We start from the raw sequence: 122,634 nt of genomic DNA, 5'->3' as shown, positions 1-122,634 counted from the left end.
CTATGCACTGAGCAAGGAATAAGAGGGAAACCAGCCCTCTGCAGTGAGTTCTGGAGTAAATGGGCAGTGAACAGGTGGAGACTACAGGTGTAGACCACTAAGAGACGAGGCAGCGGCTGGAAGGGATAGGGGTCAAGGAGATGGGGTTCCTGAGAATCCCAGCCACTGTTTGCTGGCCATCCACAGATGGGGAAACACAGACCAGGGGCCTGGAGAGAACAGAGCTCTGCGTGTTTGAGTCCCGGCTCTCTGTCTTGCAAGAAGCCTCTTTACCTCTGAGCCTCATTTTCTTCATCTTCAAAATAGGGCTGTTGTAACTGGGGTAAGAGGTGTGAAAGCACTTTGTGAACTGTAAAGGATCGTGCCTCTGTAGATAATAATAGTGCTTTAAGTGGAGCTGGCACTTTGCGAGGTAAAGGATACTTCCTGAGGTCTACTGGGAGCTCCCAGAGCTTCGCAGGCACACAGAACCCTGGACCTCCTGTAACCTGCTCCTGGGCTGCCACCTGCCGGCAAGTGCCTGCAATGGCAGCCCAAGCTCTCAAGTCCTTCCTGCTGCCCAGGCGGGAGATCCAAGGCGCCTGAAGGCTCAAGTCCAAGCAGTCCTGGCGCTGCCGTGCCATGCTCCAGGGCAAGAGTGCAAATGAAAGCCTTAGGTCCCTCTGCGACCCGCTTCCTTGTGCTTTTCAGCCTTACTGCCAAGGTCCTCACGTGTGTGAGGGGCACGTGCCCCATAGACACGCCCCCTGGCCTCCTCACAGGCCAGCAGGCAGGACAGACCCAGAAAGCAGCTGGCGTGGGAATTCTGGAGCCCAGACACCCATAGCGTGGTCTGGAGAGGACCACAGGCTCCAGAAGTCACAACCCCCCAATCTTGTGGAATCAGGCCTCTTAGGTGGGTGGGGGGGCATGGCTTACAGTCAGCAACTCATCTGTTTTGCCTGGGACTGTCAGGTTTTGCACTGAAAATTCCATGTCAGCAAACGGGATGGTTGGTCACCCTGTCATGGCCTGAGGGGGCCAAAGCCTCTGCATCACCACCCTGGCCCAGCCTGAGCAGCTTGGGCTCAGGGAACCACACTAGCCTCTAATGCAGCAGTGGCCTCCCTTCCTCCAATAAAGCCAGTCCACCACCCCTCGCACCAGCCCCAGCACAGGTGAAACTGCCCCCGACACTAGTTTCACAGATAGTTTGTGGGTAAAGAGACCCTTCCTCCCCCTCTGACATTCTCCAAACCCCTCTCCAGGGACTCTGAGGCCTGGGGTCTTGCCTGTGAGGTTGGGCAGGAGGAAAGAGAATGGGTGGGTAGGGACTTCTTCTGGAACAACCTCCTCATTATACAAGGAAACCAAGGCCCGGAGGAGAAGAGCCTTGCCCCAGGCCCCCGAGGGAGACTCTGCTGTTGGCCACTGGAGGCAACTCACGCCTACCCGTTGCTCTTGTTAAGGGCACTCTATGTGCCTGAGAGGAAGCCAACCCCATCCCAGGCTCTAAGGCTGGGGCACGTGGTCCAGGCATAATCCCACAGTGATTGGCTCAGACTTAAGCACGTGACCAAGTTAGTCCAATCAGAATGAAGATCTGGGCCTTCATTTTGCAAATGCCAAGAACTAGAACAGGAAACTGATGAACTCTCCCAGTGCCCTGCTTGACCAAGACAGAGAGACAGCCAGTGCACAGAAGTTTGTAGCTATTTATTGCACTGAAAACACCAAGAATAAAACAGACACCCCTTCTTCCCCCCAACCCCACAATAGCAGAAAGTTTGAGCAGTGGTCATTCAAGTTCACAGCCACATATTTTAAAAAAGGAAGAACAGAAACAAAACCCCAAACAAATAGTAACAAAGAAACCAGCACAGGGAGTCTGGCAAATACATCCCCAAAAGGGTCTCCCTTTGACGGGAGACAGGAGGCCAGGGGTCAGGATCAGCGCTTGCTGGGCGCACACCCGGGAGAATGCTTTCCCGTTAATGTGTTTGCATGCTGGAGCCTAGGACTTGTCTTAGGTCTGGATTTTTTGCATCTGCAGGATGTTTGACTGTCTGGTGGGGTTGGGCTCTGGGCCGCGCTTTGTCTGCCAGTCTCCCCTGCCTTCTGCTTTGGGATCACACCGGTGCCCTGTGGTCCACACCGGCTGGCTGCGCACCCACAGGCTTGACCTTCACAGTGGGGCCATCTTGGCCTGGGGTAGGGACCGGCCTCCACTTCTCTGGCACCCAGAGAGGGGCACAGTGGACAGGAGGTGCGTCAGCAGATGAAAGGCAGGACATTGGTGTCCTCCAGCTCAGCTCCCTCTGGAACCGAGGGGAGAGCAGGGAAAGGACTTTCCCAAGGTCACACAGCAAGTCTGGTCAGAGCTGGGAATGGAATCCTAATAACCCCCAAACTGTGGCTCTTTCCCCCGCAGTCCCCTGCTGATTAGCAGAGGACAGGCACCAAAGAGGAGGATGAGGGGCAGGCGGGGGAAGGAGGGGGGACTGGCCAGGCCCAGAAAAGAACAGGAGTCCAGCCAGTGACTCACACTGTCAATTCTCATGGGCGTATTGGGCTTCACCTCACCATCCTGTTTGATTCCCCCATCAGCCCTGCCACACAGGCTGGGCAGGAATATTTAACCCCTTTAACGGAGGGGGAAACTGAGGCTGAAGGAAGGACCAGACTTTGCCTTGGTAATGGCAGCAACCCCTCACCTTTGGCTTGGGGATGGCTGTGGGAGCTGGCAGATAGCAAGGGAGGCAGGCGGTTTGGCTGCTGGAGCGCTAGGGTCACTGGGCCTTACTGGGAAGCCTTCTGGACCTGGGGCAGGCCAAATGCCCGCCCGGGCCTTGGCAGCAGGGTCTCTGCCAAGGATAGAGGCCAGTGATCGACCAGTTTGGAGACCAGGAGGGCTGGGCAGCCTCTCTCCTGGCCTACGGCCCCCACCCAGCCTGCCTCACCTGTCCCACGGGCAGGAACCCTTGAGAATGGGCCCAGCAGACAGCTCATGATTGGGGAAAACTCAGAAAGTCCTGGGTCACATCCCCACCAGTCCGGCTCCACTCAACACCCAGGATTCCCCAGAGGTTTGGGGGAATCAGGGACTCCTCCAAATCTTTGGGGATGTGGCTCTTCCTCCCCTAAAATCCTCCAGAGGGGAAAGTATCTCATCCTGGCAAAACACGGCCACACAGAGGCCAAAAGCACAGAAAGGCAGCAACATAATTCTGAGTCGGACACTGAGAATACAACCTCTATTTTTTTTTTTTTGTCCAAAACATGTAGGTTGGTTTTGCTGAGTGTTTTTTCTTCTTTTCTTTTTTTTTTCAACATACTTACTGCATATAAAGTCATGCAAAGAAAAACAGTGCAGACAGTAGATCCTTGTGGATGTACCAAGGCATTCCACATCAGAGTCAATCCCAAGGGAAGAGGGAAAGAGAAAGAAAGAAAGAGATGCAAACCCACAGCTGCAGGAGGAGGTGTGAAGAGGAGAAATCCCAGTGCTCTTTTTGGACCCGCATGAAGACACATGCTCGTAAACCCCCCAGAGCTGGGTGGGGGGTGCTGAGGGGGGTGTGCAGATGTGGGGGATGAAATCCAGGGAAGCACGGTAGTAAGGACCCCAGTTTGGAAGGCAAGCAAGGTAAAATCCAGGTACTGCCACCCTGACAGCTTCCCCCACTCTCTCTGCCCTGATTTGCTGTTCCTTCGTCAGCACTAACACCTGATGCTTCTCCAGTCCACAAAGGAACCTAGGGACTGAAATGTCAGAGAGATCCTTCCCCCGGGGGCTGAGTCCACCTCAGCCCCAGATAACCACAAGTGACAAAGTCCATCTCAGCGATGACAAAAAAAAAAACAAGAACAGAAAAAAATACCCCTCAGCCCTCTTCCCACCTCCCTTCCCAACCCAGACCTTCTCACCAATTTGAGAGGTCTAGTTATTACATAAATATCCATTAACGCAAAATCCATTTACAAAACACACAGAAGTTTGGCTATAAAAAGGCATGCGGTCCAAGTAGAAGTGATACCTAAATGCTGTTTTCTTTTGCCCCCCAAAGGCAATCAGATTCTCTCCCTTGGATGTGATGAAGCTGGAATTCTCCGGGCCTGATGGAAGGGTGGAATCGGCAGTTAGTGTTGGAAGTAAACATCAGCAGGAGGAGAAAGGGAAGAAGTGGGGGCACCCTGAGAGGATCGCGCTCCCCACACTGAGGGAGGAGGGTCGGCTGGAGAGCAGGAGGGCAGGACAGGATGGGAGAAGAGTTAGGAAGGCAGGCAGTTTGAGGCGGGAGGCTCCTGGCATCTGCTCCTCTCTCCCCCTCTCCCCCGGGGGAGGTTGGCTGGGGGACTGGGCGTTCTTTGGCCCTTCCCTAGAGGAGCCCGGAAGAGGCGAGATCAGGGAGAGGATCTGGCGGATGCCACATTCCTCCCAGCTCCGCCCCTCCTCCCCAGCCCCTGGATGAATACACAGCTGGGCACTGTGGCTTACAGCCAAGGCAAGACCAGGCCAATGACAGCTGGAGGCGGGGGGGTCCTCGGGTCCAGCACCCAGGGCACGTGGGCCTGAGGAAGCCCTGCCCTGGCAGGGGACGGCTGGTGACGGGGAGATGTCGCCATTTGCTCTGAAGTCCTGATGGCTTTTGCGAACAGGCAGGTTTTCTTGACACGGGTATGAAGGTGACGGTGATGGTGGTGGTGGTGGGATGATGTGATTGGGGGAATTCCAGCAAAATCCAAGTGGGAGAACCAGCAGCCACATTCCACGGACGAACGGTGGATCTCTGCGGTACGGTGCCCCCAGCCTGATCCTTCAGCTGTAAGACATGGTATGTGCGGTGCGTAACGTGGGTGCTTCTGAGGGCACCCACCCTGCCCACCTCCTTGGATGGAGTTCAAGCTGCCTCCTGTGGGTCCCCCCAGCTCTTTCCCCTCAACCCCTGGGACCTCCAGGCCTGATCTCCTCCCTGTGGTCTTCCCAGCCGCCGGGTTCCCCAACGTGTACCATCTCCAGACCGGCACCACCCCGTTCCTTTAGATTATCCTGAATGACAGATGGCAGGAAGGAGGGGCTCTTACTGGGGCAGGACGGAGGGCGCCCCAGATCTGTGGAAGTGGACGATCTGCCATTTGCCATCCCGGCGGTGCCACACGCGGGTCTCTTCCGACTGGGCCGTGCGGGGGATGCCGCCCGCATCCAGGTACTGCGTGATGCGGATGTAGGCGATGCAGGCCGCCTCGTCACCCATCAGGTGAATGTGGGGATTCAGGATGGTGGTGTGCACAGGCTTGCTGTTCCGGGACCACACTGCAGGCGGGGATGGGAGGGGGCAGAGGGGTCGCACCCGGGGGCCTCCTGCCTCGCTTCCTTCACTTCCCCAATTCTCAGCAACCCTCTCAGCAGAGGCACCTCTGCCTGCCTTGCTTCCCAAAGAGTGGGGCTCTGTGACAGGGCTCAGCTTCCTGGGAGTGAAAGCAGAACTTGTAGATGACAAGCTCATATCCCTGAGATACAGTGGACTTCAAGACAAGCTGAATTCTTCAAATGCAGGGGAATGGAAGTTTCGAAGCATAGTATCTCAGACATGCAGGTGAATGGAGAATCAAGTGAGCTTACACCAGAGTCTCAACCCAGATCCCTGTAGAGGCCAGGAGAGTACATCAACAAGGAGGCTGAACTGGGTATAAGACGCTAAATGACAATGGACCCTTTGTCTCTGGGTCAGGGGGACAATAGGGAGGGGTGGAGACTGTGGTGAATAGGGCGCCATGTCCCTTCTATGGAGGTGCCCTGCACACAGCTTCCCTGGTGTTTGCTATGTAAGTGGGACCCGTGTTGCCACATCTGGTTTTTCAAGAGAATCTAGAAATCTGGATTTTTATGTCGAATGCCTCATTTTTAATTATTGGCATCAAATTCAAATTTAAAACATCATACAGACCACATGAAACATGTGTAGTCCAGCTATGGCTTGTGGGTCCCTCATTTGCCACCTCTATTCTCAACATGTAGAATGATGGAAACTTGAAGAATATTAAAATTGTATAATCTTAGAACCTTGGAATTATAAGGATGGTGTTGGTGGTGATGGGGTGAAGTCATGGAACTTTTCAGAGTTAGAGGGCAATGCATAGCTCTTGTAATCATGATAGAACTGACAAAAGTACCAGAAACCAGCTCTCTCTATGTGAAATATTACTATTATTATTATCATCTTCATCACTATCATCATCATCATCATCTTGGTTCTAGGAACTCTCAATGTTTTCAGCAAGATAGAAAACAAAAGCACAGAAAGACAATGGCCTAGGGAGGGACTAGACAAGGGTCACCAGGATCTTGGGCTTCAGAGGAAGCCTCATGCCTTTGCTTAGTGTAGCCCAAATGTATCCGAATCCATGGAGAGCTGATTTAAAATACAGACTGCCCAGCCCCACCCTTGGAGTTGCCAGTTCAGGAATCTATAATATTAAAAAGCTCCCTCTCCCCCTCTCCCTTCCCCATCCTCTGATTCTGATGTCCAGACAGGTTTGTGAACCACTGATTTCCTGAAAAATGTAAAAATAAATTTTTTTTCCAGCACTTCAGAAAGCATCCAATAGTATCCACCCCTAAACATTACAATCACACTATACCCAGGCTTTGGATAAATGACTCAAAATCACTGAGTCTTAGATATGTAGACTAAGAGACTTTTACAGTTCTGGGCTCTTGGACAGAGAGAGTGCAGAGTTTTTGTGTTATAGGCTTGGGGGTGACCTCAAGGTCAGAGGTCACAGGTCACCCCATGGCCCTCCCACAAAATGCAAGGAGGCCTCCATAAGCAGCCTTGACAGCATCTGGGGCTGGAGGCACTCAACACTGTCTAGTTCAATGCATCCATTTAGCAGACCTGGAAACTGAGGTCCAGAGAAGCAATCGGACTTGTCCAAAGCTAGGTCAGTTTCTGAAAGAAATGCAGTAGAACCTAAAAGAAGTCAGTCTCGAGGTGGGTCTAAATTAGGACAATCTAGAACAATCTCCAAAGGGGCAAACAGAGCTTAGCATTGTTGAGGGCACTGGGCCTTACTGTTGTCTGCCAGGGCTAGGGTCCTGAGGGTCATTTGTAAAGCAATGGCCACCCTAATGTGGTATCTTTTGAACAGACTCTAGGCTTCCATTTTCTACCCTCATGGATAGAATGGGAGAAAGGGCCAGGTCCTCCAGCAGGAAAAAACAGGCAGGAGGGTGGGACTTGCCCCAGGGCAGGCAGTTACTCTGGGTCTTGGTCTTGTGGGTCCTTTGATGTGACCAGGTGTCCAAGCCCAGAGTCCAGGGGGCTGGTGCTGTGATGGGGCTCACTGCCAGGATGCAGATCAATGGCTAGCACAGCCGTCTGTGTTTTTTTTCCCTTTTGCCATCCCTCAGTCTTCAGAGCCGGTTCAGCCTGGTCTCTGCTCTGTGGGGATTGTGGAATTCTCTGGGGAACCAGTGCCCCCCCCCCAGGACAGACGAGTATAGAGGTGGCCATGGTGATCATGGGAACCCCAGGGTGATGGGGATGGTGGGGTCCAGCCACCTCTCCTCACATTCTATCTGCATTGCTAGCCTTAGAAAATCAGAGTTTGATTTGTCAAAGGAAAATGCAACTTCCTTCTTCACGGCTTTTTGGGGATGCTCTTAAGCCCTCATACTCTACAAGCTTCCATCAGACTGCATGCAGGCAGGAGAGGAGTGTCCATCTAGGGGACACTAATGCCCGGGTGAGGGGGGAGCACGGGGAAGGAAGGAGGCGATGGAGAGAATCAGGACCGGGTTCTGCCACCAACTTTCTGGGTTCCTTTGGACAAGTCATTCCCTTCTCTGGACCTCTGTACAGTGAAGAGTTCGACTAGATCCAACTTCAGTTGCTTAAGTATCACCTTTATTTTTACCATCTACCTGTACTTACTTTATGAAAATTTTCCTTAAGTTGATTCACTTTATTAATTTATATGAATTTATTTTAAAAGAAAACTTTCTCGTACAATCATTAATGAATAACCAGTCTCACAGAATACAATTTTAATAAGTCCAGTTAAAATGAAATCAAGTTATGTAATCCTAGCTCCAGGCTCTTGCCTGCAAGGATCTGAGCCTGAGACCACTCTCTTTTTGATAATGAGGTGAGTTAGAAAGCATTAGGTGCTTAAGACAGACTAGCATTAAACTGACCCTTTCCTCTTGGCGGAGCCGGATGTACTGAAAGAGAATTCAGAAAGGGACAAACTTTCTCACTGTGTGCACCAATGCTGTTTCAATTGGTGTCCACATGCACCGGAAATCACCTAGCATAACCTTGGTGGTACGTGCCTTCCCTCTGGGGGACCCTGGATGTGCCACTTCTCAGGGCCTCCCTCTGGGTCCTGAGCTGCAGGAGTCTAACCTGTGTGTGCTTTGGTTCGTCCCCGTCTGACCCCTGGCCAAGGTGAGACACAGACACAGGCAGAAAGCGCCCTAGGTCAGGCCCAGCCTCAGCCCCCTGACAGCCCCGGGTTGCAAAGCTGCCAGGGTCTCTCCTGCAAAGGAGAGGCCCGGGAAGGACAGACATGCGGACAGAGACCTAGACAAACAGGCAGGGCACAGCAGTGTGAGCTTGGTCCGCTCCTTCTCCAGATTGCCCACCCACGGGGGCACCTGCACAACAACAACCCATGCGCCAGCTTGCGACCAGCTGGGCAGCTGGGGTGGCTGCAGGCATTCAGGTGACTGTAACTTGGGGGTGTGCCCTGGTGGGAAGGCTCCCTTATCTGTAGAAAGGGAAGAAAGGTCTTCCCCAGGCCCTACCAGGGTCATGGGCAGGCGAGGGCTGGGAGGGCTTGTCACGCTTATCCCAAGTCCCCATCCGCAGCCACTGGCGTTGGACGGTCCAGGGTTCGGAGAGGGAGCCAAGATGGTACCAACCCCTGTCCACACAGGACCTTCCTCTTCGCTGCCTCCTGAGCTGCCCCGGGGGCCCTGCCCATCACCCTGCTGTGCCATCTGGCAGGACACAGAAAAGAGCAGACAACAGGCAGCCCAGAGGGAAGGGATTGCTCACGGTTTTCAAAATAGAATCGATGGAAGTCCAGGCCCTCGACCAGGTTCCCTAGGGCCTCGGGTTCGAAGGCTGTCATCCCGGGGTCACACATCTTCCTGGGGGGAGGAAGTTAGAGGAAAGATGGGCTAGGGTGGCGTCTCGGGCGCCCCCCTCTAAATTCCAGGGGCCTGGACCCCGGGAAGGCAAGCCTGTGAAGTAAAAGTGACTTCACCCACCTCACAGGATCAGTGAGGTTGGCGGATGGGACGGGGCCGGTCCAGTTACAGTGTGGGGCACTGCTGACTGGCTAGTGCCACTGAGAACTGGGAAGCCTGGGTCCAGGTCGTGGCTCTGCCACTTACAGGTTATGAGACCCCCCCCCCAGCAAGGGGCTTAACCTCTCTAAGCAAGAGCACCATGAATGTCGTGCATTGTTCGCTGCCCCGAGGCGCCAGCAGGGATAATTCAGCCTGTACTCTCCTCTCCAAATTACATCCCCCGCCCAGGGCAGCAGATCCATCCAGAGAGGACTTTTCCTAAATGGTCTTCCTTGGGCGGGGAGACATTTTCCTTCACTAAAGTGAAGCAACTTCTGTTTACCAAGCAGGTGTGTCCCTGGAGGGAGTGCGTTTTGCTACTTTAAACAAAGTTGCCCTTGTTGGCAGCAGCCCTCCTGGTGAGCCACACTTTCCTCTTCTGTAAGGTGAGGATAACAGCATTCCAAGAAGTGATGCCTGGGAGGAAGGAGCACAGGGCATGGCCGAGGAGGCCCACTGCTCTGCATTTTCGGCTCAGTGCTCCCACCCAGGTCTGTTTTCTGGGAGACCCTGACAGCCAGACGGAGGAAGGAAAAAACTGTCTCCCCCACCCCGAGGTCTCTGGGATCTTCTGTAACACAACATGGACCCCTGTGATGATGACAATGAAGCCAGGGACAGGAAGCACCCCAGGCCAAGCAAAGATCCTGCCACGGGGAGGGACTGAAGACAGTGGAGGAGGGCATTGGGCCAGCATCGTTTGCGCTGGATGCCGTGGGGAGTGCAGGGTGCTCTGCCCTTGCTCTGCCCTGACTGCCCTGTCTCTGTGACTCCAGACAACTCGCTTCTCCACTCAGGACCTCAGATTCTCCAGATGGATTAGCCAGGAGCTGGGGGGTTGTGCTCAGACCATATGGGTTGCTCGGGACCCTTCCAGATCCAGAATCCTCTAAGGCTGGGGGTCTGAGCCCTGACCGTCTGGAAGACTAAGCAGCCCCCAGCCAAGAGGAGCCCTTCTCCAGAGGGTCTCCGGGTGTCCCTGCCTCTGAAGGGACTCAGAAACCCTCTGCTCCAATTCCATTGTACGTGTAGGGAAACTGAGGCTCAGTGAGACGAAGGGGCTTATCCAGGGTGACGCAGGGCCAGACTCGGCACCATATGACCCAGAGGTCATGGCAAGTGGTCAGAACCTAGATTGGGCTGCAGATGCCAGAGGAAGTGACATCACAGAGGTGGGAGGCTTGGGGTCCATAGGAGCCACCTCTCTTTCCCTTTCTCCCTGGCTGTGTCCTTCCAGAGCCACTCTCGGGCTCTCCCATGGCTGACTTAATTCTTTCTAGGACCGGATGCAAAACCTGTTCAACAGCGCATTTCCATGCTTTTATGCAACCCGCAGGGGCACACGTGCACACCCCGTGCACACCCCTTGTGCACGCAGTCACAAACGTGCATGTGTGGGCAAGTGCATCACACTCACATATACAAGCGGCCTCCGTCTCACACCTGCACCTTCCAAGATCCTTGTTCCTCCAGAGATAATCAGTAGACGGCTGGGGCTTTGCCACCTGCTGCTGCTGAAACCCTCCCACAGTTAGGATGTGCCTGGACTGCCAAGCCTTTGAGAGACAAACTTCAGCTCCTGGACACAGTGGTAACCAAGATCAGGCAGCCCGAGGAGCAAAGCCCAGCCCAGTTATTCCCATCTCACCTGAACCCAATAGGCAAAGGTCATTCTGCCCTTAGTTGGCAGCTTTTGTCCACCGAAAAGCATATGTGGGGTCTTCAGGCCCAGGTCTCGTTAGCTCTGGCCAAGATGTTGAGGCCTCAGCCCAGAATCCTGGCTCTCCTGGAGGCCAGCGGAAGGCCTGCTTCCAGGCCAGACCAGCAAGGCTGTGGCCACCAGGGGGCGCTCCAGCCCAGCCTTTGCACACAGCTGCCCCTCCAACAGCTGATCAGGTGTGTAGAGGATGTCTCATACCACCTGTTTCATATCATGCTATTTTTGTGCACTCTGCCTTATCCCCAGAGGATGTAAGATTCCTTCTGGAGGTTCTTTTGCTCACCCCTACTCACTGGAGGTACAAACCCTATGGGTTCCTGCCTGCTCCTGCTCATCTGAGGTCATAGGAGGTCCAGGGTGAGGCCCCAGGCCCATGTGGCAGGACCCAGCTCATCTCCTGAGGAGGCCCATGTTGTGGTGGAGACCCACCCGCTCTGTCCTTGGGAAAGCAAAAGAGTTTTGTTGGAGTTCCTCCTGGGGAACAAGATAGGAGCAGGACTGAGATATAGACAAGTATTGTGAACAGAAAGCTTAATGAAAGCATAAAGTCTGAAGGCAAACCAGAAATATGAGTTCAGCCTGATTCACAGCACATGCAGAGTGAGTAAAGGAGGGTCAGAGACAAGGACCCCCAAAGGTAGCCATCAGCACCCCCTGATCAACAATCCAGGCGGGACATGCAGAATGGACCCAGCCGACTCACGTGTAGGACTCAAAATCTCCATTGCTTATGGCTTCAATCAGCTGTTCTGTCACTTTTATAATTTCTTGTTTCCGCACTGTAAGGCAGGAGGGAACACAGAGAAATAATAGCAATAGTGATTGGGATGCAGCACCAACCACAGCTTCCTGAGCCCCTAACACGCACCAGACCCTGTCCTGGCACCTGAGGGCCTCAGAGAGATTGCCTCGTTTATCCTCACACTGTCCCTGGGTATCATTACTCCCATTTCATGGAAGAAGAAACTGAGGCCCAGAAAGGTGAAAAAAAAAGTGTGAAAATTCCCTCAACTACAATGGGCAGAGCCAGTGTCTTAGTTGACAGCCTCTGCCTCCAAACAGCATGCATGACTCTGGCTCTAGGGATGATTTGAACCCAGGTCTTGATTCCAAAATATGCTTCTCCATTACTTTGTTTTGCCACCTGAATCCAAGCAAGGTCACCTGTGGAGGTTGTCACCAGCAACCACAAACCAGGGGCTCCCCCATGGTCCAAACTGGGGCCACTAAGGAAGGGCTTAGGGTTTACTCATCCCTTAGGTCTGAGTCAGTTTTTGTCCCATTTGGGTGCCTATAGGAATCAGGCACTGAGTCTTCCAGAACTTTCTAGGCAGAATGAATCCCAGTTGCTGACACCTGGCCACCCATCCGCCACTGAAACACCACGAACAGCTGCTGTCTTCCTGGTAGAGGATTAGACATCAGTTTTCTTATCAGGTGTGTGATGTTCTGAGCCCCAGTTTTCCCATCTGTAAAATGGGGACACCATCACCTCTCATACGTTCAGTGCTGAACAAGTTGTGTAAAGAACCCAGGCTTCAGTACCAGACAGGCTTCTTCTAAATCCCAGCCCAGGTCTTTACAAGCTCCGCAACCGTGGGGCACAAGGTTGTTTTCTGGTCCATCGTATGGAGATGACAATGCCCTCGTCCCAGAGTTGTTATGAGCATGGGATGAGATGATGTGCCTAAGGCACTTGGACCAGAGCCTGGCACATAGCAGGTACACACTGTAAGTGCTGCCTCCTGTATCCTCACACACTCATTACTGCATCTGCTCCTCACAGCCTGGGGGGTAGGGGGAGGCAAGGCCAGTTTCCCCGCATCTGACACATGAGGAGACCGAGCCTCAGCAATGAAGGAATTTGAAGCCAAATGTCTGGCTCCCAGCAGGGCATTCCTCCCAGAAGCCTCAGGCGGTTTCCCAGGGCCAGGCCTGCTTCCCTTCCTCCCCCAGGCTCAAGCCTAACCTCCAAGCTGGTCAGTGAGCTGGCCTGCTGGAGCAGCCTCAGGTGAGATGTGTGGACATGTTGCCCATTTCTCAGGCTGGGAGCACGGGAGGGAGACGGCTCCTGGAGGAGGCCTTGTCCCTGCCCCTTTCCTCACCAACTGCAGGTGCCATCCCATCCCCCCTCACACTGGGGAGCTCACCTCAGGCCCAGAGGACAAAGAATCACAGGACACCCAGGCCGCAAGAACTCTTGGGGAACAGGGACTCAGCCTGCTTATCCAACATTGGGGAACCAGAAGCTTGGTAAGGGGTGTGACTTGCCCAAGGACATAGAACATTTTGGGTGCAGAGTTTGGCTCCCAGCCCAGGGCCTTTTCCACAGGACCCAGGAGCTCCAACGCGTTCCGTGGTGTGTTGGGCCCACATGCTTGTCTCTTCCGCAGCTCAAATATGAGCTCCGTGGAGGCTCGCTGATCCCTGGAGCCTGGAGCAGGCCTGGCCAGGCATTCATTGTGGAGTGAATGACTGCCACCAGTGCTCAAGCCGCGAATCTTTGAAGCCTCCCAGCACAATTTCATGTGGTTCTCACCTCCCGGTCAGAGACAAGTTCCAGTCACCGTGGAGGCAACAGGTGAAACAGTCTGCTCCAGTGGACCAACCGCCCCAAGCAGAGTGTGCAGCTCCAAAGCCCATCTCCCTCTCCCCGCACCACCTGCCCCTCAGGGCAGGGCCCGGTGCCCAGCGCAGCTCTTGGCACGTGGTAGGAGCTCAGTAGACGTAACATCACTGAAGTTACTACCTCCAATGTCAGTCACCGCAGTGAGCCACTCATTCTTTATCTCCTGGCTCGGCAAAGCATCACCAGGGCTGGGAACGGGTCTGTCTCAGACCATGAGGTCAGCCGGGTGACTCTGGGGCCTTGCCTGGGGCTGAGACGGAGGCAGCTTGAATGAATGAATGAGCGGATGGACCAAATCAGGGTCTGGGGCTGCTGGCCTTGCCCTGTTCCCTGGAATTGCCCAAGTGGCCTGGTGGCCTCTGTCCCTAGGAGCCCAACAGCCCGGCCTCCTGGTCAACTCTGCCCTCCTTCATGGAAGCTGGGGATTGAGGATGGGGAGAAACCCACCTCCACCAGGAGACACCTCGTTCCAGCTGCTCCCACATGAAATCAGGGTGATGATCCAGAGCGAATCCACATGCTTTAAGAACCATCCACGGCTTTAAGAACCCTTCCCACTTGACATTCCACCAGCCCGTGTTTAATGCCCGGTCTCCCATGGGCCGCTTCTCACCACCATCTCAGAGAGGCTAGTCAAGTGGTCAAGGGCATGGATTCTGGAGCCAGACCCCTGCGTTCGGATCCTGGCTCTGCTACTTAGTAACTGTGTGCCCTTGGGCAAGATACTTCCTCCTACCTCAGTTTCCCATATGTATAATGGAGCTACTAATAGTACTTACCTCATAGGGTGGTTCTGAGGATTGAGTTAAGAATATATCAATAAAAATAACTAACACACATATGGTCCTCACTCAGAACCAGCTACTGTTCCAAGCCCTTTATATCAACTCACTTATGTAAATAATGATGCGTTATGTAAAGCACTGAGAGAAGTGCCTGGCACTCCATAAGCAAGCGCTGTGATTATCAGCACTGAAAAGCTCTGAATTGGAAGTTTTCCCTGTGGACAGTCTCTAGCCTCTAGCCCGGGCAGGGACACTTCCCAGCAGCCTGATATATGATGGTTCCGTTTTGGTTGGAACTTTGGGGCTTGCAGCCTGCCGGGTAGGCCACCGCACTGCTGGACAGCTTTTGCCATTTGCATCCACCTCCTTCTTTCAAGTTGCAATCTCCCCCTAAAAGCCCCTAGTTATAGTTCTGGTCTGCCTTCTGGGATCCTTCAGTGTGTACCTGCTTCTCCAGACTCTGTGCCTTCCCCCACCAGTCTTTTCTTCTCAGGGCTGAAGGCCTCCCACATGTGGTTTGCAGGATCTGGCTCAAGTTGGCCATCTATTTTCGAGGGTACTTAAGCTGTTTAGTTGCCTCTCTGAGTGTGAGCACACTATCCCTGATGTGGCTTGAATATTGCAGAATATCAGGTCTAGGGTAGCACTCTATCCCCTCCCCAATTCTGGACACTACACCTCTATTAATGCAGCCTGAGACAGTGCCTCCAGCCACTCAGGACACCAAGTTTGCCAACAATTGAAGCCTAGCAGGCAGGACTCTCCCTAGCTTCATTCTCTGGGACCAAAGATCTGGGGGTCTGGTGCTCCTTAAATCTGGAGAAATTCACTCTGGTTCTGAGCCCCTCCCATGCCCTTGGCAGACCTATTGCTATACGAAAGATTCATCCAGCAGCTGCTCAGTGGCACCCTCTGGCATTTCTCATCTGCCAGGTGTTCACCCAGACAACCAGGAGGGCTCCGCTCTAGATGGGAAAGCTGAAGCTCCAGAGAGGTTAAGGCACTCTCTCAAGGTCACACAGTATGAGGAGGCTGAGATGAGATCAGCATTCCTGACTGTTATTTCCCAGAATGTCTCTGCCCAGATTCTAAGGCAGCTCTTTGGGTTGGAGAGGAAATTGAATTTTCAAGGAGCTGACCAGGAGGAGATAGGGCGGTGGGGAGGAAGTCTGGCAGAACCCCGTGCAGCTCAGAGGGTGAGAGGCCTGTGTATTAAGCCTGAGGGGATCTGAAATATTAATGTCCCTTTCTTTGCTGAGGGGAAAATGTTCCCTGGAGGATGACATTTCTAATTAACTTTAATGTTAGGTCAGAATCCACCCCACCAGCTGCTATTCTCACTTAGTAAGAAGACTTAACAAATTAACACCAGAAAATAGTTCTCTGGAAACTTTCTCTGAGGCCTGGGGGAGGCACAGAGTTCTTCTCTCCTGCCAAACAGGGGGAGAAGCTCCTGGCTGGGCCAGCATCTCTTCCATCAGACATGGCCTTTTACATGTGTGGAAACTGAGGCAGGGAACGGGGTCCCAGTTTTACCATTAATAACATTGACATGCCCTTTCTCTTCTCTAGGCCTCAGCCTCCCCTCTTTATTTTATTTTTAAATCAAATTTTTTTTTTTTTTGGCCATGCTGCACAGCATGTGGGATCTTAGTTCCCCAACCAGGGATCAAACCCATGCCCCCTGCAGTGGAAGCGCAGAGTCTTAACTACCGGACCGTCATGGAAGTCCCATCCTCCCCTCTTTAAAAGGGGCATAAGTGAACTAAAATTCAAGACTTCGCAAATGTTCCCATCCTGATATCTCTAAAGCAGAGGATAATGATTGTAAATGTCAGGCCTCGCGGATGTAACCCAGAGCCGTTACCCCAGGTGGAAAATGTCTTTAACGGGTCACATTTTACATTAATAGAGCACACAAATTTTACATTCTATTCCAAACATTTCTCTGTCTGTTGAACATATAAATATTTGTCTTAAAATAATCTTTGAGTAAAACTGACGCTCCAAGGAAACGTCATATGGCTTCCTGTCATTCAACCATAAGCTCCAGTTTGAAAGAAGAGAAATTAAGATTTATTAAACAGTGGCCATATGCCAGACACTGTGTAGGCACTTTAGACACAGCCTCTCATTTCATCCGCACAGCAATCCTCTGAGCTTGATACTATTATCATCTCTTTACTGTTAAGGAAACTGAGGCTCAGAGAGGTTCAGTAAGTTGTCTAAGGTCACCCAGCAGATGGACTCCAATGAAGAATCACAGAGCCAGTTTGCCTCCACAGACCCTGTCTGCACTGAGACCAGGATTATGAGGCCACAACAAGTCTCAAAAATCCCAGCACCTTACAATGAGCCTCAAATATGGTGAATGTCTCAGAAACAACCTATCTCGGCCCACCACAAACCTATGGAATCAGATTCCACTGAAGCAGGGCCAGGAATATGGTTAAAAATCATACTTGAGGGACTTAGAATGCTGACCTGATCCCAAGGGAATTCTTCGAGATAATGCATTTTGAAGGTTGTCCCTGGTGCTTTCATAGACGCTTGATTTGCTCTAGCACCAGGCTATGGTGATGGAGTGACCGTCTCCTGCCCCTGCTTTGCCCCAGCTGGGAATGACCGGAGAGGGACACACATAAGGTGGGGCTGGTCTTCCAAACATCGTGGCAGAGTCAGGAGGCAGTCAACGGCATTTAGTGTGTCAAAACTGCCTTAAATAAGCCTGAACAGCAATTGTACAAAAATATTTATTACATAATAAAATGCTCTTTTCCCCATCATTGTATATCCTTTTAGAAGCAAATCATCTAAACTCCTGAAAATATCTCAACTGGCACAGCTGTGATCTCTCCAGGTCGATGCTGTTTTTCTAGATTTCAGAGACTCCCCAGGCATCTCTGACACACACCTGAGTGTGAGAACCCCCTCCCTCGCCGGTCTCCCTGTCCTGGGGGAAGAAGAAGGGCTGGGTACAGGCAGAACAGCAGGATGTCACTGACTCGTCCAAGGATCTGGTGTCTCCTGGGCGGAAGCCAATGCTCCCTCCTCCCTCCGCCAAGCTCCAAGCACCTTTCCGCATGCCAAGGCCTCCTCAGCTGAGCCAGGCCCTGGAGCCACACTGCCTGGGTTCATATCCTAACTGTCCCCTTTACGAGCTCTGGGACCTTGGGCCAATTTACTCAGCCCCTGAATTTCTGGGCTGTCGAATGGGGTTAATCACAGTACCTACTTCTTAGCTTGTGGCAAAGCTCAGGTGAACATCAGGCACTTGAACCAGGTCTAGCACACAGTAAGTACCCCATAAAAGGCGGCCAGTATTCCTATTACCATCCTATTGTTTCCTCTCTTACTATCAGATCACCGTTATCTGGCGTCTTTCTCCCCCTTTCATCTGAGGGCTTGTGAAGACTATTAGCCACTGGCTACAGTAGCCCCTGCATTTTGGGTCAGTCTCAGGCAGTGTTTCCCATATTCCAGTTTGTTGAATTTCCTATTGATACATTTTTGCTTTCCCTTCCTTTACTATATAATTACTTCAAGTTTTTAAAATCAACTTGTGGTTTTTTTTTTTAAATCCAAAAACACTTCAAAAGGAAAATGTATACTACTATGATACATTTATGACTTGACGATGTTAAATTAATTTTTTTCTAATACATGTTAAAGTCAACACATAACTGCTACCGTGAGAAAAGTCCATCCAGGCACCTCACATAGGGAAATGGCACCCCACTGTGTACCCAGTCTATAAGGAGCCAAAGCGAGGCTCTTTGTAGAGAAACAGGACACAAAGCTGGCCTTGGGGTCCCTTCAGGCTGGAGACTGTCAGCGAAGGGGGCCTGCCAGGAGGCCCGGGGGCCCAGATGCTGAAGGCAAGACCCCTCCTACCTTTGGTGTCTTCATCCTCTATGGTGGTGTTGGTGCTCTCTGAAGATTCCTGCCAAAGAGAACACGGGAGGTGGTGAGGCCCACTTGTCAAGCAGGAAGAGGTGTGGTCTGCCTGATGCTGCGGCCCCGTTGCCGTAAGCCTCATTGGCTCTGCCATCCAGATGCTGCACTGAAAACCCTGTCAGACTTCCAAGCCTAAGGAGGGGATGGGCCCAACTAAGCAGGTGGCTGGTGGCTGGTGGTGGGGACAGGGGTGTAAATGAAGGGGTGGATGCATGGAGAGCCCTGGCCTTTCTGGAAGGGGGTCCTGAGCCCTGTCTGCTTGAGGGAGCAGAGAGGGGGTGTGGAGGGCAGAGAGGCACATGGTGGCCACAGGATGGGGAAGGAGTACACACACTGGCAGGAGAGGAAGAGAGAGACGGGGGGAGGCCCAATGTGACAGAGGCTGGGCTTTTCAGGGGGAGAAAAACCACACAACTGAGGGAGACAGCAATGGAATCAGAAGAAGAGGGACGTGGGCCACCACGCCACCTCAGGAACCCCTAGACGGTGGCAGGGGCTGGTGGCTCCTCTGCCACCGGCAGGCCCTGGGTAGCCTCACAGAAGCTCAAGAAGGGCCTCTACGGCGCCCGCTACTTCGGCCAAACCAAGCCCCCCAGTGGCCACAACTGGCACAAACCAAGTCCTGAGCTGAGTTCCAGAGCAGAGGGCAAGGCGAAGCGAGAAGCCATGGGCTGGATGTGGGATGGGGTTCAAATCAACCTTCGCATCCGAGGGAGTTCTCAGGTCTACCGTCAGGCTGCTGGCCTGGGTCATGGAGTTGGAGGTGTCAACAGAAACACGCCAACGACACGCACACACAACACACATATTGTCACACGAGGCACACGTACCAAGCACACCCTGAGCACCCTCTCCCCGCCCGGGTTCCCAGTGTAGCCCGCAGGAGCGAGGCAGGAGCGAGGGTTCGAGGCCCAGGATTTACCGGCGTTTGGGAGACGGCAGACACTCACCATTAACTGAACGCTGGAACTGGACTTTCTTTTCTGGAAAAACAAGGAGAAGAGATGGGACAGGAAAAGACACAGCGTGAAAACGGCAGGGAGCAGAGGAACGAGCGACAGGGGAGGGGTGGAAGGAGGATGGGCCTCGGGGTCATCCTCTGTGGTCCCTTGCCGGCAATGGCATCCGGACAAGGAGTCAGGGCCACCAGCAGCAGCTGACCCGGCAGGGCCAGGCCTCTCTCAGCCTAGAGTTCTGGGGCCTCGTGCACAGCTGCCTGGGTCTCAACAATCCAACCACCAAGCTGCGGGCTAAGCCTCTCTTGGATCAGGGCTCCCCCTGTGCTAAGTTCAGATGGAGGAAGCAAATCCTGGGTCTCAGATACCAGGTGCCTAAGGCCTCCAGAACCCAAGGCTCTTGAAGGACAAAAAAGGTGCTCGGGTCTGGAGATGAGGCCCAGTGTCTCCTCCTAGACTCCTCCTGTGTCTCTGCTGAAAAGACCCCACTCCTAGTTCGGTTGAGTGTCATAGCCACTCAGGAAACTTGTCCAAAATATACATAACCAGGCCCCCTCTAAGGAGTTTGATAACTAGGTCTGGGCTGGGGCCTGGGCATCTTTATTTTAAACAATATCCCCAGGTGATTCCAAAGCAGAGACAGGTGTGGGAACCACTCCTCTAAGTGGCCTCAGAAGTCCTGCTTGTGCCCACAGCTTCTCAGTGACTGGCCTATTCGGCTCCTTTATGCTGATAGAGAAACTGAGGCAAAGGCAGACACACAGCTGAGCCCAGAATTCGAATCTTTGGGCCCTGCCATTCAGCCTATTCTAGCTTTGGGAGGATTTGTCATTTCCCCTGTATAATCAACTGTGGAACCAAGGGAAGGAGAGAGGAGCATGTAGACTATCTTCTCCTTCTTTCAGCTCTAAGCCTGGAGTCTTAAAGACTCACACAAATAGAAGGTTACAGGCCAAGACTGACACTTGCATTGAGCAGACAAGAACCTGGGGTCCAGAGACGGGCAGCGATCCACCCAAGGTCGCTCAGCTAGCTACTAGCAAAGAAGAGGCTGGAACCCCCAGTGCAGGCCCTCTCCTCTGTCCAGGTCTCCAGGTACCCACAGCCTGATGGCTCTTCAAAGGCTTATCCTGGAAGCACTTACATCTGGGAGGCCAGGAGGCTCTCCCTTTGCTGCTCTGGGGAGCAGAGGGGGACTTGAGATGACCTCCGGGTAGGCCTTTGCCAGTGGGAGGCACTGGATATTCTCCAAGGGTCCTCAGGTCTAAGTCTGGGCTTTCTGACTCCAAGATCCAGGAGCCTCTGAGCGCCAGGAGTCTTAGATCCTGTCCCCTCCATCCAGGGCCTCTGCATGGAGGTGGCTCACTGGGCATTTCCAGTGTAAGTGCTCACAGCCCCTGCCTCTGCCTCAGCTGGCCCGGGCAGTGTGACCCCTGCAAGGCAGCAGCCGGCAGCCAGCCCCTCCTTCCCTGCCCTGTCCTCCTAGTGTTGGCCTCACTCCTGGCCGGAGCCAGGCCAGGCACAGTGTGTGTTGGAGGGGACAGGCCCACACAGCTCGGCTGTCAGCGGAAACCTGAGGAGCAGCATGAGGGCCAGGAGGTTCCAGGCAGGACACGAGGAGGCAACACATAGCAGAGACTGCATCAAATTCGGACGCACAGTGACAGGATGGGACATGGGGGAGAGGGGTCATGACGCACGGATGGGACACCAACAGGGGGCAGTGAGTGGGGTTGAGGGGTGGGAGCGGTCAGCCCCTCTTCATGAGAGTAGAGGCCTAGGAGTGGCTGGGACTGGGGGCATCGCTTCTTGGTAATAGAAAGACTCGATTTTCCTGAATCACAAAATGATGATGATACTAATAATAACCCTACACCGACCAGCATGTTAGTTTCAGTTAAAAAGTGAACTGTCACCAAAAGTAGAGTCACATCTCTTAGAACCACGTGAAGGACATGGTTCTAAGGTTGGCAGGGATGGTAGAAACAGAGGATGGTCGAAGTTAACCTTGAAAAGCCCTTAAAAGCCCATAAAGTACGGTATTGTATCATATCTTGAACTCCAACCCGCCAGTTTTTCCTCCAGCGTTGGAACCGATCACTGCTTCTTCAATTAAGCCCCAGGTGGAATCAGTGGTTTGTCTCTAGGGACCAAGTTGTAGTTCCTGCTTTGGCCGAGCACATGTTGGCTATAGGAGCATCACGATGCGACTCCACCAGGCCCACCCCGGTGGGAGCCTCCCACCAGCCTCCCTGAAAACAGCTCTTATCTTGCACAGATGATGGCCCAGGTCCCCAAGGGAGGGAACAGTGGGGGCCCAGGCTCAAACCCCTGGCTTCTTGACTTGAGGTCCAGTTTCAGGCATAGTAAAAACATGAATGGACCTCCCTCCTCTTGCAGGCCGGGCTCCCCAAATCCTGGGCAAATCCCCCTGGGTTACTCCCGTCTTCCGGCTGGATGTCCCCGCTCCTCCAACCCAAGGAAGGGGAGGAGGCTGAGCTGCAGAGAAAGGGTCGGGCCAGGAATAGCCTTTGAGTGTCTCTTCCTCCACACCCAGGCCACCCTGAGAAGTCACTCAGGGTCTGTCCTGCCCTACAGGAAGCAGCAGCACTTTCTTCACTGTGCCCACTGGAAGGCCCTGCAGTGACCAGCCAGAGCCCTGCCACGCTACGAGATGCCCTTGCCCTCAGACAGCCTCTGCCTCCTGGCCTTGCCCAGAGAGGAGCCAGACAAGAGCTTCATCCCACGACCCAGCCTGAGGGAGGCCCTGACCAGGGCTTTGCCAGGGCTACACCCGAGCGCCAAGCAGATGGCGGCAGACCTCCCGCAGCCCTTCTTCCTCCACCTACCTGGGCCCCAGCCCACTAGCGCCTGTGGCCTCTGCCCCATATCCCCCAAATATGATTTTCCCCAGGGGACCCAGTACCCCCAGTGTCTACACACTAGGGCCAGATTGAGCCCCAGCTGCTCCAAGCCTGCCCCCCTCCCCCGCAAGTTGCACATCCCTCCATCATCCTTTCAAATGGGGAGGGGGGTGACTCATGGGTAACCCAAAACAGCAGGTAAGCCAAAACTCAATTCTGGATTCCATTACAGCATTTGGGATGCATGTGTGTTAACTGTATAAATTGGGCTGCCTTTAGATCTGTGTTTTCCAAGTATTTTCTTGAGCAAACTTCATGAGAAATCTTACCCGAAAGTCCAACACATAAAGCAGAAAAGATAATACTACTGACTAGTATCTCATGAGCATGTATCGCACGCCAGCACTGCGCTAAGTCCTCAATACACAGTATCTTAGTTCATCCTCACAAACAGCCCTGGGAGGTGGGAAACCCTGCTCACCCATTGCTTGAATGAGGAAACACAGGCTAAGGAGATGCAGATAATGGGCTATAAGCTCACCCAGGCTCTCAGCCATTGCGATGGCTGGTCCACGGAGTTGTTCTGGCTGAAGCGAGTGTGAGAAGCCCCAAATCCTCTCTGCTTGGCCTCCCCCTTCCAATCCCTCCCCATCTGCTGCCAGAGGTACCTCCCCAGAACCTTTGGGCTCCAAGGAATTCCATTTGAAAACCACTGGCTTTGACTGATAACCAAATAATTACATATACCTCAAGCACCCAAGATGAGAAGGGAAAATGATTTTTTCTTGTTTGTTTTTAAAGTTGAAATGTTGGAAATCATGGAGTTCACAGCCCTCCCCCCTCCCACTGTACCTATGGGGAAACTCAAGCCCCCAGAGGGCCAAGAGCAGAGAGGAGGGCCATATCCTGGCCTCAGGCAGACAGCCCAGATCCCCTCCCATGCCACCCCCGGCAGACCAAAGCCAGAGGCCTGAGACCCTAAATGCCACTACAAACCAAGCCATGAAGACACCAGCCCACCTGGGTGGCTGTGTTTGGAAAGCATCCCACACCTTCCAGTGTCCTGGGCACAGCCCAGCCCTGGGGCCCTGGCCAGGCAGGGCTCTGAGCCCAGAAAAAGGCAGGGTCTCGAGAGAGGAGAATCCACAAGGCGAGCCAGTGGCAGGGGAGGAGGGAGCTGCAGAGAGTAGGGGACCAGGCAGAAAGTAGGGGACAAGGCCCCAGAGAGCAGAGGGAGAAGAGAGAGGAGGGAGGGAGGGGTCAGTGGGATGTGGAGGAAAGCAGCTCGGGCATCAGGGGTGGGGACAGGGCAGGCCTGGGTCGGGGAGAGGAGGGGATTCTTAGCACTGAACTGGCAGGCCTTGATGGGGATGGGTACCTCTGGGTGTCAAAGCCAAGAGGATTGGCTGTCCATGCCCTGCAGGCTTTGTAGGCTGGACTGGGGCGTGCACTGGGTCAGGGGCCCATTCCAGCCAGCCTACACTCGGGAAGGAGGAGGTCACCCCTCATGACATCTCTGTCCCTTCTTTGCACCCACTCACTCACCAGTCCTGCAGAACCGCAGAAATCTCCTTTGACCGGCCCTCATGCCCACCCCAACCCCAGGCCACCTGCCTCTCCCACCCTCTTTCAACCCTCCCCTCCCCCACCTGCCCCCCACCAATCCCGGTGGGAGGATGGGCACCGTAGCCCAGGTCTGGGTCTAGGGATGCCAGGCTGCACGGGGTTAGCACGTCTGACCAGAACACCATCAGCAAGGCCTGGCTCTTGTCCCAGCCCTGCAAGCCGGGCCCTGTGGGCGGAAACGCTGTCAGAGGCAGACCCTGCCGGGCTGGCCAGGACTTACCTTCACACCATCATTCTTCTTGTTTCCTCCACTCTTCCCGCCTGCAGAGGAGAAAAAGTAGAGGGTGACCAACACCAGGCAGGGCACCAGGGCCCACAGGGCGAGGAAGAGCAACATCCACGGGCAGCAGAGGGCACAGAGCCAGAGCAGCGACGTGGGGAGACCTCCTCCCCTTGTTCCTCTTCCTTCCTGGGCGGCCCTGGGTCTGCCGGTGGCCCGCTGGGTGGGAGTGGGCCTGGGTTCTCAGGACTCTCAAGTGTGACCCTCTGGCTCCATGGGTTGAGGGAGGTGCCCAATGTGTCCCAGGACCGTGGGATTGCTGTTTCAGTCTGGGGATTCCCTCCAGATCCTAGTCACCACCCGTGCTAGTGGTGGCCAACCCGGAGGCCCGGCTGCCCAGCCTGGGGCTGGATGCTCCCTCCCCGCCCCAGTCTGCTCTAATTTTAGCCCCATGCTGCTGCAGAGGTCATGTGTCAGCCCTGCCTACCCACTCTGGACAGCTGCGAAGCTGCATTTTGCTGGTGATAAGAAGCAGATGCCCCCGCTCTGGGGCCCACCCCTGCCAGAGCACCCATCCCCTGCAGAAGCCTCCCTACCCTCAAACTCCAGAGCCCCACACTGGGGCTGGCTGTGTCCTTGGTGGCTGGGAAAAGCAGAGCAACAGCTCTCAGGGAGGCCCCACCTCTCATTTCCCATTCTCTTCCTTCTCACCTCCTGGTCAGAGCCCTTGGAGAGGGCATCAGTCAGGAAATGGGATCAATGCCCAGCCCTGTGCAGCCTGACATCTGGCTGCTTCAAACCTCAAGCAAATGGCCTTAAGTTAAACCAGACAGTATCTCTAAAGTGCTTAGCACAGCACTTGACGTGTATGCAGTAGATGCTCAGTAAATGGTAGCCACTGTAAGTCCTTTTCCTGGTGGCCTGGAGAGAGCGAGCTGGGGAGGAGGGGTGGTACTGGACATTGATGCCCCAGAGGCTTGGAGGGTTGGGGCTTATGGCTGGTCCAGCTCCCCAGTCATCCTCACATTTCCACCTATGACCCCTCTCAGGCTCTCATGCAACTTTTCCCTCTTGCAAAATTTCCCTCTTGCAAAGCAAGGCAGTGGTGGGGCCGGGGGAGTACCTCTGGATCCCAAAGCCGAGAGGAATGGCCAGCCATCATCATGGGCTTTGTGAGCTGGACCAGGATGCACAGCAGCAGGGAGAGGACTTGCCCCTCAAGCCTCCAAGGAGGCCTCTCTCAGCTCCAGCCCACTATTACACGCGGGTCCCGTGAAGCCACATATTCTGATTTTCAAGAGAAGTCAGAAATCTGGGATTTTCTATGAAATCTGCTGGTTTTTAAGTGCTGGAAACTCTTGCCGGAAAAAAAATTTTAAACACCACTGGTGCCCCCAAGCACATCGAGAGAGAGAGGGACTAACCCATGGGCTCTGTTTTGTGAGCTCTGGACTAGGGTGCCCTAGGGGCACTTCAGTTGTTAAAAAAAGACTCTGACTGCCTGGGTGGCTCATCTTTCAGTTTAAGGAACTGCAGGATCCTTGTCTGGGGAGAGTGGGAAGGTAGTCCGGTGTGGTGGGGAAAGCCCAAATCTGAAGTTGCAGGGTCTTCCCAGCCCTGGGTCTCATTCTCCCAGCTGGTTAAATGTGCAGGTGGACCCTCTCAGCAAAGCCAGGGCTGTAGCTTCCCAGAGCTGACCCCTTGCAGTGGAGCCAGCCACGTGCCACAGCAGCTCTAGCTGCCCCAACCAGAGGGCCCCTCGGGTGAGCCTTGTTGTATCTGCTCACCTGCCCCATCCGCCGCCCCGGGCTCCCCAGAGAGAAGCCTCTGGCGGACGCTGGCCACGGCGCTCTCTAACATGCCAAGGGGAGCTTCTTGCTAAGCCCTGATGCTAATCCCCTCCCCTTCTCTCTTCGGGGCCACATGCCACAGGTCACTGGGCATTTCCCGCCTGAACCAGCCCAGGCCAAGGCCAAAGCTTCCTACCCTGGACTCCTTGGTGACCCAGCCTGGTAAGGCACTTGCTCTGGGTCTGGTCACAACTGCACTGAAAGCCTCCCTCTAACAGTGTGACCTGGGGCAAGTCAGAGTTTACCTCCCTGATCCTCTGTTTCCTCACTCAGAAAACAGGGATGGCAATCACCTTGTCACAAAGACCACGTGAGTGAAAGCACGGGCACTGCTTCATAACTGTGGGGAACAGGAATACTGCTACTCCCTGGGCCTGAGTCAGTCCCTCCTGGACCTGTACCCTGACATCTGTGAGGCCCTCCCCTCTGGCCGGCCCAGCCTGAGAACCCCAGCACTGCTGTGAGGTGGGGGAGCCAGACTTAACCTCTAACCCTTCCTGGTGGGCCCCTGGCTTGATGACCTTTGACCTTTACTTCTGCAGGCTTGCATCAGGTGAGCTAAGTCCCCAGTCATGGGGTCCCCTACAGCCCCCCTCTCCCCAGGCCCTCTGGCCTGAGGGCACCAGATACCCCATACGGCAATGTCCCTACCTCCTGCAGGATGTATTTGGAAATCTGAGGTCCTACCACCTACCAGAGAAGTTCCTGGTGGCCAGCATAGTGGTGAGGATGGCTCCCTGCAACAGATAAGAGGAGGAGGTTTGGGGGGAGAGGAGGCCAGAGGTGAGGGGGGAGAGGAGAGACAGAGAAATGGGAGGGGAGTGGGGAAGGAGAGGCAGGTGCTCTATTCAGATACAAAGCCAAAGCCTTCTGACCCTTGCCCTCCATTCCTCCATTTCTCTCACCCCACAGCCCCGAGACCATCCACAACTCCCTTGGAGAAGGGTGAGGCAGGGGTGAGCTAGGCCTTAGCTGGCATCGCTCTGGGTACACGGCCATCCTAGGAGCAGATATTAATAGATTCCACCGGCCTGGCCAGAGCTGGTGGCTGTGCTCCGGGACACCTGTCAGTGGGGCTCCTAAAGGCCAAGGAAGTTTCCTGACGGGGCAAGGACAGTAGACTCTGCACCCCTTGGTCCCCCCCAACCCCGTCTCCACCTTCTGCCTAGGGCACTCAGCTCCTCATTCCAGTACTAGCTCGCCCTCCGTGGCTCCTGGGTTCGGAACCCTGGGTTAATGAGGAAAAGCCCTCCTCTGTCAATGGAGGGGCTGGGGACCAATGGCCCTCCTGGTTCTAATTGCTGTCTCATTTGAACACTCTCTGGGTCTGACAGTCCATGATTTTAAGACTCCCTGACTCTGACATTTTGAGACTTCTCCTGTGACAGCGCCCACTGCGGGGCTGGGGGTGAGATGCCATTCTCCTGGCATCATGCTGGCCAGCACCCCGTTGGCCCATGTCCCTGTCCTGAGCCACCATGCCAGGCCTGGGAGCAGTTGGTGAGGAGATTCTGAAGAAGCCAGGGCCTCAGCATCTGTCACTCAGCATGTGGATGGCTTTTCTGTTCCGACCAGCTGGGGACCCCTTGGTTGCTCTTCCTACCTGCTCACGGGGTCCCTGGCAAGGGCTAGGCCAGGAGATGTCACGGCCCTGAGAACACACAGACCTGCTGAGAGGCTGGCAGCTTAGGGCCCACCTGGGTCACACTGTGGCTTCCTTGGAACCACAACCCCTGTCTAGTCCCTCGGCCATTCCTCTCCAGTGCTTGGCAGCTGGGGTCTCTCACCCCCACCATGGTCTCCTGCCCAGTCACATGTCACCCCCGGAAACCTCTCCCAGCCACGCCGAAACACTTGCAGTCCCCCTAAGGGGTCATGCTCACGCCTCCAGACTTCTGCACAGGCTTTTCTCTGTGTCTGGAACATCTGCCCAATCTGTCTCTATACTGTTAATACCTGCTTATCCTTCGGGATCTCAGCTCAAATGACACTTGCCCAGGAAGGCTTCTGGGATCCTTCCCTGGTCCATCCAGACCTGCTCCATGGCCCTGCTATGCACTCCCACAGCCTCAGGGCATGTGGTCACAGCACTCACCACTGCCCCATATAACGTCTCCATCACTCGTCTGTCCTCACTGCTGCTCACTGCCCAGCCCAGGCAGCCGGCGTTCAGTAACACTTGTTGACTCAACAAAGGAAAGAACTAGTGAGCAGGTCTCTTGGCCACTGTGGAGACCCAGGCCAAGCTACTCCCACAGCCGGGGGGCACGGAGGGTGAGGGCCTACTGTTACCTTCAGTTTTCTCCTGGCGTTGAACTTCTTCAGGCAGTCCACGGTCTCCTGTCTGTGCATGCAGGAGGCCACGGTGGACCGGTGCTGAAGGGAGTGGGGGAGAGGTCTGTGAGCAGAAGGCAAGCCCTCCCTCCCCCTCCAGAGTATCTTATGGATGTGGTTGTCATCTCGGGGGAATGATTTTTTATTCCAGGGGATGGTATAAACATCCTGGCAGGGCTTCCCTGGTGGCGCAGTGGTTGAGGGTCCGCCTGCCAATGCAGGGGACACGGGTTCATGCCCCGGTCCGGGAGGATCCCACATGCCACAGAGCGGCTGGGCCTGTGAGCCACGGCCGCTGAACCTGTGCGTCCGGAGCCTGTGCTCCGCAACGGGAGAGGCCACAACAGTGAGAGGCCCGCGTACCGCAAAAAAGAAAAAAAAAAAAAAATCCTGGCAATGGACATTCAAAGCCAGTAGCACCCCCAGTCATTGAGCCAACCCAGAATAGCCCCCACTTGCCACTCTCCCCCTGAGAACAACAGTGGGGTCAGTGTCTCTTGGATTCAGCTCCGTCGGCCCCATGCTGGGCCCTCAGGCCCAGGGGCAAGGGCCAGGCCTCCGTAGGGGCCTTATTCCTGAGGTCTGGAGGGGCTCCCAGGAGGGGCCTTGCTGAGGAAGGCTCACCGAGATCCAGGGGTGCTTGAGGGCCTCGGCGGCCGTGATGCGTTTGGATGGGTTGATGGTCAGCATCTTATTGATCAGATCCTTGGCTTCCGGGGTGACGGTGTCCCATTCTGGTGACGGGAACTGGAAGGGGCAGAGGGGCCAAGTTTGCCCAGCCTACCCCAGGCCACCCCTGCGATCCCCCAGCCCCTGACTGGCAGGGGAGCAGGCAGGGGTCCTAGTGTCCTTCTACTCGGGCATCCACAACCAGGAAATGGCGCAGGGTCCCCTGACCCCAGGACAAATCAGAACAATGGCCAGGGAAAGAAGGCCTCCCTCTGCTCTTCTGAAGCTGTGCCTTATCTGCAAAGCAGCCCGACAGTGGTTAGAGCCCAGACTTCAAAATCAGAAGTTTGGGTTCCAGTCCTGGCTCTGCCTCCTGGGCTGTGTGAGCTTGGGCAAGTCATGTGACCCCGAGAGACGTTGTGAGGATTAAATATGAGATAGAACACGTAGCATATAGCTCAATAGACATCAGCCATGCAGAACAGCAGTACAGCTTGGTTGTTAGAAGCATGGACACTAGAGCCAGACCGCCTGGGTTTAAATCCCAGCTCTATCGGTTCTTAGCTAAGTGGTCTGGGCATTTGTTTAAACTCTCTGTGCCTCAGCTTCCCTATCCGTAAAATGGGGGTAACAATGGTACCTATGTCATGACTGGTGTGAGGATTAACTGTAGTAACATATAGAAAGCATTTAGAAGACTGCTATATGTGTTCGTTATTATTACTATTTGTATATACAATATATAATATGTGTGTATGTGTGGGTACACATATCTATATATGTATGTATGTACACATGTATGTATGTATCTATCTATCTCTCTATACATAGAGAGAGAACCTGGCTCCTGGGGCCTGGCCCCTGACCTCTCACACCACGTTGGTGCTGCTTCTGCCCTCTGGGGCCCCATGGACTAAATCCCATCCCTTAGATGCCCAAGTCATTAGGCACTGCCAGCTCATGGCCTGGCCCCAGTCACCCTCAGGCTCCACCTGCTGTTCACCCCATCCCCGACCCGTAGCTAGAGAGTGGCAGGAGGCCTAAATGGGCTGGGAGGGTGGGACAGGGTCATCCTCGGGTCTCTGGCCTCACTGGGCCTTGGCTCTCACTGGATGGGGCCCAGGGGATGACAGGGAGGCTGGAGAGAGGAGCAACACTCACATCATAGGCGCCAGCTTTGATCTGCTGGTACAGGCGGTGCTGGTCCTCATCCCAGAATGGGGGATACCCAACCAGCAGGATGTACAGGATGACCCCTGAGGAGAGAACCAGTAGAACCTTCAGCCTCATGAGGAGTAGAGATGGGGTGGGGGGGCGGTGAGGGAGGAGAACAATGGGAAAGGTCAGAGAGGGCACCAGAGGGTCAGGCAGCCAGGAGGACTAAGGGGCCTTTGGATGGACTCACCACAGGCCCACAGATCCACAGGCTTCCCGTACGGGTCCTTCCGCAGCACTTCTGGGGAGAGGTATCCGGGTGTCCCTGCGAACCCTGCTCCCCAGACACACAGACAGGCAGACACACACAGAGAGGTTGGCAAGTAAGTAACCCGGAACAAGACCCTGCTGGAAGAGGGATGAGGTTGCCCTGGAGATGGGGAAAACGGCCCCTGCCCCCAGAGCCAGCCAAAGGCTGGAAGCCCTGGGCTGGTAAGATACCAACGCCTCTAGACCAAGGTGGACGAGGACAGAGTATACCTGTCACCACGCCCCCCAGCACCGAGAGCCTCATGGCAGAGTCATTGATCCATCCCAGGATTCTGCCTCAGAGTCACAAACTTCTAGCACAACCCTCCTGGCAACCACTAGCAATCAATCGCTGGTGGCTCTAGAGGTGAAATGTCCTTGCCCGTCAGTTCCAGGCTGAGCTGAACCCTCACCCACTCCCCACCCCTTCCAGGAGCTGGTCCTGGAATGGCAGAAGGCCTGTCCCTAACTCTGGCTTTGCCCTAAGTCACTTAGGTAGGTCTCTTTTCCTTCCGGGCCTCAGTTTCCTCATCCATGAATAACGGATTAGGGATTCCTATCCTAAACACCTCCCAGCACTGTTGGGAGGATTTGTTGAAATAACGGACACCCAAAATGTTTTAACGAGTAATTGTGAGAATAGTTCCTATTTAATGTGTGTGTGCTAAGCAGGGCTGAGAACTTTCTCTGCCTGATCTCATTTAATCCTCACACCACCCCAAGGAACATACTATTATTATCCCCATTTTATAGATAAAGAAACAAAGGCTCAGGGAGGTGAAATGACTCACCCAAAATCATATACCCTGTAAGTAGCAGAGTCAGGATTTGAACCCAGAGCTCTGGCTCTTAACCACTGATCAACATTGCCCACTAAAAAGTAACCCCAGATAGCTGAAAAGACTCAATTATGCTAAAATCTCCGAGCACATTGGACCATCTGAGCTTAAATCCTGGCCCTACCCCTTTTCATCTCCCTTGGCCTTTTCTCAGTTTCTTAGCCTCTGTTCCTCATCTGTAAAATCAGGATAATAATCTAGCACCCAGGCTGTTAGGGGAACTCATGGAAGCCTCTAGCCGACAGTGCCGGATGTGCGTGTGAAGTCACATACTGTTTTAATGACAACCATGTCCCTGCACCAGGCCCCCAGGGAGCTAGGGTGGGTGACCCCCACTGACTCAGAAGCTGCAGGGATGGGGGGCTCTGCTCCCTGAGCCCCAGATGGGGCAATAGCCACCTCCTCTGCTCGGGCAGAGGGTTCCTAGAGGCTGACGTGTCAACTCAAGGCTGGCCCCCAATACCCCTGACAACCCCTGCCCCTACTCACCAAACCATGCCTGCTGTTCCCCCTCCACCTCTATGGCCAGGCCAAAGTCTGCCAGCTTCACTGCGGCACCCTTGAGCTTGGAGGCCAGCAACAGATTCTCCGGCTTCCCAGGGCCAGAGAAAAGAGGGAAAGGGGGAGAGGAAAAAGCCAGAGGACAGTGAGCAGATTCAGAACCTCATCTCTGGAGCTCTGGGCGTACAGGAGCAGCAGCTGAGCAACCCAGAGGCACACCGCCCCCCCCCACCCCACCCCCAGCCCCGAACACAGAACCCTGAGCCTCCCAGAGAGGGGACTACCCCACAGTAGCCCTCCACCTTCTGCAATAGGAAAACCCTTCTTCAACCTGCCAACCCCTCCTTCCCCTTCCCTCAGGGTTTGGTTCTGGGGCTGAGGTGGGGGTGGGGCAGTGGGGAAACAGCCATCACCACAATAAGGAAAAAGAAGCAACATTTATTGTGCTCCCACTATGTGCCAGCCCCTGGGCTCAGGGTTTTGCATACATCATTCCATTTATTATCTCATCAACCCTTTGGGGTAACCATTATTATCTCCATTATCCACAGTGGCCTTCTTACATCCCCTGAAACAGTCACGCTTGTTCCCACCTCAGGGCCTTTGCACTTCCTGCTCCCCCTGCCTGATTTGCTCTCCCTCCGTGCGTCACAGGTTTGGCTCCTTCTCATCAACCAGCTCTCACCTTCATGTCACCCCCTCCAAGAAGCCCTCCATGACTACTCTATCTAAAGGAGGAGTCCCCAGGTATCTTCTGCCTTAGCTCCTTGTTGTTACCTTCATAGATCTCATCACAATTTCTAATGTGTTTTCCCATCTGTCTATGTGCTTGTTCATTATCCGTCACCTCTGTACAATATGAGTTTCTTATGTGTTCTGTCCACCAATGTATCACCAGCACCTAAAACAGTGGGCGGCACATAGCAGGCACTTAAGTATTTGTCACATGTATAAAGATGAGGAAACTGAGGTTCAGAGAGGTTAAGTGACTTGACTGAGATCACACAGCTAGTAACTGATAGAACCAGATCGAGGCATAGTCTGGCTCCAGAGCCGTGCTCTGAACCACTCTAGGCTGAGAGACGTGGGGCCTCCTATGTGCCACCTGGCCTGTGGGGCATGAAGCCTGTCATCTTCTGCTGGGTCTGGAAGACAGGAAATCCCCCTCCTCAGGGCAGAGACGTATTAAAAGTGGGAACTTTTCGGTTAGAAAGCCCTAGCTTCTGTTCCCAGTGCTGCCACTTCTATGCTGTGGAACTTAGGCAAATTCTTTCACCTCTCTGAGCTTTAGTCTCCTCTCCAAAAAGTGGGGATAATGCTTACTTCGTGGGGTGGCATATGGATTAATTACAATAATCCCTGTAAAGCACTTCGCAGTGGACTACAAATGCTTCATAAGCATCAGTACTCATATTTTTTGTTTGGGGAGGAAGAGCGGGGGCTCTGAGTCCCTGGAGACAACTAGTTTCTTCTGACCCCCTTCCCTACTGGGACTTCCAAGGAGTCCCACACCTGACCTTTCACTGCCCCAAACTAGGCAGGATGCAAACAAGTATAGCTCCTTCTGCCCCTCGTTAAGGCCTCTTTGGTCCTCTGGGGACAGTGTTCCCAACATGTCCTGGGTCTCAGTAGCTGTCCTGTCCTGATTTGATGAATGTGCCACTAATTAATCTATCCGGAATGGCCTAAATTTGTGCTGCCTCTCCCTGTTCCTCCTCTCATGCAGGGGCTACAGTTATAATGGGAACAGGCCCTCGGGGAAAGCTGCCCTGCAGTCTGACCAGAGACTCTCTTTGCGTGCACACTTGCCTGCGGGTCTAGACTGAGACACTGGGAGCTCACCTGGGCTCAGGTGCAGAGCCACAGATGGATTGTGACAGTCAGAGGTGAGCAGGGGTTCTGGTCAGAGCACTGCACCCCAAAGAGGGACCTGGACTGACTGCAGGATGCCCAGAGAGGGTACCAGGGATGAGGAAGGCCTGGAAATCCCATCCTAGGGTGGAATGGAGGAGAACAGCCTGCAGAAGCCTTAGGAGCTACTACAAAGCCACTCACGTGCCTCCAGGGTGCTCTGAGCTGGAGGCTTGACCTCTGTGTGGCCCCGAAGGGTAGAACTGGGGCTCACAGGCGAAGCCCCACAGTGGGAAAGATTGAAGGAGCATTTCCTAATAGTTCAAGGGGCTACCCCATAAGAAGTGAGTTCATAGTCACTGAAAGTCAAAAAGCAGAGGTTTGATGGACACCTGGCAGAGTCACCTAGAAGGGTTAGGTGACCTGCAGAAGCAGGAGGTGCAGTGAGTGGCGTTTTGGTCCCAGCCCACCGGTAGCATGGGATCTGGGGTCAGAAGTCCAGGGCTCCAGCCCTAGCTCAGGCACAACTGAACTGCCTGTTCTCGGGCAAATCCCTTGGATTCTTTAGGCCTTAGTTTCCTGCTCTGCAAAATGGGAGTGGTGTTATGCAGCTACCACACACTGATGCCCTGAAGCCCAGCAGAGGAGCACCGTGAAGCAGGTGCTGACCGGGCGAGGCCGTGCAGCTGGTGCCAAGCTTAGACTCCACATCTGCCTAGTCCAGTCCATCTCCTTCAAGTGGGAAGAGGGAGGACGTGGAGGGCCCCAAAGCCTGTTTTCCTACCTCACCACTCCCCTCAGAGGCCCAGAAGCAAGACTGATGCCGCGTCTGTGTACCAGGCACTGTGCTGGCTCCTTTGACATCCTCACCAACCCTGTAATGAGGTTGCTATGGCAACCCCCACCATAATGAAGCTGAGGCAGTGAAGCTAGAAAGTGGCCCAGCTGGGATTTGGACTCCACCAGAGTCAGCCTTGGTGGCCTAGCTGCCTCTCACCTGGCCTGGCACAAAGCACCTGAGGCTGGGAGTTGAGAAACCTGGGTCCCCAGCCCAGATGCTCCACATCCTTGAGCCCGGTTTCCTCGTCTGAAGAGTGGGGGAGATATTCCCCACCCAGCCCAATTCAGGGAAGCTAACGGGGTTCTGATAGTACCCCTGGCTCTGCAGGTGGAGGGAAGGGCAGGGGACGGAGGAGCCGGCTCCCAGTGAGCCGCACCCTCAGGTGGGTCACTCACCTTCAAGTCCCGGTGTACCACCCCCATCTGGTGGCAGTGCAGCACGGCCTCCAGGATCTGCTGGATACAGTGACTGAAGAGAGAGAGGAAGCGGGCAGGTGGTGAGGGCGGGCCTCCCCGGGGAAGCCAGCAGGAGGGAGTGCCCTGCCCCCAGGCACCATTGCCAGGCTGCACCTGGCACTCACCTGGCATCTGCCTCACTGTAATACTCCCGGGCCACGATGTCTTCAAACAGCTCCCCGCCGGTGACGCTGGGGAGACAGGCACAGAGTCACTCATCCACAGAGGCCCCAGGTGCCACGTCTTTTGGAAAAGTCTCCAGGAAGCTAAGAGTGGGGCCCAGGGACCTCAGGCCCAAAGGGAGGGGCCCCAGAAGCCACAGGGGTGCTCCCCACTACAACCCTCTTCCTGACTTCCAGCCCACCCTTCCACTGACCTCTCTCCCATCCACGCTCGGGGAGAGCCAGGCTGAGGTTACAACTGGGGGTGAGACACTCAGAACACGTCACTATGATTCATTAGGCTCCTGGAAACCCAGTGGCTGGAGCTTTTTTGTTTTTTAATAGACTATTTTTTGTGGGGGGGGGTAGCTAAATTTTTGGTGAATGTGGTGAAATTTTTTGTGAACTAATTTTTTGGTTCACATCAAAATTGAGCAGTAGGTACAGAGATTTCCTATAGCCCTGCTGCACATCCCCCCACCCTGACATGCACAGACTCCCCCATTGTCTCAAGTATTGTTCTTTACCCATGAGACCAGGAGCCACTGAGACCTCTCAGTTCATGTTTGCTTTTCATTCAATTGAATGGCTTTAAAAACTTTAAATTTATTCCAAAAGGAAACTTTATATCACCACTATAAATGGAAGACCAGCATCACTGGCCACAAATAGAAACGAAACTAAATATACGATGATGAAAGTTAAAAGTGTTCGTTGGTGTGTCAGGAAAACCAGCCTGCACTGCTCAGGTGGCAGGCCTACCACGTTTTGGGAAACTCTATCAGAAGAGGTAATTCAGCCCAACCTAGGAGGCATGTGGACTCTTCAAGCCAAGAGACCCAGTGAGGTCATCCCTGCCAAGGCTGTCCCCATCCCCACTCTACATCCCAGGATGGGGCCAGACTCACAGGTCAAAGATCAGGTAATGGTGTCCCTCCTCGGAGATGCTGTCGTGGAGCCGGACTGTAGGAGGAGCCAAGGCAGCTGGTTACGCAGGACACAGGGCTCCCCACTCCCAGCCTCCCTCTCACCCCTCAAATGGCCAACATTCCGAAGTTTCTCCAAAAGATACTGAGCACAAGCCAGTTGCCAGGTGCCTTGACAAATACATGTAAACAAAGGATCACTGACATCAGGCATCCCCAAAAGATGCCTGGGCTTAAAGACTAAAGACCCCTGCTTTGGTCAAAGTTTGGTCCCCTTCCCTCTCCAACCTTCAGTTTCCCAGCTGGGAAGACCAGTGTCATGGAAAGACCTGTGGCTCAAATCTCTGCCACTTGCTAGCTGTGTGACTTTGGCCAAATTGCTATCCCTTTCTGAGCCTCTCTTTCCTTGCCTGGACAATGAGACTGAAACTCCTGGACCCGCAGGCTTCTTGTGAGAATTCCATGAGGCACACAATCGATGTTTACTCAGTGCTGGCCCTGTGCTAATGGCCCTGCTCTGCTTCCAGGTCTGAGGTGATAGCAGAGCTGGTGGAGGGGGGAATGACATTGGTCCCTGCGTTCTGGCTGGTGAGGAATTGTCATCTCTTCATACCTCATTTACCAAGAACAAAGGCAGAGCCCCCAGGAGCCCAGAGCTTCCAAATTACTCCCTGAGCTTCTGGGGGGAAAAAGGGGGCCCAAGGCCTGGGGCTGACTCTGTGGAGGGGCCCCACACCCTGCCAGCCAAGGACAAGTTCTCCCAGGACAAGTTCATGGCCTTCCCTGCACCACAACTTAAAAATGGCCGTGGAGGGGGGTGTGGGCTCAAAGAATTATGGTACATTGCACAATGGAAAATTACACAGCTGTTAAAATAATGCGGCAGTTATGTATCCACTGGTTTGGAATCATCTCTAAATTATGCTGTTTGGTGAAAAAGCCAAGAGCAAAGCAGTATGCATAGTTCTTTTCTGAAAGGATGTATTTCAGCTTGTGTACAGCATAAGTCTCTCTGGAAGGATACAGAGATGTGGGCACTGAGGGTGCCTTGAGGAGGGGAATTGGGACACCTGGGGCTGTGGGTCGTTGTGACTTTTCACTGTAAGCCCTAGTGCCATCTGAATTCCTGCCATGTACATGTATTTCTGACTCAATACTGAGCCCCCTAAAGAGCTTAGGGCCCTCATATTGGCACATAAAGTTTGGAGAAGCAGTATTTATTGTTAAATACCCCAGAGTGTGTCTACAGAGATGAGGATCAGAGATGGAGGATGAAGGGGATACAAATTTAAATAAAATGTCTTTTAAAAATCTTAAATGATATATATTTATAAATAATGACTGAAAGATGTTTTTAAACTATCTTAAAGCAAAACTAAAAAGTAGGTAGCCTGAGAGTACATATAATATAATCCTGCTTTAATTATTTATCAACATTTTATTATAAAAAATTTCAAACAGGGCTTCCCTGGTGGCGCAGTGGTTGAGAGTCCGCCTGCCGATGCAGGGGACACGGGTTTGTGCCCCGGTCCGGGAAGATCCCAAATGCCGCACGGAGCGGCTGGGCCCATGAGCCATGGCCGCTGAGCCTGCGTGTCCGGAGCCTGTGCTCCGCAACGGGAGAGGCCACAACAGTGAGAGGCCCGTGTACCGCAAAAAAAAAAAAAAAAAAAAAATTTCAAACAGAGTCAAGTGAATACCCAAGTACCCAGCACCTGGGTTCTATCATTAATGTCTTATTATACTTACTTTATTATATTTCTATCTATCCCTTCATCCTTTAACCTATTTCAATTTGTTAATGCATTTCAAAGCAAAGATAGGCTTGACTTTTGAAATGTATGTGTTTTGAACTGAGCATCCTGTATTTTCTGAGTGCAGAATCTGACAACTGTACATTGGTGCCCTGCCCAGACCCCCTTTAGTAAGATGGTGCACCCATCCTGCAGCTGCAGTGGGTTGGCTTACCACTCACAGTTGCCCTCCTTCTCTGGAGAATAGCGCACTGCTGATGGAGCCACCTTGCCCACAAGGTTACCTATAGCCTTCAGCCAATGATGGACTAATGTGGGGAGGCAGAGTCTGTGCAAAGGGCCAGTCTCCTTACTTCAAGGAGGGACAACTCCAGATGTTTATGTTCCAGAGGCCTCCCCACTGCACCCCCCACCTGGGACCAGGTCAGACTTGACCTCAGGCCACATTTCTGCTCAGTTCCCTCCCCTCCCTCCACCGTGCTTCACCCCATCCCTTACAGGCTTCCCCTGGGAGCATATCCTCAGTAAACCACACGCACCTGAATCCCTGCCTCAGGCTCTGCTTCTAAGAAACCTGACCTGAGGTAATATGTTTAGATGTACTTGAGAAGGTACAGATATCAGATATTACATGGAAGCATATATCATCAATGTTAGCTCTAAATGCTGAGGTTATAGGAGATACCTCTAAAATTATTAGTCTTCTCATTCATCTACCATAAACTTGCATTAACAGTGTTATCAGGGCAAACTTTTGAAAAACACCCTTTCTTCCAAGAGGATTCTTGGCCAGCAGACTCCTTCCCATCTACTCTGCTCAGGTGTTTTAACTCCTCTTTCCTGAGTGTGAGAAGCTCTGAGAAGCCAAGCTACATCCAGAACCGTCTCAAAAAGAGCTTTTAGAACTGGGTCAACAGCCATTTCGGAGGAGCTCCAAGAAGACTGGGGTTCCAGATCTACCCTCTGGGCAGGAGCCTCAGCCCCTTTCAGAGAAGGTCCTCAGGGCTCAGGGAAATGGACAGAATGCGGGGGCGAGGGGCGTATCCAGAGCTGCGTGTAGCTCAGATGGTGCCTTTGTACTGATTGTAAAAGGCTGGCCCTCTGATCAGCCAGGTGTGGGGGATATGGGCTGGATTCCGGCCGCCACCTGCGGGATGATACTGGAGTTGGCTTCAATCCCCGAGAGGTGGCTGCATCACGGCTCAGAGCTCAGGAGACCGGACTCCTCATTTCAGTGCTGTTTTCACACACAGAACCTCGCCTCCCGTGGATGAAAGCTGTCCTCAGGAAAAACTCAACCCAGAGCCCAACAGAGGCAAGGATTCAAGGGCCGTGGCCTATGTGACAGTCCCATCTCCTGGTGGGGAGACTGGCATGTCTGTGCTCATTGATTTCGGCTGTCACTGCTTGTCAAAGAACAAACAAATCTGTAACCTAGTTTTCATTTGTGTAGCTGGATTCATGGACTTCTGACATTCCTGTCCTATTTCCAATAGTTACCATTGTTTTCTTTGAAACTGAAGGGTCTATTTGGCCCCCTGGCCACTGCCCGCCCCCCCCCCCCCACCAACAGCACACGCCTGATATTCACAGAAGGACTGAGAACACAGGCTCTGCGGTCAGACTCTCTGGGTTTGCCTTCCCGCTCCACCTCTTGGAAGTCGTGTAACTTTGGGCACATTACGTAACCTCTCTGAGCGTCCTCTCCTAGCGGCAGTGCTAATACCACTGCACTGGACTGCGGTGGGGAGTCAAGGCAGTGACGCTTGTAGAGCACTGAACACAGAGCCTGGCACTAGGAAGAACTTAACAGATGAAGACATCATCACCTTCATCACTGACTAACCTCACTTCCCTTGGCCACCCCAGATCACCTGCTAAACTCTCAGGTTGTCTCCTGCTCCCTGGGGTGGCCTTTGGGGTTCAGGGGCGGGTCTGCCTCCTCGGCAGGTGCTAATGGTACAGAGAATAGAGTACTGTCCTCCCCGAAGCAGGATCTAGGAGGTAAATGCTTTGTGCGCAGCACAGCTGGACCCACCCTGTGCTGAGCCAGGGACCTCCCTGACCTAGTCCCCTGTGTATGGCTGGGCAGTGGCCATACACAGGCAGCAGCCAGTGACCTTGGCTGGACTCACGAAGCAGCCTGAATAGGACTCAGCCTAGTTTCTCTGGGCACAGACCCACTTCTCAGGTTCTGCATCCACATCTGGACCTCTTTGCACTCCTTTGGGCAGATTCCAATCTACTTTGAACTGAGATACTTGGAGGCCCAGGAAGCGGTACCCTCCAAGGACACTTGCAGCCCTAACAATAGCTTCAAGTTCCTCTGAGTGTATCCTGTTCTGAATCTCAGCTCTGCTCTCCACGTCCCTGTCCATCAGCCACACCCACCCCCTCCCCACCATCATTTCTATTTTTTTTTTCCCTTTGGCTGCACCGCACGGCTTGCAGGATCTTAGTTCCCTGACCAGGGATTGAACCCGGAACCCCTGCAGTGGAAGCAAGGAGTCCTAACCACTGGACCGCCAGGGAAATCGCCCCCATCCTCAGAGACTAGCAGAGGCCTTGGCACATGGTGGGGCCTCGGATGCCCTTGACATCAGGTGAACAAATGGAGTAAATGACTCAGTGAGGATTATGAAGATGATAGCTGCCATTTCTGAGATTTTACCACCTGCCAGGCTTGTGCTAAGTGCTTGACTTACGATATCTCATTTAACCCTCACAACAGTTCTAGAAAGTGAGTAGCATGATTATCCTCATTTCACAGAGAAGGGTACTGAGTCTGAGAGGTTCATAGCCTGCCCAAATTCAAACACCATATAAAAGGCAGAGCTGGGGGACTTTCCTGGTGGCCCAGTGGTTAAGAATCCGCCTGCCAATGCAGGGGACACGGGTTCGAGCCCTGGTCCGGGAAGATCCCACATGCCGTGGAGCAACTAAGTCCGTGCGCCACAACTACTGAGCCTGCACTCTAGAGCCCGTGAGCCACAACTACTGAGCCCACGTGCTGCAACTACTGAAGCCCGCACGTCTAGAGCCCGTGCTCTGCAACAAGAGAAGCCACTGCGATAAGAAGCCTGCGCACCACAACAAAGAGCAGCCCCCGCTCGCCACAACTAGAGAAAGCCCGCACACAGCAACGAAGACCCAATGCAGCCAAAAATAAATAAATTAAATAAATAAATTTTTAAAAAGGCAGAGCTCGGATTTGAATCCAGATGTGTCTGACTACAAACTCCATTCTCTTAACCACTATGTTATATATAATGCCCCAAACTGACGACTCAAAATCTTCATGGCTCAAAGGAATGAGAATCATATGAAGATTTAGGCAAGAGACAAGACTTCAGGTAAGGTTGTTCTGTGGGAGGGTACAGACTGAGAAAAAGTGGAGCAGCTTAATGATAATAAAGCACTTACGGGGGGTTGTTATTGTACTATGCTTTATGTGATCATCATAATCCTACAAGGTATGTATCATTTCCATTTTCCAGATGAGAAAATTGAGCTTCAGAGCAGTTAAACAACATGTCATGGATCATACAGCAATTAAGCAGCAAACCCAGGATTTGATCTGCAGTCTGTCAGCCCCAGAGCCAATAACTTACTCCTCCCCTTTAGAGCCGGGAATGAGCGGGCGAAGGAGGAGGCAGCGTTGACCTGAGACAGCTGCAATTGTGTAGCGGTGCACGCACACACACACACACGCACGTGCGCACGCACACACACACTCACACACACCACCTCCTTCCTCCAGGACTGATGGCCTTTTTAAGCACCATGGGATTTTATAGTCAGAGACCACTCATGACCCCCTCCATTGTACAGTTGGGGAGCTGGAGGCCCAGAGCGGGTAGGAGCAGGAGCTGCCCACGGTCATAAACAGGTCAGGGGCCAGGATCCGACCAGGGTTGCCCCCGCCAGCCGCCTTGCCAACCCTTCTCCGACTCCAGCCCTGGAACCTCTAGCTGCTGTGTGTACAGCTCTGCGCCTTTTCCCAGGCACTGGGAAGGGGAGGTGCCTTCTGGGTATAAATAGCAGATAGAGATGCTTCTCTTCAGCCGGGAAGTTAACCCTTGGGGCCCTGGACATAGAGAGAGGCTTCCCTCCTGAGGGAGAAGTCTTGGTAGCTGTCAGAGCTGGAATGTTCCTTACAGAGCACCTAGACCTTGTTCCTCAAGTGTGGTTGGTGAGCCAGCAGCCGTGGCATCACCTTGCAGTGTGTTAGGAATGCAAAACCTCAGGCCCCATCCAGACCCACTCAACTAGAATCTACCTTCTAACAAGATGCCCAGCTGGTCCAGACAGTCCCCTCCTTGTGAAGATGGGAGAAGTGGCTCAGAGAGGGTAGTGCTCCTACCCAAAGTCACACAGCCGTTCCCTGACAAAACTATATCTAGAATCTGCACTCCCTCCCCTCCATGACTCAGAACCCTGCCAGGCTGGGTGGGACGCAGCCCCCTAGTTGTGCAGGGGTGGGGGAGGGGAGGGCAGGTAGCAATGTGCTCTTTCAGTGCCATCCTGCCCGCCCTGGGCTCAGCCGCTCCACGCAGCCTGTGTTCAGTCCACCCTGGGCAGGGGCCGCATTGGGGCTGGCCTCGGAGAGGCCGGCACTGCAGGTCTATGCAGGTGGGCAGGGCCATGGAGCCAGGCTGACTCAGCGTGGGGGTAGGTTTGGGGAGTGGGCTGCACCGGTCAAGGCCAAGCTTGGCCTATTTTCGTCTCTCTCAGAGCCTGGGGAGTTTTCCTGAAACAGCTTTTCTGAAGGAGGCTGCTGGCAGTGTGGGCTGGGAGGAAGGGCCCCTTCTTCACCTTCCCCCCCAACCAAGCTGCTCGCCGAGGAGTGTGGAAACCAAGACACCCCCTTTCCCACCTCTGTCGCCTCGGTCCCCGAGAAGAGAGCAGCTACCCCCTCCCCTCAACAAACAGCCACCAGAGCAGGCAGGGGAGCTGGGCCAGGCCCCACCTGTACCCCTCACCCGTCCCCCGTGCTCACCAATGTTGGGGTGCTTCAGCAGGCGGCAGATGCGGGCTTCACGCTCCAGCTTCTGGTGGTCTGAAACACAGATGCCCAGGTGAGTCCAGGTGCGGGAGGAACCTCCACATATCCCATCTCTCCCTCCCCACAGCCTCTAATGACCTCCACCTCCCAGGGCAGCACCTGGGCCCTGGGCAAGCTCGCCTTTCGGGCAGAGCCTCTGGGTCCTCCAGGAAGGCAGTGGGTTGCAGCGAAAGAGAGAGAGGCTGGGTTTGCAGTGACGCAGAAGTCCCTTCCCCTCCCTTGGCTTTCAGGGCTCTCAAACGAGGGGCATCTCCTTCCTGTATCAGAGCCAAGCTCCAGGCAGCCTGGAACATCCCGACTCCCACAACAGGCTCCAGCTGCCCCTCCTCCAGCCCTGCCCCTCACACTACACCCCAGACGGACTGAACTGCTGAACTCCACCTCTCCAGGCACGCGCTGCTCAGCCCTCTCACTCTGGAGTCTTCGCACACGCGGTTCTCTCAGCCTGGAAAGCTCCCTCTCAGCCTCCCACCTGTTCTTCACCGGCTGTCATTCACTCCTACCCATCCTTCGATGTTGCCCTTTCCTGGCAGCCTGCCCTGACTACCAGCTGGTAGGGGCTCCTCCTCTGTGCTCTCGGGGCCCCTGGACAGCACGTCCCATTCTGTCTTGGGGAGATCGCTGTCCTTGAGGACGAGGACTTGGTCTCTGTTGTGCCTGTGGCATCGACCCAAATGCCTGGCCCATAGTAGGTGCTCAAGAAATAACTGAATGAAAGAACAAACGACTGAATGAACGAACCTTTCTAAGGGAGTGGGAATTCTCTGCAGGAGTAGGGCCGTATTAATTCACAGAAGCCGCCTCCCGTGAGAGGAGTTGGGACCAGGGACACAGAGAGCCCCAAAGAATCTGCAGGTAGAACTTGGCCATGGCAGCCTCAGGGCTTACTCAGAGATCTCCCACCTGCTTCTCAGGACTTTTGTCCAAATCCCCTGGATTTCCCTGCCCACCTGGGAGAGAGGTCTTGCTTGGGGTCTGCACCTGTGGTCTCTGATACTGAGGCTGCTGAGAGCAATCACACCCGTGACCCCACTCAGTCCTCCCAACAGCCCTGGGCTATGGGCATCACTGTCCCCATTTTAAGCATTTTGCAGTTTCCTTTTTGGTGCTTTTCTCCAATTTGGTATTTAATGCCTTAATTTTAAAAAACAAAACAGTATATAAAAGGAGCCGGTCGCAAATGTAGACTATTTACTATGGGCCAGGCATTATGCAGGGCACTTTATATGCATCTCAAGCCCTCATGACAGTCCTGTGAGGGTGGTGCTACCACTGTGCTGGCTTTACAGAGGAGGGAACAGAGATTCAGAGAGATTAAGCATCTGGTCCAAAGTCACACTGTGGTGAGCAGTGGCGCCACGCTTTGTACTCAGGCAGTCAGGCTCCAGGCGTAAGCTTTAAAACCTTAAGTCAGGGAGTTCCCTGGTGGCCTGATGGTTAGGATTCTGGGCCTTCACTGCCGTGGCCCAGGTTCAGTCCCTGGTCAGGGAACTGAGATCCCTCAAGCCGTGTGGCACGGCAAAAAAACAAAACAAAACAGCAACAAAAAACAACGCTGTGCTGTCCCATTTTCCACACCCTGACTCATCACCACCTCCTCCACCTGCCCCCTATTCCCGAATGGGAAAATTGAGGCCCACAGGAGGGAACTCACACAGACACTCAGAGGCGGAGCCAGGACTAGAACCCCTGTCTCTGAATGGCCCCTCCAAAGCAGGTGGGCACCAGGGAGGATGATGAGGATGGTGAAAGTCCCAGCCCTGTCTCCAGGCAGCCAGCTCCCCTCTCCCCTTCCCCCTCCATTAGAGGAATCACCAGCCGTCCTCCAAGGGCTGCAGAAACCAAGATCAACACTGAAATGTGGCTTTTCCATCAGCAAAGCAATTAAGACCCATCCTCCTTCCATAGAGTGGAAGCTCCACTCCCCAGCTAAAGGCGGCTACAGGCTAGGGGAGGGGAGGCTGGTCCAGGCTTGGGGGCATCCCCCGGTTCCTCTTCCCTCTCTGCATCCTTCCATATCCTCCAGGGCAGGGGGAGGAAAGCTGATTCCCAGGCAAAGGAGGGGGATCCCCATCCAGGGCTGGCCAAGGGCCGTCCCTGAGCTGAGGAAGGCTGGACCCTCCCCAGCTCCAAACCCTGTCCCCCACCCACCCATCCCCAGCAGAACCAGAAACCAGGCAGCTCAAAGTGGGGCCTATCAGAGGGGGCTGGGGGCCTCCTGACCCAGGCTACACATTCAAGGGATAAAGGATCTAAATCCAGAATTCTGACGTTTTTCTCCATGCGAGGTCACCTGGGAACAGAGCTACACTGACAGGATTGAAAGAAGAAAACGTTGGTCACACAGCTTCAAATGTGTGCCTGGGGACTTCCCTGGTGGCTCAGAGGTTAAGAATCCGCCTGCCAAAGCAGGGGACACGGGTTCGAGCCATGGCCTGGGAAGATCCCACATGCTGTAGAGCAGCTAAGTCCGTGCGTCAAAACTACCGAGGCTGCGCTCTGGAGCCCGCACGCCACAACTACTGAAGCCCACGAGCCTAGAGCCCGTGCTCCACAGCGAGAGAAGCCACTGCAATGAGAAGCCTCCGCACCGCAACGAAGAGTAGCCCCCGCTCGCCGCAACTAGAGAAAGCCCATGCACAGCAACGAAGACCCAACACAGCCAAAAATAAATAAATTTATTTTAAAAAAAAATGTGCCTGGTTACCAGACCTCACTGCTGGAAAAACTAGGAACTAATTGTTTTTATAAATCTTGTAATCATCTTGTGCATAGTACAATTACACTGCATTGCAAATTCCAGTAATAAAGTCATTAATTTGTTGAATGTAAACATGTACTTTACACAATAATTTTTGTAACTCTGTTTGAAATATTTTCATTTTCTAATATGTAGGGAACCTCAAGAAACATAGGGACTGAGTTCCTCTTGACCTCTGAGGCCTTGCTCCATTAAGCAGATGGGGAAACTGAGACCCAGTGCTAAAGGAGCAATCTCTTTATCAAAATCAAGGTGGTCATCAGGTGATCAAGCCTTATTACAACTCAGAGCTCTGAGAAACTACTCCTGAACACTCCCCCCAACCCCCAGCCAATAGTCCTGGGCAGCCACGGACCTCTTATTAAAATATAAATTAGATACTGACTTCAAACTTGCCAACAGCTTCCTAATGTACTTATAATACAATCCAAACTCCTCACCACATCCAGGAAGACTGCTGGGTGCTGGGTCCGACCTCATCTTGGCCTTGAAGCTCCAGCCACACTGGCCTCCTTTGCGGCCTCAGGCACTGCAAGCCCCTTCCCACCTCAGGGCCTTTGCACCTGATGCGCCCTCTGCCTGGAACACTCTTCTCCTGGGTCTTCTCATGGCTGCCTCCTTTTCAGGCAGGTCCCAGCACAATGTCACCTCCTCAGAAAGCTTCCCCAGCTGCCTTTTCTGAATGTCCCTCCAGCCCCATCACTTCCCCATTACCCTGTCTTATTTTCTTTGTAACACTCATTGCTACCTGAAATTACCCAGCTTACTTGTGTGTTTAATGTTCTTTTCAGTCTCCCTCCTGTAGAAAACAGGTGCAATGAGAGCAAGACCTCGTCTGCTGGCCTCTGCCTTGTTCCCAGGGCCTAGAGCCACACAGCAGCTTGTCCAAGTTCCCATAGCCAAGAAGTGGCAGAGCTGGGATTTCAACCCATGTTCATAATGACTGTACTATATTGCCTCCCATTCTCATAATTGATAAATTAATCCATCCAGCTCAGTAGAGGCCCATGATGCTGAGGGGTCTGAGAGAAGCTAGTCTGCAGCCTCCTGCCTGGGTACCAGGAAGACTTGCTCCCAATGCCCATTATGATAAATGCTTTGTGAATCTTCTCCCTCGGTCCCTTGGGGCAGGCCTGGAGGCAAGATATTGGGGTTAAGGGGGCCAACCCTGCCCAGAGCTCGGCAGGCAGCAGGTGGGTGGAAACTCTGGGGAGAGGTTCCTGGGGCCAGACAGTACCAGCAGGGCAGAGCGGGGCAAAGCAGAACCCCGGGAAGTGCAGTCAGGCAGCCTGAGGGCTCTGCCTGCAGAGGGGGCGGGCTCCAGCAGGCAGGTGGGCAGCGGGATTCTGGCTAGAGGCACAGGAACCAGGGCAGAAAATAGACCTCTGAGTCTCGGAACAGAAAATGTCCCCTCTCCGCACAGGACTTCAACAAGCCTCCAGATCCTAGGAGGTTGGAGAAATAATCCCGAGGGCCAAGAGTGCCAGGCAGGGGTAGGGAAGGAGATGAGAAAGACCGGAAAGATGTGTCTTACTGCCTCTTCGAAGGCTCCCTTGCATGGACCTGAAGCTCAGGGGCAGCCTGAATGATCTCACCCCGTGCTTCCCACCCAGTGTCCTGGGACTGATGGCCAGGGAGCCGAGGAAGTGACCCCTCAGTGCTCAGGTGGACAGTGGGGCTAATGGAGGTCGCTGTATGAGGGCCAGTCACCTCTGGCGGCACCAGCCACATCTGCTTGCCCAGCGTGCCCTAAAATGTTGATGAATTCTGTGTGTGCCTGCCTGGCGAGGCTATAGCTAGGAAGCTTCCAGAGCCCCTGGCAGGGAGCTGGCGCTGACAGGACTTTTTAAATGCAAGAGCTTGGGCCTCACCTCCTGAATCCCACACCCTCAGGGGTGGAACTGGGGCAGCTGTATTTTTCAAAAGGCCCCCAGGGGGATTTGGCAGGGACTGGGACAGGAAAATATTTTTACCTTCATTTCATGTCTTTATGGCTTCCTCGAATTGTTTATACTATGAGCATTTTATATAAAAGAGTAGTTTAAAAATAGACACAAAAAACTCTCTCCCGGGTTTGGGAAATGCTTGATAGAAGAGGCTGACCCTGTGGAGAAGGGGAAGCCACGGCTCCCTGGGGAGTGAACAGACACCCCAGGGGGGCATGCCCCCCCCGCTGGGAACTGCCAAAGTCACGGGGCGGGGGAGGGGGGAGTGCCAGCATGAGAAGCTTGGAATGTGTTGCCAAATATTCAGCATCAAACCACTCCCCACCCCAGGCACCGTGAATGGCAAACAAAGAAACCTGCTAAAAGAAGCTCTGCCCCTCATCTCCTGCTGGGGAGAAAAGCGTTGGCAGTTGGCAGACTTCTTTGAGAAGGTTCTCTCAGAAGCTCCCCACTCCCACCCTTCACATTCACCTAGGCCTGAGCGCCTTCCTCCCAGGAGGTCAAAGGCCCCTCAAATCCAGAGAGGGGGCAGTTACTGCACAGCCCAGAGTCTACACTGTCCCTGGAATGCTTAGTCACTTTCCAGAAAATAAGCAATGCTCCCTCCATTCCCCCATACGCATCTGTCTCTTTCTGTCGTGGGCTTGTGTGGATGTGGCTCTGAGAATGTGGTGAACTGGCCCAAGATTCCCCAGAATCCAGGGAGGACCTTGGTTTCTTTCTTTCTTTTTTTTTTTTTAAGATGTTTTTGATGTGGACCATTTTTAAAGTCTGTACTGAATTTGTTACAATATTGCTTCTGTTTTATATTTTGGTTTTTTGGCCACAAGGCATGTGGGATCTTAGCTCCCCTACCAGGGATTGAACTTCACTCCCTGCATTTGGAAGGCAGGACTGCCTTCACCACTGGACCACCAGGGAAGTCCCAAGACCTTGGTTTCTGACCCTCCCTCATTTTGGGGGCAACCCAACCAATCACCCCAAGCCATGGCTCTAGTCCCGCCCCCTCTGTATCTCAGGGATTGGGACATCTCCCTTGATCAATAGTGATGTAAAGCACAGAGAGGGCACCAGACAGCCACTAGTTACACAGCAACGGCAAGGCAAGTCCCAGCAACTGGGTGAGACAGCACTTCTACCGGCCTTCCTGCCAGCCCTGGCTCCCTGCCCCCGGCTCTGGCCCTTGACCGTCCACAGGTCTCGCCCTTCCACGCCAGCGTTCATGTGGACTGTGTGGCACGGAGGGCCCTGGTCTTCAGCACACCACTCCCACCCCCAGCCCAGCCTCTCCTCCCTGCAGGACACTGGTCTGCCTATGGGGGGGTTCGGTAACTAGGAGAAAGCACTGGGCTCCCAGCAACACTGAGCCAGAGAGATGAAAGGCAGCAGCACACGGTCCAACACGGAACATGTTGGGAGGCCTGCGGGGGACAATGTGCATCCTGTGCCAGCCTCTGTGAAGTCCACACCTGCTGGGCCCTGGTCCAGACACAGCTGCCACTATGCCAGGCAAACACCTGGACACTTCACCAACCCCTCACACGATGTCTTCCACGCTGCACAAGGCATGAGCTGCACAGACCGCATCTGTACCCGCCTCACCCAACAGAACGTCCTCCACCCACTGGGGGTCCCCAAGGCAGCACAGACCCACCATTCAGAGCGGAGATCTTTGAAGATAATCCTCCCCAACGCGCTGACTATGGTCACCACCATTACCACCCTAACCACATGCTAAGGGCAAGAAGCAAAGCTTCTGTGCAGGCATTCCAAGTTTTAACGTCCATACAAATCACCAGTGTCTTGTTAAAATGCGGTTCTGATTCCTTATATCTGGAATCATGAATTTGCATTCCTAACAATCTCCTGGTGATGCTGATGTTACTGGTTTAGGACCACTTCCTAATTAGAATTACCTGGGGATCATTTCCAAAACCCAAGTCACAGCCCAGACTAATTAAATCACAACTTGCGGGATCCAGGCATCAGGAGTGGTTGAAGCTCTCCAGGGGATTCCAGGCTTGGAAGCCACTGTCCAAGGGAGTATATAGGGACCAGAGGGTGGACTGGTTTGGTTGAAGCAGAGTGCACTTGGAGTTCACGGGACACTGGTTGAGCCCCCAGACGCATCGGGCGCTGTCCTAGGTGCTGGGCGTATATAGGGAATGAGACCCACTCCCACTTTCTTGGTGCTTATGGTCATGAGGGAACATAGATATTAAACAAGGCACCAAGCCAGTAAATGGGATAGCTCCAGGTTGGTAGAAAGCCACAAAGAGAGGAAACAGTAATGAGAGATATAAAATGGGGAAGTCCCCCTCAGGTTTGGGGATCAGGGAAGTCTCTCAAAGGATGTGACATTGAACTGAGACCTGAAGGTTGATAAAGAGCTATCCTTGTAAGGAGCCAGGTAAGAGCATCCAGGCAGAGAGAAAGGTAGGTGCAGAGGTCTGGCGGTGAGAATGCAGGCAAGCGGCAGAAAAGCAGGGAAAGGAAGGCCTACTTGGCACCTTAGTCTTTACCTGCATGGGTGGATGAGGGGCAGAGAGCCTGGCTTGTGGGAGAGGCTGTGGCCTCCAGCCCAGACCCTCTAAGGAAGGAATATGGAGGTGTCTATTCTCATCATACCCACAGGAAGAAGAGCCCCCACCTCTGACAGCAGCATCATCCAGGCGGACATACCCAGATCCTGGTTCTAACCCAAGGGGTAGAGGGAGGGCTGAAGGGAGAAGAGCCCCGGAGGGCAGGCCAGGCCCGGACCCACCGCCTACCTCTGGCCGAGAGCTTCTTAGTGTTGATGATCTTGGCAGCATATTCCTGGCCAGCCAGCACCTTCACACACCTGCGCACCACTGAGAAGGCTCCCCTAGGACAGAGAAGGCAAAGAGGGTGAGGGAGGGCCCAAGGGCTGCGTTCCCAAGAGACACCACAGTTCGTGCAGCTGCACCAGGCTGGGAGGGAGCCCTCGTTCAGTGCTGCTCGAGCTCGTAGGGGCTGCTGTGGCCCGATTCAGGGACGGAGCAGGCCCGGAGGCCCAGGAGAACCACTGGTAGTGAATCATTAGGAGCTTGGCCTCATGAGACATGAGACTTGTGGAGTCGTAATAAGTTAGGTTCACCAAATTCTAAAACATTAGAATCATGCAGTGTTAGAATCACAGAATCTAGGTCCCTGGAAATTTTCAGTTTTTTATTCTTTGAGTAGGTAACACATTGACATGGTTCAAAGTTCAAAAGGTACAAAAGTGTAGATAGGTAAAAGAGTCCTTCCCATCCCTGTACCCTAGTCTCCAAAGTCCCCTCCCAAGAGATGGCCAGTGTTACCAGAGCATCTTTCCACAGATACTCTCCCCAGTACTGAATACTGGACCTTGCATGCTGTTCTGCATTCTCCTCTTTTTCAGAAATTTTTTAGAGATCCTCCTTCTGTATTACAACATAAAGAGTTCCTATTGTAAATCAACTCTACTCCAATAAAAATTTTAAAATAAATAAATGTTTTTTTAAAAAAGAATTCCTCATTTAATCATGTGGCTGTCCTATAACTTACCTAGCCAGTCCCCTGTCAATGGGCAATTAGGTTACTTCCGATCTATAGCTATCACAGTGTGGCAATGACTAACCTTGTATGCGTGCATTACAATTACATTTCCCATGTGTACAAGTGTCTTCGACTAAACTTCTAGAACTGGTATTATTTGGTCAAAGGGTAGGTGTTGTTTGGTAATTCTGATAGATAATGAGAGATGACCCATCTTAGAGGTGTACCAACTTACTTTCGTACTAGTACGTGAGGGGACCATTTTCCTCCACCCTTGTCAACACAACGTGTTATCAAACTTTCATATCTTTGCTAGTGAGATGTGGAACGTGGTTACTCAGTGTAGATTTGATTTGGAATTCTCATATCAAGAGCGAAGCTGAGCAGTTTTTCATGTTTTAAGAGACTCCTGGGTTTTTATCTTCAAAGTATGTGTGACTGGGAGAACTTGGAGCAAGGGCTGTGGGTTTCACTGCTCATAGGAGTCATTGTTGCCATGTGGAATGTGGCCCATTTCCCAGATTGTTTGATTTTTCGAGAAAAACTGGAAGTCTGGATATTTTCGTGACATTTCCCAATTTTTAAATACTGGTACCTTATTCCAAAAAATTTAAACACAGTATTTTGCCAAACAAAACTAGTTTGAGGGCTAGATCTGTCATCTAGGTGTCATGTTATACCCTCTACCAGAAAGGTCATCTGGTCCAACCCCTTCACATCACAGAGGAGGCCCCTAAGGGGCCAGACACTACCTGTGGTCACCACCATTACCACCTTAACCACAGGCTAATGGCAAGAAGCAAGTCTCCTGGGCAGCCTTCCCCAGTTTTAACGTGCATATGAATTACCCAGGCATCTTGTTTAAAAGGCAGATTCTGATTCCTTAAGTCTGAGGCGGAGCCCAAGATTTTGAGCTTCAGTGTAGCTCGGGTAGATTGATTGCTCAAGGTCACACAGCTAGCTACAGGCCATACCACGTCTAGAACTCAGATATTTGCTCCCCCAGGTTTTTGGCTTCTTTTCCACCCAGGGAGCCTACCGCTTGCTGGCCTGAATGCCCAGGTTCCTGAAATGGCCTCACCCCACCATATCCTCCAAATTTTGATCCCCGCTCCTAAGCACACAGGCAGGTCCAAGCCACAAAAATGAGGCTGATGGGAGCAGGGGCAGACGCTGGCAGGCACCGAGGAAGCCCGCAGGCTGGCGGAGATGCTTGCTCTACACACACCCCTGGGCGTTGTGTCACTGGCTTCTTCGTGTCCGGGCTGCATGAAGGGAACGGATGGGAAACTGTGGCGAAGGATGAGGAAGAAAGATCTGGGAGGAGAGCTAGAGACCAGGAAATATGACCTCGTAGGAAAGCTGAGGAAGGCCAGAATTCATGGGCACAGCAACAGACCATCCGTGGGGTGTGCAGCCCTGCCTGTCCTCCACCTGGAGAGAGCAGCTGACCGGGTGTCCCTCCCTGAGAAGCCTCCTGGGGACATGTCCCGTGGTTTGTGCTCCCAGAGCACCCCACACCTCCCCATCTAGCCTAGGACTGTGCTTGCTCATTCAGCTTGTCTGTCCACCAGACGGAGGGTTCCTGAGGGCCAGGACTGGAATGTTCTCCGCATTCATGCCCAGGTACCCAATGCTACCTACAAACAGGGCCTCCATAAATGTTATTATAGGAACAGGAGGCATATTTAGGTGAGAGGTTCTGAAATGAGACAGGGAGAAGATTTCAGTCTGGGGTGTTAGGAATAGGAACAGGCATCTGAGGAAGGTGCGCACACTGGTCTCTCAAAGGTGCCCACCCTACCCAAACAGGGAGGTTTCTGCCCAGTAGGAGGCCATGATTCTCAGAAGCCCCAGGAGAGAGAATGTTTCAAGGGGCCACTTCTGGGAAAGGTATTGCGAACTCCAGGGAGAGGAGGAGCAGGGAAGGAGGGCTTGTCTCACTCACCAGCAACCAGCTCATGCTTGGGCCAGAGCTGGAGTTTAATTAACTTGGATGGAGGGATGGATAGAGTGAGGGAGAAAGGGAGGATGTGAGGCAGGGAGGGAGAAATATAATTTCTCTACTAAGAGAAACAAAACTCCATTCTAGATAAAGACATTGGATAGATGGTTATCAAACTGGCTGTTTCAGAATGTCTTGGGAATCTTTTTTTTTTTTGGCTGCATTGGATCTTCTTGGCTGCGTGCGGGCTTTCTCTAGTTGCAGCGAGCGGGGGCTACTCTTCGTTGTGGTGCGCGGGCTTCTCGTTGCGGTGGCTTCTCTTGCTGCAGAGCACGGGCTCTAGGCACATGGGCTTCAGCAGTTGCTGCACGTGGGCTCAGTAGCTGTGGCTCGCGGCTCTAGAGCGCAGGCTCGGTAGTTGTGGCGCACGGGCTTAGTTGCTCCGCGGCATGTGGGATCTTCCTGGACCAGGGCTCGAACCCGTGTCCCCTGCATTGGCAGGCGGATTCTTAACCACTGGGCTACCAGGGAAGTCGGGGAATTTTTTTTTTTTTTTTTCGGTATGCGGGCCTCTCACTGTTGTGGCCTCTCCCGTTGCGGAGCACAGGCTCCGGACGCGCAGGCTCAGCGGCCATGGCTCACGGGCCCAGCCGCTCCGCGGCATGTGGGATCTTCCCGGACCGGGGCAGGAACCCGGGTCCCCTGCATCGGCAGGCGGACTCTCAACCACTGCGCCACCAGGGAAGCCCTGGGAATCTTTTAAAAATACATATTCCAGGCTTCCCTGGTGGCGCAGTGGTTAAGAATCCAACTGCCGATGCAGGGGATACGGGTTCGAGCCCTGGTCCAGGAAGATCCCACATGCCGTGGAGCAACTAAGCCCGTGCACCACAACTACCGAGCCTGCGCTCTAGAGCCGCAAGCCACAGCTACTGAGCCCGCGTGCCACAACTACTGAAGCCCACACGCCTAGAGCCCATGCTCTGCAACAAGAGAAGCCACCGCAATGAGAAGCCCGCGCACTGCAACGAAGAGGAGCCCCCGCTCACCACAACTAGAGAAAGCCCGCACACAGCAAAAAAGACCCAATGCAGCCAAAAATAAATTTCAAAAAAACATATTCCAAGGCCTCTCCCAGACCTACCAAATCAGAACCTTCAGATGCGGGCCCAGAAATCAGTATTTTCAGTTAACAGGCTGCCCAAGTGATTGTTTCCCAGCCAGCTTGGCACTGCCCTGCCCGCCTTCTGGGGGAGTCCTGCTAGATGCCTGGTCCCCCTAGAAATCAGCATCGATGGGCCATCACATGGGGCTCTGTGCAGAGCGGCTCAAGAGGCTCTATGACCCTGGGCTCTGCCCCAGGAGCTGAGGACCTAAGAGCCATGTCTATAAAACAAGAGAAGGCACGCTTGCTGAACTTCCTCCTCAAAACACAGCACCAAGGTCTGTGTAAATCCCAGGCTCTAACTAGGGGTCCAGGCCAAGGGCAGAGCAGCTGCAGGAGCCCTGTGTCTTTGAACGTAGGCATATGCATTTTTTTCTGGGGCAAGAATGCATAGCTTTTAGCAGATTCTCAGAGGGAGGAGCTTATCAAATCCAGTTCAGGGCTACTGATCCAGAGAACACCAGCCTCTCACATGCCCAGATGTCCTCCCTTCAAATGCACGTTCACCACTAAGCTCCTTGGCCCTCACAGCAACCCTGTGAAGTTGGAATTATGATCCCCTATTTCACAGATCAGGAAACCGAAGCCTCAAGGGAGCAGGCATAATCCTCTCGAGGCTGTGAAGAGAATCCAGGTCACCTGCCCTTGTTCTTCTGACTCCACCAAAGGCAGGAGAGCGTGACCCTAAAAAGCAGGGGCTCTGGGCTCACAAAGCCCTATGATCTGATCGTGACTGACCCCCGACTGTGTGATATTGAACTTGGCCCTTCAACTCTCTGTTTCCTCCTATAAAATGGGGGCTATAATATCTCCCTCCTAGGTTTGTTGGGGAGATTAAGGGAGGTAACACAGGCAAAACACTGGGCACAGTGCACAGTACACAAATCCCTGAATGGGGCGGGGAAAGGGTCTGGGCCAAGGAACCCCTCTTTCTACCTATGCAGCCTCAGGTCTCCATCCACAAGTAGAAAGGCTCCTTCCTGCCTGCCCCGGTGGTGGGGATCAGGGAGAGGAGGGGCAGAGGAGAATCTGCAGCAAAAATGAGAGTGTGGGCAGCAAGCTCGCAGCCCTAACTTCCTCTCTTTTTTATCTTTTGTTTAAAAAAGGCATGTTTCTGCATTCTCGTCCCGCATGAGCCAGTGGCCACAGCCCAGCAGCCTTGGCAAAAAGAAGAGCCAGCCCACTCCTCCCACGGCCCTGAGCTGAGCAGGTGGCCAGTGGGTGGGTGGGTAGGAGCCTGGAAACAGGACAGGGCGGAAAAGGGGAGGAGGCCAAGGTGGGCAGGGCAGGGTGGGAGGGAGTGACCAGGGGTCCCAAGAGGAAGGGATGAGGCCTGCATGTGAGGGCCCTACGTGAGTGGGGGAATGTCCATGGAAGGTACTGGGAGTGCCTGTGACAGCGTTCCTGGGTGCAAAGGGTTCGGGGGGGGGGTGTCTGCCCACAGGTGTGTGTCAGCAGCCCATCAGTGCCCTTGTGTATGTGATGTCAAGAGGCTCTGGGTGTGACAAAGCACACATGCGTCACCCTGGGTAAGTACCCATGTTAGGAGAGGGTCACAGAATGTGGGCAGGGAGGGGTGTGTGTGTAAGATAGACACTGGAGGGAAAACACCTCAGCTCTCAGCCCTGCTGGGAGGTCTTGGGCAGCGGTCCGGCCCAGCGTGGGCATCAATTTCTTCGTCTGCAACTTAGGGGGGGGGGCGTGGGGCTAAAAAGTACACAGGCCTTTCCACCTTCAATATTCTGTAGCGAGCTGTCCAACAGAACTTTCTACGATGATGGAAATATTCTGGGTTGTCCATTGCGACAGGCACTAGCCTCATATGGCTATAGAGCACTTGAAGTGTGGCTAGTAGGACTGAAGGACTGAATTTTTAATTTTATTTCATTTAAATCATTATAAGTGGCTAGTGAACACCATATTGGATAGTGAGGTTTTATGTGGATAAGAACAGGCGCCCCTGAACCAGGCAAACCAGAGTTCAAATCGTGGTTCAGCCTCTTACCAGCAAGTTATTTAACCTTGGTAAGACTATTTCCTCCCCTGTAAAATGTAAGTAAGAATAGTACCCACCCTAAGCAGCTGTTTCAAGGATCCAGTGAGAGAGTAAGGTATGCAGTGGGTTTAGCCCAGTCCCTGGAGTGTAGTAAATGCTCAAGAAACAACACCTTTTATGGGCATCATGATCTCCGAAGTGATGAGAACAGCCAGCATCATCAGAGGCAAAATGGACCTTGTCTGCCAAGCTCGGGGAAGAAGCAAGCCAGGACAGGAGGTGTGCAGAGGCCATGGTGAGGGGGTGGGGTGCTCCCCAGGGCCCAGCAGCCTACCCCTGGGTATGAGCAGGCAGGGAGGCCGCACCTGGTTCTCCGACTGACGGATGGGGAGGTTGCCGTGATAGTGGGTCCAGTGTGGCTGACAATGTGCGAACGTGCTAATGGGCCATGAGAAGCAAGATTCACACTGGGAAATTGCTTCTCAGCTGCCTGGCAGGCAGAGTGTCCTGGGAGTTGCTGGCTGCCACCCACAGCAGGCTCATCACCCTCTCTGGCCTAAAACACCCCAAAATGCTGACATGGCTGCAGAGGTGGCACCAGGAACATTAGATGGGGACTCAGAAGACCTGGGTTGTTGGCTGCCAGCTTGCTTACCCTTCCATTTGAAAAATGGAGATGAGGAGCCCCAGCCCCATTTCCTCCTGGGCCAGCTGTGAGAAGTCTCTGCTACGTAGTGATAAGAAGAGGTTCCTGATACCCAAGACTGGTTACTGCCAACTTCCCCTAAAGGAACCCTCCCCTCCTTTATGCCGGAGACCCCCAGAGCCCAGGACCTTTGCCTGTGGGTGTCAGCAGACAGGGACACTGCTTACGGGGCTTCAGTCACCGAACCCTCTCTCCACTCTGCCCTCCTTGGGGGTCTGATTAGCAGGAGTCCTGACAATCTCTAGGGTCTTCCCTTCATTGGCTGCTTCCTCAAACACACCCAGGTCTCCCACATTCTGCAACAATAAACAACCTTCCTTCTCCCACACTTAAAAAATTGAAAAAAAAGCAAGAGCGTTTCTCTCGACCCAGCAACCTGGGCCACTTCCTTCCTCCCTTCGTTGCTGCCAAACTTCCAGAACAAGTGTCCGACATCCACCGCCTCCTCTTGCCACCTCCCACACTCCATGAACCCACCACAATCTGGTTCCCACCCCCGGGCTCCCTGGAAGAAAAGTTGTGCCAGGCCTGTCCCCCCAGTCCCCCCAGCCCCCTGCCAGCCCCGGCATCCCCCACTAGGTCTGATTGATCTCCCTTGATTGCCCCACTGACCACCCAGCTTTGAGACCTAGCTTCCCTCTTGTTTCTGGGTTGCCACACTCTCCCCGGAACCGCCCCCCCCCACTTGCTGACAGTGCTTTCACTTCTTCATCCCTCCTCCCCACAGCATCACTGCTCCCTGTTCTCTCTCCACCCATTCTTACCTCTTCCCCTCCATCCCTTCTACCCAGGACCATTAGCTGGGATCTCTGGGGAGGCTCTGGGCATTCACGAACACACCTAAAATTTTAACAAAATTATTCTATGTCTGTGCATTGTTCTGGGCAGAGGATGCATACTTTTCATTAGCTTGACAAAGGATTCTCTGACACCCGTGCCCCCAAAAATGATGAAAGCCACTGACTATTACCCAAGGTTGAAATCTGCTTCTATACTGCCCCTCCTCTCTTCAGAATGCTAGTCCCAAATTTCTAGCTACTTACCATCTTGCCTGGATGCTATGTGAGAGGCACCTTTTAATCAAAGTCCAGTCTCCTCCCCCCAAATCTCCCCACTCTGGGTTAATATACCTAAGCATTCTACCTCTCTGAGACAAGCTGGGGTGATTTCAGAAAGTTCCTGCTCGGGACTTTCCTGGTGGTCCAGTAGTAAGACTCTGTGCTCCTAATGCAGGGGGCACGGGTTCAGCCCCTGGTTGGGGAACTAAGATCCCGAATGTCACATGGTGCATCACGTGGCCAAAAAAAAAAAAAAGGAACGTTCCTGCTCAAATGTATACAGACCTGTTATCTGTGAGAGGATTAGCTTCCAATACCTCTTGGTGGTCAGTAACTTACAGCCCAGGTTAGCTGATCTGATCACTTGGCAAAGAGCAAGCCCTGGGGGCATGGAACCCAGAGCAGATGGGGTTTGAATGTCTGGGGGAAGGGACAGAGCTGGGGTTGGCCACCGGAGCAGCTCTACCCCAGGGGTCAGGGTGTGCGCCACATGTGGCTACATCGGAAGCTGCAATAGTATCTTGCCATTGAGGTCCATTCTCTCCCCATTCTACAGATAAAGAAACTGAGGCCAAGACCTTGAACCCAAGACTCCTGACTCATCGTCTTTTGCTCTTTCCAATACCCCGTACTCTCGGATCAGAGGGCCCTAACTTGGGGTCCACAGATGGGCATTAGGGTGTGGGGATCTATGGGAAATAATATACAACATTCTGTGAGTTGGAGTGAGTGTGTGTTTTCAGGGGTGACTGTGGCTCATATGAGATTCTCTGAGGGCTCCTAGATTCCTCAAACAGTTAAAAATCTGGGATCAGATTTGTTCAGAAACGAAAGGAACATCTTGGTTTCCATAACACCCACCTCTACATACTTTAAGCAATTCCCTTCACTTTTGGGGGGGCCTCAGTTTACCCATCTGTGAAATCAACTGTTGATCATTTTAAGCCCTCTCTTTATTTTTTTCATTTGAAGCAATAGTATCATTTCTTAATAACAAACAAACAAAACACAGCTATGCAGGTCACCAGATGGCAAATAAAGCTGAGATGGTAGGGGCTGGCAGCTCAGGACCCCTTCCACTAGGTTTTCTCTCTCTTCTCCCCAGCTCAGCATGGCAGCTCTGCTACAAACTCCGCAGACTAGCATTTGAGAGCCAGAAAATCCTAGGACCTTTTTCTGAAACCACACATCCCTCCCCAAGCTGCTGCAGCCGCCCACTTCCAGACTCCAAAAGATCCTGCAGGGACATAGTGTCTTCGAGCTATCCTGCACACACACCCCCAGGCCTGCCGTGCGCCAACCCAGCAGAAGTCTTGTGGGGGACACAGAAGGCCTGGGAACCAGAAGATTCTCTTTGCTGCAGGGAACACTGAACCAACAAAAGTTCCAACATATTCCTTGTTTGGGCTATACCTGGGTTTTCTTGAATGGGTTACAAAAAGGAAAATTAAAAAAAAAATCCACAGGTGGTGGTGTGATGAATTGGGAGATTGGGATTGACATATATACACTAATATGTATAAAATGGATAACGAATAAGAACCTGCTGTATAAAAAATATATATGGGCTTCCCTGGTGGTGCAGTGGTTGAGAGTCCACCTGCTGATGCAGGGGACACGGGTGCGTGCCCTGGTGTGGGAAGATCCCACGTGCCGTGGAGCAGCTGGGCCCATGAGCCATGGCCGCTGAGCCTGTGTGTCTGGAGCCTGTGCTCCGCAACGGGAGAGGTCACAACAGTGAGAGGCCCACGTATGGCAAAAAAAAAAAAAAAAAAAAAATATATATATATATATATATATATATATATATATATATATATATATATATATATCTATCTCCACAGAGCTTGGTGACAGGATCAGAGCAGGTAAAGCAGGAAAAAGGCTGAGGGTCTGCTTTCTCCCCAGGCTCCAAGGGCCTCCTGGCCTGGCTCCATCGACACGTACACAGCAAAGACTTTCAGAGCTTCAGAGAGAGAGGCTCCAAGGGGTAAAAAGCCAAGCACTGGACTGGAAGGAGGTTGGAGCGCCCAAACCTCATGTGTCACTGGCTTGTGTGACCTCAGGCAAAGCCCTGACCCATCCCTAAGACAAGGGAGCATTCTTCATTTTGGTATTCTGTGCAGAACTGAGGCTATTCTGGCCCCTAAACCGTCTCCCACTTCGTGCTTGCAGCAAAGCATCTCACCAGGCGAGGACAGGGATGCAGGGCAGGAGGGAACTGGAGGCGCGGGGTGAGAAGAGGGCTGTGGAAGTGCATGCATATCTCTGCTAGCAGAGTGCTCATTATCTCCCAAGGCCATGTCCGTCTGGCCGGTAGAAGGGCAGTTCTGACCATTGGAAAGTTCTTCCTTATGTTGAGCTGAAATCCACCTCTTTGTTACTCTACACATTTAGTCCTGCTCTGCCCTCCAGGGCCATACAGAGCAGCCTTGTCTCATCTCTGGGGCCCCATGATGTCCCTGCAGAGATGAGGGGAGAGGACACACCCCCGAGGGGTCTTTTCTCCCTGCTAAATTCCGCCAGCTTCTCAGCCCTCTCTCACTTGATTTGGCCTCCAGACCTTGGCCACCCTGCCTAGGTCCCCTCTTCTAGACATTCTATAGGTTTTTAATATTCCTTTTAGTACCCAGGCATCCAAAAGTTGGAGGCAAGTTGAGCAGGCCTAAGAAGAGTAGGGCCACCAACCTCCCTGGGGCTGACATGCTCCATCAAAATACACACCTCAAAGCCTTTGCCTGTGCTGTTCCCACTCTGAGGAACACTATTCCACCCTCTTCCCTCTGACTGACTCTTATTCAGCTTCCAGCTCCCCAGTGTCACCTCCTCAGGGGAGCCTTCCCTGATACCTCCCTCATTCCAACTAGTTGAGGTCTCTTTGCAGCTCATAGCCCCATGTTTGTGCTCAGGGCCCTTAACCAGTTGCATTTAAATAATAATATCTGAAGTGATTTAATTAATGTCAGATTCTCACTAAACCATAAGCCCCAAAGGGGCAGAGATGACATAAGTCTGGTATGTGGTATCTTCTGGGCTCAGCCTGGGGCTGGGAACAGAGTCTGTTGTCAGGAAATACTTGTTGAGTGGATGCAAGAGTCACAGACATGTTCTTCCTTTTATGTAATGCCAAGACACCAAGGCCGTCAGCATTTTCCAGCACAGAAAGTCCCACCGGCCTTACAGGCCCACCTGATGCCTTGGTGGGCAGCTTAGCCCCACGAGGGCCTAGATCTAGTGCCTGGGCTGGGTCTCAGCAGGCTGTGACATGCTTGGGGGGCTGCACCAGGCTGGCCTGCGGAGGGAGGCTTCCTACTGTGCCAGAGAGAGGCTCGGAAGAGACCGTGACACGGGCAATATGCGTGCAGGAGGGGTGGACTGTGGCCAAGGGACCAGCACAAAAAAGAGGGAAGGGGAGAAAAAGAAACAGAGACCAAAGAGACACAGGGAAGGACGAGAGGCAAGGGCAAAGAGAGAAAGAGAGACAGAGAGACAGCCCAGAAGCCTAGCCAGCATCATCTTGCTCTCCCTGCACTGGGAGGTAAGACTCTCGCTCGATGCCCTGTTGGAGCCAGTGTGTTTGTGTACTTACACGTCCACATGCACGTGTGTGTGTGTGTGTGTGTGTGCACTAGCAACAGGATGCAGGCGCTGCATTCCAAGGCTCTGCCATCACCCCACTGAGAGGACCGGGGCCCAAGACTGCAGGGGTGCTGGCAGCAGTCACCACGCGCTTGTGCAGGGAGGCGGGCAGGCAAGAGGGAAGCTCGGCAGTGTCAGTGTGTCTCAGGCTATGTGGAGGCGGAGGCCTGTGGCATGCACCAGAACATGTGCGTGCCTTCCGCTCTGCTGGCTCGGAGGAGGAGGGAGGAAAGGCTGTCCCCTTCCCACCTGCCCCCCAACTTCCCATCCTTGGCCTCTGGCCCCTGCACACCATCTGGTCCCCTACCAGACCCTGCTTCTGCCTCTCCCTGTGGCCTTGGGCAAACCACCTCTCCCTGGGCATTGGCTCCACCGTTGATGCTTGTGAGACACAGTGTCTATGGTCCTCCCAGCTCTGGTGTTCTGGAAACCTGAAATTTCCCAAGGGTGCCTTCCACAGACAGAGGCTAAAGAGGGCAGCAACTCTAACGGCACATTTCAGCATCTGCTGAAGTGTTCTGATCCCCATTTCACAGATGGTAAAGCTGAGGTACACCAAGGACAAGGAATCCACCCAGGGTGGTGCCTCAAATTAGAAGGAGAATCATGATTGGACAATAAGTGACAGTTCAGAGTTCCCTCGCCCACAAGGCCACACCCCTCTTCCCTGGAAGTGTTCCCCAGACAGGGCACCAGAAGCGGCCCCTCTCATCAACCCTCCCCCGACACGCAGGGTGCTGGAGACCCACACCCAAGCCTGAGAGCTGCCACCAGTATGCTGAGCTGGTCATTCCACCTTCTCAAGCCTCAGTCTCCTCATCTGTAAGATGGGCGAGTAAGTTCTCTGCCTCCCTCAGAGGTAATGGGTGGAGAGTGACACACCGGCCCCAAAGTGCTGTGAAGGTGAGAGGTTATTAGAAGCAAAATAAAAGCACAATACCGGTCTTTGGTGGGAGGAGTACACCGATGCCCATGTGTTTTCTCCCTCTCCAATATTACACCATCGATCCTCCTAACAGCTCTGCCAGGGAAGGGCGGGATTGCTAAACACATTTTGCAGATGTTAGAGCTTATGTCCCAAGAGAGAACCTAAGCACCCAGGACCCTGGGCTCCCCCCCAACCCCAGTGCAGGGAGCTGCCTCTGGTCCCCAGTGTCCCCCACTGATCGGCCCAGCCTAAGCCCCATTCATGATACAAAGCCATGGAGGTAAGAGGGCTTGGGGGGGCTCTGGAGCTAGCTCTTCCCCCTCCTTTGGGCAACCTTGCTGGCATCTGCAGCCCCTCCCCTAGCCCCAACACCGCCCTTGAGTCAGTTTCAGACCCATTTCTAGAGAGGAAAGAGTGGGTTGCAAGCTCTCCAGCCTCCCTCTCTCCTCCCCCACCCCTTTCTCAAGTAAAATCCTCTTCTGAGCCTCTTTCTGTGCAGCCCAGTGATTACATAGGCTGCAGGGTAATTCTGCCTCTCTAACTAACCTCTCCTGGGAGTGGGATCCAAAGCCCAGAGCATGTCAAAGGCTGGTGGAGGCATCCTCCTTCTCCACCTCTTGGAACCCAACCCTTTCCCCTGATCTTGGTCTTCGAGAAGGCTGGGTCTGCGGGGGAGCTCTGGTCCCAATACCCGGGCCCACTCTGACCCTGCCTGCAGCTGGAGTCGCTGCAGCCTACCTTCTGCCTCCAAACAAGCATCTGTGCTCCTAAGGTCTGGGCTTCCATTTCTCTCTCCCATGGGAGGCAGGAGGATTGGGGTCAAGGGAGGAGGGAGTGAGCTAGTCTCCGGGTCCCAAGACAGCCCCACCTCAATCCTCTAGGGAAACTGGAATCAAGTGCCTGGCTTATGTGAATCATATGCTGCAGTGCGACCTTCGTCCAGTGGCATCAAGAGGCCCCAGGGCCCTGATTCCAGCCCACGCTCCTTCAACTGGCTGCCCACCAGGCGGGGGAGGAACTGCCAGCCCTACCACGAGCTGCTCAAAGGCCTGCAGTCAGGAGCCAGGCCTCACTGGGCAGGGTGCCAGGAAGCCCTCGAGAGGCACGTGTCCTCCTCTCCAGCTGGGCAGCCAGGGCCCTTCAGAAGGAGATCCAAAGACCCCCACGTCCCCTTGGAGGGCCAGCCCAGCTGCCTCAGGCAGTCACCGTGCCAGTGATGTGAAGTGGGCTCCCAGAATGGGGGCTCAGTTTCTGGGTGGTAACAGCAGTGTCCCAGCTGACAGAGACCTTGGGTCACCAATTGAAGGATTGGCCCTGCAGGCACCTTCGTTGCTTATCCCAACAGAACAGGAGCTGTTGCATCCCTGCCAGCCTGGGGGGGTGGGGTGGGGGGCAGGGCTTAGTCAGCCCCCTCTGCCAAGCTGGGCAAACTCCAGACAAAAGGTAAAGACGTGGCAGGTCAGCTTCAGCCTGTTCATCTGAGGGCAACAATGACCCCAGTGTGCCAGGCTTGTCACTATGTCTTTATGAGAACCATCTCATTTCATCCTCCCAGCCCTTTTTTATCTTCAGGTTACGGTGGGGGGAAAGAGGTGCTATAGCCCGCCCAGTGTCACAGTGCTATGGGTGGTGAGGTCCAGACCTTGTGCCCTCTCTGGGCACTGCCACTTCCTGTCCCACTGGGCACTTGGACTGAAGCTGCACGCAGAGCACGAAAGCCCTGTCTCCTCGGTGATGCACCCAGGCCTTTTAGATCCAGGCATTAGAGGTGTAGAGCCTCATCTCCTTTTCTTTTCCAATACAAGCATCCTGAACCTCAGGCCCATCCTTAGCCTTTCCGATGTCCTGCAAGTCCTGACATTGCCTGTACCATTTCGTAAGTTTGTGTATTTTTCTAGGGAAGGTAGACTTAGACTTTCATCAGATTCCTGGAGGAATATGTGACCTAAAAAAGGTTAAGAGCACTGATGGTTGTGGAAGGAAAAGGTCTGAAATGGATCAGATTAGGCCTGGCCATGCCTACCACCCTCACTTTTCCTGCCATGGCCACGAAAGGGCTCCCTGTCCCCTGAAACTCTGCCCTTGCCTCAATCCCTCCAAGCGCCCCAGCAGACAGCGGGGCTGAGAAGGCTCACGCAGGCTCTCCCTGACAAGTCACCCCCACAGCACCCAGTCTTCATGATATCCATCTCCTCTTGGGGCAAAACATCACTTTTATTTTCACTTTGAGCGCCTGAGTCATGTCTCAACTCCATCTCACTGCACTCTGTGACGCAGTCTTCCCAAAACCGAGCCTTGCTCGCACCCTGAAAGGCAGCTCCCAGCTGATCAGGAAATCCTTGGTTCCATGGGTGCCGGAACCCAGCTGAGAAGGGGTCCCTGCACAAGTGCAGCAGACAGCCTCGGTCCTCCAGAGCAGCCCCAAATGTTTTGTTTCTGCTGTCCTGCCCCCCACATCCCCAGCACAAAAACACACTCAGAAAGACAGGAAGTCTACAGACAGGAGTGAGCACACAGCTGCACATGGGTGTGTGTCTGTATGAGGGAGCTGGTGTGTGCCTGTAGGTATCAGGATAGCCTGGTGTGCAAGTGTGTGAGTGTGTGTATGTGTGTGAGTGTGAGTGTGTGTGTGGGGCAGCCTACTTGTACACAGCCACAGGCCCACCTCCCACATATATGCAGACACCAGCCTGAGCTCACACACGCCTTCAACACCCACACTCCCACCCGAGCCCATGGGCCCAGGCCTCACACGCACACACATAAACCTTCCTGTGGGCATGCCCCCCTGTTCCTCACAGACGTGCACGTCCAGACCTCACAGGAACACCAGTGAGCCCAAGTCCCACATGTGCATCCTTACACAGACATATATTTACACACAGCTGATGTGCATACAGCTCTAACCGGCCATACATGTGTACACACAGTGACGCATGTACACACCTTCGTTCCCCTGCAAACCAGCCAATGGACCTGCTTGTGCCACTTGCATCCACCCTGCAGGGCACACTTGCATTTTTAGGCCTTACACATGAAGCACACACCAGCACGTCCCTTCTGGTGCACACACATGTGAACACATGCAGACCTTTTCAGTGCATGCAAGTGTACCCCAGAGTCAGTCCTCACGCAACAACACACATCAGCACACCCCTGTGTGTGCACATCCAGACCTCACAACAGCACATACCTGCTCACAGGGCCCCTCACCCCTGCACCCCTGCTGCTACAGCGGGGACCACCCAGGGCATTGGAGCTGCTCTGCCCATGGGGAAAACTCTGCCTCTAAACTGTACCCCTACCATGGATCCATCCCCAGATCCTCCACAGACATAGCTGGCGGCATCCGGGAATGCTTCCCTGACACTCCACAATCTATGGGGCTATCCCAAAGGGCTCTCCACCCCCCACATCCTCCCACCCTTCTCTCTACACCAGTCATCAGAGGCAGGAAATGAGCTCTGGGGCTTGACAACTTTGCCAAGGGACCAGAGCTGGTGCACCCTCACATCACTAGCCCCTGCAACAGCAGTGTCCCCCCACTGCTCGCCCGATTGCCCCCCCCCCAACACCTAGGAAACCTCACCAGTGATTCCGTTATTAACCCCTGCTGTACCATTGCCCTCACCCCTGGCAGGAGCTGGCAGGGGGGAGGTGGGGAGGGGATGTGCTTACAGGGAGAAGTTGGCCACTCTGCACAGCTGCTGTAGGTGCCTAAAGGCAGGAGGAACTACCTGGAAGGTGGTGAGCTCTCTGTCACCAGAAGTAACCAAGTTGAGGGAGATGGCCACCTCAAGGGAAACTCAACAGGGGATTCCAGCCTTAGACTCAGCTGACTGGGAAGATCCCTTTTTAATCCTGTTTCTAAGAATCTGTGTGTGCCCAGGTCATGTGCATTTGTGTGTGTATGTGTGTGTGTGTACACGCGCAGACACTGCCATGCACTGTCCACCCTTCACCTCTATGCACACACTTGCCGGGCTGGCCTTGGCTCATCTTGGCAAACATGCCCGCACCTGGCTCTAGGCACTCTTCACGTACAAGTGCCCCCAAACACATGCAGCCTTCCTCCCTGTGTGTGCACTGGAAGCACTGCAGGCGCACACCCCCACCCGTGACACTGACCCCCTGAGCCCTCCAGGACTCTCTGAGGTGCAACTCACTTTCCCAGTTCCTCGAAGAGCTGGTACTCTTCCGTGAAGCGGGTGCAGGTGATGGTGGCCATCCTGGCGCTGGGTGGGCAGGCGAGGCTTGGGGCTGGAGGACCAGGACTGGGGTGCCGCTGCTCTGTTCCCGGAACTAGGGGCCACTCGCCTGCCCGTGCTGCCAAGTGCAAACTGAGAACCGGCTTGACTGACGAGCCCGGGGCTTCTGAGCAGAGCACTGTGGCTGCTCACAGCCTCGCGAGTCTTCGTCAGCATTCAGGTCCCCATGGCAACCACCTCCGAAACGCCCTGTTCCCGTTGCCGCGGTAACTGCCTCCCCAACACCTGCCTGCCTTCCACTTCAAAACCTGCTCCCGGACGCCCTGGCCCTACTGCACACAGTACTGCAGGCCTGTGTGGACCTGGGGGTGGGTGGACCCAGCACCCCCGAGGTGATGGACCAAGGGAGGGGTTGGAGGAGGGGAAGGAGAACAAACTTAGTCCACAAGTAATCTTCAATCTTCCCACCTCCCCCACTTCCAACTGTGGGGCCCTTGTAACAGACAAGATGGGATTAAGTGGGGCAAAAAGGCAGTTGCCATGGTAACGGCCGGTGGGTGCCACATTCTGGGATGGTCCCCCGGAAAGACAGGATGCAGTTACCCTGGCAACTTCATCTCCTCTGGAGAGACAGGTATTGCCCCGTTGCCCTGGCAACAGCCAGGTTCTAAGGTTTACAGGGAAACGATGGCTAATTCATTGGGATCTCCCTCTCTGTGGATCACCGCAGCCTCTGTAACTATCTCTCTGCTCCCCTCTCATTTTTTTTTTTTTTTGCCTCTTCCTCTTTCTTATTTTGCTCTCTCTCTCTTTCTCTCTTTCTCTCTCTCTCTCTCTCTCTGTTCTTTGCCACCTTGTCCATCACACTGGGACTCTAGCTAGGGGGGAAGTGCAGAGAAGCTATCAGGATTCTGGAGGGAACATCCCTGGCTGTCTGCTCACCCCAACCCCTCTCAGCTATGACAACTGGTCCCCTCCTGAGGTCTCTTCCATAACCACTCCCTTACCCCAGGCCGCCAGAGGGGCCATGGAGATCTGGTCTCCTGGGGCTCATGTCCCAGTTTCTGCTTGTGCTTCAAGTCAAGGTGAAAGAGGTGGAGGCGGCAGTGGGGAGGGGAGCATGGCCTGGCTTGGAGGGGAGTGGCCGTGGACCTGCCCTAAAATTCTCATTCCCAAATTCTGTGGGCACTTTCCTGGCCAACTTCAACTATTCAGGGCAATAACCATATCTATGGCCCCAAGATCTCACCCCAAGGCCCGAGGGGTTAAGAAGGAAAAGGACTGGCATTTAAAGATCTGAATTCAATTCCAGTCCTAACATATATTAACTGTATGACGCTGAGAAAGTCACAGCCCCTCTCTGAGCCTCTAGCTCCTTTTCTACAAAACAGAACAAAGTTGCCACTGCAGAGGAAGGCTGTGAAGATAGAGCAGGCTGAGGGCTGTAGAGGCCTTTGGGGAGTATGTAACTATGAGGCCTCTTTTTAGTTTCTAGAAGAGGAGAAGGAAGGTCTAAAGTGAGACCATGACCACCCCCATCGCTCTAGCTTGAACTCAGAATCTCAGACCCTCACAGCCACCTCCTCCATTCAAGCTCACTTCACAGCCCACCAGGCTGAGGTCTCATGCCAGCACTTGCTCACAATGAGCACAGGATAATAGGATCCAGGATCCAAACCCTCTGAGATTCCAACCCACCCATTCTGAACCTCCAAATTGCCTTACTGGTCACCTCACTTGCTAGACACATTGTCTGCTTTTTGGTCATCCACAACTCCAGCAGATCCCTGACTCACTAACCTAGGTCCAGGAGCCCCTGGAGAAATCTGGGTACCCCCCCCACACAATTCTGCCCCTCTTCCTGAGAGTTGGGAGTGGGAGAGAATGATGGAGTTGACTTTGATGCAGCCACTTCTTCCCAGGAGAGAAACAGGAGGGAGGCAGAGGGGAAGGAGGGGAGGAGAGCCAGGGAGGAGGGAGTAATGGCTTAGCCACTAATTGCACCATTACCACCTTCAGAAAAAGGAAAAACCACTCAGTTTTGTTTCTGTGCACAATATGCTTCCTGCTTCTGCTGCCAACGTTGCAATTCAGAGGCAGAGAAGGGAGGCCTTTGCTCGGGGGCTGCACAGCCGGTGGGCAGGGCACAGAATACCGCTAGAGGCCAGAGGCGAATGCGCGCAACTGGAGGAAGGGTTGCACCGCCACCTCCGTGTCCCAGACCCTCTAGCCTGTCCCCGGGAGCGGATGGCTACCACACATGAAAGCACTGGAACAGTCCTCAGTCACCACTGAGGGCACTTGCATCACTGCCCAGAGAAGAGGAGAGGCAGTGTTCTGCAGTGGTTAGAGTGACTCCATGACCTATAGGCTGTGTGATTTGGGATGGGTATCCTAGCTTCCCTGTGTCTCAATTTCTTAATCTGCAAAATAGAGTAAAACATGCCCTAGCTCCAGGGCTGTTCTCAGGATTAAATGAGATGAGCACAGTGTCTGACACACTGTAAATGCTCAATAGATGGGAAACTATTCTTATTAAGGGACTCAAAAGTCCCTCCGTCTTCACACTGCTCTCTCTGAATCATGCAAGTACACATCACTATCTTCAAGTCCCAGCACTTTGGGTACCATTCTCTGAGTCCCCACTGGAGTTGAGCTCATGGTTTGAACATCACCTTGCCCTGGCCTGGTTTGCAGAATTCCCATAGAACAAAGGACTGGGGCTAGAAGGCAGGGGTCACAAGGCCTCCAGCTTGTCAGGTGTCAACCTAATGGTGCTTTAGAAATTAACAAAAGAGACAAAAGGCAACTGTGCCCTGAGGCTGTATGAATGGGAATCTTATGTTCTGAATAAAGGAGGTGATAGTCCTGCTTGGCTTGGAGCTGGCCTGATCCTCTCCCCTCTCCTCACCCCTCCTTTCCTTCCCTTGGGCTCTTCCTTCTCAGGTGTCCCTATTCTTCCTATTCCTTTTCATCCCCTTTCTTGTTTCTATCTCCCTTCCTCTCTTTCTCTCAGTCTCAGTCATCCTTCTCTCCCGCCCGGGGCTGGCCTGGATCCTGTGCACACGGTCCTGGGGGGATGGGCAGGACCCAGGCTGTAGGATCCTGATGGTGCCGAGACGCCTGGAGAGGACGGAGAGGGAGGAAGAGAAGGGAGAAGAGGAAAAGGTCTCCTTGGCAACTCTCTTACACACACACACACACACACTCACACACACACCCCTCCGAACCTTCTAGAGCCTAGCCCAGGGGTGTGGGCACTGCCTCAGACAGGCACCCCCAACCTGACTGTAACTGTTGCCCTGCCAAGGAGGCACAACCGCTAATTCACTGCCTCCCCTGAGCCCGAGAAGCTGGCAGCTGTGCCCGGTGGCAGCGGGCAGCAAGGAGCCAGCCCTGCCTCGGTGGCGCTGAGAGCACGAGCTGCTGATTGCAGCAGGGGGACTGTTCCTGCCAGACTCCCCACTTCCCAGGGATGTGGCAGCAGGAGAGCCAGCACGTGTGCCCCCAGCTGCAACTTGCGTGCGGTACTCAAGAGCAGGCCTGCCTGCCACTTGCTGGTGGCCAGGAGCGGGAGCCCTGGAGGGCACTGAGCTTGGCTCTGACACGCTAGGACAGGGAACCGGAACACAGGCTGTACCCCATGGAGCTGGAGAGGGACAAATGGGAACCAGGGCCAAGTTCCTGGGCCACAGCAGGGGGTGACACCCGACTCAAATCCCACCTTGCACGGCCTCCACGTGTGCTCACACACACACGCCCAAGTGCCTCAGGGTCCTGCAGGGCCTGGGTAGGCACCACAGAAAACGTGCCATCTGCACGGTCCCCACGAGGCCTGTCCCATTAAGGGCAGTGAGCATGGGGGCAGAATCGGTGGAAAGTGGGCCAAGAGAGAAGTGATCTGCGGAGGGTCTAGGTGGAGAGTGATTTGGTTCGTTACTTGCAGTAAGTCATGCCAGCCTCGCACTCAGAAGGGACAGGAGCCAGGGGTCAGGGAGCAGCTCCGTCCCCTGAAGTGTCCCACATACGTGGCACTCCTTGCAGGGGAGAGGGACCCAGGGAGCCAAGGGACAGAGAACCACAGCTACTGGGCCCATGTCTGCACAGCACAACCTGCAGCTCAAGGACCCAAGTTCAAGTCCTCCCATTGGCTGTCAGTGTGTATGGCAGGTCTTTTTCCCAGGGGGGCCTCCACTCCTTCCTGAGAAATGTAAAGACAAGATGTTCCTTCACTGACTCCAAGGACGTGAAAAATAGTTCTTTCCACTTTAGAGCCAAGCCCTGTGCTAAGTGCTTTACATATTGCACTATTTATACCTCGTAACAAATGTCCGTGAGAGAGGTACAATCATCACCCGTTTTGCAGAGATGTGGCGGAACTTAACCAATATAAGGTTTGTTTGACTTCAGCACCCTACCCTGTGTTCCTTGGACTCCACTAACGCTGGAAGGGCCCTGAGGCGGCCCAGGGCCCTTACAGACAGGGGACTGAGGCCCAGAGAGAGGAAGCTGCCCTCCCGCAGTCGCACAAGTCCGGGGCAGTCAGGACGACAAGCCAGAATGCCTGACTCCCCCAGCAGTGCTCCTTCCCTTCCCCTCCCTGCCCCACTCTTTCCTGCACTCAGGCCTACTTGCCTAGGTCCCAAAGTACCCAAAGGCACCAACCAAGAAAAGGAAATAGTGCCAAGGCCCAGGGTGGGGCCCAGAGCCCTGCTCCTCCAGCCAGGTTAGGGCTCTCTCCTGGCTCCTAGGGGACTGGTCATCCCTGCCCAGGGCTCCATAGACAGGGTCCGACTCTGACAGGGCCGCCCCTGGCTCTAACCTATCTAGCTGGCAGATCTGCTGTCATCTGGTCCAGCCAAGGGGGAAAGAGGGGGCCTGTCTGGCATCTCCAGGCTCCACTCCCCTAAGGGGCCAGAGCTGCCTCTGGCCTGCCCTTCCTTCCGACCCTCCTCACCATAGGCGGTGCAAGCATCTGCCTGGAGATGCCATTCAAGGGCCTGACACAGAGTCCAGACCCAGGTGCCCTGGCTGGGGGGAAGGCAGGAGCCAGAGGGGGTGGGAAGAAGGGGGTCGGGGGCCATGCTGATTGCTGGGCAGAGCAGAACCACAGCAAGCAGGCTGAGCCTCTCGTCACAATGCCCTGAGCCCTGAGTTGCCCCTCATCCTGAGCAACCAATCCCAGGCCCTGGCCAGCTGCCGGTGCCCCAGTTAGGCAGGCTTGGGGACTGCTGGGCTGTGGACGGGGTTACAGGCTGAAGCTTGAGTGGGGCTCCTGGGCTGTTAGCTGGGTTCTGGGTTAGGCAGGACTCAGGCAGATGAGCTCTAGGCTGGGTTTAAGATAAGATCAAGCCTCCTTCTCAGGGCACGGGGAGCAGGCATCAGCCCCTAGCCCCCAGCCCCAGATGGGCTCTCTATGTTTGGGGTCAGACTGGCCACAGGGGGTAGGCCTTGGTGCCTAGGGAAGAGCAGAAATTGGCCTTTTATGGTCCTGAACTTGTGGCCCCAAAAGGCAGAGACCCAGGAAGAGAAGCAGGGCTGGAGCTGGAGGCTGGGCCGCCTTGGGCAGGGCCAACTCAGCAGACACGGGAGAGGCCTCCACTCAACTGGTGTAAGCCTGGAGCGGCAGGGGAGCCCTGAATTCATGCCACTCTTGAAGGGGCCAGCCCACGCAGCTGGGACAAGGACCCGGCAGAGCTGGAATATCTTGGGTCGTGGGCAGACCATGGATAACCCATCCCTGGGGAATGCCAGACCTGGGACTCCAGAGTTTCCCCCCAGAGCAGGCAGAAGAACTGGGGGTGGCCAGAACCCAGAGGCCCCAGCTGGTCCTGCCCCTGCCCCATCATGACCCAGGCATCAACATCCTGGAGACAGAGAAGGGTTCCAGTTGGGGGGAGGCCATAAGAGGTAAAGAGAGCAGGGCTGGGAGGAAGGGCCCCAGGACATGGATGGTCACCTCCACCACGCAGCCCCAGGCCAGCCCCTCCCTCCTGGGCTCAGCAACCTCTGCAGTAGGGATGCAGCCCTGTAACCACTTCTTGAAGCCCCCTCACTGCACCGCACCCACCCCACCCGTCCTGCTCATCCACATGCTGACGAGTCCTAACAGGCCTCCTTTGCCAGAGACAAAAATAACTATTTTCAAAATTCACAGCAGGGCTTTCGCCTACACACACTGCACCGACTGGAAGCTGAAGGGAGATATGCAGAACGCAGTGTGCGGATAGAGGCCCGCTACACAGCCAGTGAGCCCCAAGACCCCCATGCCTCTTCTCCCCACCTCCCAGCCCGTGTCCCCCAACACTCACACACCTAGGGGCGCCCAGGATGCCTAGAGGGAGGGCTCTCAGCTTGTCCACTGTACACAGGGACAGCGAGGCCCGGAGCGGGCCTGAGATTTGCCGAGGCCCCACAGTGGCTCTGTGTCCACGTCCCATACATTCTGCCCCTGCCCAGGGCGCCCACCTCCTCTCCCATTCCCTGGACCAACAGTGAGCTCACGCCTGGCCCAGGACGCACATGCACACACCCACATGAGCTCGCAACCGCACTGCAGCCCTCGCTTCTGTGTTACTGCGCTTTAATCAAGTTCACGGATTCCTCTACAACCATTACCTCGGCCAGTCCTCTACAGGCCTGTGAGGTAGGCAGAGCCGGGGCTAGCACTCCCATTGCAGGTGGGGAAATCGAGGCCCAGGGGAAAAGGACTGGGCCGAAGGTCAGAGGAGAACCCAGACGTCCTGATTATTGGTGCACGGCTCTTTTCACAGCTTGATCCTGCAGGAGCTAATAGCCATGCCCAGTCCTCCCCTTCCCTCCCAGGAAGAGGAGCTCACCACCACTGCTCCCACCACTAGTCTGTTCCCAGGACTAGCCCGGGGCCACATGAAGATCCAGGAAGGTCACCCCCGGGTCCCTGCACCTCCAACCTCAACACTCAGGGAATCCCTTCAGAGAGTGGCCACATCACCACGCCTTGGCTCGGGTCCAGGCCTGGAGCTGCCTCCAGGTGGTCCCTCACCCAAGAAGTACCACAGAGGTCCAGGGTTCAAGAACAAGGCCTTAAGTGAGCTAGGAGGTGACAAAGTTGATGGGAACTCCACCACAGCCCCAGGCACTAGGTCCACACCACAGAGGGACAAAGCTATTAGAGCTCATTCTCCAGATGAGGAATGTGAGGCCCAGAGAGCTCATGCAGGTCACTCGAGGTCACAGAGCAAGTCAACGGAGAGGTGTGACTGGGACCCAGGGATCCCAGTCTCGTTTATTCTCTCCCGACTCCTAAACCAAGTTCCCCACCCTTCAACTGAGGGGCTCTACGCCCTCCATTTCCCTGCAGATGAGGACTTGACCTGGGGTCCCTCGCTGGTGAGGACCAGGGCCAGGCTTGTGTGGGGAAGGACCTCACCTCCCCCCATCAGATCCGGTGGGACATTAGTCTAGTGTTGAGTTTACGGAAAAAGGATCGCAGCTTGCAAATCTTGCATTTTTTCTTACGGTGCCCTCGGGAAAGGCTTCGAGCCCTGCCTTCCTCCTCTTCTTCATCTTCTTCCTCATCACTGGCCCAAGGCCCCCAAGCACCCCCATTAAAGTCAGGATGGGCTCGGGGATTCTCAGCCGGGTAGCGCACAGGGATGGCTGTGCGATTATAGTCCACCAAGCGGGCCAGCAGGGCTCGGACCACATCCGGCCGCTGGCCAGCGAGGTCCTCCCGTTCGTAGGGGTCAGCACTGATGTTGAAGAGCCACACAGCCTGGCGGGCGCTGGCCATCCGCTCCAGGTTCCACCAGCTACCGGGGAAGGCAGCCAGTGTCTGGGGTGGGATCCAATCGCCATAGCCCGGGTCTCCCGTCAGCAGCTTCCACTCGCCCACGCGGATGGCGGCCTGCACAGCAGTGTTCCAGATGCCGAAGCCACCCTCCAGGGAGCCATGCCGGGCGTGGTTGTAGAGCGGGTCAATGTTGTGCAGGATCTCCGTGCGAGGCGAGGCCCGGCCCTCGCTGATGGCTGACCACACGTCATAGCCGTCCAGCCCATTGGCCGCCGAGGTGGTACCACCCGCCAGACTCACCAGGGTCGGGTACCAGTCAGTGATGTGCACCAGTGCCCGGCTTGTCCATCGCTTTCGCTTGAGCAGGGGGCTGTGGACGAAGCCCAGGCCCCGTACGCCCCCTTCCCAGTAAGTGCCCTTGCGTCCTCGCAGCGGCCAGTTGCTGCCCCCCGAGAAGGTCTGGCCACCATTGTCACTGGAGAAGATGATGACACTGTTGTCGTAGAAACCATAGCGCTTGAGGGCCCAGGTGATATTGCGCACGGCCTCATCCATGCAGGTCACCATGGCCGCATACTTCCGCCGGGCCACGTTGCCCATGGTGCGATAGCGGTACAGGTACTCGCGAGGGGACTGCAGGGGTGTGTGGACCGCCTGGAAGGCCACATAGAGGAAGAGGGGCTGCCGGGGGCTGTGGCTGGCTAAGATGTGGCTGACACGCTGGGCATAGAGCAGAGTGGAGTACTGGCCGCTGAGCCCCCAGGCCACACTCTCACCCTCGTGCAGGTCAAAGCCACACACCCCCGGGCCGTCGCAGTTGTCGTAAGTGTAGTAGTCCACGTTGCCTGTGAGCGAGCCTAGGAAGGTGTCAAAGCCCCGGCGGGTGGGCAGGCACTCCTTCCGGTAGAAGCCCAGGTGCCACTTACCCACCATGTGGGTAGAGTAACCCAGCTCCTGCAGCTTCTGGGGCAGTGTTACCTGGTCCAGGGGCAGGCAGTTGGGCTGCCGAGGGCGGATGATGGAATGCTGCAGTCCTGTGTGGATCTGGTACCTGGTGGGAAGAGGGGAGGACACAGAAGGCACCAGTGAGCCAGAAACCACTGCTCTGGCCACCCAAGCCCCAACACTCACCCTGAGGTAGGCTCTGATCCAAGTGCTACCAGTAAGCAAAGTAATAGTAACCAGTAGGTGTTATCAAATGTGCCAAGCACTTCAAATGCATTATCTCATGAAATCCTCAAAATCAACTGAAGCAGGTATCATTGTCATCTTACAGATGAGGAGGATAAACCTCAGAATGGTTAAGCCACCCGTGCAGTATCACACAGCTAGGAAGTTGGGGAGTTAAGAGTTGAACCCAGGCTAATCATAACAACAGCAATAATAAAAGCTGACACCAAGCACTTGCTGTATGCTCAGCATTGTGCTAAGCCCTTTATAGGAATTATCTCACTAAATCCTCACCGTAACCTAGGGGGTGCCTATCATTATTATTATTCCCATCTCCCAAATAAGAAAACTGAGGCTCAGTAAATTAAATCATTTGTCCCGTGATTCACACAATTAGTAATTGGAGTTGGGATTTGTATCCCCAGCAGTCTGACTCCAGGTTTCAGACTCCCTATACTCTAAGCCACTAACTTGCCATGGGGCCTAGAGCAAGTCTTACACTCCCAAGAAAACTCCTATTCACTCTTCAATGCCCAGCCCAAATGCTACCCTCACTGTAAAGTTTCTCACAGTTTCTCACTCAAAGAACGAGTCACTTTTGCTTCTGGGTTCCCACAGCATTTAGTACCAATCTTCATTGGTCCAACTTGGCCATAGGATTCTACTCAGTCATCTGTACATGCTCTTGGGCCCGATGATATTTAATGAGACTGTCCCTTACTCATCCTTGTATTCCTAGCATTCAGGTGATGTTTCAAGGACACTCAATTACAAAATGAATGAATGAAGAATGGCGCTCAAAGGATTTTAGAGCCAGAAGGGACCCAAGTCATTTTCTAGTTTATTCACCTCAAGTTAAAAAGAAACTAAGGGGCCTCCCTGGTGGCGCAGTGGTTGAGAGTCCGCCTGCCGATGCAGGGGATACGGGTTCGTGCCCCGGTCTGGGAGGATCCCATATGCCGCAGAGCGGCTGGACCCGTGAGCCATGGCCGCTGGGCCTGCGCATCCGGAGCCTGTGCTCCGCAACGGGAGAGGCCACAGCAGTGAGAGGCCCGCATACCGCAAAAAGAAAAAAAAAAAAAGAAACTAAGGTCCAGAGGAGGGGAAAGACCTTGCCCAAGGTCACTCAGTGGTCAGGAGCAGAGCCAGGACTTGAACATAAATCCAATCAGAGTTCAAGCACAGACCCCCTTCTGGCAAACTAGGCTGCCACTTCTTTTCCCCTACCGAGGCCTCAGTCTGTCATGTGTAGGAGTGAGTTGGTTGGAATGGGACACCTCTAAAAACCTTCCAGTTCCCAAATTTTATGAGACCAGTTCTCATGGGTCTGTCCACAAGTTTATGTGGCCCCTAGATCCAGGTCACTCACACAGGCTAACACCCTGAGGCAGGAGCAAATGGTTAGCAGAACTCTGCATTCCTCGTTTATTCATTCATATCCCATTCCTTCTGTGGTCAAGGCACCCATGTGATCTGCTTAGGGTGTCTTGCCTTTACTCAAGTCTTACAAGTCCCAAACTAAATAAGAAGCCTGGAACTTCACACGTGTATTAGAACCCCACACGTTTTTCTCACTCCCGGGCACCAAAGTCAAGCTCAGACCTAAATTCCCGACAACTTTAAGCCAGGCACTGGGGTGGGTTTGTCTGTTTTGGTTTCTTTATCTTAAAGCTGTTTTGCTGGGCTTCCCTGGTGGTACAGTGGTTAAGAATCTGCCTGCCAACGCAGGGGACATGGGTTCGAGCTCTGGTCCAGGAAGATCCCACATGCCGCGGGGCAATGAAGCCCGTGCACCACAACTACTGAGCCTGTGCTCTAGAGCCCGCGAGCCACAACTACTGAAGACCCCACGCCACAACTACTGAAGCCCCTGCACCTAGAGCTTGTGCTCCGCAACAAGAGAAGCCACTGCAATGAGAAGCCCGCGCACTGCAACAAAGAGTAGCCCTCAGTCGCTGCAACCAGAGAAAGCCCGCGCACAGCAACGAAGACCCAACGCAGCCAAAAAATAAAATAATAAAATAAATTTTAAAAAAAAAAGAGTTGGAGCCTGTTGGCCCCACTGCTTCACTGCTGGGGTGAGCTGAATTGTGTCCCTCTCCAAAAGTGACCGCAAAAAAAAAAAAAGCTGTTTTGGTTGTTAGCTATCATTAGCTACTACTGCCATTTATTTATTTGTTTGTTTGTTTGTTTGTTTGTTTGTTTATGGCTGCGTTGGGTCTTCGTTGCTGCACATGGGCTTTCTCTAGTTATGGCGAGCAGGGGCTACTCTTCGTTGAGGTGCGCAGGCTTCTCATTACAGTGGCTTCTCTTGTTGTGGAGCACGGGCTCTAGGTGGGAGGGCCTCAGTAGTTGTGGCACACGGGCTCAGTAGTTGTGGCTCGCGGGCTCTAAAGCGCAGGTGCAGTAGTTGTGGTGCATGGGCTTAGTTGTGGAATCTTCCCAGACCAGGGCTCGAACCCATGTGCCCTGCACTGGCAGGCGGATTCTTAACCACTGCACCACCAGGGAAGTCCCACTACTGCCATTTTTAACACTATATGCCGCACACACTATTTCACTTACTTTGCATAAGAAACCTACAGTGAAGACTGCAATTAGCTCCATTCTACAGGTGACAAAACTGAGACTCCCAAAAGTGCAGCAACGGGCCCAAGTTCAGACAGCTGGCAAGCAGTGGAGCTGAGCCTTGAGCTCAGGTCTCTGCGACTCATGCTCAAAATCTCTCAGTGACGTAGCCTCTGCAGACCTCAGTCAAGCTAATGAACGATTAGATTTGATACAGGAAGTACCCTAGGCCCCTGAGTCACAGCGAGCCTCTCTTCATAGGGGCTGGGCGCCATGGAACACTGGTTCATAAAGTGGGTGGGCCAGCTAAGTCACCGCAGCCTGTCTGCAAGTGAGTAATGCAGGAAACTGTCTCTCTCCGGCTTTACCAAACACAACTGGACGCACTAACAAACATTAATGAGAGTAGTCAGCATCAGTCAGATGGAGCCAGCTGCAGGGGGCGGAGGGCAGACGCTGCCCAGCCACGCTCAGCTAACTTTGCAGATGCGGGGGTGTGGGGGGGAAGTGCTGTGGGGGGGCTGGAACGCTGCCCTGCATGCTGTTCATTCCCCTGCTTAAACCAAAAGTCATCTCTCGGAGAGAAATGCAAACATGTGCACAGCTCTCAGGAATGCAGATTCCTCCTCCCTCTTCTGGAGGTTGGTCAACACTTGGTCTTTACCATCAGCCCCCATCCCTCAACACTTAACACTGGTGTCCCTTCCTCTTTCCTGTTCTCTTTCCCAGTTCCTAGAGCTCAATGCTGAGCAGCAGATGGAAGAAATAAAAGGCATCCCTTTTGACTCCCAGCTCCAGGGCCCCTCTAAAGCACCTGGCCTCTCAGTCCTCTCTCCTACAGACCCCGAAGTTTGGCACAGGCATCGAGTTTGGCCCTGCCTGATTCTGTGCCTCAGCTTCTCCCATCCAGGAAACAGGGAGACTATTGCTCTGGTTTCTGAGATCACACTAGTGGCTTTTGGGTAGAACTTGGGAGAAAGCATGCCCCATCCAAGGATTAGCTTCAGCCGTGCCAAAGGATTTTCTCCTAAGTGGCCAGCGTTTTGCCTTCTACACACACACACACACACACACACACACACACACACACGCCTCCTGTTTCCCTGCTCTTTTAATCCTGTAATCCTACCACCTTGCCTGTGGACAACTCCTTATGGAGAAAGCAGCACGTCTCCTTGGGGCCCCCAGCCAACTTGGGAGGATTTTGCAGATGAAAAAACAGAAGCTTTGAGAAATGAAGTGACTAGCCTAAGGCTACACAGGTCATTGCATCCTGTGTGTGTCTTTCTCCTCCACCTATCAACTCCTTGGCTTCCTCCCAATGTTGTCATCAAACAATTTGGGGACCCTAATCCCTCCAGTGACATAGAGGCTGCCATTTATTGATAGCCAAGCAGGCTATATGCAACTGGTTTCATCCTCACCACTCCTTTTCAAGATTTAAAACTGTTCACCCCATTTTATGGACAAGAAAACTGAGGCTTGGAGGAGTTAAGTGATTTGCTCAGAGTCTCAGGGTGTGTAAATAGAAGCAGCACTCAAAGCTAAGTGTCAGAGGCTGCCATGTCCCTCTAACAAAGAGATGACCAGATGTCTCCTTCACGTGGTGTGGAGTTTGAATGTCCTAGAACATCAGAGGGAGAAGACCCCAAAGATGATCCAACCCATTCAGCGTACAGTAGGGAAACTGAGGCCCATAAAGGGCAAAGGACTTACTAAGGATCACAGCCAACTGGGGACAGAACTGGCTGTGAGCCCGAGCTTCCCAGTGGGGGTAATGTCAGTACAAGTGAAACCTACAGTTGGGTTTATCTGGGGCTTGAACCACCAGCATCAGTGGCTTGGGCCATGCCTACCTGCCCGTGAGAAGTTGGCTCCGCGAAGGCGTGCAGATGGGCTGGATATAATAATTCTCCAACTTGACACCCTCGGCTGCCAGCCGGTCCAACGTAGGGGTTTCGATATCTGAGCCATGGTAGCCCACATCGTGGTAGCCCTGGTCGTCGGTGAGGATGAAGATGATGTGGGGAGGCTGGCGTGGAGCAGCCAAGGGCTGCTCGCCGGCCTCCGCGGGCGCGTCAGCCACTAGGCTCGGCTTGGCCCAGTCCCAGGAAAGGTAGCCGAAGCTGAGCAGGCTGACCAGAGAGAAGCCGGTGAGGGCGTGCATCGCCATGCCGGCCCGTGCGTCCCGGCGCGCAGGGCTCCCAGGGCCTCACCGCCTCGCGCGCCCAGGGCGCACGGCCCGCACGCCCTCCGGCCAGCCCGCCCGGACTCCGCGAGAGCGCTCAGCGTCCCCAGGGGAGGCCCAGCGGCCAGTCCGGGACTGGCTGGACTATGAGGCCGGACCTGCGCGGCCGCAGCGGGGCGCTCTGGGGAGGTCAGGCCCGCGCTGAGCTGTCTCCTGCTGCCTGAGCGCCAGCTCTGCGCCGCCCGTGCTCCCTCTCCCCCAGTTCAGCCAGGCCAGCCTGAGACTTGGTGTGGCGGCTTCCAAAAAGTTCTCTCCACCATCCTCTGACTCCCCTCTTCCTTCTAGCCCTCGATTTCTCCCGTCTCCTAATTTCTCTCGCCTCTGCTTTCCCTTTCTCTTCCTCCCGACCCTCCAGCCCCTGGCCCAGCCTCTCGCCCCGCCCGGAGACCCGAGAACTGTCGGCTCCGTAGGGTGGTGGGCAGGACCCCAGCGAGGAAAGGGGAGGAAGCACGGGCTGGGCGGGTCTGTGGGGGACACCGCGGGAAAGAATGCGAAAAAGTTGTAACATCTGCCGGGGCCGAGCCCCAGGTAGAGGGGCGGGGCGTCCAGCGGCGGCTCCGCCCCCGGGCGGGAAGCCCAGGACGGCTGGGCCCTCTGGCTCCAGCCTCCGCCCTGGCCCAGACTGGGGAAAGGAGGGAGGGGGCTGCTCGGAATTCGATGAAACAGCTCTGGAATGGCCCGGTCGGACATTCCTCGATCATGGAGTCTTAGCTTCTCTGAGTGCCAGTCCTGGAAGGGAGGCGCATAATTTTCTATGCCAAGCCAGTCATTCTACAGCTGGTGAAACTGAGGCCCTGAGATGGCCGGGAACTCGTCTAAATCACGAGAGAGTTGGTGGCTTCTTCCCTGTTGGGGCTAACAGCGGCTGGCTGAGTGGCAGTAGAGACAGCAATGGAGAGTAGGGACGACTTTGGCAAGCACCGACTTTGGCAAGCACCAGAAATAGATTCTGGCCTTGCCGGGGGCTTACCTCTCTCCCCAACCCCTCCCCCTCCTCATTCTTCAATTGACAGCTTGAATCTTAGACTGGCAGCCCTAGAATCCCGAGGACAGAAGCTGTTGTATACATCTCGTTCTCCACAAGCTCCAGAAGCTCGATCAGTACGTATTGCAGGGATGAATAGATGAATGGGCCTCAGAGGTCGCCCAGGCCAACACCCACCCAAGGAAATCTCCACAGCAGGGAAAGCAAGGTTGGGGAACTCCTGGGCCAGGCAAGTATCACAAATGAGTAAAGCAGAGAGGCCACTGTGTTGGCCGAGGAAGGCAGGGGCTGCATGGAGCAAAAGACCTCAGCCTTGTGTCCAGCTGACTGTTGTCATGCAAGAATGTGGACCGGTGTTTCCAGATCTTCTGATTTTCCGAGAACACCCAAATCCAGATTATTATGAGAAATATTCCAGTTGTTAAGAGCTAGTAACTAATTTAAAGTAAGTTGAAGCCCTGTACAGGCCAAATCAAACCTATCTGAGGAATATTTTAGGCCATCGGGCACCTGTTTGCAACTTCCACTCTGCATCATTGTTTTCCAGATTTTAACGAGGCTGTATTTTTTAGTGGGAAAACTGAATTAAACAAAACTAGTTAGGCTTTTTTACTCCGGAACTTCAATCTTTAATATGCTTACCTCCAAAAGTAGGGGTTGCTAAAACTGTATTTCCCAATTTTATGTGACTGAGGACCCTCTTTTTCACAGAGCTTCTCCAAGAACCCGTGTTTTGGGAACTTTGAAACACAAAGACTGCCCAGGTGGGTCTTCTCTCCCAGCATCTTTCCCCTGCCAATATTCTGCCATGTTCCCTTCCCTTTTCTTTAAAACCACACTGTGTGTGGGGAAAGAAACCAGACCTCCAAAATAGCAGCCCAAGTGAATCTGCATTTCGAAATGAGGGCTGCGTGGGGCTGGCCACTCCTGTTTGCTCAGAGCCCCATATTTAGGATGACCAGATTTATCAGAAGGGAAAACTGAGCCTGTTGTTCTGGCAGAAGAAATGTTGAGGATGGACAGGAAAAATACAGCCTCCTGAGGGGAATGCAGCTAAAATGGTGCTTCCGGAGGCTTCAGGCTGAGGCTGTCCAGGGTGTCAAAGTGGGACAGGTCACAGGAGGTCAGATGGACTTGGGTTTGTACTCTTTGCATTGTCTGTCCCAGACCTTGGTCAGGAGGAACTGACCAAGTTCCTCCTGAGAAATGGCACAAGGAGAAACAGCAAGGGGGTTGGGGTGGGGATTCAGACTTGAAGAAATAGATCCAGGGAGGCCAGCCCATGGGCTGTAGACCTCTGTGGAGCTGCCACAGGGACAAGACAAGCAGAATTTCTGAGAGTTCAAGACCGTGGGCTCTGATATCAGACTGCTTGAGTTCAGATCCTGGCACTTATTTGAGGTCAGGCCTTGGCCAAATTATTTTGCCTCCCTCGGCCTCAGTTTCTTCATCTGTAAAATGGGGTGATAATATAAATGAGATACAACACAGTGCTCAGTAAATGTCCAGCACATAGTAAGCACTTGATGAATGTCAGTGGTTATGATTGTTCTCTGTACTTCTGAGAGAAAAGACTGAGTCCTGTGGGTGAAAGTTACTGGGAAACAGATTTCAGGCCAATTTAAGGGATTACTTGTGTAGAAAATCTGGCAGCTTGCTTAATAAAAGGATGGCAGTGATGGGTGAATCACCATGTGGAGAAGAGTGGGTGGACTCTTGTTCCCCAATATTCACATTTCTTTCAAGAGTCCCTCAGTAATCACTGAAACCCACAGTGGCTTCAAAGGGCTCCATCCCCCCCTTCTAATGTTCTAGGGAAATAAACTCTGACCCTCAACTCTTCCTTTAATGCCATTACAAAACTGGGCCAGGGTGCAACATTGAAGCCAGACATTTCCAAAGGCTCAGGGATGACAAAGGGGGAAATAAATACACAGAGTAATGTGAATCCAGGTCATGGCACTTTCAGAATGTGGCTCACTCATCTTCCCTTTGTGTTCTCTACCGTATGCCTACCTGTCCTCTTCCCTGGGACAATGTCCATCAGCCCTACCCCATCCAGGTAGATCTCAAGAACTCCAAGATGTCTTAAGTTCAGACCCAAGAAGTAAGGCTCAGAGAAACAGAAGTCCCTTCTCCAGCTAAACCAGCCTTTGCAGTTTCTATCTCAGGATCCAAGATGATTGACAGCAGGAATATCCACAGGGAAGTTCTATCCCCCCATTCCCATAGGTGCACACATACGCCATAAACCCCAAAGGACACCTACATTAAAACCCTACTAGAAGCCTAACATGTGCACACGAAATGCAGGTCAGATGTGGCAGGGATGTGGTGTTGTTACTTGCTGTTGGAGATTTCCATTGATGAAATCAGACTTCAAAAAGCACTGAGTTCCTCATTACTGGAACTATGCAAGAAGGGGAAAAAGTGCCCATCTGTCCAGGAGGTAATAGGAGAGATTCCTGAACTAAAATGTGGAGCAAAGCTAAAGGACTTTGAAAGTTCTTTCCAACTTGAAAATGTTATGATTCTAATTATTTATTCCCAGAAAATTTTTTTAGGACACAGAGATATAAAAGTGAAACACAGGTGAGTCTTTTTTGTGCCTTTGTCTTTCACTGCTGTGCGTGGTATGTGTGTGTGTATTTGTGTAGGGGGCTGTGTGTGCGTAGGTGTGTGTGTACTTGTGTAGGTGTGTATGTGTGTAGGTGTGTAGCTGTATATGTTATGTTTCGCCGTCTTTGAAGTAAAATTATCTTAGTACAGTTATTATTTCCTTCTGACTTAATTGACCTTGGCAAAGATCTTATGTACAGATCATGCGTGTTGTCATCCTCTGGAAGTCAATTTGTCTATGCTGGACCAAATCGAGGAGCTGCAAGAAAACATAGAAGGCCTCTGGACAGACAAAAATGTCACAGAGTTCAATCCCTTAACTTACAGTAGAGCTCCTCAGGCCTTCCTCACTCCAAGCGTACTGACTCTTACGTCATACACAATTCTTATAAGGCTAATGATTTCATTTGCCAGCCCAAGAATATTGGAAGCAGCTCAGAGGGAATACATGAGAAGGTGGCATGAGGCACCTGCCTGTTTTATAGTAATACAGTTTCATAGTGAAAACATTAGGGAGAAACAAAAGAATCAACATAAAATCAGACTGATGGGTTCCCAAAGCCTGGGAGTTTGGGGCCATTTGATGCCGAAGCAAAGAACCATATCTACCCAAACAGAGCCAAGGGCATCACCAGATCACAACCCAGCATAGAAATGAATGACAGGTCGCCCTCCAGAGTTTAAATCCTGTTCGGGATCCTCTTTTGAAGAAAACTGGGGAAGGCATCAACTATTTTTTCCATCCAAAATGGTTACTATGACAAGTTCATGGTGTAAGCTCAGCTTCCATTGTAGAACATCCTCCCAGAATTTGCAGGCTCAGGAGGCAGTACCTTCTGCAGTGCTTCTGTGGTGGCCATGAGGATCCTGCACAGCTGTGATGCTGGAGGTCAGGCTCAGCGACCATAGAGCATGCTCCCCAGGGACAGGTCTAGCTCATCCACCTCCTGCCTCCTCCTCACTGCCCTCAGATACCAGCACTATGTTCCCTGCACTTCAAGCCCCATAAGCCTCTGTAGCTTGAAAGGGTGAGTGGCACTCGGGAAAGCAGCACACCAGGTGGGAGCACAGAAATTCCCTTTCTGACAGGTGGGCTGTATCCTCCTACTGAGGAGTAAAGACCTCCCGCAAGAGAGAATTCCACAGGTGCCCTTGTTCACCTCATCTAGTAACCACTAGTTCTCGCCTTAACCCCCATGCTCTCGACTAGTGCAGCATTCGTTATAATTAATTAATGATTAATGGTAAGGTCAGAAGTGTTTAAGAAAGCCAGCATGGCCGCCCTATGGAGAATGTATTGCCAGGGCCCCAGTTAAGGGTGCATGTGAGAAGTCCAGGTAGAGACCAGCCTGCTGAGGTGAGCCGCTCTCCCCAGTGGGCAGGCTGAGGCCCGGTTCTTGCTGGATATTGCTGTATTTGGGCAAAATGGTTCTGGGAGGAAAAGTGCTTTCCTCCTTGATGCTGGGGCAGCCCCTTTAGCATTTCCAGGGGAGGCACACATTCCCCTGACCCCTGCTTCCAGGCCCTCTTGGTGGTCTCGCTGAGTGCCCCTTGTCTGTCAGAATCCCATATCAGACATCTGAGCCTGGAGTGGCAAGAGCCCGGGCACCCAAAGCCCCTTGCCTTTAACCCTTCACTGGGCTCTGGCCTTGGGCATTTCAATGGCTCCTTTCTCTGGCGCTCAATGAAACATTCTTCCGAGTAGATTATTGAAAGCAGAGCTCTGGATACACAATGGGCGCTCTGTGTTCACAGCCACTGCCCAATCTGTTTGCCCAGCCCGACTGCGGCCTCCCCTCTCCACACACCATCCACCCTCCACCCACCGGACCCCAGCCCCACCTCAAGGCCAGCTCGCTAGAGGGAGGCCGTATGAAAGGACTTGTTCTCCGCCTTCTCAGAAGTTCTCGCTGTGGCCTCTGCCAGCCTTGGGCAGAATTAGCCTAACGCGTCTCAGGCTTGCCCCCAGCCCATCCATCCATCTATCTGAGTCTCTGCCCACTTTGATGTCCAGAGGCTTCTGTCCTCACTGGTCAGCTGAAGGTTCTCTCTTTCTCACACACACACACACATGCAGATATGTGCGCGCGCACACACACACACATCAGATGGGACTTTCAAAGAAAGAGGTGATATCTCAGAGAATCAGATGGAGAGTGGGGGCCACTGAGATCCAGATAACTGGAGGGGCTCCTAAAAGAGAGGATGGCAGGCTGCGCACCAGCGCTGCCACCCCCCACCCCCGCCCCGCCCACCCCAGGGCTCCAAGTTCCTTGCAGGTTCAGGGACGGCAAGAGTGTTCGGGTTGAATGTGAGACGTCGGAACCAGATTGCCTGTGTTCCAGCCCAGCTCTGCCATTTGCTAGCTGTGTGACTTAGTTATATGTGTTAACCTCTTGGTACCCCAGTTTTCTTACCTGTAAAATGGAAATAATAATAGTACCCACCTCATAAGGTTGTTGTCAGGATCACAGCAGACAAGGCAAGTGAAACTCTTAGCACAGTGCCTGGTGCATAATAAGCTCTCGAGAACAGATAGCTATTGTTATTATTGTTACTATACTTAGATTCTATTGTCATTATACTTAGAGTCTATTCCTACAAGTGTACAGCCTCAGGGACAAAAATCCACATTCTCCTGATCAAGTCATTCCTTTCCTCCAAATTTTCAATGGCTACCAACCGTCTACAGTAAAAATCCAGCCCCTTGGCCTGGCACTTAGGGGTAGAACTTTGATTTCCTCCTTCATAATAGTCACTGGATATATGGAAGGTAAATAAGTCCCATCACTATATTATGGTTGTCATGGTCATCGTCTATTGTACTACTTGGAGAAACTGGCTTTTAGCAAAAATTTATAAGGACACCCTGCCTGGGGGAACAAAAACAACCCTGAATCAATACTAAATTGAAATTCAGAAGTAATAATAATAATAGCTTGCATTTATTGAACATCTACTATGTGCCTGGTACCATGCATGACACTTTATATCCATTATCTCACAATTCTCATGTAGTCCTATGATGTAGGTAAAATTATTACCATCATCTTACAGATGGAGGAACTGAGAAGCAAAGAAGGAGTAAGTAATTTGCAGGACTTCCCTGGCGGTCCAGTGGTCAAGACTCCGCACTTCCACTGCAGGGGGTGCAGGTTCAATCCCTGGTCAGGGAACCAAGATCCCGCATGCCCTGTGGCATGGCCAAAAAAAAAAAAAAGGAGTAAGTAATTTGCCCAGGGTCACACAGCTGGGATGTGTCAGCGACAGGATTTGAGCCTAAGTCTAAAATCTAACACCTGCTGTATTAAGTACCATACCATTCTCCCTCCCGTTAGAGACACCAGGCCCGCCAATAGTGTCTTCACTTCCATTTTTCCCTCTGCACTTGAGTGGTTAAATGTCAACTCTCCCAATGTACTTGGAATGCCCTGGCAGTCCCAGGGCCCCTGTGAGGTCTGAATGGGCCTGGAAATGCCACAGATACATACTCTGGGAGGCTCCCTCACGGTCAATATCCCAGGTGGAGCTGCCTCCTGAAGGGCTTCACCCCTCAGGCCCCGAGGGGGATGGGAACCACCTTAGAAGCCTGCTCTCAGGCCTGTTCCCTGCCCTCAAACCCCTGTCCCTGAGGCCCCACTGCTGGCTCCAGTAGCTTCACAATGTCCCAAAGCCCTTCATGGCAGAGGCTTCCCCTGGCTGTCTATCTTCTCAGACCCAGATGTCACCTGTCAGCTCTGCTTCCCTGTGAAACAAGAGTCAGCCTCTCAGGGCAGCAATCTTGCTGGGCTTTTTCTTCTCAGGGACAGCACAATGCAGCCCCTGCTGCCTCCTGGCCTTGGCTAGACAGCTCGAAGGCAGGGATGCTCACTAGTGACAGGGATGAAGCTTGCCTCTGTTTCCATGGCAACTGTGGCCCTCCACTTAGTCGTTCACTTTTTGAAGCTCCTGCTGGTGTGAAAGTTATTTTGCAAAGAAATGCTTAACTCTTATCCAGGAACTCTGTTCCGGGTCTTCAGATCCTTCCAGGTCCCTTATAAAGTTGACTTTCTCTTTCCTCCCTTTATTGAAATCCTTTCATCTTTAAAGCTCAGCCCAAATCCTACCTCTTCTAAGAGACCCTTCCATACTCTCTCACCCCTCCCCTCCCCATGTGGAGTCAACCTCTTGCTCCCCACACTCCCCTGGGGCATGTATATGGCTTTATTAGATCACAGTCTGCCTGTTTCACAGTTATTTATGTCTCCTTCTGAGCCCCTGGTGAGTGATCAGCCCATAGTAGGTACTAAACAAATATTTGTCTGAATTTATTTGAATTTCCCTTTCAGGGTTTTAAAAAATTACTATTATTAACAGTACAGACCATTACTAATAATCCCTTATGCTTGTAAAATTATTTACAGTTTATATGCTTCATGCTTGAGGGCACTGCTTTAAACCCCAGCTCCACCTTTGCTAGCTGTGTGACAGTGTACAAGCCCTGGAAATGCTCTCAACCGGCTTCTCATCAGTAAAATAGATTGTTGTAAATATTAAAATAAGTGGCGCAGTGGTTAGGAATCCGCCTGCTAATGCAGGGGATAGGGGTTCAATCCCTGGTCCAGGAAGATCCCACATGTTGTGGAATAACTAAGCCCGTGCGCCACAACTACTGAAGCCTGCATGCCACAACTACTGAGGCCCACATGCCTAGAGCCCATGCTCCGCAACAAGAGAAGCCACCATAATGAGAAGCCCACACACTGCAATGAAGAGTAGCCCCCGCTCACCACAACCAGAGAAAGCCCGAGCACAGCAACGAAGACCCAACGCAGCCAAAAATAAATAAATAAAATAAATTTATAAAAAATAAAATAAATTTATAAAAAATAAAATAGGGGCTTCCCTGGTGGCGCAGTGGTTGAGAGTCCGCCTGCCGATGCAGGGGACACGGGTTCGTGCCCCAGTCCGGGAAGATCCCACATGCCGCGGAGCAGCTGGGCCCGTGAGCCATGGCCGCTGAGCCTGCACGTCTGGAGCCTGTGCTCCGCAACGGGAGAGGCCACAGCAGTGAGAGGCCCACGTACAGCAAAAAAAAAAAAAAATAAATAAAATAAAAAAAATAAAATAAAATAAAATAAAATAAAATAAAAGTGTAAAAGGTTTACTTAGCACAGGGTCAGATACCTAGTGGTGCTTCAATAAATGTTAGCTATCATCATTTTTGTGGGGTCTCATTTGGACCCCACAAAAGCTCTAGGATATGAAGAAGGGCAGGGCTTTTGTCAGTGTTATCATCAATGACTCACGAAGAGACAGAGCTCAGAGAGGGGAAGAGTTGCTTAAATGTTCAGACATCGGTTGAGTGCTGTGGTGGGCACCTGCTGTCTGCCTTGGAGCCACTTCCCCTCTCCTGGAGACAGAACCCAGATTTTCCTTTGCAGAATTATTCCTCTCCACTGGTGTCAGCTCCAGGGACAGGCTTAGACAATCGGAGCATCAGATGTCCCTCTGCCACAGTGATTAGTTCAGGAATGGACAAGGGGTCCAAGTCTGTCCAATGAGACTCGAGTCTGAGATTTTTGTGTGAATTTTTGAGAACAAGATTGTCTCTTTTCTTCTGAAATATAAGCCTGGACCTGCCTGGGGCTAACCCTGACAGAGAGGAAAGCAAAATGCAGAGGCAGAGGCAGATGGACCCATAATTACAGCATCTGAGCATGCGAATCCTGAAGCTAGAACCCCCCTGGCTGTGAGTGACGTGAATCAATACAGTCTTCCTCATGCCAGTTTGCATTGATGTCTGTCACTTGCACCTGGACAAGTACCACCTATTGCTCCTCCACACAGAAGTCAAGGATCTCTTTATCCCATTCATTCACTCAACAAACACTTATTGCCATCCACTCAGCTGGCCTGAGGCTACAGTGGTGGAGAGGATAACACCAGGCTCTCTGGGAGTTAATGGTCTATTGTCATCTCACTTCACATATGAAGAGACTGAGGCCCGGGGAGGGGGATGCCCCAAAGTATGTGCCCTTCAGATGATTTAGAGGACCAAGACCCTGAGTGAAGCTGGGCAGGAGCTGAGGCAGGCAGCTGGGACTTGTCAGTTACCAGCAGGACTGGTTTAGGGAGTCTTGAGTTTCTGCTCATCCCAGGTCAAAGCAGGAAGGTTCTGGGCCCAGGCCAGAGGTTGGATGCAGAGGCTGAGGCTCTGGTCGCCTGGGTTCAGAGCTCCAGGCAGGTGCCAGTCTCTTGGGAGGAGCATGGCTCTGAGATCTGACTTGGGGGATTTGACTCCCATGCTCTTGGCTTAACGGACAACTTCTCCTTTTGAGCTGGAACTCTGATTGTTAAAGGCTCTCCAGCATCAAGATTATCTTGGGGGGGAAAATCTTGGAGGAGGCTTCTTCTCCCAGGAGTTTTCACTACATTTTTCAAAGAGAAGGGCCCCACTTTCCGGCCTAAGCTGTGGCTAGTTTTTCTACTTTATACGATGACTCATGCCTGGGAAAACCCAGTCTCTCCAGGGCTGGGTCCCTCAGGGAGGCTGTGATGTCTAGAAGTTGGATTTGCACTCAGCTTGCTTTATCTGTCTCTGCCTCATCCATGTCTAGCACAGGGTCTGGCATATATAGTAAGTAGATGAATAAGTTTTTCTCAAATGAATGTTTGTGGGATTTTTTAAGATGGAGAGTGGTGCCCATTCTGAGTCAGACTGACCATAAAACTAGTACAGCATAAGCTTCACGATCCCTTGCTGGCACGGGCCTTTCCCTAAGCCCCGGGAGGGGCCCTAGCAATGTGTTCACATGGTCATATGCTTCTGTAACATTTGCACCAGTCATTTTAACTGCAATGGGTTGAGATTACTGACTCCACTCTGACCTCCTTCCTCACTGTCATATTTTCCTCCTGTCAGATGGCTTTAGAATAGCTGTGGCATTTTGGGGTCTGGCTAAGGGGAAGGTGAATTGGGAAAACATTTAGTCTGCATTTGGTGGCTGTGTAGGTTCCATGTATAGTTAAGTCAGCTGTCTTTGTATGTAAATGCCTTCGGGACCCTCTTTCTGGCCACTGAGCCAATTCACCTGTCCAAAGGTGCAGGCTCAGAGCTCACACAGTGATGCAAACGTGTCTCCCAATAACTGGCAACAGAACTATGTGTCTGAATAAGTGAAGTTTGAAATCTAAGGAGCCAGAAACTAAGCTGTGGAAAATTCTTCCAATTATCAGGACTGTCCAATTGTAAGTAGAGGATTTGGTGCTCAGAGATACTTAGACAAAATGGAAGTTATTTCCTGTCAGCAATATTCTCTATAAAACAGTTCATACAATTAGAAATGCACCATAACCTTTTACTTCCTTTTGATGAGTATCATGTTGTCAGTAGGTTGAATTGTGTCCCTCCAAAAGGATATGTTGAAGCCCTAATCCCCAGTGCCTCGGAATGTGACCTAATTTGGAAAAACAGGTTATAGGGGTTCTCAGGTTAAAATTACGTCAATAGGATGGGACCTACCCCAATATGACCAGTGTCCTTATACAAATGGGAAACTGGATACAGAGACACAAACACAGGGAAGACCCCAGGTGAAGATGAAGGCAGAGATTGGGGTACAGCATCTACAAGCCAAGGAACACAGAAGATGGTCAGCAGAGCACCAGAAGCCAGGAGAGAGGCCTGGGCAGATTCTCCTTCACAGCCCTCAGACGGAACAACCCTGCGGACACCTTGATTTCAGACTTCTAGCCTCCAGAAATGGGAGACAATAATACAATACATTTCTGGTGTTTAAGCCACCCAGTTTGTGTTACTTTGTTATGGCAGCACTGGTGAACTAATACACATGTGGAATAGAATTTGCCAGAAGACCCGTGTCTGTACTCCACAAACCTGGAGCAGTACCACAAACAGTGAGTACATCCCTGTGTGAAGTCCCATGTTTTATGCATTCCAACTATCAGAAGCTAAAAAGAAAAAAGCAATTAACCATGCAAGAGGGACTTCCCTGGTGGCTCAGTGGTTAAGAATACGCCTGCCAATGCAGGGGACACAGGTTCAAGCTCTGGTCCAGGAAGATCCCACAAGCCTCAGAGCAACTAAGCCCATGTGCCACAACTACTGAGCCTGCGCTCTAGAGCCTGCAAGCCACAACTACTGAAGCCCCCGCGCCTAGAGCCCGTGCTCCGCAGCAAGAGAAGCCACTGCAATGAGAAGCCCGTGCGCTGCAACGAAGAGAAGCCCCCGCTCACCACAACTAGAGAAAGCCTGTGTGCAGCAACGAAGACCCAACGCAGTAAAAAAGAAATTAATTAATTAATTTAAAAAAACAAGCAAGAGGAAAAAGTGGATTACCTTTCCACTTTCTCTATAGAAAATGATTACAAAGTCGTTTTCCTATCTTAACAAGAGTATACCTAAGATGGCACCTGTGGCCTGCCCTCATTCCCTAAATAATACACTGCTCTGGCCATCCAGAACTTTCTCCCATTGTCCACAACTAGGACTTCCCTACCTCCACCCCTGGGGCCCTCATCTTGGGGCCAGTGTGTGCTCCCCAGATCCTGTTTAGAAAAACAACCAGCTGGGCTCTGTTCCCATGGGCCCAGATCACAGATTTGAGATTCTGAAGAATGAAGGGGTCAGAATGGCCTGGACTCTACATCTGAAACCACCTTTCCCCATCACTTTCCATCCCTTTTCCCTACCCAGAAAACAAAATTGGAGTTATTTCCTCTTAGAACCTGAAGGAACATTGTCTTTATGTTTGGCCACAGATGTGCTGTCTCCATTACCCTGTGAAAGGCCATCTAAACATTGGCAGTTCTGCTGGGTTTTTCTTTCCACCTTTTCCTCCTCCTACCACCCCGACCCAGCACCCCTACCCCCCGCCCCCAGTCTGGCCTCCAGCCTCCCTTCCATTTTCCCAGCTCCACAGTGTCCTCAGAAGAACCCCTGCCCTCTTCTCCCCTCTAACCTACCTCCCGCCCGCCCTTACCACCAGACTCCTTGGCTGACTCTCTCATTAGAGGACCAGCCAGCGTCACATTTTCCTTAGGGTCTGTCTGGGCTCTTGGCTAAGGACCTGGGGAGCAGCAGAGGGAGCTTTTGGTTGAGCAGTTCAGCTGCAGGGTCCAGGTGGCCCCCGATGTAGAGGGCTGCGTCTGGAGCACCCTCAAACACAGCTTGAGCCATCAAGATTCTGAACTCAGCACTGAGAAGAGGGTATCAGTCAGGACGCTTGGGGGCACAGAAACCCAAGTGCCCAGCTTAGGCAAGACTTGCGTAACCACGAGGATGGAGGGGAACTTTGGGGATGACTTGCATTCTTCCCATCTTTCGCCTTTTCCCTTCTGTGGGTGTCATTTTCATTATTCCAGACAAGTAGCCCCAGACTCACCAGGAAGAGATTCAGAGCCAGTCTTCCCTGGTCCAAGTTAAGAAGTCCTAGAGACTTTGTAGATATATTGTGAATGGGAGTGTAAAATGGCGCAGCCACTGTGGGAAACAAAAAGTTAAACAGAATTACCACATGACCCAGAAATTCCACTCCTAGCTATATACCCAAAAAGATTGAAAACAGGGACTCAAACATATACTTGTACATGAATGTTCATAGCAGCACTATTCACAATAGCCAAAAGGTGGAAACAGCCCAAATAACCTTCAAGGGATGAATGGATAAACAAATTGTAGTAAATACATACAATGGAATAGTACTCAGCCATAAAAAGGAGGGAAGTCCCAATACATGCTACAATGTGGATGAACCTCAAAATTAACATGTTAAGTGAAAGAAGCCAGACACAAAATTTCACATATTATATGACTCCATCTATGTGAAATATCTAGAAGAAGTAAATCCATAGACAGAACATAGATTGGTGGTTGCCAGGGGAGTTAGAAAGGGGAAATCAGGACCAATTGCTTAACTGGTATGGGGTTTCCTTTGGGGGTGATGAAAGCGTTTTGGAACTAGATAGAGGTGGTGGTTGCACAATATTGAATTGAATTGTTCACTCACATAATCATAGGTTATGTGAATTTCACCACAATAAAATTTAGAAGTCCCATAGGAGAGCTCTGATTGGCCTAGCTTGGGATCAGGTGCCCAACCTGGCCAATCAACAGGGACTAGGGGTGGATCTGCAAAGAGATGGCAACTCCCATTGGTCACATGGTTGCAGTTGGGAGAAGCTACATTTCCTGAAGAGGTGGGAGACAGCGTGCTCTTCTTAGAAAATGATACTTTTGTTTAATAAATAAAAGAACCTTTAAAGATCAGAGCTAAAAGAGAACTGGAAAGAAGCTCTAAAGCCTTTCTGTTTATAAAAGCAACATGCTTGTCGCATCAACTTAGAAAACCTTGAAAAATATTAAGAAAAAGTAAATATCACCATAATTGTCATGACTCAGAGATTCTCATGGTTAACATTTTAGATAGATAGATAGATAGATAGATAGATATGGATAAAAATGCCTTTAATGCATTTTATTCTGTCTCCTGCTTTTTTTCACCTAATCTATTTTGGACTTTTTCTAAATGTCATCAAATGTAGATTCATGCCATCATTTTCCATCATTTTAATATCTGTGAGCGATGACTTTTGAGTGGAAGTTTCTGAAAGGCTCCTTTGAGGAAGCGATGTTTGAACAGGCCATTGACTGATCAGGAGGCAGAGAGGGCAGCTGGGGCTTTCTCAGCAGTGGGAACAGTGTGGACAAAAGCCAAGTCAGTGACCGTCCACTCTGCCCACTAGAAGCCAGCCTTTGACTGATGAGGGAACTAGAGAGGGGAGGTAATTTTACCAAGGTCATGCAATGAGTTGGTGTTAAGGGGGAGACTTGAAGCCAAGACTCCCAGCTCCCAGCTCAGGGCTTTGGCCTCCACCGAGTCCTGTCCAACCTCCTCACAATGGCACTCAAGGCCCTGCATCACCTGGTTCTCATCCACATTCTTTATCTTCACAGCAGATGACAGCCAGTCATGGATCATGCTTCGTCTCTGCTTCATGCACAGACAGGAAAGTGAAGGCCCACTGAGGGAAGGGCTGTCTGAGGTCACCGAGCTGGAGGATAACAGTGTCTCATGTGGAGAGAGCCCTTATGGCATGTCAGTTCGGGGCTGGGGCTTGGCCTCCACCTGGAGATCCCCGCCTCCTCTCCCTAGGGCCGTGCCTGTACTGTCCCTGAGTCATGGTTACCAGCCTGCCTACTGTGAGTCAGCAGCATTCTTCAAGGCTGAGAGCACACAGCACAGACACAGGCCCCCCCCGTACCTCGGTGAGCCTGGTGCCTCCTCCAGCTAGGCTGGATGTTAGAGAGTCAGCCGGATGAGTGGCCTCAGGTCATGGCCTAATGGCCTGGGAGCTGACCTGCGGGGGTCTCAGGGGTTCGGATGACTCAGAGAAACCTCAGCTGCTTCTGTGCTGCCTGGAAGCTGGAAGCTGACCCTGTGTGCTCTCTGTGAAGGGGCCTGGGGTGGAAGGTCCTGGCAACGGTCTAGGCTGGGAGAGGAGGTGGGAAGCAGTGAGAAGGTTCCCTGACATGCCCTCCACCCCTCTTTGGTCAAGTCACTCCCCCCCTCTGGGTGTGGAGGTGGTGTGCAGGGGGTGGCGGATGTTAAGAGCACAGACTTTGCCACGAGACAAACCTGGTTTGCAGCTGGAGTCGCTATTCTGCCTCTTATTCACATGTGACCTCGGCTAGTTACTTACCCTTTCTGGGCCTCTGAAAATGGGAAGACCAGTACCCACCTCACAGAACTGCGGCAGGACTAAATGTACATAATGCACTTAGCACAGGGCACGGCAGAGAGAAAGCACTTAAGAATTGAGTGCTATTATTAAGATAATAGTAAATAGTATCCAGGCTCTTTTCTGGCATTCTTCTTTTATTCATTCACCCGTTCACTCATTCATTCCCTTAACCAATATTTACTGAGTACTTACCAGGGGGGGACAAAGCTGAGAACAGGGCTTTCCAGAGACTAGAGGTCATCTAGTTGCTGATGTTCATGGTTGAGACCTTGGCTGAGCAGAGAAAACATGGATGTTGACAGGCGTGGTCTCCACGATCATGCAACTTACATTCGAATGGGAAAAAGTGACATGGTACATAGGCAAACTGATAATGAGCAAGAAAGTGACAGATACGGTTGAGGGTGATTTGGGGAGGCCACTTAGCTGGAGTGGCTAGGAGCGGCCTCTCTAAGGGGGTGATGTTTACGCTGTAGATGAGAGGGTTGAACTGTGAGAGGCCAGCCTCATGAAGAGGCAGGAGGTGGAGCGCTTCTGCCAGGGCAAGGGCAAGGGCAAGGGCAAGGGCAAGGGCAAAGTCCAGCGCGCGGCAAAGTTCTGCTGGGGAAGGAAGGGTGAGGAGGTGAATGGGGCTGCCAGAGCGGCAGGACCTTTCAAGCTGTGTTAAAACCTGTTCATTTCTTTCTAAATGCAATTCCATGCCTCTGTAGGCTGGGGTTCCAGGGTAACACTCCCAAACTCCTGAGTCAGAACTCAGCTGGGGAGAGCTTGACCATTTCCCCCAGGGTTCAGCCTGTGTCCTGTCCAGGATGCTGCGACCCTCAGCCCTCCCAGCACCAGCAAGGCCCTCCCCGGAGCAGGGAGGCCACAGCAAAGCTGCCCAGCACAGGCTGTTTCTGGCAGGGGAGGGGGTGCCTGGGCCCTGCAGCTGCATTCCTGGAGCAGGTCTGCCCAAATGGTTGGACCTGAGGAATGCAGAACCACCCTTACCCCAGACACAAGGAGCCTTTTCTCACCCAGGCCCCTGGGATGAGGCTTTCCGAGGCCCGGAGGTCACTAGATTTCTGATGTTTATGGTTAAGGCCTTTGCTGAGCAGAGAAAACACAGCTGTCAGCAGAGGTCCAACAAAACACCTGCAGGGAGGGACCCGGGCTGGAGAAGGGAGGGGGCTGCCAGGCTCGCTGGGGTCCTCCCCCTGCCTGCAGAGTTCAGTCACACTGACATCTACGGTGACTGTCCTAGGCAGGGATGACAGCCTGCCATAGATCATCCCCTGAACTGAGGTCGCCCAGCTAGATCATAATAATTGCTAATGTTGAGAACTTATTCTGGGTCTTCATGGTGGTAAGAACTTAACCAACATTTCACAACAACCCTGTGATGTGATTACTCCTGTTACTGCCATTTTACAGATGGGGAAACTGAGGCTTAGAGAGATTCAATTACATGCCCGATGTCAAGGAACTATTTTACATGCCCGATGTCAAGGAACTATTAAGTGGAGGAATCTGGATCTGAACCCAGGCCTTCTGACTCTAAAGCTCACTCTGGGTTTTTGTTTCCTGATTGTGTTTTCTTTACTTAAATTAATTTTTTTTTCTCAAAGAAAACTTCTTTTTGTTGCTATTAATAAAAGTCCATCTTGGGCAAAGGTAAAAATAAATGCAATGAAAACCAAATAACGTGAGTAAATTCTAACTAAATACTGTTGCTGTCAAAGATCTGAACCTGAGAGGAGCTCTCAAATGATGAAAAAGAGAGATCAGCACGTGTTGGGTGGGTGTCTATGACACACTAGTGCTGAACGGAGGCTTTTTCTCCTTGAAAGAATCTGAAAGCTAAAATGGGAGGGAAAAGGAAGTCAGTGTTTCACTGTGTGCTTCCCAGTCCTTTAATGCAGCTTGGCTGTGTGGTCCTTGTTAGTACCGTTCACCAAACATTTCTGGGTTTCTGCCTCCCGGGCACGTGGAAGGCTGACACCTCCTGGTCCCTTTGTGGTTGGGTGGAGTCACATGACCAGTTCTGGTCCTGAATTGTACATTATTGTGGGCTGCAGCATTTAATTGCTGATTTGAGGTCCTCCAACACTCTCTTTTCCAAAAAGCGGATGCCTCATAGTCTAGGTCCCAGAGTAAGGACAGTGCCAAGGAAAGTAAGCCCCCAGCGGAGCCACAGTGAATATGTAACATGGGCAAGAAATAGGCCTTGATGTCACAAGCCATTAAGGCTTTCGGGTTGTTTATTTAACACAGCATAACCTAACTATTCTGACTGATAGAGCATGTCATCCAGAAACATACTGAAGATGCAGCCCTCTTTTCAGAGCCCACAGCCTTAATTCCCATGCGATGCTGACACTGGCCAAGCCTAAGCCTTTGTCTTCCTTATAGAACGCTCTTACCTTTACCAGGTCTCCTTCCCTGGGTTCACTACCTTGGAAAACTAACCATTCCCCCAAAGTGCCCTTGACTCTCCCCCTTCCAGAGCTTTGCTTTTGTGCGTTTGTCTCTGGCAGGAATGATCCACACTGCCATCTCTGCTCCAACCAGTGTCATGGTAATGAGACAGACTGCCTGTGTCTGGATCCAGGCTCAGCTGATTGTTAGCTGTGTGATCCTAGACTCATCACTTCACCTCTCTGGGGATGTTTCCTCATCTATAACATGAAGATGGCAATAGGACTGTGCTATTCGCACAGCCGTTGTGAGGATTCAGTATGTTAATAAATGTAAAGCACATAGAACAATGCCTGGTGCATAAGAAGATATTTATAAGCATCAAAGTATCAGTATGTTCCCTGCTCATTGGAATCCTGCCTTCGCCTTGCTTCTGGCTTGTGCGTGGAAGGCCTGGGACCCTCCCCCTTATTCCTGAGGGTCCCTTTGGTGTAAAGATTGGGTACCAAGTACATTAGTTTGCCAGGGCTGCCATAACAAAGTAGCACAAGCTGGGGTGGCTTAAAACAACAGAAATTTATTCTCTCACAGTTCTGGAGGCTAGATATTCAAAATCAAGGTTCCCATAGGACCATGCTCCCTCTGAGACTCTGGGTAGAATCCTTGCCTCTTCCTAGCTTCTGGTGGTGGCCGTCAAACTTTGGCCTTCCTTCACATGCAGAAGCATCACTGCAATCTCTGTCTCTGTTGTGTCATGGGATGTTCTCCTCGTGTGCTGTGTCTTCACGTGGTGTCCCCCGTGTGTGTGTGTCTCTTCTCTTTTTATAAAGGACACCAGTCCTATTGGATTAGCCCTCCCTCCCAAACCAATATGACCTCATTTTAACTGGATTTCATCTGCAAGACTATTTCCAAATCAGGTCACATTCACAGGTACTGGGGTTAGGACTTCAACATATCTTCTGGGGGGACACAATTCAACCCAAAACACCAGGAGTCAGGAGACATGGCCCCTTGACCTCTGACTTTCTCCATGGGGCCATAGAAACTGGGACGTAGGTGAGTGGGAGCTCTGGCTGGGGCATCAGAACACCTGGACTCTGCCTTCTGCTCCCAGCATGACCTTGGCACTCCCCTTCCTGGTCTCATTTTTCTTCATGGTGAGACAAGGAAAAGCATTCTCCACCCCCAACCAGGTTCTTGTGAGACCCAAACAAGGTGGGGTATGGTGTGAAGGGGCTTTGCCAATTGAAATCCCATGCACAGATCAGAAGGCTTGCTCTCAGCCCTTGACTGCTCTCCCATCCTCACCCATGAGCTGGGCAGACTTACTGCAATGACAGTTTTTCTACTGACTCTGCTAATTAGACACGCCCGAGGATGGGCCCTCAGCCCTCCAACACTCTCCATCTCTGAGCTTCTCTCATGAACTTACCCTTTCTCCTGGCTTCCTTAGTTCAGTTACTTGGCTCTCCAAGTCTCAGTTTCCTTCCTTGTAAAGTAGGAGGATTGGTTGCCACCCCATATGCTTATTGCAAGGATTATATTTAGAGGCAATGCAGTTAAGTCAGCACAGTGCCTGACACATGGTAAATTGAATAAATATTCATTAATATTGAGTTGATCATCACCACCAGGAAATAGCACATACAACATAGAGACAGCCAGTGCATTGGGGTAATTGCATCTCCCTTAGCCCTGGGCCTTCATTCATACCTTCATCCAGCAGCGTTCGATGCAGCCCCCTACTTAGTGCCTTGCCAGGCTTCAAAGAGGATGGGTGCGGTTTGTTGGGAAATCGCACTGGCTAGGCTTGCTGTGAGGCTTGGGGAATGGCACCACTCTCTCTGGTCCTTAGTCTCCTCGTTGGCACAATGAAGGCCTGAGGCTGTGCAGTCTCTGGGAGGCCCCTCCAGCTTTCCTGTTGTGTGATTCTAGCCTGAGGTGGTCCTTTAGGACACTTCTGGCCCCAGATCAGGAGTGGCTGAGATCAGCACAGTGACAGGAGCTCAAATGCCAGGACCCCTGGCTCTACTTCCTGCTCAGCCTGGGCACTTGGGCAATTCCTTCCCCTCCTTGGGGGTCTTTCCTCCTTCATCACAGAAGAGGCTAGCCTAGATGAAAGCCCTTCAAGTCTGTTTTTCTGCAGTTCAACAACCAACCCCCACTTTGGAACATGCCAAAGTTGCCCTCACCACCCGGCCTTAACACCTGCCGTGCCTGCCACCAGGAACGCCATCCCGCAGTGTAAATGTACCGCTTCACTTCATTCAGGCCTCCAGGATTCAGCAAAGCCTCGCCTTCCCACCCTACCTAAAACCACATGCATATACACAGCCTTGACACTGTTTTTCCTGAAAACATTTATCCTTACCTGACATTATACTATACACTTGTTCGTAGTTTGTGGTTTCCCAGGCTCTGCCACTAGCATATCTGCCCTATAATGACAGGGACCCCCTGTCCATTCAACACAACACCCGGGTGCCTAAAATAGCACTAGGCACAGAGTAGGTGCTTAATATATTGTGTAAGAAAGAGAGGGAAGGAGAGAGGAAGGAAGGAAGGAAGGGAGGGAGGGATAGCCATGAATTTAGCCAAGATCACCTAAGAAGCCTTTCTCTCTCACCATTGCTGTTGCTAAGCAATGTCGTTTTGAGCTCGTATTTATCTGCTCAACCGATATTTACCGCTGGCTCGCTCTGCCCCAGGCATGGAGCTGAGCCCAGGGGATATGGGGGTGAACTCGATGCTTCCAGCTGTCTACTCCCAGATCTTACATCTTGTGAGGAAAAACCAAACAATAAACCAGGCTTGCAGTCAGTGCAAGAACAGACAGCAGAGCACCTGGGGACAATGGGACTGAGGACAGGCTGGGGGAGAGGGAGGAGTTAGAGGAAAGCTTCTCAGAGAAAGTGAGGTGGGACCTGCGTGGTCACTCAGGGAATGGGGAGGGAGCCTGGGAGGCTGGGTTCCCGGGGTGGACCGTGGCCATCCAGGGACGGTGCTCAGCCATCCCAGCCTGGGCCTCCTCTACCTGTACCCCTGAGAATCCTTTCTCCCTAGCTGCCTGGTTGGACCTTCCCGCCCCCAACCAAGTCTCTCCACTCTCTGCACATGAGGTGGCCAGGTCCTTTCTCTCTGAGCTGTCCCCGTCTCATGGTGGACTGGCAGCTGCCTGATCCCCGCCCCTCCATGGAGCACTCCCTCTCCTCCCACTTTGACACACACTGGGGTCAGGCTCTGGACACGCTCCCTGACCTCTGCCCTGCTGCAGCTTCCAAACTGGACTTCTTTCTCTCCAGCCTCACCTCTGGGGCATCCTCTCTGATTCCTTCCGCTATTTTCTCTCCTTACTCATTTTTTCCCTTCCCCTGAGGCTTGGGTGCAACCCCATGTTTCTTCCCAGAATCAGGACCTGGCCAGACCCAGGTGATTTTTTCTTTTTTTCTTTTTTTCTTTTTGGCTGCACTGCGCAGCATGTGGGATCTTAGTTCCCCGACTAGGGATTGAACCCGTGCCCTGTGCAGTGGAAACGTGGAGTCTTAACCAGTGGACCGCCAGGGAAGTCCAAGGTGATGTTGAAGGACATGTAAGGAAGCCATTTTCATGCAGGCTCCACTGAGGAAGAAGAATAGACAAAGATGGAGAAGGAAAAGAAGGAGACAGACAGGACGAGGAAGAGAAGGAGGGGAGGGGGAGAAGAGCTCCCCTGCACCATGCCCTTTACAAACATCATCTCACTGCATCCTGACAAGGACTCTCTTGTTAGTCCCATTTTACACATGAAGGCCTATAACACTGGCCTTGCCTTAGTAGGGGGTTGAGCAGGGGCTCTAAGCCAGGGTGTCGGCACTAAAGCCCTCTGCGCCACCTCTCCCTCCATGCCCTTCGGAAGAGCAGGGCCTGCAGAGTCCATCTGCTCGGCACCCCCGTGGCGGGGCTTGCCCGGGCTGCCAAGTGAGCCAATGGCCTGCTGCTTCTCCAGGGAATCCAGCCTCTTCCCCTGATGAGGGAGTGGGATAGGGTTGGGAGGTGATCAGAACCATAGGAATTTTCAAGTTTGGGCAAAACCTTGGGGAAGGGAATTAGACAGCCATCCTGCTCTCTGGACATTTTCATAAATAATAACAATCACAACAGCTACCATTTATCTAGTGCTTACTATATGCCAGCCACTGCTGTAAGCAATTACACATGCATCAGCTGGCTTGATCTTCACAAAAACTATTACCCCCACTTTACAGAGGAGGACACTGAGGCAAGGAAAAGTTATATCCACACAGCTGCTAAGTGACTGGGCTGTGAATGAAGCTAGGAGGCTCCAGAGTCGAGCTCTTAAGCTCAACTGATAAAGCAGTTCTCAGGCACCAACATGGCCCTTGTTCATAGAATCGCCCAGGCTCAACCCCACCCCATGTTGGAACACACAAGGGCAAAGGGACCAGTCATCACAGCCTGCATACACCCCCAGCCCTTGTCCTCAACCTTCTGAATGATTGTCCTGCAGACCTGAGGCCATTTTCTTGGTGACGGGTCTGGGTGCCTTTTAGAAGGAAAATACAATTTTCTTTTCCACTCAGCAAGCCCATGTTTCTCTCCCCTACCTCCAGCCCCAGTGTTTATTTCTGCAAGGAAATGGCCTTTGAAGTCCTCACTTCTTGAAAGTTGAGAGGGAGAGGGAGGTACTACAAACATTTAAAAACATGTCCACATTTTGGTTGGAACATGGCATTTTTTAAAGGATTAATAACAGTTTTTGGAATCCACAGACCCTGCTTCTCTTTCAAGGTGAAAAAAAAATAACCCCTTGAATATCACGGCTGTGAGGGTCTGGGGGAAAACCCCGCTGGGGCAGAGAGCAGTGCCAAGGGTCTTTTCAGGCAGAACTAGGCAGAGTCTGATGAGGAACAACTCCAAATCTGGTCCAAGGGGAAGATTTCATAGATCTACAGCAAAGTGAGAGGAAGAACAGCGTAGTTTTTCCTAAAGCTTCGTTCACTCAGTTTAAAGAATTGTCTTTTGTTCAGGAGTTATGCCCTTCCTGCTTTGTTTGATATCAAAAAGTCCTTTCTTTAAGGAAATCATCGCTATATGAAACAATAGTCCTTTTTTTTTTTTTTTTTTTTTTTTTCTGCAGTACGCGGGCCTCTCACTGTTGTGGCCTCTCCTGTTGCGGAGCACAGGCTCCGGACGCCCGGGCTCAGCGGCCATGGCTCACGGGCCTAACCGCTCTGCAGCATGTGGGATCTTCCTGGACCGGGGCACAAACCCGTGTCCCCTGCGTCGGCAGGTGGACTCTCAACCACTGTGCCACCAGGGAAGCCCCCTGTATAACTCATTTTTAATGTAAGTGTGAATTTCTTTAAAATAGAAAAGAGGTGGGTGCTTTGCTTCATTGTTTTAATGGTTTTACCAGTAGGACAAGAAGATTTATGGAGTTTTCTGGCCATTCTCTGAGCTTCCCTTCCAGGACCAGACCTCTTGCTTCCTCTTTGTCTGTCATTCCCTTTGGCTCTAGACCATTACCCACCCCCTTTCAGGGCCCCAGCCTGGCCCTGGCCCATGGCTGGCTAACTGTCAGGACCAGATAAACCAGAACATATGGACCAGTGGAGAGACCACGGGCCTGGGAGAGGAACTAGGTCTACTTCCTGCTCTGCCATGAATGTGCTGTGTGGCCTTGGACAAGCCCCTTTCCCTCTCTGGGCCAGATGTTACAGTAGGGCCCTTTCATACAGAGTGGCCTACAGCTGAACTATTGCAGTGGTTAAGGAGACCACCTCACCCACCAGATCCTCTCTTGAGGTTCCTCCTTTTCCACAAGGAGCAGAGAGTGACGGATGCAGGGCAACCTGGAGAAAGGCAGCGTGATACAGCAGGAAGAGCACTGGGCTTGCCTTCTGGAATTCTAAGTTGAAGATTCTCTAGGTGGACATTATCTGGAGTATTCTACTCCAAACTCCCTGTGTCTTCCAACTGCCCTGAGAATAAACCCCAAATTCCTTGCCGTGGTCCCACGTGATCCACCTCACCAGCTGACTCTGCCCCCATCTCTGCCTCTTGCTCATACCCCTCCTATCGCACTAGCTCCCTGCCTTCCCTCCAAGCTCATATGCCCTCAGAGCCTTTGCACTGGCTATTTCCTCTGCCTAGAACTCTCTTACACTTTCACATGGCTGCCTCCTTCTTGAACCTGGAGCCCCAGCTGCAATGTCATTCCTCAGAGGGGTTTTGCCCACCACCAGCCCCGTCCCACGAGCCCATGTCTGCACCCCTTCCCCTTTTATCCCCGTGACAATCAGCATCATGCCACCAGGGACCCTCTGTCTGCTTCCCTACTGTGGCCTCAGTGCTTAGACAGTCAATAAATATTTGATGAACAGTTGGTTGAGTGACTAGAATGGGCCTCAGTTCTCCTATCAACACAATGGGAAGGTAGGTATAACTCCAGAGCTCTGGTCACAGACACCTTTTCAAATGTAATACGGTTTAGAGATCCTCTCCCCAAGAAAGCACATTCACAATAGTTTGCATCGGCTTTGGGGAGAGGGGTCCTCAGCCCCTTTGATACCTACCCCAGACACCCTGACCTTGCTGAGGTTTTCAGATTTGGGAACAGAAAACAGTGAAGATCAAATGGCTCTTCCTTTGGTTGCAAAAGGTGGTCAAGATTTGTTTCTCGCCTTTTGCGGGATTTATATTTCCTCACTTGAAGGGAAAAGTGCCCCTTGGTGCCCCTCTCACTCTTGCCCCTACCTCCTGGCAGTCTGGGCTCGTCATTCGTGCTCTTTGGTTGCCCTCCCTGGTTCCTTCTGGACCATTCGTCTCCTCTTCCTGCAGCTAGGATCTTAAGACAACAGGCTCAGCACCAGCGCCCCCTTCCCAGAGGAATGGTCTTCCTTAACACCAGTATGGTCCCCGTCTATAAAACCTTTCAACTTCATAAACTCGTAACTGCAGAAATCTGTCCAAACATTCTGGGGCCGTTGTAACTGTTGGTGTTGGCTTGCAGACCTGAGCCGAGCTGCCAGGGCTTTAATGAGGAAATACTTAACAGCCCCAGCCCAGGATAACGGCCAGGGAGGGCAGGGATCCCGCTGCTGGGTGCCAAGGAGCCCAAGCTGGCCTCCACTGCACAGTGGACAAGACAGGCTATGGAACGATTTCTCGGCAAAGTGAAATTGACCTAATCCTGTTACCTTTTGCGGGTGTGGTTGGAAGAGGCTGAGATGGGTCAGAGGTGGTGGGACAGCTGTCAAGAGTGAGAGCTTAGTCAGAGCTGAACTTTTGTGTTGAGACCCATGTAGCCAGATAGATGAAAAAGGCGCCTTTTCTCTTCTGGGCTGGGGTGTGCTGTCTTTTCCATGATTAATGTAGGGAGAATGGCTTAGACGCTTCTGAGGGCCGACGCTGAGAAGTGGTTCCTTTTTTCCCTCCTCCTCAGGCGCCTGTCTGGAGGATGATGGGCCAGGGAGGGTCAGGCGTATTGGTGCGGGCTGCTGCTGGGCCACCTGGAACTTGCACAGGAATCCACTTCACTGAACACACAGGGCTCCTGGCACCCGGGAGGTGGGCTGCGGGCCACCTCAGGAAGAGAGGTTGCTGCAGCCCCAGCTAGGAGGCCACAGAGAAGCAGCTGCCCGTGACATTTCCCCTTCCATGAGCCACATGAAACAGTTCTTGGGGGAGATGGAGAGAGAACATACTTCAGAAGCGGGTGTGATAATTTGGGCCTGGCAGATGAGGTGCCCCATGAGAAGGGGGCAACTCTGTGGCCTTGGATCTCCCGGAGAATTAGTCTGAAGGAGTTCCCTGAGGTCTGGTCATCAGGAGAAAGGGCTCATTGGCTGTGTGGTTAGAGGGAATTGCTGCCCCCGTGACCCCTGCCAGAGACCCCCTCTCCCTACAGCGTGAAGAAGGGCTGGGACCTGTATGGGGCCACATTTTGTGCCTGGAGCTCAGTGGGCAATTCTAAAAACTGGGTACCCAGAGGCACTAAGTCAGATCAGCATATCTGACCTCCCCACGTGGTCCAGCCTATCACCATAGCTTAGAGCCCCAATCTGCAGGGCAGTTGACCCCAGGCCAAGGAAAGCCCATAAATTTCAGGCCCATGGAGAAAGGAAGGTCACTCTGGAAGAAGCTGAGGGATAGAGGTCTTTCTCAGCAGAATAATGGACGTCTTTTCCCTTCATCCCATCAACAGCTCTCAAGACCTTGCTTTGCCTAACGTCCTGGTTCCCACTGAGACTCTCCAAGGCACCCTTGGGATGGAGCCCTTGCTCTCTTCACAGGTAAGACCCTGGGAATCATTCTTGCAGCCCTGGGGGTCAGGAAAAGTGTTAGTTAGTTTCCTATTGGACAGAAGAAGAAACTGAGGCCCCAGAATAAACTGAGTTAGAATCATAAAATGGATTTTCCCTTGGAGGCCATCTGGCAACCTTCTGGTCTGGTAAGTGGGAACTCTACAGCTAAGAGAAGGGAGAGGACCATATGTGCCCCCATCGCCACCCCCATACCCCACTGCACTGTGTGATCTCCTATGTCCAGGACCCCTGAACCTGGCCTCCCTCTCCTCTGCTCCCACCTCTGGAGGGGGCCCAGCAGGCCACCCCCATGCAGATGTCCCCCCGTTCCCAGCAGAGGCCGGACCTGGGCCAGAGGAGCCTGAAGAAACTCGTCATAGCTGAGGAGGACAAGAAAGCACCAGATGCAGGGGCAGGAGTCAAGAAAGCTGACTTCAGCCCCAGTTCCCTGCTAGAAAGCCCTATGACTTTGGGGAAGCCTTTTACATATATCCCTCATGTTTGAAGAACGCATTATGTTTTACAAGGCTCTTTCACATATGTTATTTCATTCTATCCTTAATCTCTTGGGGCCTCAGTTTCCCCACATCAAAACGAGGGAATTGAACCGACAGATGGCTTCAAGGCTTTCTCCTCCACATGCAAAGATTTCGTGAGAGACTATGTTTTATAGTATCATATATATTATATTGTTCATTTTAGGATTTATGGTGCTAAGAGTCTGTGTCCTGGGATTCTAGAATCCTGGGCTTCTAAAATTCAATGGTCTTTGATTCTGAGAACATACGACTTTTTTTGTTCCACAATTCCATGTGTCAGTATTTCCCAAATTTCAGTGGTACCCGTACCACCTTTACCATGTAGGTTATGTCTGCATACCACCTGTATTATTATTCATTTAGTGTTTTTCTTTAAATAGACTCTTTTTAACTTAAACAAATGTCTTTAAAATGGAAACTTTATATCACTACTGCAAATGGAAAACCAGTCTCGCCTGCCATAAATAGGAGCTAAAAGTAAAAATAAATACCATAAAAACAATGTTATTAAATTCTAACTAGATACTGTTGCCTGCCAAAGGCTCCCAGCCCAAGGCCTGCTTTAAAAAAAATTTATTTAACTGTGTGTGTGTATACACACACACACACACAAGCTAGCAAGGCTTAAAGAGGTATTAAAGACATGTTAGCATCAAATTAAAACAGTATAAAGAGAAGGCCTGAAAATAAAACTGAACTTTTCATCTCGTTCCCATTAAGGGACTCGGTGTGCCACGCCATCTCTGGACGTCGCCTACGTTCACCACAGGAGTGTGTCCCTTCACTGTGCCAATCCCCTGGCTCTGCTACGTGGGTGAAGGCACCCGGAACTCTCACCTCCCAGGCCATAAACGTATTATGCAGAGATAATTGCCCTCAACTTTAGGCCTGGGGCTTCCTCTGCTCGTCCCCCTCTGGCTAAGCAGGGGGAGACTGGAAACCCTCAAAGCCAACCACCTGGAGACAGTTAGAGACATCCGTGGCCCCCAAGCCGCTGGCAGGACTCAGCCGGGCAGAAGGGCTCTTGCTTCAGCGCAGGTGTGATGACAGCTGGGCCTTTAGGTGATGCCTTTGCCTGAGGGGTGGAGAGGGCAGGCACAGACCCAGTGGGGCTGCACCCCCAGGTCAGGGAGGGTGAGGGGCTGCAGGAACTGGCCTGTTCATGGCGGTGCTCACCCTCTCTGGGGCTGGCTGCAGAGCTAGGGGCATCAGGCCAGGCCCTGACCTCTGGGCAGGAGGACCCAAGTCCTAATCCCACCCACTGCTGGTCCACAGTGGGACCGTGGGCAAATTTCTTCTCCTCCATGGAGCCACTTCCTCCCTATAAAATCGTGATGGATGCACCGGCTCTGACCATCACGTCTGACTGCCTGCTGACTCCCAATTCACATATTTGTATCTCAGATAAATGGCTCCTGCTATTATTGTTATATCAATAATAATTATTATTTAACCCTCGCATTTCTTTGGGGAAGGGTGGGGTGGGCAGCAACTTTCTTATTGACAGGATCAATACATGTAAATGTTCTGGTACAGGGACTTCCCTGGTGGTCCAGTGGTTAAGGCTTCGCTTTCCGGGACTTCCCTGGTGGCGCAGAGGTTAAGAATCTGCCTGCCAGTGCAGGGTTTGAGCCCTGGTCCAGGAAGATCCCACATGCCGTGGAGCAACTAAGCCCATGCGCCACAACTACTGAAGCCCGCGCACCTAGAACCCATCCTCTGCACCAAAGAGAAGCCACCACGATGAGAAGCTCGCACACCGCAACTGGAGAAGAGTAGCCCTCGCTCGACGCAACTGGAGAAAACCCGCACGCAGCAATGAAGACCCAACGCAGCCATAAATAAATGCATAAATAAATAAACAAAAATTTAAAAATACACTAGTGAAAGAAATTAAAAAAAAAAAAAAAAAAGACTTCTCCTTCCAATGCAGGGGGTGCAGGTTTGATCCCTGGTCAGGGGAGCTAAGATCCCACATGCCTCGTGCTCAAAAATCCAAAACATAAAACAGAAGCAATGTAATAACAAATTCAATAAAGATTTTTTAAATGGTCCACATCCAAAAAAAATCTTAAAAAAATGTTCTAGTACAGGGAAGTACTTCATAAATTTGGTAAAAATTCTGTTTCCCACCTGCCATGCCCCCTGGTTCCTGAGGGCAGCATCAGTCTCTGAACTGGGCTCAGCGTCGGCAGCTGGGCGCATAACAACTTCTCCGTGATGGTGACCTTGACATCACATCCAAGGCAACCTCTCTTCATCTGACTCCAGAACAATATCTGAAAAGCCAGGGTTGCCTTCCTCCCTGCTCCCTTCAGCCCGGGTACATTCCCGCCTCTTGCCCTCTGCCCTTATTCCTGCCTTCACCCTCCTCTCTGCCCCTGGCTTAATCCAGCCCACAGGACCAAATTCCAAGACCCAGGTGATGGTCCTAGCTGGACCCATGATTCTCTGATTACTTTAGGTAAGTCCCGTGGCTGCTCTGGGCCTCAGTTTCCCCATATGAAACAAAGCATTGAACTGAACGTCCTCCAAGTTCCTTTCAGTCCTGGCATTGGGAGTGGCAGATGCGGCAGTGCCCACCACAAGAAGGAAGTGATCCTGGCTACTTGGACTCCCTTGGATCAATGAAGATCTATCAGACTTGCAGTCAGGAAAATGGAGACAATCGGCTCCATGGCCTCTAAAGAAGGTTCGTAGCCATCACCTCTGCAAGCAACAGGAGGACGGGACCACGCTTGTATTTACTGACCCTCACATCCTCAGCCCAGCACAGTACTCAACACATAAAATTTGCTCAATAAATAATAATCAAATGGATGCATCCATGCTTGAAAAGTGGTATGGTAAGATTATTATTAGAAACTGAAGTTGGAGTCAAATGAAATCAAGTTAGGGCTCCTTAACCTGAAGCTCCAAAGAAAGAAGCCCCCTCATCCCTTCAGTCTTTTCCTCCAGGCTCGAACTGCTGTATCAGCACAGTCTAAGCATGTGTGTGTGTGTGTGTGCGTGTGTGTATGTGAGACAGAGAGAGAGAGACTATTAACTTATTTTAGCTAAATAAACTTCAAATCTACAGGTATCCTTACCATGCCCAATATTCAATCATTTATTTCACAAACATTTCTTGAGAATGTCTGTGTAGCTGAGGTGACACAGACCTCAGTGGGGGACAGGCAGGGAATTCGGGAAGTCAGAACACTTGTTTCCTAGCCCTAGCTCTGACAGACATTCTGACCTTGGGCAAGTCACTTTTTTTCTTAGTAGCCTTAGTGTCCTCATCTGTGAAATGGGGGAATTGGACTGATAATACCTAAGAATCTTTCCTTTCTTATCATCTATGACCAAAGTCTCAACCTGTGAGCTACAGATTCCTGGGCGGGGGTGGGGGGGATGTGATGCGAGGAGGAGGGCAGTGTTTTTTTTTAAGAGGACTGGGAAGTCGTCAGTGCATCAAGAGTTGTCTGCAAACTAAATACATGAAATTACAACACCTTTCACGTGTGTTGGTGTAAGGAGGATGATGTGCTTTGCAAAAGGGTCTCATACGTTAAAAGGCAGTACCTCTGACGTGAATGGCACTGGCTCCAGTCCTCACTCGCATGGAACTTACAGTTTTACAAATAGGATAGAATCCAAGTCACCTGAATACAAGGAGAGAAACAGATGTGGGTCCTGAAAGTTCAGAGGCAAGAGAGACCAGTGATCTTCTGGAGGTCACAGACCCCACTGAGAATCTGAGAAAATTATCGACTCTCCCCCGTAAAAATGCATGCTGGCACCAAATTTCACAGACAGTTTCTTGGTGATCAAAGGCCTCCTAGTTCATTTCACAAACCTGAGGTTAAGAACTCTTGACTTAGATAAACCTATAAGCAGAAGTCAGGTGAGTCTGGAGAAAATCCCTACCTTGAATTCTTTTTTTTTTTTTAATTTTTATTGGAGTATAGTTTACTTACAATGTTGTGTTACTTTTAGGTGTACAGCAAAGTGAATCAGTTATACATATACATATATCCACTATTTTTTAGATTCTTTTCCCATATAGGCCATTACAGAGTACTGAGTAGAGTTCCCTGTGCTATACAGTAGGTCCTTATTAGTTATCTATTTTATACATAGTAGTGTGTATATGTCAATCCCAATCTCCCAATTTATCCCTCCCCCACCCCCGTTACCCCCTGGTAACCATAAGTTTGTTTCCTACATTGAATTCTTGAACAAGAGCAGCACACAATTTATTGGAGAGGCTAGAGACACACGGGGGTCGATGGCCTAGAGACCTGGGGGGCCTCAGCCAGAGAGAGAAGGGAGAGGCAGAAATTTGGGTGAAGTAAACCATGAGCCATCTTCTCTGTTCCTTTTGTTAGACAAAGCAATTCTTTAAGTTATTTTGAAAGACCAAACTCATAATCTTCAAAATATAAAAAAGCAGAGCCTCTTAAATCATTGAGGAATTGTTTATAAATAAAATTATTGGATTAAATTGTCTGTTCATAATCAACAGAGGCTGGGCTGAGAATCCATAACCTCTGCGACTGGATATAGAACAGCAGAGAGTCAAGAAGGGCCCCTGTCCAGACAAGACCCCCTCCGATTGTCCTGTTCAGAGGCAAGACCACCATCTGGAAAACTCTTTCTCCATTTTCATGCATATGTACCTCCCGGTGCTAGAAACTTGATGGGCATACAAGATTTAAAAGGTGAAAATATGCTTTTGATCCTTCAGGGGTAATCATTTTAAAAGTCAAGGCCAAAGCTGCCAGCGCTACAATTACACCCAGCAGTCTTGTGGCAAAGGACAAAGGACCCAATGGCCAAGTGTGGTTTGAATGAGGCTGTTTGGCAGTCAAGGGCACAGACCCCCTGAGGGTCTGTGGGGGTGGACAGGCTGGGGAGGAGGGAGGAAGCGTGTGCCACTGAAAACAGGCTTCTCACAGTTTAACGTGTATCTGAATCACCTGGGCATCTTGTTACAGTGCAGATTCTGATTCAATAGGTCTGGGGTGCAGCTGAGATTCTGCAGTTCCAACAAGCTCCCAGGTGATGCCAGTGATCTGGTTCTCAGGTCACACTTTGCTTGCGAGGTCTGAGATAACAAACAGCCATGACAGCAGAGCATGGCTAAGCCCATGAACTTTGGAGTCAGACTGACGTGGGTGCAAATACTGACTTCCCCATCTCACTAACTAAATAACCTTAGTTACTCAGCTTATTTGAGATTCATCTCCTTATCTGTTAAATACAGCTTATAGGCAAGACTGTTTGTTCATTCAACAAATACATATTTAGCATCAGTTCTGTGTCAGGCTTGTGCTGGGCCCTGGGGATGCAGTGGTGAGACAACACAGGCCCAGTTCCTGCTCTCGTGGACCTGACGGCATTGGAGATGATGGATGTGAAATATTCAGCACTGTGCCTGGTACATGGTAAGAGCTCAACAAATTACACCCATTTTTACGAGAGGAGGAGCATCATCAATTTCACGTGCCCAGGGAAGAGAACCCTTCTGTTAAATGCTGACTGCGTGAAAGGATATGGGATTCATTCTGCAATCCAGGGGACACAGATGTGAAGAGTACCTGGTCCATCTCCTTGAGGACCTCCTGGTTTAGTGGGAAGGTGAGTATTTAGCCTGAGTGGCCCCCATAAGCTGCCCGGTTGTCCCCAGTGGCACAAGTTAGTGGTGGGTTCACTCTGCTCACGCACTTGGTCCTGAACCCCCAGACTCCATTCACTCTTCCAAGCTGGCCCTGGTTCTCGCCTGATTGCTCCACCCCCAACTTTAGTTTCCTTACTCTGCCTCCCATTTATCTGCTCTTTCCTCATCCCTGTGACTTGAAAAATGCTATTTCCCCCCCTCAGTAAGGATCCTGACCTCCATCTTGCTATGCCAGCCAGGCAGCCTTAGACCTCCCACCTGGAGCTGGGCGCCACTTCATGGGCCTCCCTATCAATCTAGACACCAGTGTCGTGGGGTTCTGGGGGAAAGAAGTACAAAGATTCAGAATGCTCTAGAAAGCTGCGTACTCTCCTCAGCAGAAGGCCCAGTGGAGCCAGATAGGCCTAATCAAGAGGCTGGAGTTCGGGTTGTCGATGGAGGAATGACAGCCGCATCCAGGTGGGTTTAGCTTCCAGGGCACCTGGATCTGGGCCCCTACCTTGACCCCGTGCTTCCTTCCTGGCACGCGCTTCTCTGCAGTGGGGTTGAGTCAAGGCCAGTGAGAAGGAACAGGGGGCAACTTCAAGAACAGCCAATGACAGAAGACCCGGAGGCAGCCTTAACCTTTAAAAGAACTGCGAATAAAGGACGGAGACTTATTAAGAAACTATCACGTGCAGCACTGGGCCCTGGAGGTACCATGAGGAGTGCGGCTGAGTCCCTGCCCTCACGGACCTCAGTCTAGCAAAGAAAGCCACCGAGTTGGCAGGACATCTCAGTACAATGCGGCAGGTGCTGTCGGGGGGACACACAGAACCAGTGAGTGATCGGCAGAGGCCTCCCAGGAAGCAGAACTTTAATGGGGACCTCAAGGAGAAGGAAGGTGAGGCAGGGAAAGATGAAGGCAAAGAGCCTTCCACGATGGGTAAAGAGCACACGTGAAGACTGATCCAGAGGGCGGGTGCGTTTGGTCCACGTGAGAAGAGTGAGAAAGGGGTGTGGTGAGGAATGGGGCCATGCACAGGCCATGAAGTTTTGACCAGTCTAAGGAGCCTGGTCACTCTCCTGAGGGCAACGGGGAGTCAGCGGATGGTTCTATAGTATGATTCAGCAGTACGGCTACCGGCCCCCTTTTACAGATGGGGAAACTGAGGCACTGAGGAGTGGTAGGTCACTGGCCTGAGGTCACACTACCAGAAAGTGAGGGGGCCAGGATGCAATCCCAGCAGTCCAAGGCCTGAGCCTACACTCTCAAGCACGTTGTTAAGTATGTATGCAGATACAAATACACATATGTTAAAATTAAATAAAAATTTTTTTTAAAACTGCACCCAGGGCGCAGGGCTCAGCCAAAGGCCATACAGGCAACCCCTATTTAAACCATTTAACAAGGAGCGTCTTAATGATCTCATTAGCCCAGACAGGGAGGGCCCTTAGGAAACTTGAGGGGAGGCCCTGCTTTAAATGGGGCTTCTTTGAAGTGGCCACCACCTGAAGCAGCCACCTGAGAGGGTGGGAACAAAGCCAGCCTGTGAGGCCTGTGTCCACTCTGGCAGGCACCACGGGGCTGCTCACACGGCAGGACTTGGCCTCAGCAGGGCGCCCGTCGGGTTTCCATTAGCTCACTCCCAGCAGCCCTCTCCACAGGCTCGTTCAGAGGGGCGATCCGGCTGGCCACACGCGAGGTCATGCGTCGTGATGGCGGCAGCCAGAAGGGGCCTGTGGCCTTCCCTAGGCCTCACCCTCTCAGGTCTCGACTTCCAGACTCCTCTGAGCCCTGGCCTGGCTCGTGACCAGGGATGCCCCATGCATGGGCTCTCTCTGACCCCAGGCTCAACCTCCACCTCCTGTGTCCTCCAGTTCCTTTCATCAGTTCTCTTGTTTCTACACTCACACACCCACCCCCTTCCCTTCCAGCCACCCAACTCTGGTCTCTCTATGACCCCTTTCAGGGTGGGTGCCTGATCTTCCATAAGAGCAGCTGTGGAGACCCCAACAAGACATTCCCCTCCATCCGCATGGACGCCTGCTTCTCAGGCCAGCTCTGGGTCCTCTGGGCTCCCTCTCCCTCTGGCTGGGTCCAGCATGAAGTGGGAGGGTCAGCACCTCAGCAGGGCCCTGCCACACGTGTTCTAAGCTGCCCCAGCCAAATCTTAGGGTGAGACCTTCTGAGAAATGAGCACCTGGCCAATTGTTCTGCCACGGGGTGCAAAATCCAGACAGGCAGAAGGAAGCGACTCACCTTTGCAGAACTGGATGCCGTGGCCCTCCCAGCAGGCTGCGGATGAGGCCCCTGCCTATTAATAGTCAAGCAGCTGTTTGCCTCCCTGAATGAGACTTTATTACAAGCTGCGTTGACAAAACAGATTCCGCTCCTTCCTGCCCAGAATATTTGAGGGTGGAGGGGCTGCGGGGAGATGTTCCTCCCTTCCAGGGAAGTTGAGAAGGTCAGCAGTGGAAGAGACCTTAACGGTGACCTCCCTCAACACTGGGGAGGCCAAAGCCAAGCTCATTACCACCAGCCCCTCAACCCCCAACCTCACTCCTATGCCCATGTTCCCAGCTCCAGACAACAGACCACTGTTCCCCCAGTACTTCCTCAAATTCCCTCCCCTCCCTTGTCCCAGTCCCACTCTAGAAGCCTCAAAGTCAAGGCCTTGGGTGACTACCCTGGATGCTGACGTCCAGGCTCTCATCTCCCTTGTCCCCACCACTTCAATCCACTGTGCCTGTGGATTTGCATGCTCTGCCTTAGCTCCTGGCCTTTGCACATGATATTTTCCCTGCCTGGGGCTCCCTTTTCCCGCCCTCTTCCCATGTTTAATGGTCCCTTAAGTCTTGGCTTAAAAGAGACCACTTCAGGAAGCCTTGTCTCCCCATACCCACCTCAGTGTGCTTTCATGTTCTGCTAAATCTTCCTCCTCATCTGAAGTTCTGGGAGGGTAGAGTATGGTGGGATTTTGTGGGGTTTTTTTCATTGTATTTCTCCTCCAGCCACCAGAACACTACTGTATGACACTGAGCTAAATCAGAGAAAGGGCCTGTGAATTCTTCCTCCCCTTCCTCAGACCACCCCCCCAGTGTCATCCATCACCACATCCTGTTAATTCAACCTGATTGAGAACAGATCTGGAAATAGGCCACCTGGGTTTGAATCATGGCTCTACCACTTACCAGTTGAGAGACCTTGAGTAAGTCATTTAACCTTGCAAATGCTTAGTTTCCTCACCTGTAAAATGGAGCCAGCCATAGGGCCTGCCTCAGAAAGTTGTTGTAAGAGGTCAGTGAGAAAATGCTTGTAAAGTGCCTAGCCCAGTGTCTGGCGCATTCAGCAAACGTTAGCTGCAAAAATAATTTAACTCAATGTTTCATTCGCCACAGAATCTTTCCTCCTCTTATTAACCACTGTCCATGATGGTTGGTGTTCCACAGCACACGCTTTGAGAAATGCCTGTCTAGCGTAACCTTCCTGCTACTGAACAGGTGAGGGATGTGAGGCCAGAAGGAACAGAGGAAAGAGCCATGAATGTAAGAGTTAGGCACTGTCACGTGGCTGCGTCTCTGGGACTTGGCCTGGACAGCTAAGTCCATGGCCACCTGCTGGCAAGCCTGCCCGGCAGGCCTCCCAAGAAAGGACCAGGCCCCAGGAGGCCCACTGTCTTCACATTAGAGCAAGCTGGGCATGAATTTGGGTTCCCAAAGCCTCTCAGAGTGCCTAAGGCATGTTTGTGCCATGAGTTAAAGAGATTTGTTCCTTCTCTGCCTGATGGGGGGTAGAGAGTGCCTGGAGGTGGTGACAGGAAGAAGGAAGAAGACATTCGTGTAAGCCTTGGAACTGGTGCTCTCTACTTCCGGGAGGTTGGCTGGCTGCTCCTGCTCTCCGGGCTTCACAGCCTTCTTAAACTGTCTTCAAAGAGGGAATACGTATCCCTGCCTGCTGCAGGATATTTCAGTCCCCAAAGCACATTTACTTCCATGATCTCACTTGATCTCTTCGCTGCCCAACCTGTGAGCAGATTAAGGCTCTCCCCAGCGTGGCTGATGGTAAAATTGAGGCTCAGAAAAGGCAAATGCCTTGCCTAAGTCCACAGAGTGGGGGTGTGACCATGCTGAGGCTGGAACCCAGGTCTCCTGGCTTCCCACCAGGTGCTCTTAGCACTCCACCTGGCTGTTGATCAAGGCAGGTAGCAGAATGTTCTCTGTGGTGTCAGAGGCCCAGGTCCTTTAAGCAAATAACTCTAGGCCCATAAACATATGAAAAGATGTTTATCCTCGTTAGGATTCTGAGAAATACAAATTAAGACCTTTATGAGATATCCTTTTACATCCACTACATTGGGAAAAAAAAGTAAGGAACCTGACAATACCGAGTGTTGACAAGGATTCGGATCAACCAGATGCTTCCTGCTAGAGGAAATGTCTGTGGGGATAAGTGATTTGGAAAACAATCTGTTATTATATATATACATTTTTAAAAATAAATTTATTTACTTATTTATTTTTGTCTGCGTTGGGTCTTCTTTGCTGCATGCAGGCTTTCTCTAGTTGCAGCGAGCAGGGGCTACTCTTTGTTGCAGTGCGTGGGCTTCTCATGGCAGTGGCTTCTGTTGTTGTGGAGCACGGACTCTAGGCGTGTGGGCTCAGTAGTTGTGGTGCACGGTCTTAGTTGCCCTGCGGCATGCGGGATCTTCCCGGACTGGGGCTCGAACTGTGTCCCCTGCATTGGCAGGTGGATTCTTAACCACTGTGCCACCAGGGAAGTCCTATTATATTTTATAAAGTTGATCATTCACTTTCCCTACAATCTAGCAATTCCACTCCTGGACATATATACTCCCAGGTGTATATACACCAGTGCTTACCTTTTTTTTTTTTAATTTATTTAATTTATTTAGTTTTGGCTGCATTGGGTCTTCGTTGCTTCACATGGGCTTTCTCTAGTTGCAGCTAGCAGGGGCTACTCTTCGTTGCAGTGCGCAGGCTTCTTATCGCAGTGGCTTCTCTTGTTGTGGAGCACAGGCTCTAGGTGAACGGGCTTCAGTAGTTGCAGCACACAGGCTCAGTAGTTGTGGCACGTGGGCTCAGTAGTTGTGGCACATGGGCTTAGTTGCTCCACGGCATGTGGGATCTTCCCGGACCAGGGCTCAAACTCATGTCCCCTGCATTGGCAGGCAGATTCTTAACCACTGTGCCACCAGGGAAGCCCAGTGCTTATCATTTTGACCACACTGGTTGTTAAAATTTTGAAATAATTCCATGTTGGTATTAGGAACCAAATAATACCAGTTAGTAAATAGCTACTACTCTGAGTCTCTCCCCAATCCCTTCACCATGTGACGCCCTGTGCTCTGGCTGCCCCAGCTCCTCCCTTGGGGACACCCCCAACCTCTCCATGATCCAGCAACTATACGGTTAACACCTGGCCTCTCAGAACACCTCCAAGCCAGGTTCCAGCTCCATAGCATTCATCCCGATTGCTCATTGTCCTTATTTTTCTGGTTGTTTATTATTATTATATACACCAGAGAGAAACTCTTTTCCACATTCACTAAGAGAAATGCACAGTTTATTCATAGCATCAATGTTCTTAGGAGAAATAACAACCACAATAACAAATCAACTATAAATAACTTGATGTGCACGGACAAGAGGTGCCCATCAGAGCTGCTTCCTCTTGCTGGGTCAGAGAAGCTGGTCAGGACTCAGGGTAGAGGGAGAAGCTGGGCCCATACTTAGTGGGGCCCAGTCCCAGTCAGATGGTTATGCTGGATAGCAGGTACTAAGCCATCACTCTGGGCCAGGTGTTCTGTGCCTTTCGGTTGTATCTTATTTACCAGCAGAGGAGGAAGTTACTAGTCTTCATCTCATTTTACAGGGAGGGAAACTGACATGTAGAGAAGAAGTAAAGGGGCTTGTCCAAGGTCACACATTGTGGAGCTGGGGTTGCGCTCTCGTCTTTTTGATTCCGAAGCCCAAACTCTTCTTCACTACTGTGTGCTCATCACCGCAGACTGGAGGTTCCTGGGATGTAGGACTTTCTCCACTTGGGATCCCCAGCCTCCAGCCCAGAGCCTGACATATGGAACATGCTCAGCACAGAGACTTGATCCAACAAATCAATCAGTTAATCAACCAATCAACCTGTTGTGTCTGACCTCAGCCTCTGGACCTGGCCTCACGCCTGCTTACCACCTGCCTGATCCCTGAAATCCAGGCCACAGGCCATTTCTGCCCTGATCTCCCTCACTTCCTGAACTCCTTGATTTTGAACGGGGATTTGTGCAAAAATCTTCTCTGAGAAGCCCCTCCGAATCTTTAAACACAAAGAAAGTGACACAAGCCACTCATTCCTTCATTCTCTAAACGTTGATTGAGCACGTACTGTATGCCAGGCTCTGAGCTGAGCTTGGGGGAAACAGCACTGACCAGACATGGTCCCTGATTTCTGAAGCTCAAAGTCTGCCCTGGGTGACCCTGAACCTGAAACTGCATCCCCCAGAATAGCAGGTGCTGAAATGAAGCCCACGTGCCTGGCTCAGTATCCCTTCACCCCAGTAAACTGGTAAATCAAAGCGTCAGGTACTGCAGTGCTTGATTGGGTGTTCTGTCTCCATCGACCTCCTGCCTGACCTTTTGCCTGAGGAAGAGTTTGTTTTTGCTCCAGGAAGAAGTATAGCTGTGGGGAGTTCAATGTGCTCATTTATTTGTTTCGTTTCCTTAATTTAATCTCTTTAACGAAAACAAAGATAGTTTGTTTGCCCAAATTGTGGCAGGCCCCGCCTGAGATGTCATTACTACACTTTCCAGAATTAGAGTCACACGATTACTGCTAATGGCCTAGGTGCCCGGGGCAGTGGGAGAAGCACCAGGTGGGATTAGGAGCCTGAGTTCCCAACCCAACTCTGCCAATAATTGATGCTGGAAAGGTCATTTCACCTTCTCAGGCCTCATGCCCCTCCTTTGTAAGATGAGAAGGCTGAACACAGTTATAAAGACCGAACTTTCACATTTACTGTCCCATTTTGCCTCCATAATATCCTGCGAAGAAGGCATTTTGATCCCTATTTTATTGATGGGGAAATTAAAGCAGAAGAGACAGAAGAGTCCAGGTGACCCAGCCAATCAAAGGCAGAGACAGAACCCACAAACAGCCTCCTGACCCTTGCCTGGCATCCTCTTGTCTTCACCAGGGTTTCTGGTACTAGAGTAACGTCCAGATGCCTTTTAAAAAATTCTTATCGATCCTAAGAATACGGCAAGGGATCTTGACTGTGGAGGTCTGCAGACACAAAATATAAGAACCTTCTCGGTTTGATCTACCTGAAAATCTTGGTTTATTCAGGGGACTGTGGAATCATTGATTCTCCCAGTGCCCATGTGATCATAAATACAAACACCAACACGGGTGTAGTCACATGGCCATGCAACATGAGGCACATGAGAGACAAGCAGATAATATAATTTTTAATTGTTTTAGATTATCATTGAAATGAGCATAAAAAAATTAAAGTCTTAATGAACTTGGGGACTACCCCCCGCCCCCAGTCTGAGATCCTGTCAGGCTGCCTCCACGTCGCTGAAAAAGCCCTCCCAGTTCTAACATTCTTTGAGTCTCCCTGGTAACCATCTGCTGGTGGAAATGACAATTAAGCTGTTCAGCTGCCTGGTTCACTTAGTTCCCTCATTATGGCTCCATGCCAGGGTCAAGAAAGCCGGAATTTACCCACCTGCAGTGACATGCCAAAGGAGGAGGGAACCTCCCAAGGTCAGGGATGGGTCTCAAAATACAGAGTAAAAAAGGCCTAAACCTGGTCGAACATCATTCATTCATCCACCACCCCATTCACTAATCCACATTCTTAGAACATTCACTCCTGCCTGTCCTCAATCTGGGAAAGAGAAGATATGGTAGGAAAACATAAATAAGGTTTACCACAGTGTGTATAGTGTGCCTCTATCAATGTCATGTAAATACATGTATGTATATACTCACCGGTATCATTGCTTCCTCCTGGGAATCTGGGGGAGGGGTTGGGAAGCTGGGAGACTTACTTTTCTCTGGATCTTTTTTGTACATTTACAATTTTGCATCATGTATATGTATCACCTACTCCAGAAATGTTTCAAAGTAAACAATGCTCCTGACTGCCATCCCAGTGCTCTGGTCATCTGAGCAGGCTGACCCCTCTGTGGTCGTGCTGGTGTCAGTGGTAGTACTTTGGGGTCAGTAAGTGGGGTGAATAAAGAGACATCTCCTGGACAGTGGCATGGACAGTATATACTACCAAATGTAAAATAGATAGCTGGTGGGAAGCAGCCGCACAGCACAGGGAGATCAGCTCGGTGCTTTGTGACCACCTAGAGGGGTGGGATAGGGAGGATGGGAGGCAGACGCCAGAGGGAGGAGATATGGGGATATATGTATACGTATAACTGATTCACTTTGTTATAAAGCAGAAACTAACACACCATTGGAAAGCAACTATACTCCAATAAAGATGTTTAAAAAAAATAAAAAGATAAGCCAAATGACCTAAAAAAAAAGAGAGAGAGAGAGACACCCCCTGGCCTTGCTGACCATGGCTCTATGGCCTCGTCCAAGAGGCTGCTGACCTGAGAGGGCTCTGCCCACCCACCCCAGCTTGATCCCACCCCAACAGGGTGCTGTGCTCAGGATGAATTACTTGGAGGAAACAGGGGTAACCGCCCTGCTGTGGCCTCAAGAGACCTGTTTTGGTGGCCATCATGTGGTCACATATGAATGAAAGTGACCAGGCACGTGTGGCCCTTTCTTCCCCAGACAAATGTTTTCCTTGGAGCCATCAGGTGCTCTCCCAAGCCTGCTGCCATGGGTGAATGGGCAGCTTTCTGCAGCCATGGTGTGCATCCTGCCTCCTCTCCTGAGAGGCCAGGAATGCCACTCCACTCACATCCCTGCCTCTGGAGCCAGCCAACATGCCTCGGGACCCAGGGCTGGTAGATCTGGGCTCCCCGTGTCCCAGTTCCTCCAGAGACCCAGTGCCACTCCGAGATGTAGTTAGATGGGGCAGCCTCACGGGATGGCCTTCTGGGTGCAGCTTCTCCAGAGACTTTTCTTAGTGAGTCCTGCCTGGGGGCCTCAGTACTTCCTGCCACTGCCCTCCTCTTCCCCACCTCCCAGAGAACTCAAGACTGTCCTCATCCTTATTTTATTTTTTTATTTTTATTTTTTATGTTTTTGGCCACTCCACGCAGCTTGTGGCATCTCAGTTCCCCAACCGGGGACTGAACCTGGGCCACGGCAGTGAAAGCGCTGAGTCCTAACTATTAGGCCACCAGGGAATTCCCCCTCATCCCAAATTTACAAGTGAGGAAGCTGGAACCCAGAGGTAAGGTAAATTCCTCCCAAGTTCACCAAGCCTATAAACCTCTCAGGCTGAATTCAGCCCAGGTTGGCCCAGCTGGAGAAGCCACTCACCTCTCACTCCACCCCAGGCCTCCCAAGAAGGGCGCTATGACCGAAAAATGGCCTCAGCTTCTGCAGCCCGCAGAAGCCCAGACGGTAGAGGAAGAGATTGGTGCTGTTGGTTATATTAAAATGTAAAACCCTTGTGCATCAGGACTCCATAAATAAAGTGAAAAGACAAGCCACCAACTGGCAGAAGATAGTAGAAACAGACCCAGGATTAGAGCTGTCACAGATCAATAAGAAGGACACAAACAACCCAAGGAAACAGGGCTCGGGATACAGAGGCAATTCACAGGAGAGGAAATGCAAAAGACCAATAAATGATGAAAACGTTTCTGCTTCACTGATCAAAGACATACAAATTAAAACTACGAAGGGGAGGCATTTAGCCCCTATCAGAGCAACATAAATTCTGAAGTCTGACAATAGCTTGCCTGAGCCTGGATGTGGAAAGGCAGAAATTAGCCAGGC

General features: G+C 52.3%; 2 protein-coding genes across 4 annotated transcripts; both read right to left on the bottom strand.

Annotated features, from left to right (window-relative positions):
- Positions 1 to 1,762: 1,762 nt before the first annotated feature.
- Positions 1,763 to 66,719, bottom strand: CAMK2A (calcium/calmodulin dependent protein kinase II alpha; the record flags this gene model as incomplete). Of its 3 annotated transcripts, XM_082622561.1 has the most annotated exons (19): positions 1,763 to 4,802; positions 5,065 to 5,293; positions 9,045 to 9,139; positions 11,764 to 11,839; positions 18,369 to 18,417; positions 19,382 to 19,414; positions 24,098 to 24,138; positions 26,642 to 26,684; positions 28,240 to 28,323; positions 28,906 to 29,028; positions 30,112 to 30,206; positions 30,356 to 30,439; positions 31,743 to 31,845; positions 34,842 to 34,914; positions 35,027 to 35,092; positions 35,971 to 36,025; positions 42,742 to 42,801; positions 50,286 to 50,380; positions 66,658 to 66,719. In XM_082622561.1, the coding sequence occupies 19 exons, from the start codon at positions 66,717 to 66,719 to the stop codon at positions 4,799 to 4,801; spliced, it is 1,470 nt and encodes a 489-aa protein (XP_082478687.1). The 3 variants fall into 3 exon arrangements, with proteins under 3 accessions (XP_082478687.1, XP_082478689.1, XP_082478688.1); XM_082622562.1 differs by lacking the exons at positions 1,763 to 4,802; positions 19,382 to 19,414 and having other exon boundaries at positions 5,061 to 5,293; XM_082622563.1 differs by lacking the exons at positions 19,382 to 19,414; positions 26,642 to 26,684; positions 28,240 to 28,323; ... (8 more) ...; positions 50,286 to 50,380; positions 66,658 to 66,719 and having other exon boundaries at positions 24,098 to 24,214.
- Positions 66,720 to 73,291: 6,572 nt separating this feature from the next.
- Positions 73,292 to 80,911, bottom strand: ARSI (arylsulfatase family member I). The gene is made up of 2 exons (XM_082620581.1): positions 80,068 to 80,911; positions 73,292 to 75,524 (listed from the first exon to the last, which is right to left on the bottom strand). Exons 1-2 carry the CDS (start codon positions 80,382 to 80,384, stop codon positions 74,120 to 74,122), a joined length of 1,722 nt encoding a protein of 573 aa, XP_082476707.1. The 5' UTR covers positions 80,385 to 80,911; the 3' UTR covers positions 73,292 to 74,119.
- Positions 80,912 to 122,634: the final 41,723 nt, after the last annotated feature.

This window comes from Mesoplodon mirus, assembly GCF_964341445.2.
Source record: "Mesoplodon mirus genome assembly, chromosome: 5".
NCBI lineage: Eukaryota > Metazoa > Chordata > Mammalia > Artiodactyla > Ziphiidae > Mesoplodon > Mesoplodon mirus.
This window is presented reverse-complemented; position numbering and strand designations above follow the sequence as displayed.

What these genes read in the sequence shown, in the direction of transcription:
- ARSI (XM_082620581.1), bottom strand. Translation starts at nt 80,384, where the DNA reads ATGGCGATGCACGCCCTCACCGGCTTCTCTCTGGTCAGCCTGCTCAGC. An exon ending in AGCCAACTTCTCACGGGCAG is followed by an intron (nt 75,525 to 80,067) that starts GTAGGCATGGCC and finishes TCTTCCCACCAG; the next exon opens with GTACCAGATCCACACAGGAC.